Here is a 126,317-nt window from a genome sequence, read left to right on the forward strand (position 1 = left end):
GTCAATATTTGCCAAAGAATCACCAGCTAGTCAAGCTAAAGGGCACTTGCAATCAGAGGTCTGGTCCTCTATAACTAGCTAGTTGTGTAGCCTGAATTTTGCCCCTTTACTTCTCTGACAATATTCCCATCTATGTAATGAGAAGGCTTTAAATTTTTTCTGCTATAAATTTTGAGTCTTTTCTGCTAGTCTTAATAGTACTTAATATATATATCTTAACCTAAAAATACATAATCAAGCTACCTATTATTTCTAGATCTGTTTTCCATGCGCTTAATGGTTAATTATCCTTTGTTACTGGTATCCTTGGATATTTAAAAGTCTGACCTGTTGCAGTCTGACCTATTGAGAAATCACATTTGAAAATGGGTTTGGAAATCAATATTATCGGTTATCCTCCCCTTGAAGGGGAAGCCTGAAACTGTCCTTGACTTTTGGGGTGAGCCCTGAAATTCTCCTGACAAAGACTTGCCCTTGGAGCAATTAAATGGTTTCATTAAGTTTGGCCCAGGACCACCCTACTTAGCTCCAATGTAAGTGGTCTCATTCTACTGGAAATCTAGGTCTGGGGGCAGTGACACTATTGAAGTAATTTCATTCAATTGAAACTTCAGTCTCAAATTTCCTAATTAAACGATAATTTGGGGGCTCATTTCTTTGCAGAGGTCCAAAAGCAGGACCATGCCTTGTCAAGGAACCTCACTCCTTGGCATAGCTGATTGTCAGGACTCCTGCCCTATGAGAAGACACTCTCTTCTCAGTGTTAATACCTCTGTTTATCTCTCTGCCAGGATTTTCTGCTAGGACCTTTATCTCTCTGCCAGAACTTTGTCACTCAGAAGGCAATCTTCCTAGCAATAGCTGACTTTTGCAGTGCCCACAATAAACTTCCTTTTTGCCAGTCTAATATTTTGGGTTCATGAATTCTTTCATGTTGGACCTGCGACAACCAAAGAGGGATTCCCACAATTCTGCATCATTTGGTTCCCTAACTGCATCACCCTCATATATACTCTCTTTCTGTCTCTGTCAGTCTCTGTCTCTGTCTTTCTATGTCCCTGTCTATCTCTCTCCTGGAAGCTGGGTCATCAGTTTATCAACCCTATTTCACAGCAAAACTGTGCAGTGAGGCAGTTTACCAAAAGTCAACAAGGAAGTTCAAAAAAAAAAAAAAAAAAAAAAGGAAATGCCCTCTCCTGCGCCCCCCCCCCCAATCCAGCTGCCACTTGTTTTCATTTCCTTTGCACACTGATCATCCATCAGTGTTCTCTGGTTCCTCTCTCCCCAAGATCTGTTTAGTACCCAAGGAAAACAAACCAAACTATGATGAGAGATGGATGGAAAATACAAACAAGTTTGGTCTACCACAAATAAAATGAAATTAGTCTAATATTGTAAGTTCATAAAGCCTTTGGGCTTCTCTAGATTTCAACAGATGCCATATTAACTGTACTAAAAGTATCCCTCTCTGGGTACTAAATTTAGGAATAGCTAAGGCTGTTGATGGGAGAAATTTACAGACATAACCTTTATCCTGGTTATCCCTTGGCCTTTATCTGGTTTAAATTGTAACATTTTCCTAAGGGGGAGGAGTGAAAAGGATGAAATGGAGTGGGGAAGGTCCCTGTGGCAATTCAGAATGAAACTTCAGCTTGGCTTCATTGAAGCTGGCATTCTTCCTTATCTTCCCCATTTCTGTCCAGAGTGACCACTTTAGGGGGAAAAAAAAACAGTCAAGCATTGGTTCTCCTTTTTAAGTTTCCTTTTTCAAATGGTTGTTTATCTGTTTGTACCATCTATTGCTGACCTAGTTACAGAATTGAATTAGAAGAGATTGGAGATTATCCAGCCAATTTTTTTTATATTAGAAATGAAGAAACTAAATCATTTATTGATGGTCACTCAGATGCCCGTACTGAAATTCAAACACAAGTTTTAAGAGCTCTTTGGATTGGAAGTACTTTGAGGAAATTTAGACCAGGGATATAGATATGTGCCCTTCCTAGGCCAGGAGGTTTTAAGGTATGTGAGATGAAGATACAAAGGAAGACAATGAGCTTAAGTATAGATTTTGAGTTGCAAGTTATGATTCACCTGCCTTGTATCAAAAGTCAAAACTCGAACACAGATCCATCAAGTAATATATTTTATTTTCCCCCAATCACATGTTGGGAGGGGAGAGTTCTTTTAATTGAAAAAAAGTTCCCTCTACTTACATGTTAAAACAATCTTTGAAAAAATTTTAAGAAAAGTTTTGAGTTCTAAATTCTACCCTTTCTCCTCCTGAAGATGCAGCATGTCTGGAAGTGTAGAAAGTACCTGACTTCAAAAACCTGAGATGCAATCCTCTCATAGACTAGCTGGGTGGTCCTGGAAAAGTCACTGAATTTGTTTTCTCACTAAATGGAGCTAATAATGGCAAACTGGCTATGAGGATCAAATGAGATAACAAAATGCTTTGTAATTCTCAGAGTGCTATTATTACTCTAGGTTAAGCAGTGGAGAAGCAAAAATTAAAAAAAAAAAAAAAGTAGTCTATGTCCTTAAGATTACATTTCATGAAGGAGGCAACATGCACATATGGAGATATATATTGAACACAATGGGCTGCTAAGTGGCAACAGATAGATCACTGGGCCTGAGTTGAAATGCAGACTTAGATGATAGCTTGTCAAATCTGAGCAAATCACTTTATTCTGTTTGCCTCAGTTTCCTCATAGGTAAAATATCTGGAGAAGGAAATGGCAAACCAATTTTAGTATCTCTGTCAAGAAAACCTAAACAGAGTACCAGCCCTGAAGTCAGAAGGATCTGAGTTTATTTATTTATTTATTTTAAACTTAAAAGTATGTCATCCATACATTTGTAATGACAAAGGTCACTTTTAATGGGGTGACCATTTCCTCCATTTGTCCTATTTCGTATTCTGCCTTAAGGTTATGACTGTCCCCTCTTAATGGTTGAGATAAAGGTGTTATAGACATTCCTTAATGTCATTAGAATATCAGTAACCTCCATCTACGAGGCTATCCCCACCTAGGTCTCTGCATTAAAGCATCAATGTCTCTCTGCATTATGTCAATGTTCTTGTTATTCCATAAAAGGCTTGCTGTCCCGATACTCGGGGCTAGACTCTTTGAGATGATAGTCTCATCTAGCCCTGGGATCCATTGGTCCCAGTATTTCTCTCCATTTAATAAATTATTGAATTGGTCTCTAATCTCTGTCTTGCTCAGTTTCTTTTGACATTACACATTCTTCTTTTTCTTTTTATTTATTTATTTTTTATTTAATAGCCTTTTATTTACAGGATATATGTATGAGATACATATATCCTGTAAATAAAAGGCTATTAAATTAAAAAAAAAAAAATTGCCAAACCTCTTGTTCCAATTTTTCACCTCTTACCCCCCCACCCTCTCCCCCAGATGGCAGGATGACCAGTAGATGTTAAATATATTAAACTATAAATTAGATACACAATAAGTATACATGACCAAACGGTTATTTTGCTGTACAAAAAGAATCAGACTCTGAAATATTGTACAATTAGCTTGTGAAGGAACTCAAAAATGCAGGTGGGCATAAATATAGGGATTGGGAATTCAATGTAATGGTTTTTAGTCATCTCCCAGAGTTCTTTCTCTGGGCGTAGCTGGTTCAGTTCATCACTGCTCCATTGGAAATGATTTGGTTGAGGATCTGAGTTTAAATCTGGCCTCAAAAATTTAATATTTTCTAGTTGTGTGTGACCCTGAGCAAGTCATCCCCAATTGCATCAGCAAAAAAACAAAACCCAAAAAACCCTAAATGGAATCACAAAGAGTCAGCCACAACTGAACAATAACAATAATAACAAACTCAATACATACAAAATTGGTGCAAAGTCATTTTGGGAGGGTAAGGACAGCTTTCATATAGCAGGTACCTAAGTCAGGGGCCTTTTGGATCTACCTCACGTGATTTTATAATGCACTCTGGTGGAAAAGCAGAAAATCCCAAAGAAGAAGAAAACAAAAAATCTACTTTCCATCCCAAACTATCCTGAAAAAGTTGAGGGAGAAAGGCAGAGGGGCTGATGGGAGGAGGAGAGGGACCACACAGGAAATACTGCGCATGCCCACCAGGAGGAGCCGTGGGGGCAGAATTTTAGCAAGAGGGTGCTTAATCAAAGACCTTTCTGCATCAGAATAGAAACAAAAGGAACATGGGTGGATTGAAAATCCCTGGCGGATTTTTGAAACTCAGACTTCTCCACCTCCCCCACTTCCGGGAAACCCTTGCTAAAAGGCCGCGTCTCAAGTTATTCTTTAGTAAGTCGGGCTTCCGGAGACCCCGACTGATAGTCTGATATTTTTAGTATTCTTTTCTGGCAAAAAATAGTTTTCTGTCTCATAGTACTTTGTAAACATTTACTTTATGTACGGGTCTATACAAATTTAGATACATGTATATATGTGTATACATTGTATTTATATTGCACATACATTGTATTTAGATATACATTGTAATTGTGTGTGCTGATGTAAAGAATATACAGCATATATAAAAATATTCAATTTAAGAACAAAGTTGATGACTAGCGCTGTGTATATATGCATATTAACGTAACACATGCAACATAGTTAATACATAGATTGTGTGTATACATATCTATAGATACATCATGTAATACATACGTATAGTGTGCACAATACACATCTACATATATATCATGTAAATACACATATATAAGCAAGCTCTTATTAACTTTGAGTGTATCCTGCTTGTTTTCATGTGTCCTTGTCTCACCCATCAGAATGGCACATTGCATGTTGTGGGATGATCAGCTGTGAATGACTTTGCTGTTCTCAGGAATACAATGATCCAAGACTTCTCTGAAGGACTTATGAGAAGTGCTGTCCATTCCCAGGGAAAGAATTGATAGTATCTGAATACAGATTGAAGCATACTTTTTTCCAAACTTTATTTTTCTTGAGAATTTTTTTTTGGAGGGGGAAAAATCTACTTTCTTTCTCAAAGTGACTTTTATGGGAATGTTTTGCATAACTTCACAAGTACCTTCTCAGTAGGGGAGTGGGAGGGAGGAAAATAGAGAATCTGGAATTCAAAAGTTTAAAAATTGCTTTGCATATAATGGGGGGGGAGGGGGAGGAAATGAAATATTAAAAAAAGAAAATAAGTAATGACCACTGCAAGTGGGAATTATGTCAGGTTCTTTGTACTTGCACCAACGCCTGTAGAGTAGGAGCTCTACTTCTGGACAGAATGCCCCCCATTTCAAATGCTATTGGTGGATGGATTGATTGAAATCATCATCACTGATGGTTGAAAGTCATCCAGAAATCTTCCCTCTTCCCCCTTCGGTTACTCCAGGATGGTGGCAGTTCCTTTGGGGATGGGCTTGGAACTTGCTCGGGAGGGGCTGAAGGGGGATGTAGGATGCTATTAGACGCGTATCCTAAGGAGGAAATCCTAGTGGGGATCCCCAGGCCGCCCAGTTTGGGACGGTGAAGACTACGATAACTTCCCCCTCCTCCTGAGCCAAGGAGAGTGATGGGGTGGCTTGCACCGCGGGTTGGAGGTAGGTCGGAGGGCGAGCGCCGGCGGCGGCGGCGGCGGCGGCGGCAGCAGCCGCAGCAGCGCAAGGGTTAAGTGCAGGGGGCGGGGCGGGGCGGGGCGGGGCGGGGAGGAGGAGGACGGGGGGAGGGGGGAAATGCCGCCGCCGGGCCGCGCCTGCGCTCTGCCGCCCTCTATTGTCTCCACAGCAGTGAGGAGCAGCAGGAGAGTGAGAGGATCCCAGACCGCGGGAGCCGGAGCCGGAGCCGCCCGCCGAGCCGGGAGCGCGACCCGCCGCCGCCGCCGCCGCCCTCCCCCCGCCTGGAACCGGAGCCCGAGCCGAGGGAGCGCTCCCCGCCCAGCCGCCCGCCCGCCAGTCAGCCCGTGGCTCTGTCCATGGCCGCGGCGCCCCGGCGGCGGCGGCGGCAGCAGCAGCAGCAGCAGCCCTGAGCAGGAGCCCGAGCCGCCGGGCCCCGCTTCTCGCCGCCGCCCCCGGTTTTCCGGAGCTCGGGGCGGGCAGGCGGGGGGCCGGAGTGCGCGTCGCCTCGGGGCCCGGGCGGGCGGACGGGCGACATGCGCCCGGCTCGGCTTTGATTCTTAGTTTCTAGTCCCCGCCTTCCTCCCGGGGTCCCCTCCACCCCCAGCTTGGCCCCGGCTTCCCTTTAAGCGCCCAGGACCCGCTCGGGCCGCGGGGAGGTGGGGGAGGGGCGCTCTCGCTTTCTCGGGGAGCGAGCCCCCCTACAGCCCGAGGCTCGGCCGGGGATGGGGGGCAAGCAGAGCACGGCGGGCCGCTCCCGGGGCCCCTTCCCAGGCGTCTCCACCGATGACAGTGCCGTGCCCCCGCCGGGGGGAGGCCCCCACTTCGGCCACTATCGGACGGGCGGCGGGGCCATGGGGCTGCGCAGCCGCTCCGTCAGCTCGGTGGCCGGTATGGGCATGGACCCCACCACGGCCGGAGGGGTGCCCTTCGGCCTCTACAGCACGGCGGCCGCCCGGGGGGCCGGCGATACCGAAAGGGCACCGGGCGGCGGCGGCTCCGGGGCCGACTCCACGTATGCCCACGGCAATGGTTACCAGGAGACAGGTGGTAGTCACCATAGAGACGGGATGCTGTACCTGGGCTCCCGAGCATCGCTGGCAGATGCGCTCCCTCTGCACATCGCACCCAGGTGGTTCAGTTCGCACAGCGGTGAGTTAGCCCGGGCCCGGAGGCCTCTCCCGGCGGCGTTGGGGTGTGTGTGTGGCTGTCTGTCTGTCTACGGGTGGGCATAGGAGCCTGGTCCATTGCCTCACCTGTGTGAAATGGGCAGCTTCCAGTGAGCCCATACTTGCTGGATAGATCTTAATAGGACATGACTTGAACCTACCTAATTCCAAGTCCTCTTTCACAGTTTAGAGTCCAATGGACGTAAATCCTGAGCAATAGGATTTTGGGGTTAGATAAAGTATCTCTATACAAAAGGCCCTGGGAGTTGAGCTATGTGTATAACCTGTTCACTTGTTGGATAGGCCTTCAACCCCAATTTCTTCTGATTGGTTTTAAAAATCCTTAGAAGAAAGAGGTGTTAAAAATCCCTTCTTTCCAGTAGGTCACCTTTAGTGCCTCCTTTCTGTCACTGCAGCATTGGTTGGGCCTGTCTACTATAGTCAGAAAGATGAGCCCAGTTTGGTCTAGTAACAATCTCTTAGGATAGCTTTGTGTCTGTCTATTTGTCTGCCTGTGTGAGTGTGTGTTGGTCAGGTGCATTTGAAATGGGGGTATTCTGTCCAGGAGGCCATCCATTTTGATACCAAGGCGGAAAGCCTTGGGCTCAATTCATTTTCTTTTAGTATTGGCTTAAAATGGAGATGAACTGTCTCTTAGCATAGACAGGTGTAAGTCTGTACTTCAGGCCAATAGGTCCGCCAACAAAAAATTCTTTTAGAATGGGGTTTCTTAAGCTTGGAATCCACAGACCCCTGAGGGATAGATGGGGGGTGGGGGGAAGATAGTGTCTGAACTTGAATGAAGAAAGATGCATCTTTATTTCATTATAATTGGTAGTCTGAGAAGGGATCCACATAGGCTTCATTGGCTTAACAAAAGGGGCCATGCCGTTAAAAATGGTTAAGACTCCCCATCCTAAAGGTTATGGGAAAGGGAGGGGAGAATGGACAATGGGGGAGATCTCTGCTTTTTTTGCTCATGCTGCAGGAGGTTTATTTGAGTCTTTTCCCTCTGTCCATAGATGCATGAATCTACATTCTTTTGTGTTAGGGAAAAACTATAGTAGATATGATTATATTTCCTATATATACACATAATGGAATGAGGTTGGGGGATAAACAAGATGGGGCTTTGAAAAGAGATTGTATAAACTAATTTTGCTAACATGATGAAAAGTCGGTAAGAGCCAGAAGTGGGGGTTTCCCAGGCTGCCAGCTGGCAGGCCAGCAAAGTCCTGGCTGGACTATAGGGAAAGAACTGGTCAGCCTCCTTACTCAAGATGTAGTAGAAGGAAGACTGTGGAGTGGTTTTGTGGACCACCACTTGCTGGAGTATAAATAATATGTCTCACTTGAATTGAACTACAATGAGGAGCTGAGTAAATTTATAGATTGTCTTGGACTCTATCCTTGCCTTTCTCCTTTGAGGTAGACCTTTTTTTCTGGGAATAGTATGGATTTCCTTTTACTGTTCTTCCACTTGAGTTTGAAAAGGAAATCTTTTATGAACTCTAGTTAACTATATAGGGAAGTAGTGAGTGAAGTTGGGAAACAATTAAAATTATTTACAGAACTGATATTTTCTTGTCCTCATATATTTCCAGGCTTAATTGAAGAGAATATGATCTGCACTGTATCTTTGAGTGCCATGCTTAGCTTGAGAGAATCACTGATATCTATGTACTCTGACTAGATTAGGCATCTTGAAATGATAGACTCTCCTTAAAAACGGCTCTCACAGCAGTAATTCTACCTAAGTAGCTGTGATCTACATATATGTTCTAATGTGTTTTGATCTTTTTAAGATGTTTAAAACATTTTGGAAAGGATCTTTCTCTAGAGTCAGATGAATTCTCTTCCCTCCCCCTTCTTATCTCCCAAAGAGTTCATTCTTTATAAAAAAGTATCTCTTTACATCCAGATATACTTATGTGTCCTTCCTTTTTATACTCCTATACCATTACCAAGTTCCTTGCTGATAGATGCCAGCCAACAATTGGATGCTAAACTAGCAGAGTTTGTGAAACCTTAGAGCTTGAGAAGAACTTTGACCATTGGAAGCTGTGACTTTTTCATTTAGTTTCATTTTGTTGTGATGTGAACTCCAGGAGAATAAAAAGGAGAAAAAAATGGAACATGAGGATAGCAATATCAATCCTCGGTAGATTCTTTAGTTAAAGTAATTTTTCCAATAAAGTTCCTTTGAAATGAACTTCTTAAGCCTTCTATTTTTTTTTTTTTTTTTAAGTATTAGGGTTATTTATTTATTTTTTTTTACTTCTTTAGGTATTAGGTTTTGTCTCCTGGCATGTAAGAACCAGGATTTAGCATGATACACCTCTCTTGCAATAAAAGATGGACCTATCTTCTCTGGAATGAGATCCGAGTTGTCTTTTTTACCCTTGTCCTGGAAAGGTGTAAACTTTGTATAACTTTGGGATTCTAAAAGGACTAGAGAATGCTGCAACTACTTAGTTACTCAAGAATAAGCCAAACAATTAGAAATCTACATGATCACAAATGTGCCAATGATTCATTGAATTTGGCTCATTTGTGATAATTTCTTTGAGGAGGAATTAAAGAACATAATAAAGTAGTTATACTGCTTTAATACGACTATAATAAGTAAAGTGTCCTTTTATCCTTAGGCGCTTTCATGGCAGCCTCTTAATCAATAAGCTCTGCTTTCCTAGGAATTAGAACTAGAAAGGACCTTTATAGCTCATGATTTCCTGAAAGATTGGTTCTGAGACTTGCTATTCAGAAAATGTTACTCAGTAATATCAGTTGCAAATATTGTCTTAACTATTGGCCTCTTCCTGGCTAATACTGGATGCTATTGAAACATCTGCTTGGACCATTCAGCTGGGGGCCTTGATTCTTAAGTGCCAACACTTTTTCTAAGAAAAACTGTGGATATAGATAGGAGGAAAGGGCAGAACTCACCTGGTCCCAACATGTTGGCTGCATTTTCTACATTCCACTGAATGACTGGTCAATGAATGTTGCTGTTCAAACATCATAGTCATGTCTCCTGTGCACATGTACATATCGAGAAAATCCTCTCTTGTCACCAGGCCATGAATCACTCACTTGAAGGTGGTGACAAGTCACCTTAAAATGTTAAAAGACTAGGTTGCAGATTTTATTTTCAAGTTTATTTGATCAGAGAGAGCCCCTTAACTTATACTAATTGGAAATCAGAAAAGTTTCATGTGTGCCTTACCTCAGGTGAAGAGAGAAGAAACCTGGAAATAGGTTTTTAATGTTAATAATAATAGCTAGCCTTTTATATAGTGCTTTAAAGTTTACAGAATACTTTAAAAATATGGTCTCATTTGATCCTCACCATAACTTTGTAAAGTGTGTGCTATTATTATTTCTATTTTACAGTTGAGGAAACTAAGAGGTCAAGTGACTTAGAGTTTTACAACTAATAAATATCTGAAATGGGATTTAAATTCAGGTTTTCCTTATTCCAGGCTTAGCACTTAACCATTGTGCCTTCTGGTTTCAAAAGAGAAGAAATGAACCCCTTGGCCAGAAAATTTTTCATAAACTTCTTAAGGGGATAGGGACAGGATCTAGACTTGCAATTTAATTATTATGAAGTGTTTCCCTAATGAGAAAACTACCAGTGCAGGTTTGCAACTTCTCTGTACCTTAGAGTCTTTAGAGAGTTCCCTAGAACTCTGGGAGTTAAAGTAAATTGCTTAGACAGGACCACACAGGCAGTATGTATTCAAGACAGAACTTGAACCCAAGACTTCTGGGCTCACAGTGTTCCACTGTGCTATACTGCTTCTACAATTTATAGTTTTTCAAAGGATAAAAAGTATTGGGAAAAGGCATCACGATGGCAGATTTGCTGCCTAATTCTAAAATTCCTCTTCCTCATAGAAGAGTTAATTTCTTGAAGTAGAAGCAATGAGACTCTCTCCATTGGAGTCAGAAAGGCGTTGCAGGAAATAAGGATTTCTGTTAGCCAGACTATTAATGTGTTTGTTTTTTGTGAGTGTATACATTTTCAGATTAAACAAAAACAAGTCAGAAATGCACTGTGACTAATATTCTGGGCCAGGCTACTGTTTTAATTGAAGAACTATATCATTATAATTTAATTAGGAAAAAGGATTAAATTTTGTATTAGAAGAAGACGGGGAAGAAAAAGGTATTTCTATAATGCCTACTATGTGCCAGGTGCTTTGCAAAGGTTACCTCATTTGATCTTCACAGTAACTTTGCAAGGTAGGTGCTATTATTATCCTCATTATATAGATGAGCAAACTGGAACAGACAGAAGTTAAATGAACTTGCTTAGAGCCATGCAGATAGGAAGTGTTTGAGGTTAGATTTGAATTCGGATCTTACTGACTCTAGGTCTCCTATATCATGAAGCTTCCTTCTGCAATATTATTCAAGGAAGTTATATTGGAAATTGATATTTTAATGAATTCAATTCTGAAACTACATCTGAATTGGAATATTTCCATATCGGAAATAACTCCCTCTTTCATTGCATCCTTTAATCTGATTTCTGTTGGTGGACCCTTCAGGAGGTCTTTCTCCTGGTCCAATATATTATGGGCAGGTGGTAAGCGCCCTGGACTTAGTGAGCTGGTTTTGAATCCTGCCTCTTTTTTTTTTTTTTTTTTTTTTTAATTTAATAGCCTTTTATTTACAGGTTATATGCATGGGTAACTTTACAGCATTAACAATTGCCAAACCTCTTGTTCCAATTTTTCACCCCTTACTTCTCCCACCCCCTCCCCTAGATGGCAGGATGACCAGTAGATGTTAAATACATTAAAATATAAATTAGATACACAATAAGTATACATGACCAAAACGTTATTTTGCTGTACAAAAAGAATCAGACTTTGAAATATTGTACAATTAGCTTGTGAAGGAAAACAAAAATGCAGGTGGGCATAAATATAGGGATTGGGAATTCAATGTAATGGTTTTTAGTCATCTCCCAGCGTTCTTTCTCTGGGCGTAGCTGGTTCAGTTCATTACTGCTCCATTGGAAATGATTTGGTTGATCTCGTTGCTGAGGATGGCCAGGTCCATCAATCAGAACTGGTCATCATATAATATTGTTGTTGAAGTATATAATGATCTCCTGGTCCTGCTCATTTCACTCAGCATCAGTTCATGTAAGTCTCTCCAGGCCTTTCTGAAATCATCCTGTTGGTCATTTCTTACAGAACAGTAATATTCCATAATATTCATATACCACAATTTATTCAGCCATTCTCCAACTGATGGGCATCCATTCAGTTTCCAGTTTCTGGCCACTACAAAAAGGGCTGCCACAAACTGAATCCTGCCTCTTATGTGCCCATAAAGAAATCCTCAGTTAGCATTGCATATGCCTCAGCATTCTCATCTCTTTTATGAAATGAGGATGATAATAGTTGAAGCCTTGGATGTAAAACCTTAGTTTATTCCTGCCAACATTTTGGATTTTGTTGATGGGTTATTGGCCATGTTTTCTTGGTACCTTGAGTCACAGCCTTGAGGGACCTCAGTAGAAACAGACCTTTTGAGTTTCTCCTGTAATGCTTTGCCATTGACTTGGCTGGAGACCGGCTCAGTTTTAAGGAGTTCTCTGGAGGACCTGAGAATGGGGGAGGAAAGGAGTAGCTTTCTGAGGGGTGAAGGTCACAAGAAACCTTGTGCAATAGTGGAAGGTGGCCATGACTTGGCGTCAGAAAAACTGGGCTGGGGACCAGCCTCTTATGCCTTGGAACTCTGTCTTTATTTTTAGCATCTGTAGAATGGATATGCTTGCATTCCCTACCTCACAGGGTTGGTTGTGAAGAAATAATGTGACACTTCAAAAGTACCATATAAAGCTCAGCTATTCACAGCAACAGAGCTAGGCCCAGTATTGCCACAGTAGCCATTTCAGGAGAAAAAAAAAAGATATTCCCCATCTTCACATAGTTCCCTTCTAGGATCCCAAAATCCAGGTTCCTGGCCCTGATCAGAACAAGTCTGGTATAAAATGGTCATAGGGAGATGGGGTTTCTGGGGTTTTAGATGGGAATGAATGATCCGAGTACTTCCTTAGAATTATATTAATTAAAATGTTCTTTCTGAAATACACAGTTTCTGAATTAAACAAGAAACTGGACTCCACATTTTTAGACTGACAGGCCTTGAGACCTCATTCAAGTCAAATTGTTGACTGGCCTCAAATTTAGAAAGATTTGGATTCATTGAATCTTGATAGATAAAATCCTCAGTTAGATGGGGATCTGACAGCTTGTCTCCGACCTTACCCCAACTGGTCAGGCAGTGACAGATGTTTTGTTATGGGCCAAGCTGAGAGTTTCTAGGGTTCTATTAATGGGTCAGAAGAAAACCTGCAACTTGTTGGTTTTGCTAACTCTTGAAGAGAAAACATTGGATACTTTCATAGGTTCATTTTGTGGCATTATTTTTTAAAAGTCTTATTAAGTGGTCAGATATTACCCAAAGTTGGGGTCCAACATGGTACTTGTTACCCAGGAGTGTTGCTTGTTTTGGATTGTTTTTATTTGGAAAGGAAGGAAACAGATAGATTTTCTCATAAAGCCAGCCCTAAATTGATATGTACCCTGGGAATTGATGTCACTAAACAGAAGATAACAATGAAAATATCCCCTTTGCTTCTGTACTTATCTCCCTCCTGATCTGTCTTATGAGTCACAACTGCCTATTTGGCTGCCAGGGCTGCGGAAGGCCTTGCCATGTTATAATATCCTGCCTCATGTGTCCTCAGCCATGTAGACAGACATACTTCCCAGAGAGCTCTTGACTCTGAGGCAAAATACAGATCAATTTTTTTTTTTTCTTTTCAAATTTGAACTAGCAATTGGAATTGCTTGTTTTGTGTGGGAAGGATTTGGAGACCTCTTGAAAGAATATGCTTATGGGAAAAGTGGTTACCATCTCATTGTTGTTCCCCTTCACCAACCCTCCAAAATTAATCTGAGCATTGTGATCAGTTGCCAAACTAACTTTGGTTTCTTTACAGATTCCCTCTGACTTGGGCAAACTTTGAAGTCACTTGTCTACCTCTTAACTGTAGTATTTTGGAAAGTATGATTAGAAAACACTTGGTGGAAAATTCCACCTTGAGAGTTTGTGGTTGCTATTCACTTTCTTTGTTTGTGCTTTTGAGTCCTCTCTGAAAATTGCAGTTAGGTTTATTAGTGATTTAGGCCCCATGGTTTGGGTATCACATTTAAAAGGTCTTTCTAGGGGCTATTTGTATTTGCTCTCATGCTATTGGCCCTAATCCTTTCTTAAATGAAAAAGTTACCCCAGGGCAAGTGGTTTAATTTTTGTGGTTCTCCAGGCAGATCAGAATACTAGAGTTGCCATATGACAATAGACAGTAACTCTAATTAGCTTCAGCAGGTATATTATTGGTAACCACCTGTCAGCTACATACTGGACTCCCTCCTCTGCCTGACAGGATATCCCTGAAGCCCACTGCAAAGCCCACTGCAGTCTGACCATTCTTGCTGAGAGATTATTTCCCCATTGCTTCACAAAGTCTTGGGAGGTCTTCAGATTTAGTGTTACTTTCCTGCCAAAATCTAAGCACCTCTTAGCCTATCCATCTGCCATGACCTGAACTTTATTTTGGAATATGAGCTTGAGGGCAGGAACTGTCTCACTTTCTGCTTTGTATCCCAAGCTTCTTCCTACAGTGTTTGGCACATGTAAGCATTGCTGAAATGTTCTTCCATTCTTTTTCTTTGTTATTAACAATACTTCAGAGCTCTTCTTAACTTTGCTTCAGATTTCTCATGCAGTCCTTTCTATTCATTAAGTACTTATGAAGTCCCTAAAAGGTGAGAATGGAAACTAAGGTTCTTGTCTTCAATGAACCCCAAATTATATCTGTCATTCTAATCAACTGCCTGTCTGATTCTTGAGTAACCTTCCCCATTTATTCCCATATCACATAATCTGTATCTCTTTAGGGATGTGTAAAACCTCCTAAGCATTTCTTTCAACATGATAGAAAATAGATATATATTAACTCCAGCAATCAAGCATATGTTTAGTTAGGGAACCTAAATCACAGGATCAGAAGGGACTTCTAAGGCCATTTAGGTCAACTCACACCCCAACAATGCTAATTCCCCTAAAATGGACTGAACAAAATCCAGCCTTTACTTGAAAACTTTAATAAGGGAGAACTCATGACTTTCTGGGGCAATCCCTGCAATTTTTAAATAGCTCTGATTGTTGGGAAATTTTCCCTTACATTAAACCTCAATTTCCTTTTTGAAATTTCCACTCTTTCTTGTAGTTCTGTTCTCTGAGACCAACCAGAATAAGCCTTTCAAATGTCAGCCCTTCAGACATTTAGACAGTTGTCATATGATTTCTAAGCCAAATATCATCAGTTTCTTCAGACTCTTCTTGTGTCATGAGCCCAAGATCCTTCCCTATCCATACTGGTTGCCTTCCTTTGGATGTTTCCAACTCCAGCTTCCTAAGATGTGATACTCAGAACTGAATGAATGCCTCCAAATAAAGCTTGACCAGGGCAGACAACAGGGGTGCTCTACCACTTTTATCTTGATTCTGCACCTCTTGGAGATAACTTATACTTTGGGGCTACCAACGTATGCTACTGATTTGTACTTCTTCATATGAAATGCTATCTAGCTACACCACCCTCAGTTTGTATTTTTGGCATTGATTTTTAGAACCCAGAAGTAAATCTTTAGGTGATACACTAGTTCAACAATCTTTCAGTTAAAAATTTCTTTATTAAGCTCCTACTCTGTGCCAAAGGCTGTGCTAAATGTCTGGTTTATACATTAAAAAAAAGAGGCTACACCCCATCCCACTCACTCCTAGAGCCAATGTTCCAATGAGAAAAGGCAACATTTAGAAAGAATCTGAAAAGGGTCAAGAGGGGGGCCAATAGAGAAGTGAGGATGGCATGATGGAGAAGTCCAGAGGAGTGGATCAGGGTAGAAGATGAAGAGAGGGCCTGGGGAGGACCCTCCTTAAGTGGAGATTTGGGGAAGCTCTCTTTACTCTTGCCTCCAGTCAGGGGGCCCAGGGGCAGAGGCTATGGTGTTGCCCAATCATAGGGTCCTGAGACATGATGGAGATGTTCAAAGGAGTGCAGCTATGTGGGAAATGAAGAAGTTGGAGTTGTGAAATTGCTATGTAACAGAACTGGCCCAGAATTCAAATTCTAACTCTGTCACCACCTATGTAGGCCTGGGCAAGTCACTTAACTTCTCTAAGCCTCAGTTTTTTCATCTGAAAAACAAAGGGGTTGGACAAATGTCCTTTTCAGTTCTAAATCTTTGATCTTGTAAGTTCCAGTTGGCTTTTTTTTTTTCTTTTGCAAATCTCATGGATGTATGCTCACAACATAGAGGAAATGAATAAGGAAATAGACTCACTAGATTAATAATCTAGAGAACTGGAAGGAACTTTGAAAGTCGTCTAGGCCAACCTCATTTTACAGAAGAGGAGACTGAGGCCACAAGAATTTCTGTCACTTGCCCCAGGGGGATCACATGCATGTGGTATGGTTTCTTTTTTTATTAGTTGTCAGTATCATAACTTAATCAGCACATTAACTTCATGCTTTGATTTGGATGTAATGGGAAAGACTTTGGGATTGGCTGATACTTGGCAAATTGAAAACAGCTCTAAGTAATTGTAAGTAATATTAAGCCATAATAGCTGTACATATGAAAGGGAAGCCACAAAAAACACGAGCATGGAAAGATCAAGATCAAATGTAGTAGTCTTCTGCTTCAAATAGCACAGTGAAAGCTCATAGAGACTCATAGATTCCCAGCTCTTTGTCCTGTAGAAACCCTAGAAATTAGCTGCCAAGATAATGATAAAGAATCTCAAATAAGCCCCAGCACCTAGCCCAGAATGATACAGAGGCCTCACCAGGCCAGTTAGCAAGAGATTTAATACAGGTAAACAGCTGGAGGCAGAGGGAAAAGCCATGCCAGATTCTACAGTATGAATTCCTCTGAAGAAACCTGGAGCCAGGGAACCTAGACTGAGCAAGTTATCGGAAACACCAATAATTAAGGTCTGAAATCAGACCCCCAACCCTGCTTTTTCAGAACAGAAACTAGTACATACAGAATTCATCTCCATTGATCTCTGAGCCTGGATGTACACTTGGAGCACCAGGAACCAATGCAGGAGACAGGGCTAACTCAGGCCTCAATCCCAGAACCAAGGAAATTGCAGAAGACTAGTGTGATTTCTAGCAATTCTGGGACTCGTAAGGGCTGTAGCAAGACTCAAAAACAACTTCTTCTTAGGGACTGTTCAAGGTAAAGAAGAGTCTAGGCAAGACCAGTGCTTACAGTGGACCATGCAGAGATTGGGTTCCAGTACCAGCCACCTTATTGAGTTTGGCAATGGCAGCCTTTATTCAGACTGAAGAGGGAAATAGGCCCAAATAAGGCCTGCCCAAAACATCCAGCAAGATCAGAGGGAATTCTCCTAAACAAAATCATAGTCCACTAACTGAAACTGAAAATAAGAACGAACAAAGGGAAAATACACTAAATAATGAAAAAATACTTTGAATTAATATGAAATACAAAGGATAAACCCAGAAGAAGGTACCCACAACACTTATAAACATGGTAAAAAGGAATATACTGATGGAGAAAAGAAGAAGAAAGGGGTGGAACTTTTATTTTTTTTTACAGTAAAAGTGCATGAGATGTATTCAAACATGGAGGAAAGGCTGAAGAGGCAAGCACTGGTTTACCTCATTCTTATCTGAAATAGACACTCACCAACACCAGCAGAGAAATACATCAAACCCAATAGGGAAACAAACAGGGATGGGGGTGTGTGTTAATTACAGGAGAAGAGAATAGCTATAAGGGAGATTAGAGTGAGTGGGAAAAGAGAATAGCAAAGAACTTGGATTTAAGGGAGTGAGCACTTTCTATTGGAAAGTAGCTGTCCATATTATGACATATGAATAGAATACTATTATGCCAGAAGAAATGACAAAAGATGATTTCAGATACTCTTTGGTAGTGTGGACTTATGCAGAATGAAGTGAGCAAAAGCAAAAGAACATTTTATACAAAGAAAACAACATAATAAAGAAAACTTCAAAAGACTTAAGAATGCCCTCCACCCCAAAAGATAGCTATTGAAACTGTTTTTTTTTGCTTTTTATTTTAGAAAAACATGCACAGTTTTCAGCATTCATCCTTGCAAAACCCCATATTTCAATTTTTTTCTCTCTTTCCGCCCCCCTTCCTCTCCTAAACTACAAACAATCTATGTCAAATATGTGCAACTCTTCCATAACTATCATACTGCACAAGAAAAATCAGATCAAAAATGAAAAAAAATAGTAGAAAGAAAACAAGCAAGCAATCAAACAATAAAAAGGGTGAAAATACTGTGTTGTGATCCACATTCAGTCCCCACAGTCTTCCTTCTAGATGCAGATAATGTTCTCCATCATAAGTTCATTGGAATTGGCCTGAATCACCTCATTGTTGAAAAGAACCACATCCATCAGAACTGATCATTGAATAATTTTCTTGTTGCTGTGTACAATGTTCTCTTAGCTCTACTCACTTCACTTAGCATCAGTTTATGTAAGTCTCTCCAAGCCTTTCTGAAATTCATCTTGCTGATGTTTCTAATAAAACAGTAATATTCCATAACATTCATATACTTAATTCAGCCATTCTCCAACTGATGGGCTTCCACTCAGTCACCAGTTCCTTGCCACTACAGAAAGGGCCACTACAAACAGTTTTGCACATGTGGGTTCTTTTCCATTTGTATGATCTTTTGGAGATACAGGCCCAGTAAAGCCACTGGTGAATCAAAGAGTATGCAATTTGATAGCCCTTTGGGCATAATTCCATATTGCTTTCCAGAATGATTGGATCAGTACATAGCTCCATCAACAATGTATGTGTCCCAGTTTTCCCACATCCCTTCCAACATTTATCATTTGACCAGTTCTGATGGACCTGGCCATCCTCAGCAAGGAGATCAACCAAATTATTTCCAGTGGAGCAGTAATGAATTGAACCAGCTACGCCCAGAGAAAGAACTCTAGGTGATGACTAAAAACCATTACATTGAACTCCCAATCCCTATATTTATGCCCACCTGCATTTTTGATTTCCTTCACAAGCTAATTGTACAATATTTTCAGAGTCTGATTCTTTTTGTACAGCAAAATAACGTTTTGGTCATGTATACTTATTGTGTATCTAATTTATATTTTAATATATTAAACATCTACTGGTCATCCTGCCATCTGGGGGAGGGGGTGGGGGGTAAGAGGTGAAAAATTGGAACAAGAGGTTTGGCAATTGTTAATTCTGTAAAGTTACCCATGCATATAACCTGTAAATAAAAGGCTATTAAATAAAACAGCAACAACAACAACATTTATCATTATCTTTTCCTGTCATCTTAGCCAATCTGAGAGGTGTGTAGTGGTACCTCAGAGTTGTCTTAATTTGCATTTCTCTGATAGAGCATTTTTTCTATACTTTAGAAATGAAACCTTTATCAGAACCCTTGGATGTAAAAAAAATTTTTCCTTAGTTTCCCTTCTAATCTTATCTGCATTGGTTTTGTTTGTACAAAAAAATTTTAACATAATATAATCAAAATTATCCATCTTGCATTTCATAATGCACTCTAGTTCTTCTTTGGCTACAAATTCCTTCTTTTTCCACCAGATCTGAGAGGTAAACTATCCTTTGGTCTTTTAATTTGCTTATAGTATGTATTACTCTTTATGTCTAAATCATGAACCCATTTCAACTTTATCTTGGTGTAGGGTGAAATACTTTTTAATGCACAGAAGGGAACAGAGAGAAGCACAGAAAAACAGAACAGTTTTGAAAGTATGTAAAATTCATACTTTTTTTTTTAAAGCAAGTTGCATGAAATGGAGAATTCATACTTTTGTATATGGTTCTCCTTATATATGTTTGTTCTATGTATATGAAAATAATCCTTTTTCAGTTTTAGATTCAAAATTTAAAAAGTATACCCAGAAGATAGAAAGCCTTACCCAAGTAATGGTCTCCCTTTAAAAAAAAAATAGGATAGGCCAGAGAGTCAACCCATGAGACAAGAAATATTAGAGCGAAGTCACAAGATTGGACGTATCAACTATCAAAAACAAGTGACCTAGAAAACGGGTCTGGGAGAGATAATTTAAGCATCATCAGACTCTTTGAAAACTATGACCAAAGGAAAAACTGAACACCACATTTCAAGAGATCACCAAAGAAAACTGTCCAGCTCCCATTAGAACCAGAGAGCAAGACGAAAAAAAGAATCCATCAGTTAGTTCTTGAAAGGAAGAATGTGCTCAGGTACTGTTCACTTTCTCAATCTTTTGTCAGTTGACAGAATACAGGACTGATTTCAAAAGGTCATGTCATTTTTAAATGTTCTAGCTTGCGCTTTTCCATTTCTGTGAATGAATTGTGTGATATCCATTCTTTTTTCAACCTGTGGAAGATATCACAGAAGTTTTTTGATAAGCTTGTCATGTGTAAAAGTGTGATTAAAAAGCTATTTAGCTTAGCACTCAAGAATCCTTTGCATTGTAGTTCCTATTTCCCTGAATTGTAGGCACAGGAATTGAGACCCTTAAGTGGACGATCTGTTTTCATTCTGAATCTGAATAGAGTCAAGCCTCTAATTCCTGTCTTCACGTTCTACTATATTTCACAAAAGGACAACTCTTGCTCTATTTATCAGATCTAATATGCACTCAAAATTAAGACATTTTTATTTTCCTTTGAATTTTTCTGTATAAATGGTGTTGAAACTACTAATTTGTGAAACACTGAAGAGATTTTTAATAAGGATGTGTGGGATTGTGCTAGACCCCCTTCTCCAAATTAACTAATCAGAGACATCTTCAAGTACAAAGAGAAAGCATTTATTTAGTCCCTGCAGGGAGAGAACCAGCACACTTGGGAAGCATCTCTGCTACCAATATGTGCCTGACCTGACAAGCTGTTAAATAGCAAAAGACCCAAGTCTTTTCATTGGATAGACTAAAAGAAAGTAACAACATTGAGCAATGGTCACCAGTGTCCACTTCCGATGGGTCACTTCCTGTAGCTGACTTAGGGTCTGATCTTTAGAGACCTCTAGGCCTAGAGATCATGTGACTTCCTGCAACCTGGGCCCTAGACTTGATCTTCCAGCTCCACAGACCTCTGAGAATCACATGACTTAGGCTTAGTCTCATAGACTTTTTGAGAAAGCTTTACCTGATCCCATTCAAGGAAAAAAATTTTGATGGCTTACCAGGATTTGGGATTTTGTCCCAAATTAAAAGTAATGGGTCTATAAGTAGCTTATGTTTGGGAACAGGTTTTTGAAGCATTGTGTACAGGGACAAGGAAGGAAATCTAGTTTTCCAGTGCAAAAAAATGTTTCCGGTCTCCCATGAATTCAAACAGTAAGTAAACTTTTCTTAGTGCCTGTGGTAACTAAGGGCTTTGGAGCCTCTACTAGATTGAGACTCTAAGAGGTCAGTAGAAATGGTTGTTGCATTTTCATTTAGCTTCCTTTACTAGCGGGTTTCCTATTAATGCATCTAGTACTTTCCTTCTTTAAAACTTCAAACTAATCTTCCCCTTTTATAGCATATTGGAGTGGCATTTAATTGGGATTAGAGGGAGGAATGAGGCCAGAAAGTCAAATATCTATTTTATCATTATTCTATAAATAATTTTTTTATGACTAGAATATAATACTTTTTTTCATTTTTAATTTGATCTGATCTTTTGTTTTGTGACCTGCCTCACTTTTATGTTCCTTTGCCCTAGAAAAATGTTTTATTGAATTAATTCCCTGAATTCTGTAGTGTCACCACAGTCCCAATAGTGGCTACCTTTGCTGTTCATCAAGCACAATCCCATTTCTCTCTTGCTGGTTGAATTCAGGACTTGGTGTCAGCATAGAAAGCCCTAGAGTTCTCATATGACCCAGCATTTGATTATGCTACACTGCTCTCTCTATCTCTATCCCCAGAGAAGGCTCTTCCCTCCACCCCCAGCCTCACACTCAAATTCTACCCTTAACAACAAACCATTCCCCTGGTGGTGGTGCTTCTGGGAAAAGGAAAGGCTGATTTGGCTCTTGCCTCGTAGCAGAAAAATTGATTTTTCTGTAGAGATATTCAAAAGTTTTTCATAGTTGATTAAACCTTACAGCATATTTCTCTTCCCCTTTTCCAAACTGCCTATAGTTATACTTCAGTGGTGGGTTCTCATAGCTTAGTAACCAAATTCTTAGAATATTTAATTTGTAACTATTGTATGCATATGTGTATGTATGTGAGAAAGAGAAAAGAGAGTTTAGAGGTAGTGTAAAGAACCAAATGTAGTTTATTAATATACTTGAACTTGTCAGATACTTGTGCTGAATGTGTCCATTGCTATATAGCTATGAAACAGACAAATATCAAGACAGAAATAATTATTTTAGATATAATGTGGCAGTATGTATGAAGCAAAATTTCCTCAACTCATTGAAACTTGTTTATCTGTCAGCACTTATTACCTATATTAATTTGTCTGTACTTATATCCCTTACCAAGTTGAAAACTCTATGAGGGTAGGGGACTCAGCTATAGAAGTATAGTTTAATAGTTTACAGATAGTTGGCACAGAATATATAAATGTTTATTGCATTGAATGACAATATTACCATAAAATACATTTGATTATCTTCTTGATTCATCTCTGACATAGGTGATATAAATTTCAGTATACCCATTTGCAATAAGAGTACTTGAATAATACACAAGCAATATGTAATCAGTGGACCCAAGAAAGAACTTATTTCCTGCTCTTTTTTCTGTTTTAACAAACTAATCTCAAAATGTTGGTATCTGATTGTAATGGGTTTTGATTTTTGTGTGTATACTTTTAAGGCAAATTGTTTTTGCAGGCATGAAGTTGCTATCATCTTTAGTCTAGAGTAGAAGAATATGTGTATTGGGGGTCATTGATTATGGTTACAGAGGAATGGAAACTGGTCTGACTTTGCCAAAGGTGTCTTGATTTCCTCAAAGCTATTGTAGAAATTACATTTGTAACCCAAAGGATTTTGAAATAACTTTGGAGTTCTCTTGATAAATTGAGAATTAGGAAGTGGCTAGAATTTGGTGGGTCTTCCGTTGTTGAGAGAAAAGTCTTTTCTGGAAGCTTCCTACCTAGTTTCTAAACTAAATGAACTCTAAGATTCCTTCTGGCTCAGAAATATATAAAACTATCTTGGTTTTCCCAATCTACTGTGAAGTAAAAAAACAGAGGGAGGCAGGAAACCCACCATTTTTTTTTTTTGTTATTCTGATAGTCACAGAGGAGGAGTGTTCCTTCCTAAGGAAACCTTTCAGAATTGCACCCTGTAGGGACTCACAGCTGTGGCAGGGATCTGTTGCCATAGCAACAGTAGCCTTAAGCCTTTCTCCGTCCCCTGGATGTGCTGAGATGCCATATTAAACTTTTAATGCTTTACATTTTTTTAGGGAGACAGACTTTTCTTCTTCCTCCTAGGATTACTACCATTTTCTTCTGTTCTCTTCTGCATTATTCTTATGGTGAATGGAGGATTTGCTAATGCTTCAGAACATGGGATTTTACAGCCCAGCTACCCTTTGACAAAGACTCCTTAAGGGTTAAAATTTAGAAAAGACAAACAAAATCCTGACAGGACAGGCCCAGTTGTGGACCATGCATGCATATTGAGGAATCAAACTTAACAAAGTTGGACAAACCAACCATATTTGCACCTTCTTTGATCTAGTCTAATGGAGAATGGAGAAAATTGTCCTTCGATCCCCTTCCTATGTTGGTTAAGTAACCTACTGTGAGTATAGGAGGATATAGAAATTTAAAGATATTATTCTGTTGAGTTAGATTGCTCTGTTGTGTGGCTTTGGCCAAGTTGAACATGGAGAGTTGAAGGACTATATATTACATATGTATATTTCCTCCTCATGAAAATAATTTGAGAGGCATTTTGTTAGGTGGAGAGAGAAGCAGCCTCTAATATGTGAGGATCTAGATTCGAGTCCCACCTTGGACACATACTAGCTATGGAATCTTGACCTTTCAGTGCCCCAGACTGCTCTTATGACCGAGTAGCAGAACAGGTGTCAGTCTTCATTCCTCACCAGGAATTCCCTATATTTATAAATTCACAGGTATAAGGACTTTTTCTCCCTTTCCCCCTACAGTAAATAAATAAAAATTTATTATCAAATGTAATTTTAAGAACCCTCTGAGGAGGTCACAGGACAGGATTTCCTGTCCTCATTTCACATGAGGAAATAGAATCACAGAGCCCAGTAAGCAACTTGTCAAAGCTCACATCGCAGTTTCCTAAAGAATACAGCCTGGGGGGAAAAAGAAAGGGGATATCCTCCCTTAATTTTACATCTAGCACTGCAGTAATTAAGAGCTACTAGATTAGACAAAGGCCAAAGAGAAAATGAAGTGTGAAAGCTTGTGTTGGAGTTGGCATCAGCTTCCAAGTGTGTTCTTTGGAAAAGTGGCATTTTTGATGCTTATATACACACAGCATTTAGCTTGGTCCTTGGTTGCTGAGGATGAAAACAACATGTTACTTAGATAAAACACCAGAAAAGGGATGAAATGCCTTAGGGGAAGGAGGATAATGATGTGATAGAAGAATAAGAGTGTTTAGTGCCTTTTGGTGGGTTTTGGATGGCTATAGAATTTGGAGAGGGACCTTGGAGAGCATCCAGTCCAGTTCTCTCACTTGATAAACCCCAAGTGGTGCAGCAGTTTTCTCAAGGTCACTGAGATAGTTGTATAGCAGGATTTGGACTAAGATTATAGGCTACTAGATTTGGCTAAAGACAACCCTCTCCTCTGTTTCATAGGTGAAAAATTGATGCCTGGTGGTAACTTTCTCATAGTTATAGAGCCAGGGTTAATAGAATCACAATTGATACCAGCCATCTGACTCTAAATCCAACCCTCTTTTTATTCCATGCTGCCTAGTCAGATCTCTACCATCACAGCAGTGTTCTTTTCTCCTGCACTGTTCTACCTCCTTATTGGTAAAGGGACTTGAGATTGAATTGCCTTTAAAAAGGAATGTGAGCTAGGAGGTGGCAAGGGTTATGGGGGTGGTACAAAGGCAAGCTTTGAAGAACAATTTTAGAATGAAGACTCATGAAGGGCAGGGACTAGTTTGTTTTTGTCTCTCTTTCTCTAAAGAGAGATTTTTTTTATTCCAGTCTTCCTTTCTCACCTTGAGGTGAGATCCTGAGGAAATCATTTATAGAAGATTCTCCTGAGTGATTTGTGTGACTCAAGCTAAATTGAAATTTATCCTTCCACTTCTTTGCTAGACAGATCATTATCTCTTGTTAGGTCAAGACACCATAAACTGAATTGATCATTGCCAGAAGTTGTTTAAGGCTACCAGTGTGGAAACTGAATTGCTTGCTGGACTAGGAAAGACCCAGCCCAGGAGCAGCTTAACCAAAGAGGACAAGGAAATTACAGAACACCTAGAGTGTGGACTGGATTTTCACTATCCATTCAGTGTGAAATCCATCTACCTTTTGACTGGTACAAATGTAGTGGGCACCCAGTAAATCTCTGATGAGAGGGAATAAACTTTAAATAAAACTACTTGTTCCTCCCTAACTCTTTCCATTTGGAAAGAGGACACAGCTAGCTTGTTCCTGAGCCTGCTGACTCCTCCCAAGCCTCTTTTTGCAAAGGGACTATTTCTGTCCATGGCTAGTGCAAGAAAGAGTTTTTAAAATGTGGCTTCAGTTTCCAAGTTATTCAACTGAATTTAGAACCTCTAAAAGAAAATGGCCGTGCTGCAAAGACTTGTACACTTGAGGCCAGATTTCTAAATGGCAGCTATTCATGTCTTTTGGCTCAAAGAAATGCTCTGACTTACTAAGGGTTTTGCAAAGCAGAAACTGCCAAGCAAGGAGCACACTTATGAAAACATGGGAGAAGCCCATGTGGCTGCTCAGCAGAGCTGTTGGATCATATCTCAGATTTTCTATCACACATCAGGGAGACCCAAGACTGAATAATTACTGGATTCTGAGTATGGAAACCTGTCTCTCTTCAATTATTCTTACTCTCTCTTCTTCCAGTTACATGTGAATGATAATAATCAATTAATAATAGAAAACATCTTTTTTGAGTTATAAGCCTGTTCTAATTTCCCAAACTGTAGGCACAGGTAAGTATACAGTACACAGAGAATATGTAGGGAAAATTTGGTTAAGGAAAACTCCCAAGTAAGAGATGAACCATTAACTTATTTAAAATCTCACTATTGATGAAAATCTCTCCGATATGAGCTACTTATAAGTCTGTGTGTACAAGAAGCAAAGGTCTTTTCTCCATCTCTCTAGAAAAAGTTTTAGAAAGTAAAGTTGCTTATACAGTATTTATATTCAGGATTTCTTAATCTGGAGTCTGTAAACTTGTGTTTTTGTTTTTTTAATTCAGTATTTTATTTTTCTGAATACATATAAAGATAGTTTTCAACATTTCTTTTTTAATAACAGCTTTTTATTTTCAAAATACATGCAAAGATAGTTTTAAACATTCATTCTTGTAAAACGTTCCAAATTTTTCTCCTTCCCTTCTTCCCCTCCTCCCCTAAACAGCAAATAATCTAAAATAGGTTAAACATATGCAATTCTTCTAAACTTATTTCTACATTTATCATGCTGCACAAGAAAATTCAGATCAAAAAGGAAAAAAAGCAAGCAAACAACAAAAAAGGTGAAAACACTATTTTGTGATCCACATTCAGTCCCCATGGTCCTTTTTCTGGATGCAGATAACTCTTTCTATCACAGGTTTATTGTAATTGATCTGAATCATCTCATTCAACATTCCTTTTTAAAAAAATTAATAATATTTTATTTTTCCAAATACATACAAAGATGATTTTCAAAATTCACCTTTGCAAAACCTTGTGTTCCAAATTTTTCTCCTTCCCTTCTCTCTTCCCCAGACAACAAGCAATCTGACATAGGTTTATACATTTTCAATCATTTTAAACATATTTCTATATGAGTCATTTTGTGAAAGAAAAATCAGAACAAAAGGGAAAAACCATGAGAAAGAAAAAGCAAACATGGATGAAGATGGCATTTTCCATCCCAAATCTGTTGGAATTTTCTTAGATCAGTGTATTACTGAAAAGAACCAAGTCTATCATAGTTGATCATCACATAATCTTGTTGTTACCATATATGATATCCTCCTGGTTCTGCTTACTTGACTAAGCATCAGTTCATGTAAGTCTTAACAGGCTTTTCTGAAATCAACCTGCTTATCATTTCTTATAACAATAATATTCCATTACATTCATAGACCATGAGTTATTCAGCCATTCCCCAATTAATGGCTATCCACTCATTTTCCATTTCCTTGCCACAAAAAAAACAAAAAAAAACCCTGCTGCAAACATTTTTGAACATTTGAGTCTTTTCCCCTTTTTAATGATCTCTTTGGGATACAGGCCCCATGGAGGAGATATTGCTGGATTAAAAGGTATGAACAGTTTGATAGTCCTTTGGGCATAGTTCCAAATTGTTCTCTAGCTGGATCAGTTCACAATATCATTAACAATGCATCAATGTCCCACTTTTCCCATATTACCTCCAACATTCATCATATTATCTTTTTCTGTCATCTTAGCCAATCTGATAGGTGTAAAGTAGTATCTCAGAAAGGTTTTAACTTGAATTTCTCTATCAATAGTGACTTAGAGTGTTTTTTCATATAACTATAGATGGTTTTAATTTCTTCATATGAAAATTGTCTTTTCAAAACTTTTGGCTATTTATCAGTTGCGGAATGACTTGTATTCTTACAAATTTGATTCTGTTCCCTGTATATTTTAGAAATGTGGTCCTTATCAGAAACACTGACTAAAAATTGTCTCCCAGTTTTCTGCTTCTTTTAATCTTGGTTGCATTGGTTTTGTTTGTGCAAAACCTTTTTAATTTAATTAAACTTGTGTTTTTAATAACTTTTAATTTAATTGGTTTCCTTTATAATCCTGTATATCTCTCTATATATTTTTATGAATCTAAAAAACTTGATTCTAAGAAGGCCACCCATAGGCTTCATCAGACATCCCCTATGGCTATAGGGGAATCCAGGACACTGGAAAGATGAAGAACTCCAGTTTGCTTCTGCCAAGAACCTAAAGCACTGTATATTTCCTCTCCCTGCCCATTACCTTTGGAGGTCAAGAAAGCCTAATAGATCTTTTTATTATAAATGGGACATTGAATTTTATAGGATCTTATAATACTTTGAGCCCCAGGCAGGAGCTCCACATTTTGAAGTCCTCAAACTTTACTATTAAGACTTTTGTATCTGTGATCCTTTCTGTGGACAAAGAGTCTTTTTGTTGGTCACTGTCTCTTTTGAAAAAATAAATACTAAAAAGAATAACAAATAACTGTAGTATTTAATTTTGTAAAAGTGTGTGCCTACATTATTATCTCATTGGGGTTGTCATCAATGGTGAGTTTCAAAAATTAAATTGTATGAATCATTTCCTCTTCTTTTGTCCTTCACAGAGTTCACAAAGCCTTGTCATTCTCAATGAGCTTATAAAGTAGCAGAGAAAAAGCATGAATTTTCCTTTCTGTGCCAGAAGAAAGCTGCAACTCTTACAGTGCATTTTGCTTCTGGCCAAATCTAGAATGGTATTTGTGGTAAAGTTTATGAAACAAGAGGAATTATCTAGTTGAATATGACTTTAATTAAAATTATATACACACATAAGCATGTATTTATCAACTTTTATCTCATGATCTTTAAGCATTTTGCTGATAATAATAAGAGCTAGCATTTTAAAGTTCTCAGAGGTACTTCACACATAACTATCTCATTTGGCTCTCACACTAACTGTGGGAGTTAGGTATAATTATTATCCCTATTTTATAGATGAGTAAACTGAGGCAGACAGAAGTTAAGTGACAGGGTCACACAGTAAGTTTTATGTGGCCACATTTGAACTCAAAATTTTCCTCACTTCAGGACAAGTATTCTATCCACTGTGTCACTTAACTTTTGATTTAAATAGAATTGTCAGGAGTGTTTGAGCAGGGAGATAATAATCATAATATCTAAATTTCATAAATGAAATAGCAAGTTTTGAATGACTTTGGGCAAATCACAGAAAGTCAGCAGTTGTAAAAGAAGAGAATAGTCTCATGGATTGAAGCCAAACAATGTGGACTGATAGGTTGCTAAGTCCTGGAATTTTGTTAGAATTAATATGAAGACTGAGAACTTTGCCAAGAGGCTTCCATGCTGTCGGGCCTGAGGAATCTGCTACAGTCAGCTTCTGTGATGGTGGAGTAGTGGCAGAGGATGCTAAAATTCATAGTTATTGACCATCTATACATCTTAAATTAACAGTTGGCCCTCTAAGTGTGAAGTGTTTACCAGCTACCTAGTTGATGTATTGCTGGAGTATCTAAACTGTGTTAATAATCTATCAATAAAAATAAAAGGAATTAAATGGCAGGCTGACTCACAAGATTCTCCTTAGAGACTGACATTGTTCGGTTTCATCATGTGTCCAAAAGCAACAGGAAGAATGATTTCTGGAGCATTTGGTCACTTCAGCTTGTCAGGCAATGTAATTATAATTTAAAATGCCATGGAGATCATGGAATCTTATGAACCAGTAACTGGTGGAAAGGATGAAGAAAAGAGAGAAATTCCTGCTAGATTATCTCAGTTATCATCTGCTCTCCAAAATCAATAGTCCAGATACGAGGACCTTTTCTCAAACCTCATCTTTATTCTCTCTGTATTTTTTTGATACCACTTTCTCCTGCTCTTCCTATCTGTCTGAACATATCTTCTGCATATGTTGTCTCCCCCATTAAACTCTGAGCTCCTTGGGAACTGAAATTGTCTTTCTGGAACTTCTATTTGTTTCCCTGTTGCTTAGAATTAGACTTTGCACAGAAAGTGCTTAATAAAGGCTTTTTTTGCTCATTCATTTATTCTAGTTATTTATTTATCCTTTGCTGTATTTTCATTCAGGTCACACACATCCACTAACTATGGGTGTTCTGTAAAGCACTGTTGTGGGGCCTCTTTTTGCTATGCACTGTGCTACCTGTTTGTTTTTTTTTTTTTTTTGTCAGTTTCCAAGGTTTCAGTTATTATCTCCATATAGATGACTCTCAGATAGATCTGCATATCTATCTCTAGCAGTCTTCCTGAGCTCCAGTTACACAGTTCCTAAGGCATCTCTAGCTCATCATATTCAAAAGAATGCTGCTCCTTCAAATCCCTCCACCACCAACAGTTCCCTCTTCCAAACTATTTCAGTTGATTGACCACCACCATCCAACCTATCCTTCCAGTCAACTAGGCTGTCGGTGTCATCCTTAGCTCCTTCCCCCTTCATAGCTAACTGGTGGACAAATTTTATGTCTTCTTTATATACTTCTCCTTCCCTCCACAATTCAGACCATTATCACTTCTCACCTGGACTTATTATATAGTCATCTTTTAAAAAACTTTTTATTTTTATTTTTTGCAAGGCAATTGGGGTTAAGTGACTTGCCTCAGGACATATAGCTAGTAAGTATTAAGTGTCTGAGGTCATATTTGGTTCTCTTGACTTCAGGGCTGGTGCTCTATCCACTGCACTATCTATCTAGCTCCCCCTCTTTTTCTCATGAATCTTTTTCTCAAGAAGAGAATCAGAGGATATCAGATACATTAAGCACTAAATATTACAAAAAAGAAGTAAACATGGTTATTTAATTTATAAGGAAAATATATAGTTTAAAATATAGAACTGTTTTATTGATGCTCTTTATTTTTCATCAGTATCACTTCTCAATAACTTCCCTGTCATGAGCAATAGAAAGTTAGCTTTTAACAAAAAATAGTGAAGCAAAAGAAATGAGGACATTGACTGTGGCTTATAATATAAACCTTATTTCTCATCTATAGGCCACCATGTCTCTGTAGAAAGGCAAGAGGCATGTTTAAAGAAACTGATCAAAGCAAGTTATTGTAGTGGTGCAGGAATGAGGTGGGAAAGGTAGTGTTAAGAGAGGAGAGAGGGAAGATCTCTAAGTATAGGCAATAGAGTGGATGAGAGAAAGTAAGGAGAGGAGGATGACACCTAGGATGAGGACCTGAATGATGGGGAAGATGGTGATCTTCTCTATAATTACAGGGAAGTTAGAGAAGGTTTGGGGAAAAGATGAGTTGTTTCAGACATGCTGAGTTTAACAAGTCTATGGGACATCCAGTTCAAGAGCTCTCATTGGTAGTCAGCCAGGAAATTAGGACTGGATGAGTAGATTTGAGAGTCATCATCACAGAAATTATCATCACGGTCATTGTGTGAATTGTTCTACTGTTTCTGCTTGTGTGTTCTGTATCAGTTCAAATTCCTTTCCAAGGACCGTGTCTAATCAAGAATCTAATCAAGAACGTTTTGACAATGTATGTGATGCACCAATGCTTACAGAACTGACCCAAATGCCTAATGAGAATTGAGCTATATGTTTTCCAGATACAATTTTCAGTTTGAGTTGTGCTCTTGAAACATGCTTTCCTTTTGTATATCCTTATATCTTTGTACATGTTGTCTCTTTCCCCATAGAATGGAAGTTCCTCAAGGGCAAGAATTGTTTCAATTTTTACTTTGTATCCCTAGCACAGTTGCTGGTATGTAGCAAATCTTAATAAATTGTAGCTAGCATTTATATAGTGTTTCTGGTTTTATGAAGTACTTCATTTGATGCTCACAGAAACCCTGTGAGGTAGGTACATTTATTATCCACATTTTCCAGATGAGGAAACTGAGGCTGAGAGATTTACCCAGGATCACACAGTTGCTAAAATTTCAGATTCTCCTGATTTCAAGACCAACTCCAACCCATTGCATGCCACCCTCACTCCACCCACCCCCCCACCCCCATCCAGCTACAGGAACATTTGAGTTGTCCTATTTTTAGGTCAACTTGGACAGAGCAAGCTATCCAAGTCAGTTATCAAGTTTTGAATCATTTGTTCTTTGTAGCTTCCATAGTGGACAAAATTTTAGATGTGGTTAGGGCCCAAATCTCTTGTGATGTTGAAACTCTAGATTCTTCTTTCTATTTGTATCATGGGGGAGGGGAGGAGGATTTGAAGAAAGCAACCAGAGAGAAAATACTTGTTAGGAGCTATTGTTCATTGAAACTTATTGTACTTTCTGATGATATACGTCTGAAACATTGGAGTTGGATGCTCAAAAAGAATTCTGTGCTTTACCAATTTTGTTAGGCAAGGATGCCTTGGAAATAGATCTATTCCTAGAATCATTGGAGTGCATTAATCTTCATTTATGCCTACATTCTATAGATAGATAATTTTGTAACTTTTCAGGACCTTAGTTTCAAGACCCTAGGCTACTTATGAGATGTAAAAATGCAGGACCAAAAAGTACCTCATCTACTCTTGGTACAATAACTTTCAAAAAAAGAACACAAGGTGTAAATAAATAGCCTTTTAATGTGAAATTCAGAAACAGAAACTCTTAAGACAAAATTTTGGAGCCATTTAGGAAGTCACTGTGACTTTTTTGGTTGTTTGCCCTTTGTATCTCTTTGGATTTTTAAAGCACTGTGGACCCAATAACCTTTACCCACTCGTTGGAATCAGCATAATAATCCATACGAGGCTTGTTATTTTTTTGAATGTGAATTTATATGGTGTCTTAGCAACTTCTTTTTCTGTCCTAGTTGTGTGTTCTCCTTTATGCTAAACAAGCCATTAAAAGCAAAGTTTAATGCTACCAGCCTCATCTTTTTTATGTGTGGAGAATTCTGAAGAGCTGTTGGCAGTGTGCCGCTTCTCCATACTTGGGGGTTCACTTGCATGGATGTATTCTGGCATGTTTCTGATGACTTATACAATGTGGAATTCCATGGGGGCAGATCCTCACCAGTAGCTTCTCGTCTCCTGAGTCATGCAGAATAGAGACTGAAGAGCACTTCAGTATTACCTGGTACTATTTCCTGATAATACCAATTTACTTGACAAGTCCTGTCCACATTCATCATTTTCTTCTCTGAACTCCTATAGTGCTTCTAGCTTATTATATTATCCTAATATGTACAGTTGTCACTTTCACATTGTGGGAATTAAGGTGCGTGGCACCTCAATGATTTGGAAAATCCTCAAAAGATTTTTTGGCCCTGCTTTCATATCAAAGAAAAAAAAATCTGATTTTTTTTTTCTTTCATAGGGTTTTTATAGGATCTTATTGAAAAATTTGGGTCAGATATTTGGTCAGAGGTTCTGTGTTATCAGATGACCTTTGCATGTCATCTGCAAGTCTTTGTGCGTCATCTGCAGTTTCTGCAAAATTCCCCCAAATCTCCATTGAATTTCTTATGCTGAACTATGATACAGCGAAACTGTGATGGGGAAAATTATCATGTGGAAGGGTTAAGTATACTATTATCTTAGATGTCTGAGCATTGGTTTTGGCTCCCTGATGGAATTTAGAGTAATTGGAGGACAAGGATCTCGTACTATTTATTCCAGTATTCACCTTAGAATAAAGACTGTCAAGTTTATAAAAGTAGTCTTAATGTTCCAAAATGCCACTTCAGTTTCTATCAAAACAATGCAAAATTCAGTGGAAAAATTACACATTTCCTTCAAAAAAATCAGAAAAACTTTACAGATTTGAAGGCAGTAAGTAAGCATAACATTTTAAACATAGCCTTAAAACTTTTTTTTAAGGAGATGTTATAAAGCAGGAGTTGAAATAAGCAAATATATTAAAATATTGTGAATAAATAGCACTTTATTTAAGAGGAAAATTACTGTATGCATTTTCTTAAGGCAAATTTTCTGACCAACACCATAATTTGAAAATAAAGGCCAAATTTATTCCACTATTCCTTGAGTTTAATTTTTAGTATAAGAGAGTAGAAACTTCTCATTTACTCAGCTAGAAGTCTTTCTTTAATCCCTTTCCTGTTTACAATGCCTTTAAATGTGTAACAGTGCTCAGGAATCCTATTCTTGTGGATGTCTTAAAGTATACATGCACAGGATCCCCTTTAAAAGTATTTTTCGATAATATATATTTGCTTTGTCCTCCTTCCTTCCAGTGTTTTGTTTTTTACATTTCAAGTGAATCTGCTGCACTCTGAGAAGTGTTTTTTTTTTTTTTTTAAATGAGTCTAGTATGATTGGATACTCATATAATGATGTTCTAGTCAAAAACTCCTTGATCATCATGCCTTATGATTGTTAGACCTTGAAGCTACCTCCAGGCGGAAAACTCCTGGGTATGTTTCATTCCTTTTATATTTTCCATAACTACCACACAAAAGATAGTAGGATTTAACCTAGCTAATAGGACCCTGAAGACAGGGTTACAAGATCTAGCTACAAAATGAACTACCTCTGTGACCCCTGAACTTTCCAACATGGAGAAGAAATGGAGTTATTGATTCTCAGAGGCTCTCCTAGCTCTCTACTTTCATTAATTGTTCATAATTTTATAACAAGGAATGCATTTTATTAAATTGTTTGATTGCTTCATTCCTCATAAAACCTGATATAAGGCAAGCTACTAAAGCTTTCACAAGTTATCTTGTGAACAATAGTTCTGGAGCATACGGTTAATGTTATGGTACAAACTCCCTGAAGACAGGGCCCAGTTTATTTTCTACATGTTCCCCTGTTGTCTGCTGGCTTTAAGTAGTCATAGTGCCTCTTTTTCTGCTCCTTTCCCTAATGTTGCTTAATATTTGATTTAGACATTTATATAGGTACAGCAGGATGGCAGAGCATTTCAGTTAGTAGTCCCATCATCCAGAGAACAATTTCTTCCCAGTTAGGTGGATGATCATCCAAAGAGTACTATTGAATGGATTGTCATTCATTTTAAGCATCCTGGACACCTTAATAGGGAACAGAAAGCTAATTAATTTGTCACTAACAACTGGCTTAAGGAATGAATTACTTCATGCAGATATGCATTCCTCCCATGCCCCAAGTTTAAATACAGGTACCTAAATAAAATCTGGTAACTGACTTACAATTAAATTAATAAAATCTGAATCCTACTTCCTTTTTCCATTAGCTCTCTGGTTACATTTTCATCAGAACTTTTTTCTTTTCTTTCTTTCTTTCTTTCTTTCTTTCTTTCTTTCTTTCTTTCTTTCTTTCTTTCTTTCTTTTTAAAGAGAAGAAACTTGGTTTAAGCAGATATTTGAATCCTCTTATTTTAAGAATTAGGGAATTAAAAGAAATATCTTGAGTTGAGAAGTTGAGAATTACTAAGTATAGATGGGGCTAATTTAAATTGAATGGTAAGCATTTTTCGAGGGCCAGAGATTGGTTTGTTTGTTTGTTTTGTTTTGTTTTGTTTTTTTGTAAAATTTCTGTAACATTCTTAATGAGCCATCTAATTTTTATCTCTAGATCATTGCTGTTAATGAGTGGAAACCTAGCCTGTGAATAGTATTTTGATTGTCCGTTTTCAGTATTCTGAGCTTTCACTCCTCTGCCGAATCTTCCCTTTAATGATCTAATTGAGTAATTGTACTGGATGAAAATTATAGTATATTTAGCCCTGACACCTTTTGAACTACAAGAAACCAAGCATCCCATTAAATGGACATTGCCTAAGATTGCCTTATGTTTTGACTTTAAAACTAAACATCTTAGTAATTAAACCCCTTCCCTTGTTGGTTTTACCCCTCCATTATGTGTATCTGTTAGTGGGATAGGGACAGTGTGGAAGTGATTTTAGCTTGCCCTGCAAACACATTCCTCTTACATTTTTATACATGTAGGTAGTAAAGAAAGAGGAAAGAGACAGTATCTGATTTTCATAAACATTCCAACCTTGTAGAATTAATCACCATATTCATATAAAGATTTGTGGACTTATTTCTTTCTGATTTTGTTGTTGTTGCTTTAATAAAATGACAGCTCATTCCGGGTTCCTGTAAAGATTAATGTTCATAATATTCAGATATATTCACTTCTGAAATGAGAATAGAGCAAGTGACCAAAGGTAAATCTTGATCCTATTTACATAGAAATCACTAATGATGAGTTGTAATAAGAAAACTGAATTTATCATATTCTTGTCTTAATCTTTTAATTCTGAGGGCACCAGCACATCAGCATTTGAATGTGTGGGTTTGATTTTATTTTTCAATATGTGATTAAACTAGAACAAAGTTATTAAAAATAGAAAAGATAAAAAGAGTCGTGGTTTGCTCCCCTGCTGAGGTCCCAGTTTGAAGGATTTATGGGTGTTTTGGATAATTTTCTTTTTTTAGATAGGGTCTTATTTTCAGAAACACATGGAAATCACAACAGCCAGAAATACATCTTAACTGAGCCCATAACTAGGAATTTTTTTTACCCCTATGGCAAGCAGAGGACAACTAGCACAAAGGGTGACTTCAGTTAGGTTGGAGAGGAGACAGACACACTCACCCCCATGGGTAGGACATCACGGAAGGCTGCTGCTAGGTAGGTTGCCCCTGGAGAGAGCAATTGGGTCAGTTGGTCGCTTCTTATCGTGACTAATTTGGATAACTAGGTGCTATGATGGCTACTTTTTTTTTCACATAGCTGGGTTGATTCTCACAGCAACAAGAAATGTTTTTTTTAGGCAGGAGCCAAAAGATGGCTTGAAGCCATTTACTTCCCCAGCTCTCCAAGTATAATGACAATATTAAACTTCAAGTACAAAAGTTTTTCTGTTCCAACTCCTTTATTTTACAGAAGAAAAAACCAAGGCTCCATGTAGGGAAGTGGTCTCTCTGCCCAAGGTCACAGTGGGACTCATTCCTGTAGTTGAGACTAAGCTGAACTCGAGTTAAATAGCAACCATCTCATTATCAGCTCTTAAGGAACACCTTGTTGTCCAGTTCTTCCTACCCATTGCTCCACTTTAGTTTCACATAGTGTCAAAAACAGATATTAGGCCCCAGATTTCATGGTACAAACTGAACAGCTAAGCAGGTAGAAGGATGTCTCAATCTTTGCAGGGTACATGCTGGGCCAACCTTATTTATCCTATGAAGAGTGGCAACCCATTTATTCTCCTAAGAACCTGAGGATGGGTCTCCATTCCTGCCCTGGATCAGACAAGAGGCAGAGGAGAAGCTAAGAGAGCCCCGATCCTGTCATTAAAGCAGACGTTCTCCTCACAATTCTGGGACAAAGTTCCCACAGCTGCTAAGCTGTCTTGGTCCCTTTCTAGATCTGTTCCTAGATGTAAGTTAGCTACTGCCATATTGGCTTCAATAGTCATGAGCCTGAAAACCTAGTAAACCTAATGAATCTAAATTAGTGGGGTTTATTCAGACTTCATAAGAATAGACTTTCAGATTTCTAAAGTACATTCCATAACTCCTCTATTTAACTAATACATTTGCAAGTTGTAAGCTATAGGGAAAAATCAAGTCAAGCAATCGTTGAACACTTACTATGTTCCAGACATTGTGCTAAGTGCTAGGCATCCAAAGAAAGACAAAAAAAATTTCCTTCTCTCAGGGTACACAGTCTAATGGGAGAGATGACTTGCAAAAACTATGTACAAACAAGATATATATTAGATAAATTGGAGATGGAGGGAAAAGGAAAGGTATCTTGGTAGAATGGGGAATTTTAACTGGAATTTGAAACCAAGATAAGGAAGGTAAGAATTCCAGAGCTGGGGGATAACTAGTGAAAATGGGGGAAAAAAAAGAGATAAAGAGTGTCTTGTGATTGAGTAGATGGAGTGGAGTGGAGAGAGTCTTCAGAGATAACTTGCTTTCTCTTTTCACCATTTACCATTTTTTGGTTGATCATATCACATTGAATCTTCAATTGATTTTATTCAAGAGTATAAAAAGAGCTGCTTTCTAATTGTTCTAAAATAGACATGGGTTGTTTCTCTTAGACATAGAAGAATTCTATACAGGTAGAAAAAAGTAAAACAGCCTTCTGTATTATTTCCCTTTTTTTTTTTCTTTTGGGAGCTAAAAGTTTGTGAGAGTTTCCTCTACAGTAGTATCCCCTACATTCTCCAAATCCCACCAATCTCCAACCAATCTCCTCTTTTTCTGCACCAGGCAGGATCAAGCTGCTGACAACTGAGTAACTTGAACATCTTTAACAGCTTCAGTTTGTGGACATTTTTTTAATTACCTTTTCTTCACTGATGTTTTGAAAGAACTGTGATTTGTAGATGGATAGATAGTTATAAATGTATTTTCCCCAATTACATGTTATAAATAATTCTTAAGCATTTTTTAAAAATTTTGACTTCTGGGGCAGCTAAAAGGCACAGTACCTAGAATGCTGGCCCTGAAATCAGGAGGACCTGAGTTCAAATTTGGCCTCAGACATTTAACACTTCCTAGCTACGTGACTTTGGGCAAGTCACTTAACCCCAGTTGCCTCAGGAAAAAAGAAAGAAAGAAATATTAAAAATTTTGGCTTCTAAATTTTATTCCTCCTTCCTTCATCCCCTCCTTCTGAGATGGTAGACAATCTGATATAGTTTAAACATGTGCAATTGTGTAAAACATTTCCAAATTAGTCATTTTGTTCAAGACTGAAAAAGAAAGAAAGAAGGAAGGGAGAGAGAGAGGGAAAGCTTCATTCTTCATAAGTCCTTTGCATTTGTCTTCAATCACAGTGGGGAACATCCAGCCCTTGGGCCATGTAAGGCCTGAGAAATCATTTGCTAAGGCAACCAACCACTAGGTACAACAACCTGCCACTGTTTGAGTTCTATAGGTTCATAATTTTGTTTGGCTCATATATGATGTTATAAATATCTAAATGGTCCTTGGCAGAAAAAAAAGGTTTGTATTGCTGAGAAGAGTTAAGTCATTCATAATTCTTCATCAAATAATATTGCTGTTATTGCATCCAGTGTCCTGGTTGTGCTTACTTCATTTTGTGTCAAGTCATGTAAGTTTTCTGGTTTTTCTGAAATTGTTTTGTTTGTCATTTCTTATAGGACAATAATGTTCCATCACATATACCAGAGCACGTTTAGCCATTCTCCAATTGATAGGCATCTCTCAATTTTTAACTCTTAGCCACCATGAAAAGAGCTGCTATAAAGATTTTGTAAAAATAGGCTCTTCTTCCCCTCCCCCCCTTTTTTCTTGATGTCTTTTCAATGTAGACTTTATAGTGGTTTTGCCACTTTATAGCTCTTTTGGGCTTAAAGAACTGTGATTTTTAAAAGTGTGTTATATTCCACTGTTACACATTGAAACCTATCCACTACTTAGTTATTTAAGAGTTTCTGGGGATCACTCCCCCAAAAAATTATTAAACAATTATGAGGGAATACTATTATGTTGTTAAGAAATTACAAGCGGGTTGATTTTAGGAAAACATGGAAAGATTTGCATGAAAATAGTGATGAATGAAATGAGCAGGACCAAGAAAACATTGTATACAGTTATAGCAATATTTTTTTTTTTAAAAATAACTGAACAGATAAGCTATTGTAAGAATTATGGTTACTCAAATCAATTACAAAGGATCTGTGATTAAAAAAAATTCTGTCCACCATCACAGAAAGAACTAATAAATATGTTTGGTTTTCCACATCTGTCTGTCTGTTTGTTTATCCATCTATTTGTCTATATCTATATATTTGTGTCATACAGTGGCCTTCTCTTGGGTCAGGTGGGGAGTGAAAAAGAGAAACAGTTTGTAGCTTAAAATGTAACAGAAAAAAAGTAAATTAAGAAAAAAACCAAGAAACTGAGACAGAGTTAAGTGACGTGCCCAGGACCATATGACTAATGTGTCTGATTTTGAACTCCCAAAGAAAAAGAAATAAGTCTTCCTGACTTCACACCATTCACTTGTGCCACCTAGCTGCCCATTCCAAGATCAAATTCATTTAAAAGTTTCTGGTGTTTTATACCCAGGAAGTCAAACCTAATTTTTCAAGATGTAGAGGAGGAAAAGAGGGACAGGTAACTAAGATGCCTAAAATGTGGAGAACACCATTTTCATAGAGATAAGATTTGTTCAGTCTCAAATAGATATTATAGGCTCTTAAAAAGCTTGGAGCATCCTTCCATATGGATATGTCAGGCAGTGAAGAGATTTCCTAAGTGATCATCAATATAGATTAGCTTCTGTAAAAACTAATAAACATATTGCTTTCTTTATTTTATATCATTTTTTCCCTCTTCTACCCCCTACTCTCTTTTTCCACTTTAGCTAAACTAGAGTTTCTAGGTATCCCCATACCTAGTTAGAGTAAATTCAGGTAGGTCTTCAGAAAGATGTCCCTATAGGTGTACCCATCTCAAAAGGAGCTGTCATTGCTTCCTTCTATTCCTCCTCGTTGGTATCCTCCATTTGGAATGTCAATTCAACAAATACTTCCTAGCTACTGGGGATACAAGAACCTGCCATTAATTAGCTTGTATTCTACTAGAAAGTGGGGGAGAGACATAGTTTTACTAACTCAATGAGATCTAAAATTATGTGCTAGGTGCAATGGATAGAATACTAAGCCTGAGCCAGGAAGACCTGAGTGTTCAGGTCTTGCCTTAGTTACTTCCTAGTTGTGTCATCCCAAATAGGTCAGTTAACTTCTGTTGGCTTCATTTTCTCTTTCATAAAATGGGGATAAATAGCACCTGCCCTCTAGAGTTGTTGTGAGAATTAAAAGAGATAATTATTTTAAGGTACTTTGCAAAAATTAAAGCACCATAAAAGTGTTAATGATTATTATTCATTAATCTGGGATTTAAAATCTAGATAATTGGCAGAGAACAAGATTAAACCATTCGCCAGTAGGCAAATAGTCATAGGACCCTAGAAAGTCTCTAGAAATCTGGAGAGATCTTCAGAGACTATGTAGTCATTTTACAGATGAAGAAACTAAGGCCTGGGGGCAAAGATAACTTGTCCAGTGTTATACAGGGAGTATCAAAAGGGAGATTTGAATTCATTCTTCTTCTGACTCTATAACCATTGTACTATACGGGGTAAACCTCTGGGTTTGAGCAAATACATTCTCAAAAAGAGAAATAACTCTTAAGTCTGAAATGAAAAATGGTAATAATTAGAAATGCAAATTGAAGCAACTCTTAAGATATCACTTTATACCTATAAAGTTGTAAGAAATAGGAAAATGCAGTATGAAAAGAGTTGTGGGAAAACAGGAATTAATTCAACTGTTCTGAAAACTAGTTTAGAACATACAGTAAAAGTTAAGAGATTTTTCACATCTGGCTGGTGACAAGAGCAAAAGACATATATGTACAAAATAACCATAGCATAAATTATATTTTTCCAATTTTTTAAACATTTTCATTTTAAGTTTTGAGTTATGAATTCTATCCCTTTCTCCCTGAGATTGCAAGCAATCAAATATAGATGATATATGTCCAATAGTGTAAAACATTTTCATATTAGTAATTTTGTACAAAACAACTAAAATAAAAGAAGAAAAAAGAAAGTGGAAAAATAGCATGTTTCAGTCTATTCAATCAATATAGTTCTTTCTCTGGAGACAGACAGTATGCTTCATCTATAGTCCTGTGGGATTGTCTTAGATCATTGTATTGCTGAAAATCGCTAAGTCATCCACAGTTCTTTATTGAACAATATTTCTGTTAGTCTGTACAATGTTTTCCTGGTTCTACTCACTTCATTTTGCTAATCATTTCATATACATTTTTCAGGTTTTTTTGAAATCATCCTGCTCTCCATTTCTTACAGCACAATATTCTATTGCAATCATACAATCAACTTAGTCATTCTCCAGCTGATGGGTATCTCTTTGATTTCCAATTCTTAGCCACCACAAAAAGAGCCATAGCATGAATTACAATAAAAAATTGGAAACGGGATATTCTCTACATTTGGGAATGAATCCACTGGGGTGTGTAGGTGTGTGTTACAGGGAGGTCATTGGGTTGTGCCTGTGTCACAACAAAATTATCAAACCAGCCTATGGCCTCTGGTTTGAGAATGCAACTCCATAGCTACCTGCAACCATGTGAAAGTATCAAGATGGGAGAGATCACCCATACCACAGAAAACAACAGTTGTGGAGAATAGTCAGAGATCAGCCCTATATGTACTCCCATGGGCATTTTAGTATTTCTCATCCAAACTTTAGCTCTAAAAAGATTCAATAATGAGAGCAAGGATTCTTAACCTTTCTTGTGTCATGGACTCCTTTGACAATCTAATGAAACCTGTGATTACTTTTCTCATAATGCACAAAATAAAATACTTAGGATTGCAAATCTTTTATATTTAAATTGTTATAAAAAATTCAAGTTTATGAACCCTAAGTTAGAACTACTGAACTTGAAGGTCTAGGAAATAATTTTACTTTATAGACTATTGAAACAATTTGCTTAACATCCAGCTAATGCTTGTTTTGAGTTCTATTAATGTTCTTAAATGTTTTATTGAGCCTGGAGATTCTACTGTGCCATTGCTCCGTTCCTCTACATTTCCCCTTAATACACATTATTGGTAGATTGTACTGAAATTTCATCTCAGTTGATAGAATTTTACAATAAAAGGTTATAGCTTAAATTGACAAGAAGGAATAAATGTATGCTTGTATAAAAACTTGGGTTAGCAAAAAAAAAAGCAAGAACTAGAAGCAAATTTTGTATCCATGAATTGGGAAATGACTGAATAAATAGTGTTATGGGTGCTATGAGAAACTAAATAGTTTCAAAGAAATATGACAATTCATGAAGTAATACATAATGAAGAAAACAGTATGAGAACAATACATTATTTAAAATGTGTAAAAAATTTGACAAGAGAAACAGTTTCACATACAAATAGAAAAGAAAATGAAAAAGTACAAGGAAAACAATAGGGACACGACTATGTTAAGTTTATAAATTTCTGACTTTTAAAGCTCTTCACACACTTACCTTCTATAACCTTAGTATATATTATTCTCCTTCCTACCCTTATATGATTCAGCCTGACTACCTTGTCTCTCATCTCATGCCCTTAAACTGTCTATCCCCATTCCAGAAATGCACTCTCATCTTTTTCCTCATAGTAATCACATTCTTTTTCAAAGCAAAGCCAAAATGCCACCATCTCTACAAATTCTTTTTTGCTCTTTCTCAAATGCTATTGTCTACTTTCCCTAACTACCATGCATTTTGCTATCTTGTATTTATTCTGTTTGTTTATGTACATGCGTGTTGTTTCCCCCAACAGATTTGAACTTTCATAGCAGATTTGGAGTTGGAAGGGACCCTCATACATTATCTAGTTCAACAAATAGAATAGAAACGAAACCTTCTTACTTCAACAAGTGGTCATCCATTTTAAAGGTCTCTAGTCATGGGGAATCCATGATTGCCTAAGGAAATCCATTTCACTTTGAGACATCCAACAGGAACTCTTTCCGTCTATACATCCTAAATCGACATCTCTGGAACTTTCATTTATTATTATTAAAAGGAGAGGGAGAAACATTGATAGAGGGATATTTTTTATGTTCTCCACTGAGAAAACTGCTTGCAATTCAGAATCTATGTGGTAGCTAGTACTCTTGAAATCTTCTAGGCATTGGACATGAGATCACTTTGAAATTTCCTTGTAGAGAACCAGCAATGTCTCTAACCTGAGTACATCCTATATTCATTCAAGAAGGTTGCATACTAAATAACAAAATTTGAAGGCACATAACATTTCTGCCATGTTCTACCAGTGAACCTTGATTTATTGCAGATCCAAGACCTGGGACCAGCTTTTAAGGCCATCTAGAAGCATTAATTGAAGCAGAATGCAATGATTGTTGGTAGAACATAGAGAATGGAATTTTATGCAATCTCTAGACTATTTGCTTCTAGGGAAATTGTTAAATGCCATATTTATTTTAATGGTGAGTATAATAGACATAGCTTGTTACCAGCCATGACCTGCCAGTATGAAAGGTACCATCCAGGAAATGTGGGTTCAAAAAAGAAGATGGGCCAATCATTAGCAAGAGCAAGGAGTAAGAGAGATGATGTACTCTACAGGTGCTGGGACAGGGAACAACAAAACAATATGAATTACATGTTGTAAAATTATAATGATTATGATTGATTCTATAGGAAAAATATGAAGATACCTTCCCCTATTGTCTCTCTACTTGCAGAAGTGAGAGATTCATGACTATGTGATGCTGCATAAAATTTTTAAGATGTTAGTGAAATTTGCAGAACTTTTTTATCTTTGCTGGAAAAGTTAACACTTTGTGACACAGTATATGTGTCTGGAAGGAAGTAGATATCACTATCTACTAGTAAGAAATTTAGATGATGTAAAAAAAAAAAGTTATCAGCAAATTATTTTTTAAAGGGCAAATGTGTGTCCAGGTGTCCAAAACAAGATTCTACTGGTTGCTGATTCAAATGAAGCACTTGGGGAAAAAAGACTTGAAAGTTTGAGAGAGGTGCTCCAAGAAAAGTGGTAGAAAATGTTTCATAGCACCTGCTGAAAAGCCTAATTAAAAGATATTTTTTACCTTTGTAAAAGTATTGTAATAAAAGACAAGAGTTTTCAGAATCAACCTCTGGGATCACTGCCCTTCTGCATTCACTTCCTTGACTGGCAAAGACAAATGAGGAAAAATCTTGGTAGTTGTTATCACACATCCTCTTTATCAGTAGTAGTTCTTGTGAATTTTGGGGTGAGATTTCTTTTGTATTCCAATCTACTGGGCCCTTTCAAACTGTATTTTTCTTCTCCTGAATAATTGAAAAATGCAGTAGCTAGCTTACTTCACACTTGCATACTCACATTCACAGCCCCCCCCCCCCCCCCGAAGATTTTAGTACAGTTATTTCAAAACAGAACAGAGGTGGTTAGCAAGCTTTTTTTGGATTTTTGGCCCTCTCTCCACCATCGAGTGACCCTCAGATTGGAAAACCTCCTTGGTAAGGAGGAGTACCTTGATGTTAATGAATAGAAAGGAAGCACAGAGGAGCTACACAGGGCTGTAGCGCACAGGGCTATGAGAATCTGGCCCACAGCTGAGGCTGGCCATTTGTTTCTCCTCTACATGCTCTTGGTTTCAGATCCATTTTTCTGTGATTTCTGATCTTTTTCGCTGGTGGGAAGCACTAAGAGCCCTGAGTTTGGAGTCAAGAGATCTAGGTTAGAATCACAGGTCTGCTACTTGTATGATAATGGTCAAATGTTACCTCAGAAAAATGATTACTAAGGACTCATCCAGCTCAAAAATCCTATAATTCTCGGTCATTATTTGCTTTGAGAAGGAAATTGTTGCTCTGTTTTTCTCCTTGTCTTATTGAAATCTTTTTTTTTCCCCTTCTGAAATTATTCTTTGCATTTAGGGGAGGTAAATTAAGGGAGTCCTTTATGAAGAAGGTAGAAGGTTAATTTTTACTATAAATTTGGGAATTGAGAGAGCCTGGAAAAGCCCTTTCCTAGACTGTATTGACACAGGGCTTGTTACTGATGACCCAGGGCCATAGGCTCTAACTTCTTCCAGCCATATCTATTGAAAAGGTGAGGAAACAAGATTAGAGAATGAACATAATAGACTATTTGACTATGTTGCCTATTTTTAAAATTGAAATTATAGAGTATTGACTGTTTTCTTGTTTAGTTAAGCAAACAACATGGGGAGACTTTTCTCAAGTTGTATCAGTTTTTTTTTTTTGTTTTGTTTATAACCTTAAAATGAGGGTAGAGCAGAATTTGCTGGGTGGCTTGCTTTTTAAAATCAATGGGTTTATGCCTCTACAATCTAAATTTTAGTTCTTCTAACATGTTTCTAAGTTACCACAAGAGTTATAGAAAGAACTATTCTTGGATATTATTCCAAGCCGAAATCAAATATGAAAATCACACTTTACAGTAAACATTTGCTCAGGCTTCCCAACCCTCTCTCCCACTCACCCAAATTGGAGGGGAAGGAAAAGAGGAGTTCCTTAATTCAGTTCTGCTCTTTTCATCTCATCATACAATACTTGCTGGTTGTCTTTTCCTTGGATTCCTTTAGCTTTTATTCTGTTTAGTTATCATCATGAACATGTGCTTTCCAGATGCACACTAGTGAAAAAGGTGGGTGGATGGAAAAGAGAAATGAACCCAAGCTCAAAGTTACTGAGGAGAAAAATTCTGATTTAAAAATAAAAAACCCTTAGCCAGAACTTCATAGCAATATTTGCCACTGTCAGAATGAGTGAGGGATGGATGGAATTTAGAGTTGCTTAAGGCAACCCGTTCTGGCTTGGGGAGAACCTGGGGAGGATTAGAATTTTCTTCTGACTTCTGCACTGAGCTCCCTGTCCCTTGATAACAAGCCATTTATCCTTCCTCCCTCTCTGGGTTAGGCAGCTGTCTTGTAGCCAGTCCTCTCCTCTTCCCTTGCGTTCCCCTCTTTTCCCTCCCCCATCTGACAAGAATTCTCCTCCAAATTCTACAATCAGTCTCTTCAACCAGGAGAAAAGGGCCTTTCCCACAAAGAGAAGCCTTCTCATGCTGCACAAGGGTTAGCTGCCTTGGATGCACTAACATCCTGCCTGCTCACAGTGCTGACAGTTTCATGATGGCTTATGTTTTTGATGATTTTGTTACTTGCTAAGTGGCTTTTATCCCCCTTTAGGAGAAGGAAGCTGTGCTTTTCATAAGGTGTCATATATTCCATTGGTCCCTTTGCAGGTTTAGGTTAATTAAGTAAGATGTTGAAACTGGAAGGTAAGCTAAGGGGGGAAGTGATGGAAGGTGGTGTCTGTGTTTTATCAGAAATGGAGGAGCAGGGCAGGCCTAGGCTTCTACACAAAAGATCTCAAGCAGGGTTTTGGGACCTATTTAATCTAGTCCCTTTATTTTATCGAAGAAACTAAAGTCCAAAGAAATTATGAAGTCCTAACTTTTGTTCGTTAGACCGAGACAACCTTTGCTTGTCATTGGAATCTTAAGAAGGATGAAGAGGCTTCTTTTCTTATTCCTAGAATTTTGGAAGATTCCATGAAGATTAAGGCAGCCAGGTGAAATAATGCAAGGATAACTAAGCTGGTTTTCATTTTTGACATTCCCATTGGGGGTGTTTGTTCACCCAGGTTTGAGGTCTGAACTAGACAACAGCTTGACAGTGTGTAGTCTTATCAGGAAGTCTCAAAAGTGGGGGAGGAAAAAAAAGAGGAAGTCTGTAACTTGGGCTTTCAAGTTTTCCATCAACAGCTGTCAAAGTTTACTATTCTGTAAAACAAGGGGAGCCTGCTGAAGAGAACAAACTGATTCAAGATTTCTGAGAATTCAGAAAATGCATAGTGTAACCCCAAAGGATCATTTTTCTCCACTGTCCCCAAGTATTAGCCTTGTTTTACACATGAGCAGCTTGGCTTGCATTCTAAGAGTGTTCCCTTTTCTTAATGCAGAGATCTTAATTCTACTAGGAGGTTTGCATAAAAAGAGAGCAAATTAGAATCTGAACCCAGAGCTGAAACTAGGTAATCTGAGGTACATAGATAAAGAAATCCCTGAGGCTACATCTATGTTGAGGAATTGGTATCAAACAATAATAATTATTATCTGAAACCTGCTGGTGGTTGGTTAGATTTGTCTTTCTCTCCCCCACCCCGAAATATTAACAAATAACTAAATTTGAATGAATAGATAGAAAGATCAAGTACTGTCCCCAGAGTCTTGAGCAGGCCACTCTTGGGCTGTTTGTCTTAGTTTTTAAGCATTAATCAAACTTTCTTTCTTTTTCTTTCTTTTCTTTTTTTGACTTTGAACAAGTTATTTAATGTCTTTGGGTCTCAATTTTCTTTTCTTTTTTTTAATTTAAAAAAATTATTTTCAAAACATATGCATGGATAATTTGACAACATTGACCGTTGTATAGCCTTCTGTTTCAGATTTTCTTCTCCTTTCCCCTGCCCCCTTCCCTAGGTGGCAAGTAATTCAATATATGTTAAGCATGTTAACATATATGTTAAATCTAATATGTATAAACATATTTATGTAATTCTCTTGCTGCATAAGAGAAATCAGATCAAAAAAAGAAAGAAAGTAAATGAGTATGAAAACAAAATGCAATTTTTAAAATTTCCTTCACAGGTTAATTGTACACTATTTCAAAGTCTGATTCTTTTTGTTTAGCAAAATAACTTTATGGACATATATATATATATTGTATTTAACTTATACTTTAACATATTTAGCATGTATTGGTCAACCTGCCATCTAGGGGAGGGAGTGGGGTAAAGGAGGGGAAAAATTGGAACAAAAAGTTTTGCAATTGTCAATGCTGAAAAATTACCCATGTATATATCTTGTAAATAAAAAAAGCTATAATTTATAAAAAGAAAGAAAGAAAACAAAATGCAAGCAAACAACAACAAAAAGAATGAGAATGTTATGTTGTGATCCACACTCAGTAACCGCAGCCCTCTCTCTCTGGGTCTCTTTAGGACAAGATCATTGGAACTGGAATCAATCATCTCATTGTTTAACCAAATTTTCTAATTGCAGAATTTAAAAACATTAAAAATCATCTTAAGTGTAACAGTCTCATTTCCTTGTCTCTAAAGCTCCCATCCTTGTTGCCAGATAAATATTAGCCTATTAAGAGGTGACCATTATTATAAAAAGTTCTTAAAAGATTCAAGTCTCTCTAAATATTATCATTATTAACAGTAACATTGTTAAAGAATGTTCTAAGAAACCACATTAGAAGTTCTGCAGCCTATGGAACAGAGAAATAAAATAGTGTAGACACTAAAAGCAGTTCTTCTAGGTGTGATGTATTCTAATCCCCACATTTTGTTCTATACAAATTGTCTACACCATTGGAATTGGTTTATCTAACCCAGATCACAGGGCTTAAATCAGGGGAAAGGATTATAACAGTTAACCAGTCTTCCTGGCTTGATGATTCCAGTCTTGTTTTTTTCCTATGACCATACTGGCTTAGCACTGAGGACTTACTCAGTTCCTACAAGGATCTCCCCTTCCCAACATTGTACTCCCTAAGGAATGTTTTTTACCCTTTCTATTCCTATTGAGCTGAATTTTCCTTCTATGTGTTGTTGCCCCCAATTAGAATGTGGGAACTATGAGAAGAGATTATCTTGGATTTTAAATTGGGAGGGGGGGCAGGGACAGACAATTGGGGTTAAGTGACTTGCCTTAGGGTCACACAGCTAGGAAGTGTAAGTGACTGAGTCCAGGTCCTGTGTTCCATCCACTGCGCCATCTAGCTGCCCCCATCTTGATTTTTATTCTCATTCATAACGTGGACTTCAATAGTTAGCATATAGTAAGCACTTGATAAATGCTTTTCCATTCTATTCCATTACAGGATTCAGAAGAGCTGGGAAAATGTACTCATTCTTCACTGCTTACTGTCTAGTGGTGACATTGTGTTCATTGTACTGTTTTAATTGAAGATAGGTTGGGTACCCTTCTTGTGTATAGGCAGGCATATTGATGTATATATTATATGTACTGTCACAAATCTCTCTGTCTAAGGGATTTTAGGTAGGGTGTGTGTGTGTGTGTGTGTGTGTGTAAATATTTATATTTCCAACCCTTTGTTATTGTAGATGTGACAATTTGTCACAGAAAAATTATCTTGCTTTACGTAATTCAAAAACAAACCTTCCCCTTCCTTTCCCTTCCCGAAATGACTATCATTCACTACTTTCTATCAGAGTCGAAATAATCATTATAGAAAAAAATACTAAAGTAAAAATCAGAATCTGTGGGTTCTTTCTAATCATGGCTCTGATGTTACATAGCTGTCATGTTTGGCAAAGCATTTAGTTTCTCTCCTCAGTTTTTGTCATCTCTAAAATGAGAATGTTTACAGAATCAGAGTTTGGAGAGATCTGAAAACCATCTTTACCTTGATCAAGAATCCTTTCTACAACATTGTCAGCAAGGTGTCAGTCAGCCTGTGAAAATCACCTCAGGAGGAAGCCACCACTTTCTGAAGCATCTCATTATATTTTTTGATAACTCTAGTGAAAATGTTTTTCTTTATGTTGAGTTTAAATCTTCCTCTCCGTAACTTTTACTTACCAGTCATATTACCACCTATTGGGACTAAGCATAACAAATCTGCTATTTCTTCCACATGATGGCTCTTCAAATAGTTGAGATAGCCATCACCTTGAGTCTTTTTCAGTCTGTGCTCCCTGTCTATCCCCTGTGTTTGTGTATCTATCTATCATCTAGCTGTCATCTCTTTTGATCCACACAACAATCCTATTTAGGAGACTCTATTGTAATCCTCATTTAACTTGAGAGGAAATGAGGTCCAGAGGGCTTGAGTACTTTGCCCAAGGTCACCCAACTAGTAATGTTCTGAGGCATAGATTTGAACTGGGATCTTTCTGAGTTTCAGTCTGGCTCACTGAAGGCTTCCTCCCACCACTGCTAATTGGCACCTCTTTCTGATATCGAGCTTTGGATAGTAAGCCGTGACTGGGAGGACATGTTTCCGAGGCTCACACAGCTAGAATGTGTCCAAAGTGGGGCTTGAATCCAAATCATCTGTATTCCACCATGAGCTCAGGAAGGGCCGCGAGGCCAGATTGCTGCTGCTTCTTGTTTTTTTAAAATAGCTTTATCATATTGTTTTCCCCTGGTGAAATGTAAGATCCTGAGAGGCGGGGACTCTTTCTTTTGGTCTTTCTTGCTCTAGCACCTAACCCAGTGCTGTCCCATGTGCACATCCCAATACACTGGGCTTGGCTTCAAATTCTGCCTCAGACCCTTCCTAGCTGTGGAATTCTGGGCAGGTCTCACTTTCCCATTCCGTGACTTATTTTCCCTCTTTGCAAAATGAGGACGGTAATAGTATCTCTGGCCCAGGGTGATTGTGTGGATCACATGAGATAATTAGTGTTCAGCATGGTGCCTAGCACATAGTAGGCACCATCTAAGTGTTGTTATTATTTTCACCCCCTCCTATACATTTGTGAGTATGTATTCTTCAGTTTCCTTCACTTCATCCTCATCCTTGTTCTAGCTTGTCTTTAATTTCATCAACCTGGTCACCCTTATCTGGATATGTTTTGAACGGGACACCTCCCTTGCTCTAAACTCTATACAACTTTTATTTAGCAATTAGCTTTTTTTTCCCTACAATGTCCTACTGTAGACTCATTGATTTCCTAGCCACTGAATCCCTGAATTGGACTAAATGATCTCTAACAGCTATTCCATAATTGTGCAGACACTCTTAGTAATGTCCACAAACATGCCTCTCATGGCACCAAAACAAACAAACCCAGATGTTATATCTGGAAAGGAGAAAAAAAGCTATGCATACTCTGGCTTGCTATATTGACCAAGTGGCTATCTCCTCCATGTGAAAGGCATGAAGACATCAGGAAGACCACTAAGTCTGAGGTGGTGAGGCATTTGGGTAACCAGTAACTTTTAAGAATTATAAGTTATGTTTCCTTCCTCAGTGGAGTTTGACAGCTCCCTAAACCACCTGTGAAGTTTCTAGGAGGCACACCTCTCTTCATTCAGTCTCTCAAAGTGGTGGTCCATTAATTTTCTTCTCTGACCTTCTAAAAGTTAGACTTATTTGTAGCCCTTGCTCTGAGGACATGGCTAATTCAAGGGAGCTAGAAAACAGAAATGTTTGGGGTTTCATTTGGTTGTTCATAGATTGAGCTTCCTCAATTATAAGATTCTTTCACCCCAGTGCTCTTTAAATAGCTTCTGTGGCCCAAGCATAAATGAGCAGTCTACACTTCCCCTGAATTCTCTTCTTATTGCTAATTTGCTGGCCTGCCAATATTTGCTCCTATTCCTCCTTTGTTTCTCCATCTGTAAGATATGGGCTGACTGCTTTACTAAATTAATACATATAAAGCTACTAATCCCTAAGGTAAGTGGAATTCTCCAGAGGCAGTATTAAAAAATATTCACACCCAAGTGTTCATACCATACAGAAATGTTCATTATTTCAGAAGTAAACGATGGAACTTCTTGATTTTTCCCTATAGATTTGTTAAGTGGGAAACAAATCTAATCCAACTGGCTCAGGAGCTCTTCCTGAGTAGGGAGAGTATTCATAGAGTTGTTTCCTGCTACAACTGATGCCAGGAGGTATGTGGAATTAGTATGTTCTTGCATAGGTCTCTCTCTGTCTCTCTCTTTCTGTATCTGTTTCTCCTTCGCCTTGTTCTTGTTCTTCTTTTCTTCTTTTTCTTCCTTCCCCCTTTCTCATTCTCTCTCTCTTCTTCTCTTCCTCCCTCCCCCACCTCATTGAGTGGGTTTGTTCTGAACAAGACAAGGTCATGTGGCATCAGGAAGTGGGCTTATGATCAACGGTTACCAACTACATAGAGGTGTTAATGCGTGTGTGTGTGTGTGTGTGTGTGTGTGTGTGTGTTTGCAAATGATAGCAGCTTGTCAAAGGCATCACGTGTTGGGCAGGAAATAACATGACTTCAATGGGGTTTTAACAGACATCCTGTCAGTTTAGATAGGTTTACCCACTTCTCTTTAACTCTTACAGTTCATCTAAATACAGTCATGCAATTGACTGGTAAGAGGTAAGAGCAGAAGTCAGGAATAGATTGATCTCTTATCTTTTTTCTTTAGACTATACAAGTTAAACTGTTTAAAACACATGCCAGTAAGTAATGATAGTATATGGAAAGTTTTAAAATGACTATCATATATTTGGCATCTCTTGTGGTTCTGTGAGGCCAAATCAGTGTTCTTCAGGCTTTTTTACTTCCCTTATTATACTTACTTTCCCCTCCCCAATACTAAAGTGAATGTCTGAATCCCACCCACTAACTTTAAAGCAGAGTCCCCACCTCCCTATAATAAATTGAAATCACATAAGAACAGACATTTGAGCCTGTAGAAACCACTAAGCTAATAAAATATTACTCTCTGATCTGATTGCATGTGTGTTAAAACCTTCTCTTCTAAAGCTGCCTACTATTCCACAATAAGGATTATAGTTAACCTTTGTTATTAACCTGCTACTTAATATTAATAACTTCTTGCTTTATAAATGCACACTTACTCATCATCTCGCTTTATCTTTAGCTGATTCCCAGATTCCTCTTTCTAATCCTAGCCACTCCTCCTGAGCTTAAGTTCCACATCACACATTCCCTTTTGTACATCTTGTAGCGACTATCCCATAGGCATCTCAAATACAGCATGTTCAGAACAAAACTCATTGCTGTTCTACCCAAACCCTCTCTTTCAAATTTCTCTTTTAGTATTGAGGGTATCACCATGCTCTCAGTCGTGCAGTTTTGGACTAGTTGTTAGCCTTGACTGTTAATTCTCACTCAGCCTGTTTCAGTCCATCAGCACATCTTTAGTTTGTACCTTGTAGCATCTCTGGTATATGTTCACTTTAGCCCACTCACAGAGCTACTGCTCCAGTTCAGGCAGGGCCCAACTCATCTCTCACCTGCACTATTGCAGTGGCCATTTGATTCATCTCTTTATCTCAAATCTCTTTTCCAGTCTTTCTCCACTTTCCAAAGTGATTTTCTGAAAGTGCAGGTCTGAATATGTCATCCCTTTATCAGTAAATTACCTTAGAGGGTGAAATAATAAAGTCCTTTTTTAAATTGGCATAATAAAGGCTAGTATTTCTAGAGCACTTTAAGGCTTGAAAAGTTCTTTACAATTATTATCCCATTTCATCCTCACAACAGTCCTGGGAAGTAAGTGCTGTTATTGAGAAAACTGAGGCAAACAAATAGTTTGTGATTTGTCCTGAGTCACATAGCTTGTGATGTCAATTTGAATGAAATTCTAATGACTCCCGGTTTTCTGTGTTATGCTTGAATTAGTCATTGTGCTCAGAATAGTGCTAAGCCTCCTAGGTTTGGTTTTCTCTCCTTTGGCCATCAAGAACAGCTTATACTTGAACACCTCCCCATCCAATGCCAGGGTAGATCAGATGTCTAGTTTTGTTGTGAGCCTTAGGAGTGAAACAGGACCCAACTGTGAAATGAAGAAGCCTTGAAACCAAAAGTCCTGAGCTTGGTGGTTGTAGATATTCCCAAAGCCAAGTTTGCACCCCAGTGGAAATCCCACTGAAAAGGCATTGGAGTGTTTCTTTTATTTACAGTTGGCCATGCCTTTGCTGGGCTTGTGATCCAGTCCTGACAATTCATATGGGTGCTACTGTGAGCCTCAATTTCTTTATCTGTTAAAAAAAAAAAAAAAAAAAAGAGGGAGCTAGAGTAAAGGGAATGTGGCCACTGGGAATCACTGCACTGTCTCTGAATTTCTTCTTGAACAAAGCACTTCTCTTTCTAGGTCTCTGTACCCTCCTCTATTTTAGATGGCCCTTTGAAGTCCTGAGCCTGTAGAGTAGGTGCGTAATACATGTTTACTGATTGATTGATCTTTGATTACTTTGTATTTCCTGGGCTTAGTGCACTGTAGAGTAGGAATGAATGCTCACTGTGTTGAATAAAGAAATAGAAGTGCTCATTAACATGTACTCGAAAATATACATTCACAAAAATATGTTGCTATTCTTTCAAAGCAGTTCTTTCAGTTTGCTCTGTTGTAGACAATTTCTTAAGAGTTGTGACTGATTTCATTTGGGAGAAAGACACATGAGGAATCAGTAGTTACCCAACACTCGACTACTTGATTGCTAACCACCACAGCTTTCCCATTGTAGATAAAAGGAGAAAAATTTGAGGAGAAAAGAGATTACTTTTGAAAACTACTTCAAGAAACCTTCTTAGAGGGGTTCATTAAAATGTCATTTTTTAACTCTTTCTACTTCCTCTACTAATGATGTGGAACTCCACAAAATCTCCTTTCTTCCTATTCACCATGAGTCTCATGTCCCAGATTACTGAATACTCTCATATAGCTTCAACAATGGGCTTGGAAAATGAAAGATAACACATGGGATGCTTTAAATGCCAATCTGGATTTCAATCATTGTTTTAAGAGCCAGTAAGATGAATTACCTCTTTAGAGAGCAAGCATCAGATGGTCTTATTGGGAAGTTCCTTTGACTATTTAGAGCACATATTTCTTCAACCCCATCTTCCTTCTCATATTAAATAGTCAGAGAAGTCATTGCTTGTCAAGAGTAGGAGAAAAATACCTTAGTAATTCCTTTGAATCATGTTTCACATGGTATTTGGATTGAAGCATTAGCAAATGAAAACTTTGCTTTTCAGCTTGGAATCTTATACCAGTTTTTCTTTGCTACCTTAACAGGAGACACTCACATATGGGAGTTCTCCAAGTTAGGAGCAAGAAGTTAGTTGCTTCCGTTACCTTTTTCTAATTTGATCATGCAGGTTTTATAAAGACTTTGTTCTTTCAGGGTGTTTAATTCTACCATGTGAATCATTTTCTTTTGAGAGTTAAATCAAGTTATTCTTATCCCTCTCCTTCCCTTTTCCCCAAGAAACCATGTGCCCTTAGCTACCTCCTCTATTCACTTGCATTAGTTAAGCCTTAAGTGTTGAAAATGTTTCAGTAAGTAGGTGTGATCTTTGCTTAGGAGTGGCAAAGCCTGGGCAAGGAGCCAGCCAGTTAATTTTCATCTTGCCAAATGGCAAATATCAGTCTGCAGTGGAAAAATGTGCTTAAACTGCCGGTTTCTGTAAAATAAATACAGTACATCAGAAGGTTTTCATTAGACAGTTAATAAAATGAGTCTTTGGCTTTCTGGTGATTTTATTTTGATTCAGAGGACTTGCCTACAGTAACAGGCAAAGTGCTTGAGATAAACATGTTTTGTGTACAATGCAGGAAGTAACTAATCACTTAGTGAATGTAAATTCCATTTCCTGGTGATCTAAATGTTGTATTCAACCTGATCCAGTGATAATGTTCACACATTTTTTCCATTCTTCCCATTGACTGTCTAGACAATAAAGTGAGCAGCAGGTGGCTTCCGAAGTCCAGAAATAAACTATTGACTTAATATAGACTTAGTCTTAAAGAACTTAGCATATGTTTTTTTCTTTCTGTATCCTTCATTCTTTACTTCCTTCCCAGTCATGCAAGTTTCATTTATAGTTTGGACTCGACTACATCAGAAAAGAATTTTGGACCTGATAAACGTGTGGGACTGTAGCAAAATAAATCAAACCCAAATTTTGTTTCATTTAGGAAAGTCCATTAGACGTGAAGTTATAAACAATGAACCTTGTAAATTTTGGACTTTTGGCCAGATTAAATACTGCATATTTCCTAGGGTTAAGTTGTAGTGCTTAGTGTTGGGACATTCTATAAATCTCATGGGTGAAGGGGTCATGAACTTCTCTCTTGGAATTATAATTATCCTCTTTGCCCTTTTTAAGGAAGATGGTTTCTTTCCATATTCCCTTGGGAAGTAGAAAGAAGGCTGGGAAATTGTGCTCACCACTAGTATAATGATCATTCTTTGGCAACACCTAGGAACAGAACCTGAAAAATCTCTTCTTTGTATGTTCTCTTGACAGCATGTGGGGAGATGTGATATATCTAGGGAAAGGAGGTAGAAGTGGGGAGCAGCATGGTAGAAATACTTGACAACAATCATCAGCTAGATATTTCTAGCTGGAATGATGTTTCCTGGTCCAGCTTAAAAAGAAAGTTTCTTATCTATAAGGCTTGTAGACAATTCTAGATAAATAAGCAGACATTGACCATTAGAATTCCATAATAGTCTCCATCCTCCTCCTAATTCGGGAACAAGTAAACGACTTTCAGACCAAAAAGACAAGGCCTTGCCATCTATACCTTGTTAGATTTGCCCTAAAAAAAAATCTTGTTCAGGAAAATCAGCTCAATGTATAATAACATAAGGCCACTGTGTTTCTATCCCCCTCTCCCTTAAATAGCTGGGGACCTTAAGCCATCCTAGAATTCTTGACCTTCTCAATGATGTGACTTCAAAAGAAAGCTGAAGAAAGGCCAGGATTTGAAATTAGCATAAACACCCTCTCCATCTTCGCTATTTAATACCTGTGTGACTTCTGGCAAGTCTTATTTCTGAGAGCCTCAGTTTCCCCTTCAGTAAAATGAGGTGTGGGACTGGATGATTTGATGTATATTTAGCCCTAAGTCTTTGAGCCTATACCCATATCAAACTGAGGTTTGATCAGAGGAATTGTTCTGTTGAAGATATATATATATATATGTAGATGGTCTACTTTTCAGAGCATAAAATTGGGGAAAGAAGAGACAGCAAACAGATTTGTGCAATGAAAGAGAATCCAAATAATCTCACAGGTTGGAATAATGAACCAAATTTAATAAGATGAAATTCAGTGTAGATGGTTGTCAGATTCTGCACTTGGATTTTTAAAGATCTACTGTCAAAATTCACAGTGGTAGAGGTATAGCTAGACAAATGAAAATGACCTCGGCCTTTGATCAAATGCAAGCTCAACATGAATCTCTGGCACTAGCAGGCTGCTTTAGTCTTCAGTCAGCTGCATTTATAGTAGCATGGTGTCCAGAATTATAAAAGAGATTATCATCCCACAGTATTTTGTTCTTGTTAGAACACACCTGGAATGTTGTTTTGAGTTGTGGGCACTGTATTTTTTTTTTTTTTTAAATATTGTAAAGACAAATTTTGACATTCAGTTTTTTTTTTTGTTTGTTTGTTTTTTAACATTTTGAATTCTGAATTTTCTTTCCCTCATCTTCCACTTTCCTGAGACATTAGGCAATTTGATATAGGTTATACATGTGCAATCAAGGAAAACATTTTAGTCATGTTGTATAAGAAGACACAGACCTAAAAGAAAAAAAAATACATGAAAAAAATAGTATGCTTTGATCTGTAGTCAGGCTACATCAATTCTTTCTCTGGAGGTAGATAGCATTTTTCATCATGAATCCATTGGAATTGTCTTGGATCATTATATTTCTGAGAAGAACTAAGTTATTCACATTTGATCATCATACAGTATTGCTGAGTTCTGCTCACTTCATTTTACATCAGTTCATATAATTCTTTCCAACTTTTTCCAAAATCTGCTTGTTCATCCTTACTTAGAGTTAGTAGTATTCCATTACAACCATAAACTGCAACTTGTTCAGCCATTCTCTAGTTGATGCTCATTCACTCAATTTCTAATTCTTTGCCACAATAAAAAAAAAAAAATGAATATTTTTGTATCAATAGCTCCTTTCAACTGAAAAATGAATGGATGCCTGTCAGTTGGAGCATGGCTGAAAAAGTTATGTGATGTGAATATAATGGAATTTTTCTCCCTCTCCCCTCTAAGAAGAGAGCATGTAGGTTAAAGAAGTTCAATTCTTCTAAACATATGGAAATACTGGACACATTTATCAGATTGCTTGCTGTCTTGGGGTAAGGGAGAGATGGAAAAAATCTGGAACACAAGGTTTTGCGAAGATGAACATTGAAAACTCTCTTTGCATGTATTTGGAAAAATGAAATACCATTTTTAAATAATAGCTAACATTTAAAAAAGAAGAAAAAATGATAAGCAGGCTGATTTCAGAAAAGCCTGGAAAGACTTACATAAAGTGATCCTAAGTGAAGTGAGCAGAACCAAGAGAACATTGTACACAGCAGCAACAAGATTATGTGATGATTAACTGTGATAAACTTGGCTCTTTTCAATGATGAGAGGATTCAAGGTAATTCCAAGTGGAAAATGCTACGCATATCCGAGGAGAGAAAACTATGGAGAGATGAAAGCATAGTATTTTCACCTTTTTTTTCTGTTGCTATTTTTTTGGCTTGCTTTTTTTTTTTCTTCTTCTGGTTTTGATCTGATTTTACTTGTACAACCTGACAGATATGGGAAGTTTTTTTCAAAGAATTGCACATATTTGACATCTATCATATTGCTTGCTATTTTGGGGAGGAGAGAGTTGTAAGGGAGGGAGGGAAAAAAATTTGGAACACAAAGTTTTACAAAAATGAATGTTGAAAACTATACATATGTTTGGAAAAATAAAATCTATTAAGAAATTCAAAACAGGGACAGTTAGGTGGCATAGTGGATAGAGCACCAGCCCTGAAGTCAGGAGAACCTGAGTTCACATGTGCTCTCGGACACTTAACACTTCCTTTGGACAAATCACTTAACCCCAAGTGCCTCAGCAAAAAACAAACAACAACAAAAAATAATAGCTCCTTTCCTTTTTTTTTTTTTTTTTTTTTTTTATCTCTTTGGGATACAAATCTAGTAATTGCATACCTTGATCAAAGAACATGCACAGTTTTATAGTTCTTGGGGCCTGGTTTCAAATTGTCCTTCATAATGGTTAGATCTGTTCACAACTTCACCCTCAGGGGCATTGCTTAAGAAGACCATAGACAAGTGGAAGCAAATCCTGGAGAGAGGATGGGAAAGGTGTTAAGGGGACTGGAAACCCTAATGACTGAAGGAGATAGAAATAGAAGCAGACTTCAAACTGAGTGCAGGCAGAAACTTCATAACATTATTTCATTACATAAATTCATAAACATGAATTATCCAAAAGGGGAGTATGTTGCCTCAGTAATGAGATTCTCATCATTGGAGATCTTCAGATAGAGAAAGGGGGAAGGGAACAAGCATTTATAGAGTGTCTGTTATGTGCCAGGTACTGTGCTAAAGCACTTTACAAATATCTGGTTTGATCCTTATGACAACTCTGCCAAATTTGTTGCCTCTATTTTTCAATTGAAGAAACTGAGGCAATGGGGCAGTCAGATGGTGCAGTGGATAGAATACTAGCCCTGAAATTGAGAGGATCTGAGTTCAGATCCTATTTCAGTGACTTTAAAACTTACTAGCTGTGTGACCTGGGCAAATCACTTAATCCCAATTGCCTCACCCAAAAATGAATTAACTAAAAATTTTAAAAATGAAGAAACTGAAAAGTTCTTCTTTCCCAGGGTCACATAGCTAGGGAGTGTTTGAAGCCAGATTTGAACTCATGAATCTGACTCTAGATCTAACACTCAATCAATCTACTGTGCCATCTAGCTGAATCTAACAGTATTTACTTTAAGGTTTATGAGGCACTTTACACATTTCATTTCATCTTCCCAACTGCCCTGAAAAGTTGGTGCTGTTATTATCCCTATTTCTACAGATAAGAAAGCTGATGCAGCCAGCAGTTAAGTGACTTGTCCGGAACTATATTGTTGGCAACTTGTCTAGGCTGGGTTTGATTTTAAATCTTCCTGACTTCAGGCCTGGCACTTTACTCACTGAGCCACCTAGGGGCTGATTCTGAAAGCATTTATCAGAATTTTATTTTGAAGAAAATTCCTGCCCAGATATAACTTGGACTTGGTGACTAGAGGTCCCTTCTTACTCATCTCCTAGCTCCCCCACCCCCCTCCACTCATCCAAAAAAAATACTTTAATTACTCCTGTGCGTCTCTCTATGGACAAATACCAGGTTCAGGTGCAAGGAGAGAAAAAGCACAGATCGATTACTCATTAATAGTCAAATATTAATAGGTTATGACTTGCTTCTAGGAAATACATCTGTTTTTTACTTAGTTGGTTCCCCGACAACTATAAATGCTTTAAAGGAAATGGGATGTATACAGTCAGTCAGTAGACATTTATTTATACACTGTCCATTTCATCATACATATCTTGTATACCTGACAACCTAACAACCATTTGTGGAGGTTTTTCTTTCTGAGTTTACACGAGTTCTGTAAAGCAGATGCTTATATACATGCAAAAAAGTCATTTTGGAGTCTGACAGACACATGTGATCTCAATTTGCATATTTCAATAAACATTAAACCCTTTGTGGAATGCTCTGCTAAGTCCTGGGAGGATATAAACAGCAAGGCTTGATCCCTGCTCTCATCAGAGCTTTAGCTATTTAAAGAAAGAGCTAAGGACAGGGGAAATGTTTAGGGACTGAAAGACAAGTAGAAAACATATCATTATTAAGAAAGATGTAGAGAGTGTGGGAATCTACTAAGTGACTTCTCACTGGGGGTGAGTGGTAAAAATGGTGATAATATTGTTACTTTCCTTTTTATTTAAAAAAAAGATACCTTATGTAGATCTTATTTAGCCTTCCACATTTTCAGATGACAAAACCGAGGTCCAAAAACTGGATGAAAGTGTTTTTTCTATAGGAGGCATTGAGACTAAAATTAAGATCTACTTTTCTTTTAAAGTCAGTTAATTTATGCTTGATTTAACTGAAATGAATTCAAAAGTCATGCCTCATTTCCCCACAAATCTTGTTCCATGACCCAATTAAACATAATTGGGTTCTGAAATTTCAAGTGAAGCTACAGGCTAATTTAGTGGGTCCCATCTCTGCCTCACTCCTCCCTGCTGTAGGTAGCGCCTCCTGACTAGTTGGCAAGCTAGAGATGCCTCCTCCAGCTCCATGGGGGCCTATCCTTGCTCAACATTTGGTGCTGTCTGAATGCCTGCCAGTCAGGAGACAGAGGCTCCCCTCCATTCCCTCTGGGATCCAGCTGCACTGGCTTCCTCTCTGCTCCTCAAATAATGATACTCCATCTGTTGTCCCCATGCCTTTGTACTAGCCAACTATTCCTGTACCTGAGATGCTTTTGCTCTTCACCTTCACATCTGAGCTTCCCTTGTTAACTTTGAGTCTCAGTCTCCAGAAGCTGCTGGTACCCTCCCCTCTGAGCTGATCTCCCATCTGATTATAGCCTCTCTGGACCTAGTCATTGACATATTGTCTCCATTAGAGAGCAGCTAGTGATGCAGTGGATAGAACCTTGGGCCTGGAGTCGGGAAAATCTTAGATACTTGCTAACCATTGGATACTAGGCAAATCATTTCACCCTGTTTGCCTCAGTTTCTTCATCTGTAAAATGAGCTGGTGAAGGAAATGCCAAATCCCTCTAGTAGCTTTGCCAAGAAAACCCCAAATGGGGTCACAGAATTGTCTCAACTGAATATCAACAACAAACTCCCCCATTAGAATATGAGATCTTTGAAGGCAGTGACTTGACTTTCTTTCTGTGATTGAGTTTCTCTAGTAGAGAGAGTGATGGACCCAGAAACACAGGAGAACCTAAAGATAGTCACAAGCAGTATGGTACTTGACAGTCACTTGTCCTCTGAATCTCAGGTTCCTCATCTGTAAAATGGGAAGAATACTCTACTCTACCTATGAGATTGTTTTGAGGCTTAAATGAGGTAACATATAATGTGCTTTACAAAGGGTAGAATTATCTAGAAGTATTGTCTGTTATCCATGGTAGTAATAGTAGTAGTAAAAGTAGTAGGTGTTGTTAACAGGAGGAAGAAGAGAAGCAACAGTAATAGTAGTAGCAGTAGCAGTGGTAGCAGCAACAGTAATGTTAGTAATAACAGTAACAGTAATAGTAGTAATAGTGTCATTAATAGTAATTGACTCATAATAAGGGCTTCTTCTTAATAAATGTATTTTGTTTGATTGATATTTGTGGAGTGTCCTGTCCAGGTCTTGTATTTTCATTTGAGAAATTTTCAACACTTCAGTCAGATCAAAAGGTGGAGATAAATCCTAGGTGATAACAGTGTTGTTCACAAATTGCATTTCAACAATAATGAGACACTTGAAAACATATGGGCTCAGATGTGACCTACAACTCTAAAGCTTTGAGTGATTGCCTTACTATCATTAATTCTCATAGAGCCCTTCTCTGAATCAGAATTCTGAACACATTTCAGGGTTGTTTTGTCCTCATTTTGGCATCATGGTACCTCGGTGCAACTTCTTCAGAAGTCTTATTTTGCTTTTGGCTGTGATCTCTGTTTTCACTTGAGTAAAATATTAATGAAAAGCCAACTGTGGGAAAGGTGAATGGATAGTCAACGGGGAAAAAGAAAAAAGAAAAACACGTCTAACCTCTCATGCAAGGCCTTCCGACTATGTTTCAAATCAGAATTGGTAAGCAACCATTGAAAATACAGGGGGAGAATTAGTAAATCTCATTCTGTCGGTGACTAAAAGATTCTGCCAGAGTGCACAAGCATCACATGTGGACCCTTTGAAGAATTGCATGCCGGTATAGCCAAAAAAGTTGATCATGGGGTTGGCCATGGAGTGACTGACCTTAGCTGAAGTAGAAAACATTTGTGGCTTAAGGAAATGGAGACGTGGGGGGAGAAAATGAGGACCCTGAAAGTATTGAAGGGAAGTAAGGAATTATAAGAGACCTTTGAAGATTGAGGAAGGTTCTGGCCTCTACTGGTTAGGTGTATGTTAATTCTGCAGTGGTTCCTGGCCTTCCTCTCCCTGATAGAGTTTTATCTTAAATTTGGAATATGATCATTTATTACTGTCAGAGTTGTGCTTTTTTCTAGCATCTGCTTAGGGGGCCAGTAAATACCTTATTGGCCATTCCCAGATCTCTTTGGGGATAGATATACACATCACCAACCCAAAGGAGCACATGGGATGCTTGTAGATTGTAGATTCACAGGTTAGAAAAAGCCAGACCTGCTGATTCTGTCCTTGACCAAGAGGATTCTGGAACTGTGACTGACCCACACCAGAGCACTGAATGAACTATGCAGTGTTATGGGGGAGGAAATGGGGATCCACAGCAACTGCTAGAAACAGTGTCCTAGATTATACACAGAATTATAATGAAGAGCAGTCAGTCCTATGCTTCCCCTTTGAACTTCCAGCTGTAATAAATCCATTTAATGAAATCCATTAATCAGGTCCTATTTATTTATCTTCAAACACCATAAGGATATGACAGGAAAAGAATTCTTTTTGGCTCATGGCCAAGAATTAAATGAAGAGAATGATATGACGGCTAGTTCCTCTCCTGAAGAGGCTGGCCTAGAAGAGTGTCTAAGCCAGCCCCCAAAGCTTCTCAGTCCTTTATTGTTTCTTGTGCACTTGCAAAAAAAAAATCTCATCTAATCCTCTCCCATAATCCCCCTCCTCCTTTTTTCCTATCCTTTACCCCTGTTTGCTTCTCTTCTGACTGTTCATCCCTTCAGGTGATCCCAGAGACAGGCAGAACTAGGGCAGCTGTTAAAATAGCACATCAGCATGAAGGAGGGAGGGTGGAAAATGGAGCAATGTGCACTAACCACAAGATTTGAAAAAATCAGGTCTTAAAGGAGAAGCTTAATTTTGGGATAGGAAGTTGATGTTGATACAAACTGTCACATTTATGCAAATAAAATGGGCAAAGCATGAACTAGAAGTCAGATTAGTAATTCCATTGAGATCTTAAGTTAGTGTTCCCTGTTAATAACTCAGTTTCCCTTTCTGTCAGATGGGAGGGAGCATCTGGTCCATTTTCTGCCTCACTTCTGGAAAGTACATTGAAATGATAAGTAAACATGCTCAACAAGTATGAGGTAGCTTGCTGAATATGTGATGTTGCTATCATCATTGCTGCTGCAATCTTTGAAGGAAAAGGATCTTCAAAATTATGGAATATTACTGTTCTGTAAGAAATGACCAACAGGATGATTTCAGAAAGGCCTGGAGAGACTTACACGAACTGATGCTAAGTGAAATGAGCAGGACCAGGAGATCATTATATACTTCAACAACAATACTAGATGATGACCAGTCCTGATGGATCAGGCCATCCTCAGCAACAAGATCAACCAAATCATTTCTAATGGAGCAGTAATGAACTGAACTAACTATACCCAGAAAAAGAACTCTGGGAGATGACTAAAAACCATTACATTGAATTCCCAATCCCTATATTTATGCACACCTGCATCTTTGATTTCCTTCACAAGCTAATTGTACAATAATTCAGAGTTTGATTCTTTTTGTACAGCAAAATAATGTTTTGGTCATGTATACATATTGTGTATCTAAGTTATATTTTAGTATATTTAACATCTACTGGTCATCCTGCCATTTAGGGGAGGGGGTGGGGGGGGGGTAAGAGGTGAAAAATTGGAACAAGAGGTTTGGCAATTGTTAATGCTGTAAAGTTACCCATGTATATATCCTGTAAATTAAAGGCTATTAAATAAAAAAAAAAAAAAAAAAAAAAAAAAAAAAAAAAAAAGAAAAGGATCTTCAAGATATGGGAGGCCTAGATCTAAGTTCCTTGAGGTAGGAAACCAGCACAGGACTCAAGTACTCCAAGCAGGGAAAACTTCCTCAATTGAGAAGGAAGAAATGTGCATGCTAAAGGATAGGAGCCAGAGGAGCCAGCTGAGCCCTTACAAATCTAATCTGATCACAAGAAGAAAAAAAAGAAACTTGATTTTTACTTTGAAAAGACAAAGCCCTATGTTATCCTCTTCTAAGAAACAACCCATCCTTGATAGAGAAAAACTGGAAAAGAACTGGGATTTGCAGAATTCAGTTCATTTCAAGAAATTTATTGAATATGCAATTCAGTCTATTAGTTGGAGATAAAGGATAAGTTAGATGAAGCAGAATAATTGGACTTTCCGTGTTGGCCAGTTCTTTGAAAGTATCATGACTTCAGCCTTCTAGCTTGAGCACGATTCTTCTGGTTACCCTACTGTTCCTAAAAGCAAAAGAACAGAAAGAAATTCCTCGATTCCTATTGTTAGTTCCCAACCTTGTTCTAACTGGTAGTTTTTTGGACTTAATAGACTTGGGGCTAGCAGTCATATGCTAGGAAGTATTTTTCTTTACATAGTTTATTGATATTTCTTGAGGTAATTATTGCCATTCAGAAGTGGAGTTGGGGTGAGACTGGAACAATGGCAGTAGGAAGGATTTTAGTATCCCACAGTGACTTATTTGCTATTTTCCTTACCAAGTCACAAGGAAGGCACTCACCATTTTCATAGACAGGTGGGTCTGTGGTCAGAAATTTTTACGAAATGCTTTGAAATCTAGTTTATGGTGTTCTATATTTAAACAGCATTAAGTTTCTTAAACTTGAAAGTTAACAAAGAATATGTATTAAGTGTATAAATAAGCCTTTCATTTGATTGGAGCTTGCAAAATTTTTCCTGCTTGCTTAACATTCAGGTAGCTAATACAGATGGCATCTTTTCCTGTCCCTTAGAAATGTTTAGCTTAAATCTATTTGAAAACTTCTAATTCATTACTTATTATTATTATTATTATTATTATTATTATCACGCATTGCTTTATGAATCATGTTGGGAAAGAAAAATCAGAGCAAAGGAAAAAAACCATGGGAGAGTTAAAAAAAAAAAAAAAAACAGGAAAAAAAAAGTGAACATGGCATGTGTTGATTTACATTCAGTCTCCTTAGTTCTTTTTCTGGATGCAGATGGCATTTTCTTTCCAAAGTCTAGTAGGATTGCTTTGAATCACTGAACCACTGAGAAGAACCAAGTTTTTCATAGTTAATCATCATACATTTTTGCTGTTATTATGTACAATGTATTCCTGGTTCAATGTAATGAATTTAAAAATTAAAAATTGAACAATGGGATTTGTTCCCATACCAGTAGAATGTAAGCCATAAGAAGGTATTTTTGTCTTTCTATCCATAGTGCTCCAGCACAATGACTTACAATATGTTCCTAAATGCTCACTGAATTGAATCCCAGTCACCAAATAAACTTTCAGTAAAGTCCACATGAAAATAATTTTTTTTCTCTTGAATATAAAATATAACCTACTTCTTGCTTTTGCCCTTTAGCTTTTTATTAGAATATGACTTGCAAACTAAACTTATAAAATTAATGATATAGTTCCATTTGGAGTGGAAATCTGAGAGTCTTTACCTTTCTTTGCATACCACTAGAATTTCCAAAAAAACTAAAATACCTGCTTGGTGCATAGTAGAAATTGCCCAGGCTCCAGGTTCTATAGAAGAGAATGAAGGACAAGATAGGTCAGAAATAGTACTAAAAAAAAGTATTAATAATACTTTGCATTCATATAGCATTTTGTGTTTTACAAAGTACTTTTCACAAACTTTCTCATTTTGTCACCTACTTATCTAACTTTATCCTTCTTTACTCTTCTGGAGGAACTTTCAATGCAAGATTGGGGGGAGGAGAGAAGGTAAGAAAATGACAAAGATATGCCTCTTTAGAAAGTGGTATTTGAATAGACTCTTGAATAGGGAATCTGAGAGTAAAAGTGAAGAGGAGAGGATTCTAAACCTGATAGATACCCAAGACAAACTAATGCATGAAGATGGGAGTAGTATTATATATTATATATAAGAAAGGTTCCTGCAGCTGGATCGTTAAAAGAGCCAAGTGTATAAGAAAACTAAAGAAGTGAGAAAATTTTGGATTAGAAAGGTATAAAATGCCAGAAGAATTTTTTTATACTTGATCTTGAAGGTAGCAGGGAGTCAGTGCGACTTAGTGAATAGGAAGGAGAATGGCATGGACAGACTATGAGTCTTAAGAAAACCACTTTGACAGCTGGATGGAATTGGTGAGGCTACTTCAGGGACCATTGCAGTAGTCTAAGAGATGGTGAAGACTGGAGCTAGGTGCTGATTCTGGGAATGAAGAGAAGGGTATCTGTGTAAGAAATGAACTGACAAGGATTTGTTAGGGGCTTGCCTATGTAAGCTGAATGAAGGAAAGAAGATCAGAGAAGTTGGAAAGAGAGGAAGGTGACTTGGTGAATTGGAAGTCCCCATAACCATTTCAAATTTCCAAGGACTTCCAAGAATAATAATAATAATAATAATAATAATAATAATTATTATTATTATTATTATTATTATTGGTGAGGCATTTGGGATTAAATGACTTATCCAGGGTCACCCAGGTCACCCAGCTAATAAATGTCAAGTATCTGAAGCTAGATTTGAAGTCAGGTCCTCCTGACTCCAGGACCAGTGCTCTAACCATAGCTGTCCCAAGAATTAAATTTCTGCAGCCTAATCAAACATTGTTTGAAACTCTCAAAGAAGTAAGAGAATTAATCCTTCAATGGTTGATTATAAATGTTGAATCTAATTAATGTTACTATTTGTAAAGGCAAGGCTTCTTTGTGCAGATCTAAGGATAATGGGCATAGATTACAATAACAAGATGCCTTGTCAGATAGGAAGATCTTGATCACTGTGAACACTAAATCCAGAACCTGATTCCTTGAATTTGGCAGTTGACAAAGACATAGACATCTTGATTCTGTACAACCAAAGAGCCATATCATCTTGTCCCTGAGGTGGGAGAAAGGGGCTCTTTGAATATGAGGTAGGAGTGCTAATTGATGATTTCTGTTTAAAGCTAAGTGCTTCATTCTTTCTTTCTTCTCTGAGCTTAAGTGAAGCTGAGGGATATCTGCCAGCTATAATCAAGAGCCCCTCCTCATTCCTGCTTCCTTTTTTCTCTCCCTCTCCCATCCCCAATTTAAAAAAAGAACAAACCCAGCAATTTAAATCAAAGCAGACATTTTGATATTACCTGTAAAGCATTAGCAGAAGAGCAGAGGCAAGGGAAAAGTTTGATTGGAGATGGACTTTAGCAACCTCGGATGTTGAGACCAAGAATGAAAGTATTGAATGAATGAACAAATTTAATTTCTTGCTGTGATGATGGTTAATTGAATATGTACCATGGTTAGTGTGTTCATCATTGACTTAGAAAAATACATCTCATTATGTTTTCTTCTCTTTCAGGTTTCAAGTGCCCCATTTGCTCTAAGTCTGTGGCTTCTGATGAGATGGAAATGCACTTTATAATGTGTTTGAGCAAACCACGCCTCTCCTACAATGGTAAGAAAGGGCTTAATTTCTCTCCAAGGCTCTTCAGGCTTCAGCCCACGAACACAAAACAGCAGATTCCATAGGGAACACTAGGAGAGTTGTTCAGGTGTTCTCTGGATCAGGGTGTTCCCAAGCTTGAGTTGTTTTCTAAAGCATTTCTGCTATTGGAGAAGTTTTTCTGGCAGGAGTATTTGTATAGAACCAAGAAAGCTTTACAGAGTCAGTGAGCTAACAAATTCTCCAGACTGATTCAGTTCCAGAAAGCCTAACTGTGAAATAGGGGAATTTGGGGGAAGGGGGGTTGGGAGAGAAGATGAGGGGAAGAGTTGGAATCTGAGGCATGTGGTCTAGGCTGTGCTGGAGAAAAGAGAGAGATTAGCAGACTGAGTTTTCAGATTTGGGATTACTCAGTCTCCAGCTATTATACAGGATGCCCTTCCTCTCCTAAGGTCTTTTTTGCATGAAAGCTTCAATTAAATATCCTTCAATTTACACCTCTTGTATCAACTGGATGGGAATCAAAGCAAAACTCGGACTCCCTAGAAATGTTGTACTTTATAATAATGACACTGTATTGCAACCTTGGAGCACCACAATGAATGGCAACAACCAACACATTGTACTTCCAAGTCCCTAAGAGAAAAACCCCAGGTTACTAGAGATCATACTTATTCTTCTTGGGGTTTTTTCTTGAGAAGGGACTCTTCAGCCTTGGCTGTGTTGCCTTAATTAGTCTAGTGAGGTGATGCTTTGTGTATGTTGTTCCTTCCACCTGGACCATCTTATAGATCTTTGGCAACTTCTGAAGGAAGAACAGGATCCTTGAATGAGGAGATTTAGGGAGAGATTGTTGGGTTTGATTTACTTTACTTTACCTTGAATATTCCTTAGTTTTATTTCCCTTTGATAAGCCCTTAGAAGAAAAAGTCTGAACCAACTTTACCTAACCAGCAGTTTGGGACCCTCCTGGGAGGGACTTGATTATTTGAACAAACCTCTCTAACGTTGCCCCTACTTTCAAGGTCACTGATTACTTCTGCATCCTGTTTTAGTGAATATATCATATTCACAAAGGAATTATTACATCTTCTAAAATAGGGAGGGAGAAGTAATCCTCAATATATATTATGCTCTTAGATTTATATGATACATTCTGGTTCTGGAATTTAAGTTCACTTGCGTATAACAACATGTATAGGCCTTACCAGTGAATTTTGAGCCCACCTTCCAATATTAGTCTGATTAAGGCTAAATTGCCTGTGTATTTATTATTATAATTATATTATATTATATGTATATTATATTAGTATGTTGACATGGATGCATCACATGTTTTCTGTTAATGTGAAAATGGAGTGGATACTTCATTGTTGATGTCAGTGCTTTCTGCTTAACCCCTTTCTTTACTACTTTTTAAAATTCGGTTCTCCAATTGATAATTGGTCAAATGTGAAGACCACGTATTTTAAAATCAGCTGGAGTCAGGAATTCAGGTTAGGGGAAAATCGTCATTCTTTATTCTCAATGAAGAAAGATCGGAGGTGGAAGAGAATGGGCAATAGCAATGTGTGCAGCTGAGTCAAGAAGCTAGCTAGATCAACAGCCACATGACCAGCAGCTACGAGCATGGAACCCAGGCCAATCTCCCCCAGCCTCTCTTCCTCTCTCTCTGCCTCCACCCACCAAAATCCTCATTTCCTATACAACACATTAGGACTTGCACAGAGAGTGGGCAGGGGCCATTCTTTATCCAAGCATGTATATTAATAGAGTATAGTCCAATTACTATTTAGCCTCACATGCTTGGGACCTCAGTGCATCAACTCAAGCCTCAGCCCATTACAGTCAAACAGTATAAACAGGTAATTTTCAAAGGAAAAATCCAAATTATCTTAATGCTTCAAATCATTAATAAAAGGAAAATGTAAATTAAAATAGTTCTGAGTTGTCATACTCTCACACTCATCAGTTTGAAAGAGATGACCAAAAAAAGAAAGAACCTAACAAACAGAAAAGCTGCTAGAAAATAAAGCCATGAATGCCTTCTTGATGGAATTGCAAACTTGGTCAGCTATTCTGAAAAGTAGTTTGGAATTGTGCCCAAAAAGTCACTAAATTGGGCAAACCTGTGGCCCACTGGTACTATACTAAATCTGCCTGTTCCCCTGAGAGAGCAAAGAAAGTAGAAAAGTACCCAAATGTTTCAAAAATATTTATGCCCTTTCTTTCTGTTGCATTGAAGAACCAGAAACTAAGGTGCCCGTCATTTGGGGAACAATTGAACAAGTGATAGTAGGTGAATGTGATGGAATCCTGTTTTACTGTAATGAAAGGGATGTCTTCAGAAAAACCTGAGAAGAATTACATGAACTGATATAGAGTAAAGTGGACAGAACCCAGAACACAGGTTCTTTACGATAGGATTGTAAAGACAAATAACTATAATGATGTTTCCAGAGTTCTCCACCTTCTCACAGAGAAATGATGGATTTAAGATACAGAATGAAATATGTATTTTTGGACATAGCCAATGTGGGATTTTCTTGATTGCATATTTGTTAAAATAATTTTGTGTTTCAAGGGAGTAGAGGGGAGGAAGAACAGAAAGAAAATTGGCTTATTACTTATATCCCTTCTAAATTTGCCCCAAGAGAAGCAAGTAGGAGCATTGGTTGAGTCTCTGCTCCTGAAAGTAGAGATCTGTGTTCATATTTCTCTCTCTGGTTTCATCTGCTGACCACATCTAGATGTGAGAGGACTTATTAATAAGTAAGCAGAGCTGTTACCTATGTCCTAAAAGCCTATAGATGACTTATGAGCAAAATTAAAGCCCAATTCTGACCTTGCTGATTGTTTTCTTTCACATCCTAAGTAGCATCACAGAATGCTAGTTAGCATTCTTCTCTCCTGGGGATTCTTTATGTCTTTCCTGAGAACAATTGCTGGCCATGTTGTTGATCTATTACCACATATGCCCTGTGTTACCTGTCTGACTTGTCTGTTCACATTCTCCTGTATCTTCTCAAGCTCAGCTCTACCGTGTTAGTTACATGGGAACCAGGGCAAGGGGTAGACAACAGAGCAAATTTCTTTTTTGAATAATAGCATGTCACACAATACTTTCTAATCTCCATTCTCAAATACATATAATAGTATCTTTTAAAATACATAAACAAGTCTCATGAAGATTTTTATGTCATCTGGTTGTCACAGGGAGCTTTCTGTCAATCATTATCTCCAGTGGTTTAGCACAGAGACAGCACAGAATAATCAAAAGATCTGGTTTCTAGTTCTGGCCTTAATACTTGTGAATCATGTGATCTTCAATAAGTCATTTTAATCACTCTGAGCCTGTTTTCATTTTCTCTAAAATTGGTCACATTACTCCCTGCCCTTTCTACTTGGGTGAGATGATGAAGACCAAGTAAGGTCACAGTATTAAAATATATTATAAATTACAAAGCTCTATACATATGGAAAGGAGTCACCCAAGCCCCAAAATCAAAGCATCATCCTCCACTCTTTACTCTCCTTCACCCTCCACATCTGGATAATTGTCAAGTCTTGTTGATTCTACCTGCACAACACATAGCCATCTCCCTAATTCAGCTCTTCTCATCAAGAGATGTTACTCCTCATTGGCCTTCCTATCTCCATGCTCTCCTCTTCAATTCATCCCACATATGACAGTTAAATCGTTAATCCTAAGACACAAGATTGACTATGGCATTTTCTCATTCAAGAAGCTTCAATGACTCCCTATTATCTCTACAATAAAATAAAAAATTCATCTGTCTCTAACCTATTTTTTTTTTATTCTTGGTGATCTACAAACTTTTCTTTTTTAAATAGTATTTTACTTTTTGCAATTACATGTCATAACAATTTTTAGTATTCATTTTTACAAAATGTTGAGTTCCAAATTTTTCTCCCTCTCTCCTCTCTTCTTAATTCGGTAAGCAATTTGATATAGGTTATATGTGTGCAACCATGTAAAGCATATTTTCAGATCAGTCACAGTTGTGAAAAAAGAAACAGACCAAAAGGAAAAAAAAACTACATACAAAAAAGTCAAAAATAGTGTGCTTTGATCTTCATTCAGAGTTCATTAGTTCTTTCTCAAGAGGTGAAAGCATTTTCCATCATAAGTTCTTTGGAATTGTCTTGGATCGTTGCATTACTGAAAAAGCTAAGTCATTCATAACTGTTCATCACACAATGTTACTATTACTGTGTACAGTGGTCTCCTGGTTCTGCTCATTTCACTTTGCATCAGGTCATAAAAACCTTTCCAGGTTTTTCTGACAATCTCCTGCTCCTCATTTCTTATTGCTTAGTAGTATTGAATTACATTTGTATACTACTTGTAAACCATTCTCCAATTGATGAGCATCCCTTCAATTCTCAACTTTTTTGCCATCACAAAAAAAAAAAAAAAAAAAAGATTTTTGTACATCATAGGTCCTTTCCCCCCCCCCCCCCCTTTTTTTTTTACTGATATATTTAGGATAAAAACTTAATAGTGGTATTATTGACTGAGTCAATAACACTCAAGGGTATACACAGTTTGATTGCCCTTTGGACCTAGTGCAATCTATCATTCCAGACTGATTTCATAGGGAAATGGAAGAAGAGGGTCAGATATAAGGGCAGGTGTGATCATATTGGAGCAAAGCCTCATACTATGACTGGCTGTTGTAAGGATAGTTGGATGCAGCCCATCTCTCTCTTTCCCTCTTTCCTCCCCTCCCCCAACCTCGGCCACATTTTGGTGAGCACTGAGCCCTACACCATATGACTTCTGATAGCCTTTAAGACTGTTCATCTCAGTTTGTTATTTCTTTGAAAGTCACAGTTGTTCCTGAATCCTTTTTAATAGTCTAACCCTTCCTCTGTCACCTCCTATGGCACTTTAAGACTGGGCTTACTTGTGAGCATCCTCCAATTTTAGGGTTCTAAGTTATTTATCAAACAGAAGCAATCTAGGAAAATAAAGTGGTTTGGCTTCAAAATGAGCCTGATTTTAGGGTAAGCTAAAGACAGAAGCAGAGCCTGCACAGTACTGCATTCAGGCTCTGCCTCTAACATGGATTGGCCAAATCACTTGACCTCTGCCTGAGATTCCTTATCTAGAAAATGCACTGTTAGAAAAAGCACCATTAATGCAGTATATAAATGTTTCTATTGGTATTATTGTTGTAATTTTTTATTTATAGTTTAACTTCTTAAGGAGACAAGACTAACCTTAAATCTTCATTTTTCTTTTACCACCCTTCTGGCCCTTGGCTGATGCCTCCCACACCCTTTTAAAATCTGCCACAGGGCACTGCAGACCTGTGGGTAGTATTTCTTAGGACATCATTGGGGGGGGGGGGAGAGGGAAAGGTTGGGCCATCATGGTCAATTGCAAGTTAGAAAAGAGGAAGACTTTCTCCTGCAGGACCCGTACATAGGACCTAGATCTTTCACAGATGAAGCTCAGTGGCACCGAGTGCATGATTGACAAGAGGGATGGCTTATGTCATCCTGGCTATGTAAGAATTGGAAAGTTTCATTATGGAGGAGAAAGTTGATGCTATGTTACCTTTTCTGTGCCCTAAGTCTCTGAAATCTCTTAAAGAAGAGTAAGAGGAGATTGAGGTTTGAGCCACAGCTGTGATTCTCTGACAAATTACTAATTCCTTGTGCCTCAAAAGTAAGATATTGACTTAGGTGCTCAATAAGGCCTCTTCAATGATGATGATGAACTGTTCTTTACTGCCCTTTTCTTCCTTTTTAGTTCCCATCTTCTTTTCTTATCACCACCAATCCAGAACTTAGTCATATTCCCTCTAAAGAGCCCCCCCTCCCTTTTTTCTCCTCCTGGTGCCCAGGTTTTCACCCCAGTCCTCTGTAAGCATCACTGTTTATCACTGCCCAAGTCATTCTTTCTGTCGTAGAGACAGAACCAACCAAGCTACACTGGGCCACTCACCTCCTCCACTTGCATAGGTGATTATGTTTCATCTGAGCTCAGATGACATTTATCACATTTTTTCTTGATTGTAGCAATTGTGTAAATTGTTATCTTGGATCTCTCTCTTTTTTTTTAAACTATAATATTTATTTTTAATATATTCTTTAGAGAACTCATATGATGATAATATGATGATAGCTAGGATATATGGTACTCTTTTTAAAAATTAAGCTTTTTGTTTTCAAAACATATGCATGGATAATTTTTCAACATTGACCCTTGCAAAATCTTGTGTTCCAGATTTTCTCTCCCTCCCTTAGATGATAAGTAATCCAATATATGTTAAATTGGATCTCTTTTTTCCATTGGTTCATGTAATTCTTTTCATGTTTCTCTTGAGTTTTTCATATTCACTATTTTTTACATTGCAATTAACTGCATTCATATGTGAACTTTTTTTTTCTTGGCTTTTTCCTGATCAGTAGATAACTGCCTTGTTTCTGTTTTGTTTTGTTTTTGCTACCACACAAAGTATTATCATGAATATTTTAGGAGATATGTATGCCTTGTACATCTGGTAAATTGCTGTTACTGAGTTAAAGGACATGAACAGTTTAGGAACTTTTCCAAATGGTAACAAGCGGATTGGAGGAGAATGGAGCACTTATAGCTGGGGAGAAGACTTGAAGAAAAGGTGGAAGATGATGGTGGTGGTGCCTTCTCTGAATCTTGAAAGGCTCAGAGAAATCAACTGCATAATAATTAATTAATCCATTTTCATTTCCCTGATTCACTTTTGATCCTAGGCATGCCATCTAATGAAATAGAGTAGGTTCATTCACCCAGCTGTAAAATGAAAGAATAACCTCTAATATTCTCTATCGATTCTCAGTTGTTAATTTGTTATATTGCACATAATCAGTCAACAAGCATTTATTAAGTATCTGCTACATGTTGGGCATTGCACTACAGTGCTGGGGGGTACAAAGAAAGGCAAAGAACTTCCCGCCCCCAAGGAGCTAGGAATCAAATGAGGCAGTGACAATGAGAAGCCTCCCACATATGAGAAAGGCAAAGAGAGAGGGAATGGCCAGGGAAGCCAAGATGGGGAAGGGAGGGGGCAGGGCATCTCAGACATGGGCACCACCCAGGACTAAGGCAAAGAGCCAGTAAATACTATCATGTTTTGGGAGTTACAAGTGTAGTTGGACTGATGAGGGTGATAAAATTTAAGGACAGAAAGAGGAAGGGGACTGACTGTTCACGAAGGGCTTGAAGTATGAAACAGGAATTTGTTTATTTGTAATCTTAAAAGTAATAGGGAGCCACGGGAACTTACTGAGCAGAAAGACTGGCATGGTTAGACTGAACTTTAGGGGAAAATTGCCTTAGAAGCTGAGTGAAGGATGTATATGGGTTGTGGGACAAGGAGACCACTTAATAAGTTATTACAATAGTTTAGTCAAGAAGGGAACTGGACCAGCATCAGGATTGTGGCGTTGAATGAAAGAAAAAGGGATGTGCATTTGAAATGTTGTGAAGGTAGAAACTGGGTGTGGATTTTTGGCATTTAATTTGACAGTATCTGACATGGACAATATGTAGGGTAAGAGTGAAAAGTCAAGAATGACATTAGAGTCTTGATCCTGCTTGACTGGGAAGTTAATGGATCTCTTGACAGTAATAGGAAGCGAGGTTTGGAGGCAGGATTTGGAAGAATAGTTGATGGGGGTTTTCTTTTAGTCATGTTGAGCTTGATGCTTACGGAACATATCTAGTTCAAGATGCTTTAAGAGGCAGTTGGTGATGTGTGACTGAAGTCTAGAGGGAGATTAGGAATGGATATGTAGCACTCCATTAAGATAATAATTTAGTTCATCAGGGATAATAAGATCACCAGGTGAGATATTATAGAAAGAACCAAGGAGAGAAGGCCTTGGAGAAAGCCTCAGGGGACATGCACTTTTATTATTTAAGAGGTGAGTGAAGAACCACCTAAGGAGACTAAGGATTGCTTAGACTGGGAGGACCAGAAAAAAAAAAAAGTGTCATTAAAAACTCTAAGAAAAGCATAGAGGAAGACAAAGCAATTAACTAAGAAATTAAGAAACATGAGAATTGGGAAAAGAACTTTAGATTGGGCAAGTAAAAGGTCTTTAGAAATTTTGGAGAGAGCAATTTCATTTAAACGATGAGGTCCAGAAATTAGATTGCAATTGAAAGGAGAAGTGAAACCAATGAAAATAGATGTTTTTTTTTTCCAGGGAGATAACCATAAAAGGGAGAAGAGCTTGCAGGGATATTTAAGTGAGAGATTCTTAAGGATCAAACAGACTGGAGCATGCTTCAGAAAGCAGAGTGGTAGGAATCAGTAGTGGGGAGATATTGAAGATATTGAAAAGACCACACAGGCATAACATTAAGGGCAGTTTTCTGAAGAAGTTGGGAGGAATAGAATCAGGGTTAGTCTTGGCAAGAAGAAGAATTGATAGGAGAGTGAAGGAGGAGAAAATGGGGGAAGATGCATGAATGATGTGAGATGAGGAAAAGGGAAGAAAGTAGAAGTCTTGGCAGATGGTCTTAGAGCTTTTGGTAAAGTATGAAAGGAGGTCTGTAGCTGAAATAGAAGGTGGGTGGAGTAGGGTGGGAAGTTTGAAGAGAAATGAGAATATTTGGAGCAACTACCTTGAAGAGTGGGAGAGTGAATTGATTAGGAAGAAATAAAATGATATTGTGAGAGCCCCTCTGAGAATAGATAACATAGCATTGTAGTGGTCATAATAAACATGACTTTGTGATTTTCTTTAGCTCTATTCACTATCAAGTGAGTAGAAACAAAGGAGGAGTGGAGGAGAGTGCGTGGGTTTGGTGTTGGGGGGGAAGCTAAAGAAGGGGAAGGTGGTGTAGAGTTGAGTTGGTTCACCAAGAAGTAATGATAGAATATAGCAAGTGGCAGGGTCATAGCCTGGGAAAGAATTAAGGATCAAAAACTCATGGTAAAAACCAACAACAGGATTAAGGATTATACAGTATAAGGAAAGATGGAATAATAAGAATTTATGATTTAGTAAATGAATTTCAGAGTTTATGAACAAGGAAATCAGATTCTTATGGATGATGGGAAGAACTACTATTTCTATTAGCACTTAGTCTGTGTCATTCACTGTGTTAAGCACTTTTGGATTTTTATCTCATTTGATCTGTATAATAATCCTGGGAGGCAGGTACTATTATGGTTCCTATTTTGCAGATGAGGAAACTAAATAGATTGAGGAAATGGGAAATCAAGGTATTTGAGAAAGAATTGGTATTTACTTTGAAGTCCCCTAGTATGTGGGCAAGGGATGAGAAGAGGGCATTGAATTTATTGAAGAATTAAAGAGAATGTCTTAGAGGTTATAGTAAATAATATTGTGAGGATTGGATGATGCATTTTACCTTTGTGCTGGTGAGCCTTCAGTTCCTCATCTACCTCCCAAGGTCCATTCAGGCAGTGGATCTACGTTCCTGAGATTCAGAAACAGAGACAGACTCTGCATTGAGCCAGGAGAGTTTTCCAGAAGCTAATGGAAGAAGCTTCTCTGATAGATTGAGGGTGTGAGTCTACAGGGTTTAGTGCAGAAATGATTGCTTTTTTAATATTCAATCTACAGGAAACTCTTTGTCTCAATTGCTACCTAGCCTAAATCATTGAATGAATGTGAAACTGAAGCCTATTAAAGCCTTATCTTTAAAAGGCCATCGTCTTCCATTGCATCCAGGGCCATCTCCAGTCGTCCTTATCTATTTCTGGCTGCTGGACCCAGATGGCTCTGGAGGTGAAAGTGAGGCAGGTGACCTTACACAGCTCTCTCTCACATCAATTCAGTTCACTTATATGTCATGACATCACTTCCCTTGAAAGGGTCATGATCCTCTTCAAGGACAAACAACCACAGCTGCAGAGAAATCAAGCACAAAGAAGACCCAAAAAATGGTCATTAAACTTGACAATTAAAAGATCATTGGAAATAAAGTGATTTAAGTAGAGTGTTTTAGGATTGTGAAATGAGTGGGTAGAAACAAAGTAAAAGCAGTGAATAAGACTGGCTCCAAATAAACCAGTAAAATAATTAGCATTTACATAGTTCTGTAAGGTTTACAGAGCACTTTGTCTTTGCAACCCTGGGAAATGGGTACTGTTGTTATCATCCCCATTTTACAGATGGGGAAACCAAGGCAGAAGTCATTCACCCAGAGTCACTTAACTAGTAAATATCCAAAACTGGATTTGAATTTAGGGTTTTCCTGACTCTGGGTCCAGCGTTACTCCCTGTGCTCCCTGTTCCTCTGTGATATCTTCAGTTGTTTCTATAATGTACAACCCTTCTTGATCCCATTTGGGGCTTTCTTGTCAAAGATACTGGAATGGTTTGCCATTTCCTTTTCCAGTTCATTTTACAGATGAAGAAACTGAGGAAAACAGGGCCAGTTGATTTGCCCAGGGTCATCTTAACTACAAATGTCTGAGGCCAAATTTGATCTGTTTTTCCTGACTCCAAACTTGGCGCTATGTCCACTGTACTAGATAGCCATCCCTTTCTCCTTCCTCTGGGAGAGGCTTTTGAGAGACAAAGTAGATTTTACTATGTAAGTAGACTATAAGAAGAGATCCAGGTAGATAGGGAAATATTGAACATGAAAGAGAAAAGAAATGAAATCTGGATAAGCTATGAAGGAAATCATAAGGGGAAACAAACAAGTAGTACAGTTTTAGAAATAACATGTGAAATTTAAGTGCATTTTTTTTTTAAACAAGAAAGCTGTATGAAGTGGATATTCATCATTTCATCTACAATCTTTGTGTTTTAAGTATATAAAATAATCAATATTTTTTTGTGCTTAAATAGATCATTTTTAAAGGCAAGAGCATAGGATTAGGAGCACTAATATAAAAAGCTGGCCTCAAGATAAAACTCCACAAATTGGAGCAAAGGTGATGGTGAATGGAAGGAGAAAGGATTTTGAGGCATAAATTAAAGATATTGAAGCTGCTTGTGGGAATGACCCTGATTTTTTTAGTAAAGTAGTAAACCACAAAAAAATCTTTTGAGAAATGTGAGGTAGGAGTGGGGCCTATAAAAAAAGAACTGATATAGGAAGTCAATCAGGGATGCATCTAAGTATTGCCATGTTACCCTGAAAACCTGGCCAGCACGGGCATGTGATGTAAAGTTGGGAGTTGGCCGGTGAATTCCAGTTGGCTGGAATTCAAGAGTAGAGGGCAATGCAGAATTGAGCTGAGTAGCTCCGAAGGGAGGAAAGTGATGGGAGAAAAAGGAAAAAGTTTGAAGGGCTGGAGGTGTTAGGGAGAATGAAGTTGGAGGAGGAGTGAACCACAGATGGAAGACAGGAAGTCATCATCAAAGTAGAATTTCAGTATTTGGTGTTAAGGATGATGATGGGAGATAAACTGTATTGTTGTGGTAGTTATTGTTTGTCCTTCATTTTTGAAGAGGTACATATCAGGGAGGTGAAAGCTGTCTCCCTGTGAGTGGCTGAGTGGGCTAGAGACCTTTGTCATGGGAGTCACAGAGCTCGATGGACAGAGAAGTCCAGTTGTTGGGAGGCCATCTGAATGGATACTGAGGCCCTTGACAGAGACCAGGGATTAGTGAGGAGAGTGAAGGCTATTAGCTAGAAACTGGATTCCTTGATAAGAGGAATGAGGCTGATAGATGACTGCAGTAAAGATCCAGGTGATGCAGATGGATGGAGGAACCTCAGTGGCAGGGGGAGGGGGAGGTGGTAGACAGGGAAGGGACTGAAGTACCGGTTTGGGTTTGAATTTGTTGGCATTAGTTAATCAACAATCATTAAATTGAGTAAAGCAGGACCTGATTGATGAAAATCCAAAAAGGAGAAAAAAACCCTTTCATCTTCACTGGGGCATATTTCCTTTTTAATTTGTGCTATTCTGATCTCTGTTATCCATCTGTTTTAGTTTAATTGTACTTGATTCATGTTGTCTAAATGTCATTTGTCTCAGAATGTAAGCTCTTGGAAGGCAGGCTATGCTTATACATACATACATGTGTGTGTGTGTGTGTGTGTGTTTATTATAGCCTAACAGTCCATATTTAGGTACTTAATAATTGTTACCAGCTGCTGCTCCAGCTGCAGGCAGCCTGACTTCATTGTGGGTGTCAGGGTCCCCTGCTGAAAGGAGTTGCTCACCAAGCTCAGTGGGACTGCTCCAGTTTGAAGGTTACAGATTTACTTGGTCTGAATGGCTGAGAGTGGGAGGAAGGTCTGCAAGAGTGTCTATTTAAATGGTCATGGTTGCAATCCACTGAACCTGGCCTGCATTGTATCTCACACCTCTGGAGAGTGAGTGTGTGTGTGTGTGTGTGTGTGTATGTGTCCATCCCCCAAGCCCCTCTCCTCCCTACCAGGGTCATTCTAAGGATAGAGGCAGTAATTTAGGCCAGCTGTCAGGGCCAGAAACAGAATGGTACTACACCTTCCCCATCACATGGGAACCTGGGCAGCCAAATCTTCCTCTGCATACTGACAGTGGAAAGTCTGGGAGCAAAGTTGGGAAATCAGGTCAGAGGGAGGAGACTGTCTCTGTATCGCTCGCTAGGGCTTTCTCCCCCCGGCTAACACCTCCCTGCTCAGTAAATTATGGCAGAAATTTTTAATTGTCATCAGACCTGAAGGGAATGTGCATTCCTGCTCCCAGCTGCTGATGTAAAAAGCAGTCTCCATTTCTAGCTGAAGGGTTTCATTGCTTTTTTGGCAGAAAGATGATGTGCATGTTGGGATTTCTTTCTCCCTCCTGGAATAGTTCATGCCAGTAGAGTCTCATGGGGCAGGGGGAGCAATCTTTGGCCAGAGATCCCAAAGCCACTGCTGTTTCCCCCATTTTCCTCTCCCAAATCTGCCAAGAATAACTGTGGATTCCCTGCAATCTGGCCGTTTCCTCTTCTCCAAAATTACCTCCTTAGAGGTAATTTTGAGCTTGGCTTTATCTTCTCCACATGCTTGCAGCCAGCTCAGAGAAGGGAGGCCACCTGCTGATGAAGGAGGATGTGCTTCATCCCCTAGGCCAGGGAGAGGTTGCTTTGTTTGCCAACCCATGACTTTCCTCCTGAAGCATGAACCAAGAATACTTTCAACAACTCTGCCCCTCTCCATTGGTAGAAATATAAAGGATGTCCCTCACTGTCACATCTTCTGTCTTTCTCACCTCCCGAACATAAGTGAGGTAATTGGCTAACTTGGACTGTAGCTCCTGAAAGGTAATTGACCATCTGGAGGGTAGAACAATCAGCAGCCATGTGGTAGCACCAGGTACAGCCCTAGTCAAGCCAGACCAATGGTTCTGAGTTGGTGTGTTGGCTATTGACTGGATTCTCAAGGCAAAGGATCCAAGGGGTGAATTTTTTTTTCATTGTTTAATAACTCTCTGTTCTACTTCCCCCCCCCCCCCCCAAAAAAAAAAAAGAAACTGCTATACCCTCTTCAACATTTTTTAATGCTCCATGGATAATGTTTTAAATGATCTTCATCTTTGTCCATTATGGGATAACAATGCACGGCACTTAAAAACTTAGCAGTTTGCAAAGGATTTTACAAGTATCTCATTTTTATTCCAACAATCTTAAGAGGTGGGTGCTATTATTTCCATTTTACAGATGAGGTAACTGAGGCGGACAGAGGCCAAGTGACTTGCTGGTGTCATACAGTTAGTATCTGAAGCGGGATTTTAATTCAAATTCTAGAACTCCAGATCCAGTTCTCTCTATTGCACAACTTAAACAGTACCCTCTATGATTTCTTCCATTCTGGGTGTTCCTTGTAAGCATATAGTAAAACCATTGTCTGCATAGGACAATGTCATGTGCATTGTATATGTAAAACTGAATTCATGCTCTTCCTTTCCTACCCCAAGCCCTCCCTGTTACTGTTTTTTGGCTTGGCAAGCAGAAGGTTCTGCTTCATGGGAGAACAGGTCATGGAGGAGGAGGTGGGGAAAGGCATCTGAGTGAAGTGTGATGAAGAAGGGAGAAGAGGGACTCTTAATATTATGAATGGCCTCTCTTTTTCCCTGATATCTGCAGAGGGCAGCATATAGACCCATTGCCCCTTGTAGACAATGATTTTCACCTTAAGACTAGCCATAACATCATTATGACGGCAAAATGAAGTGCGCCCTTTCCTTCCCCTAACTCTGACTCCTGCCCAGATGAGCTTAGAGAGCTCAGGAAGTCATGTGTAATGAAGCTGCAGCCCCTGTAATAATACATCCCAACACATTACCCCAGGGAAGTTTTAGCAACTGTGAACCATGAAGCTCCAGGGAATGGTAATAGAAGCCTTTATACAAATTCTTTCAGTCTGAGAATTGTACTTGCCCTTATTCTGGATAAAAGCCAGATAGGGAGCTCTGATCCTTTTGTTACAGACATATTAGCTCCAGACTGCCACCTTTTCTCCTTAAAATTTAGTTGATCCCTTTTGTTTTATAGAAGTTGATGATCCTGAAGTGTGCTTTTCCTCTTGCTCATCCCACCAGCCTTCTGTGTTCATGAAAAGGAAAAAGACAAATAAAAAAACCACTCACTCATTAGTGAGCTGGCCTGCTCCTCCATCTTCTTTGCTGACTCTTCATCCAGGTTGCATCCCTTATCCATGGTTGTCCCTAAAGCTCCTTATCCCATGGGCCCTCTTATCACTATACTATTTCACTTGATGATCTCATCATCTCCCTTTAGATTGCATTATCTCTTGGCAAATGATTCTCAGCCCTAACTTCTCTTCCCAAAACATTCAGTCATATCCTCTGATGCATATTTAATATCTTGAACTGGACGTCCAGTTGACATCTTATGCTCATGTCCAGACATGTCTAAAACTGAATTCTTGCTCATCCTTTCCTACCCAAGCCCTCCTTATTACTGTAGATGACAGAATCCTCTTGTCTTTAACTAGGGTCAACATTAACGCCTCATTCCTACCACCCCACCCCAACCTCCATATCTAATCTGTTGCCAGGTCCTGTCAACATTACCATTCTAGCATCTCTCTTTGTACATCCATCCTGTCAACTGTCTCTTTTGCCACTTTAGTGCCCACTCGTTGAGGTTGGGAAGGGTGACCCCAAAAGTTTGAGGTCCCAGATCGGTGTTACGAGATATCTCAAAAGAATTTGCAGGCTTGAACCCATCTCCTAGTCAAAGGGCAAAGTTTTATTGCAGTAGTAATTGTAACACCATTACAGAAGTGAGCTGGAATTGTAAGAGGATTTCAGCAGATAAACAGAAGCAAGTAAACACATTTATCCAGCTTTCAATCATAGATATGCTAATTCTGTGCTAATATCTGTTAACCAGATTATTAGTGACCAGATTATCAGTCAGCAATGAATTGAGAGTGGTCTTATTCACTATTGTCTCAGGAGTCTGATCTGTGAGAATTTCCTGAGGCAGATTTCAAAGCTAGAAGATTTAAGGCTACTGACTTATTGTTAGAAGAATAGCTCCCCAAAGTCAGGGGACCCCCAAACCACCGCTGTATTTCCCTAGAAGCTATCCCATATCATACTCTCATAACCTCCCACCTGGACTATTTCCAGTCTTTGGGTTGGTCTTCCTACTTCATAGCTTTCCTTCGCCAAACCATCCTCCAGCTGTCAGATTATTGTGCTTAAAGTACTGAGATGAACACATCATTCCCCTTTTCACCAAACTCCAGTGGCCTCTTCAGCATTTTAAAACCCTTCATGACCTGATCTCCTCCATGTACTCTCTCTGCACCAGTCTCTTTGTTGATCCTCACATAAGATACTCCATCTTCTAGCTCTATGCTTTCTCTTGTATCCCCCAAGCAACAAATTTGGTTTCTTCCTCCATCTGCTGGCTTCCCATTGAGAGTGTCTCCAAGTTATCCTACCTTCTGTATTGTTTGTACATCTTTATTAAAGTGTGAGTTTCTTGGAGAAGGAAATGGTTGGGTTTTTTTTCTTTCTTTCTTTGTATCTCCAGCACTTGGCATTTATCATGTGCTTATTGACTTGACAAAGAGTATGAAGGCAGACCCATTCTAATAAGAGGTGGAAAAGAGATGGATCCTGCCCAGCCAGACCTTGAGGTATTGCTTCAGCCTAATAATCTCTGCACTCAGCTGGTCTCTTCATTTCGACACTGAAGCCAGTGCTTCACTTCATTGGCATTAATGCCCAGGAATTGACAGAACCTGCCACAATTCAAAAACAAATTTATAACTGCTCAGCAGGATGGGGAAAACCTTGTGTAATGGAAAGGTCTTTGGCAAAAAATCAGCAAGCTTGGGATATCTAATCCTGGTTTTATCACCAACTAGATACATGACCTTAAGCCGGGGACTTCATTTATCTGCCTCATTTCTTTAGCTATTATATGGGAGTTGAAATGCCTGCCCTCCCAACTCAGGGGAGTGTGAGCATCTTCAGTTAAGGCTTCATTTGTGAAAAGGGCTTGGGAAAGTACAGTGGTCTGCAGAGTTGAATGAAGTGGGGTCGTGCTGCTGTGAGCATTTATGTAAGAAAGAAGCTGGGGGAGTTTTCTTTCCCTGGCCCCAGGCTCTGATTCTCAGCAATCTCACTTTCCTTCTATCTCCTCTTTTCAGCCAGTGCCTGCAACCGGGGAGTCACTGGATAAATGTTTACTGACTGGTCTCCTCTGTATGTAGTGTGTATGTACCTGGTTATTTATTTGTATATCATCTCCCCCCACTAGACTGTTTTTTGAGAGTAAAGACTGGCAGATAGTCAACATTTAATGAATGCTTGTTGACTAAACATCTTCATGGAGGAATAGAAACTTTCATTAAGAAACTCTTATCATTGCTGATAAGAACTTAAGTGTTCTTGAAAGCAGACATTTATATTCTAACAATGAAATAAAAGAATAACAACAGAGAAAGAAATGGAACTTTAATTGGCTTGATTTCAATACTTGGGTTTAAGAAGAGATTCTTATACTGGTCTTCCCATGGCTTCCTATGTCTGCTCCACTGCATGGTTAACTGTCAACTGGGGCGGTAAACCTAGTGGGAGATTCCCTCCTCCCCCTCTTTTTTCCTTTTTTTTTTTTTAACCTATCTCCCTATAAAGGAACTATACAGTCTAGGTTAGATAGGCCTTGGATTTGGAGCTCAGCAGAGTGGCCCCATTCTCTCTATGCTGTCAAAGTTCTGAAGTTGTTCCCTTCTCTCTACCCCACTCTCTAGCCCTCATCTGTGCCATGTCTGGGTATATTGTATAGAATTGGAGAGAGATCAGCGGAGCATTTATTAAGCACTTACTATGTGCCAATCACTGTGCTAAATAACAGGGAAACAAATGCTCTCAGACAATAACATTTATCCTCAAAGAGCTTAAGTTCTGAAAGGAAAAAGGCACACATTGAGGGGAAAGGGGAATGACAGTGAGGGAACAGAGGGGCAGGGTGGCTGAGGAGGCAGAAGATATCAGGGAGAGAGTCAAAGGAGCAGTGAAGGGGATTCCAGTGGGGCCCCTGGTGAAATTGAGGCAGAAGCCAATCAGGAGAGCTGGCCTGGAGATGGAGGGAGGGGCAGGAGGCACCCAGCCCTTCCCAAGAAGAGTGCCTGCCATTCGAGTAGCCCAGAAAAGTGAAACCTCCATCATGAATTTCTTCCCCTTCTCCTCCTCTTCCCTCTTCTTCCTTTAAGTTTGGTCAGTATTATCAAAGAGAAAGGGCACCTGCGAGGAGCCATGGGCCCAGAGCGCTGGGCCTGGAGGCAAGAAGACTCTTCCTGAGGGCAAATCTGGTCTCAGACACTGCTCATGTGGGTCCCCTGAGCAATTCACTTCACCCTGTTTGCTGCCTCAGTTCCCTCATTTCAAATGAGCTGGAGAAGGAAATGGCAAATCATTCCAGTATCTCTATTATGAAACCATCAGATGAAATCACACAGACATGATTGAAATAGATCCTCAACAACTAAAAAGAAGAATAACTAACTAAGAAAAGATAGTTACTGACATTAGCTTGGATCCTGAAACAGTAGCCTAGAGAATGTTAGAACTCAAAAGAATTTCAAAAGGCCATAAAGCTCTTTATAGTGATCATCTGGTCTAGAGCGGGAGAGAGGGAGAACATGTTCTCTCAGTTCTTTCAGTCTGCAGTATGATAAAAGCCACGATCTTCCTTCACTTCTCAAGATCTGCCCTCTGCATGTTCGTCAGTTGGCTTGATGTGGATGACCACTTGATACATACCCCAGTGAGTCAGGAATCAAACATTACCCTTCTATATTCACTAAATCTTCTGTTTAACATTCCAAACTTTTTGTGCTCTAGTTGCCCCACTACCTTGCCAGTATCCCTATTTATATTTTGCTCCATTGATGCATCTATGTAAATTCCGGGCATTTTCCCTGGCCATCCCCCATGCTTGGAATGCTCTTTCCTGGCATTCTTTAAGTCTCAACTAAAATCCCATCTTTTATTGGAGGCTTTTTCCAACCTCTTTTAGTTCTAGTGCCTTTTCCTCTTTTCATTATTTCCTGTTTATTCTGCATGCAACTTGTCTGTATAAATGTTTGCTTATTTGATTTTGAGCTTCTTGAGGGTAAGGGCTGTCTTTTGCCTCTTTGTATCAGTGCTTAGTGAGGTGCCTGGTACACAGTAAATGCTTAATAAATGCTTATTAATTATGTTTTCTCTTACGAACTGATTCATGACTCTTTGGAGCCCATGTAATTCAAGATTGGTGCTTACCAGTATTTCCTCTTTAGATTGTGATGTCATAGGCAGTGCAATATCACTTTTCTATATAATCTTCACGCATATTCCTTTTATATACATATTCTATAAAAATAATTAGGGGATTGTAGTGGAAAGTGCCCTGTTTAATTGGTTTAATTGTTTGTCCTGACTACCATTTCATCTCATTTGATCTCCACAACCCTGAGAGGGAGGGGCTGTCCTCCCCATCTTACACTTGAGAGAACTGAGGCAGACAGAGATTAAAGTCACTTGCCCAGAGGTAAATGTGAGGCCAGATGTGAACTTGGGCCTTCCTGCCTCTAAGCCCTGTGTTCTTTGATACCCAGGTTTTCAGTTGAAGATGGAGCATCCAAGGAGATTGAGTAGTCAAGACAGAGGCAGTAGTGTCATGAAAACTCTGAGAAGAAAGATCCATGAGGACAGGGTGATCTGCAGTCTAGTCTAGCAGTTAAGTCAAAGTCAAAGTGTACTGCCCTTCAAGTATGGCAATTAAAAGATCATTAGCTTTGGAAAGAGCATTGAATGCCAGAATTGGGAGTCTCAGGTTGTAAGGGTGAGGAAAAGGAGAGGAAATAGAGGCTGCAGGCAGGTAGGTTTTTTTTGTTGTTGTTGTTTGTTTTTTAAGGAGTTTGAGAAAAGGAAGAGAAATTTGAGACAATTTGAGAAGATATTAGGGTTCAGTAAAGATTAGTTTAAGGATTGAAATGGGTGTGTGAAGGCAGTTGATGAAGTGAAGCTGAAGATTCTAGAGAGAGGAGGGAGACAGAGAATGCTATTGTGTCGGAGGAGGTAGGAGTAGAAGGTATGGTCTCCTCACCTCCCATCTGGACAAATGGGTCTGCCTGCCTCAGCTCTCCCTACTGGTCCCTCTGCACTCAACCGCCAAGTTGAACTCCTAGGGTGCAGGTCTCTAGTAGTTCCCTTTTACCTCCAGGATCAAACATAAAATAAAGTCCTGGACCCCTTCTATTTTCCTAGGTTTCTTACACCTTTTCCCTTAACACATACTCTGCAGTCCCTATGCTTTGTATTTTCCCTGGCTGTTCCCTATGTTTGATTTCAGCTAAAATCCTCTTATTCAAGAAGCCTGTCCTGTTCCTCCTTAATTCCAATGCCTTCTTTCTGAGTCTACTTCCAGTTTATCCTTCCTATAGCTGTGTGGTATATGGTTGTTTGCATGTCACCTTCCCTATTTGACTAGGAGCTCCTTTGAAGGCAAGAACTATTGTTTGCCCTTTTTTTGCATCCCCACTGGTGAGCACAGTGCCTGACATTGAGGAGGGGCTGAATAAGTGGTAGTCAACTGTAGAATGTAGAAATGGATGGACCTTGGCAAAGAGAAGGGCCACCTCTTTGTCAGAGACTGAGGGACAAAGAGAGAGTGTGAGATAATATCAAGGTTAGGAGATGGAGAGGATAGAAAGAGAGGGAGATCATACTGAATGGCCTCCGTTTTTTTTGTTTGTTTGTTTGTTTTGTTTTTAGTAAAATTAGTCAAGGTCCCCGGTGTAAGGATTAAGAAGAGAGACTTGAGGAAGAGTCTTGGAACAATTTCTGTGTGGAATAAGACCTACCTCAAATCAATCGGGGAGGAATAAAAGTACTTCCTTACTGCAGTAAGGGCCCAATTAAAATGGGATAACAAGAATTTGTAATGTACCCAGTCACTTGTGAGATCTCAGAGTGGCAAGCAACCCAATAGTGTGGTCTCTTTTTACTCCAGTAACTCAAACACTCTAGTTGGACTAGAAGCTCAAGGCGTGCAAAGCCATCTTTCCATGAGACAGATGACATTTGCAAGAGTCTTTAAGAACCATGTTGAACTATGTCCCCATCCTCTAAGCTCTCTGAAGTAGATTAGATACCCTATAAGTGTGGGGACAATAACCAAAAAGATTTCAAAAAAGACTAAAGAGTCTGTCAGAGCATGCCCTGATTTTTGGTTGAGACAATATGGTTATTGGTATATTGTAGGGAATATATAGGTAGGGAATAAGTGAAATGTTGGTCTACTGCTTTTGACAAGGGTCCCTAACTATCCCAATTTACCTTTCCAGCGATTGGCTCCGATTACTCTCCATTATGGACCTTTTCTTCCCATTCTCGTCAGAATTTATCTCCCCTCTTTTCCCTTCTTCCTGTCTTCCCATTTTCTTACTCTTCCCCTTTTCCCCACTCTCCTAAGTCCCCCTTCCTCATATACCTCTCCACCACTCCCTTCGGCTAGAACACACTCCTTTTTACTCTCTGTCTAGCTCTATATTTTCTCTATTTAAAAACCTAATTCAGGTTCCACCCTTTCTATGAATATTATCTTCACCATTACAACCCACGGTGACTTCTGCTGTTAGCACCACTCATTTGGCACTTAATCATTTGTTGCTTTTTATTGGGGTTTTTGTTTTTTTTTTTTAACTTTCCTTCTCCTCAAACCATCCTCTATCTATTAGGCTTTGTTTTCCCAATAAAATACATTTGTCTCACTGGGCAGTAGCTCTCTGCCCTCCCCACATTGATATGGTGTTGCATGTAGGTCCCTGCCCAATGCTTAATGCTGCCTGTCCTTTCTCCTCCTCCCCTTCACAGATGATGTGCTGACTAAAGACGCAGGAGAATGTGTGATCTGCCTGGAGGAGCTACTTCAGGGAGACACCATAGCTAGGCTGCCCTGCCTCTGCATCTATCACAAAAGGTACAGAAGGCCAGGAGGAGCCCAGACTCTCAGGGTGCTGCCATTGGGAGAGCCTGACCTCCTCCTCCATGTTGCTATAAAGGAATGGTTCCCACCCACACGATGGCGTCACCTTAGAGGGATGGACAGGCCCTCCATGCAGCCTCCCCTTTCCCCCCAGAACATTGTGGTCACTGGCACAAGTGTCTGTCAGGCTGGCAGAAGAGGGGCCACAGCAGGACTGCTGGGGTTGAACTCGACAGCCATAATCCCATAGAAACTCTGCCTGGTCCCCCTTGCACCGTCCACCCTTCCTGGCTATGTCCTCCTTCCAGAGTTGGGGGGTTACCGGCCTGAACTACATAGAGTGGGCTGGCTGAGGAGCAGTGTCCTTTCAGGGAACTCGGGGACAATAAGAAGCACTACCTGTGTCACCGTGCCACAGAAAGCTGCTATATTTAGCATTGCTGAGGTTTCTCCTACATGCTCCACCACAGCACCTCAGTCTTGTTTCCAACTGGAAAGAAGACACTTCCTTCCTGATGACTCCATGTTCTCTGCTAAAGAGACATTATGTCCCTTCAGTGGGACGCCACCTGTTCTCCCCCAGCAAATCCCTCCCTCCCTCACCTTCCCACCCACTTGCAGTCACAACTAGCTCCCCAGCTAGCCCGCCCTTCCACAGCCCTGGCCCCCCAGATCCACAGAGTCCCTGGGAAGTGGTGAGGATATTAGCAGGCGGGCCCTGAGCCAGGATGACCTGACTCAGAGACTTGGTAGAGAAGGGCCCTGGGGAACCTGGGAAAAAAACAGGATCAGGTGAGAAAATGTGTGGCCTCAGGAAAGAATGTAAGCAAATTGTTGGTCCCTCTCTTTGGATATCTCTAGACTGTGACATGCAGTTAGGATTTTCTCCCATCATTCTGCCCTCTTATTCCCTATGGGGTTCACAGCTTCTTACATCCTAGCCCCCTCCCCAGTTCTCCTCCTCAGTGCTGGCAGGAAGTAGTAGTTCCTTCCCCTTTCTTCCTCCAGCAGAGGGACAGACCCCAGCCAAGCCAGCTGTGGCTCTGGTGATTTTCTCCTTAGGAAGCATCTATTTCACTGAGCCTTTATTTCCTCGCTCCTCCTCCTTGTTCTTAAGGCTTGGTGCCCCAGCCCAGATTTAGCCCATGTGCTTCTCTCCAGCTCTGGATGTCTTCCCTGGACTCCTCCTGGGGAGGACAGGTACCTAGCAGAGGCCACTCTCTTCCTCCTGGGCTCATACATCAGAACTTTTTAGCTGAGAGGATGGATACTCAGGAATTATCTATAAACAAGGGCTCAGAAGTCAAGCCAGGGTCCTCTAGCATGCCAGCTCAGAGTCCATCTGCCCAGTACAGCATCTAGTTCTTGGTTTGCTCCCGGGATCCTCTGTAGCAAGCCATACTGGGGTCTTATTTCCTGGGGTTTGGCAGTCTAAAGGGCAGTCCTTTGTCCTGGCAAAGGCCTAAACTGGTGCTCGGGAATCCTGCCCTTTGAATGTGAACAGTGGGGAGAGGATGGCGGCTCCCTGGTGATCGATGATTTCATTTGCTCTCCCTCTGCCTTAGCTGTATAGATTCATGGTTTGAAGTGAACAGATCCTGTCCAGAGCACCCTTCCGACTGATTCATCGGGCACGCTTGCTGCCTCCTCTCAAAGGTGAGTGCTGTGGGAACGGCCTCCCAGAACCCGGTCTGGCTGGGGGAAGGGAGGGTCTGAGACGTCTGCAGGGTCCTTGGCAAGGGTTCTTGGCTTGGGGCTTCAGGCCAGGGGGAGGAGGCCATGCTATTCCCAGCACGTCTAGCCCCGGGAAGGGGGTGGGGAAAGCCTGCAAGGGGAAGTTTCACCTTGGAGAATGTTTTTAGGTAGAAGGGTCTGACTGAGGGATCCATAAGTAGGGGCAAGAACTGAACCTGGGAACTTGGGAAGGAGAGAACGGCCTCTGTTTAATGGACGGCACCTTCTCTGCCACTCAGAACCCTGAGGGCATTGCTGAGGAGCTAAGTGACTTGTCCATAGTCTCGTGACCAACCAAGCCAGAAGCAATTTTCAAACCCAGGCCTCCCTTAGCTCTCTGTCCATCGGGCCACTCAGCATCTCCTTGAGCATCTCTCTAGAAACAGGACAGGGAACAGAGAAACAGCCGAGAGGGGAAGGTCCTTACTGTCACAACCCTGGGGATCCCTGAACCCTTTCAGCTTCCAGATGTCAGAAGGCACCATCCTGGGAAATCTGATTTGACGGGGCTCTGCCAGGGAGTCGTGTGTCTCCCCTCCCCTTTTGCTCCCAAACTGCCACTGAACTGCTGGATTTTCTTCATCGAACTGTCCCCAGTGGCTGTTTCTATGACCTGTTTCCCTTCCCACATGCGGACTTAGGGGTTTGATCTTTCATTTTCTTTCCCAGGGCACCTTGCTTTACTGCTGACCATCCTCTTCCCCATCCCACCTGTCCCTTCCAAGTTTTGGGCTGGTGTTTTGTTTTATAAAGAAACCCGCCAATACCCTCTAATCCACTCCAGCACCTCAATTGGGTTTTCATTTTTTGGTTAGTTTTGTTTTATTTTATTTTATTTATTTCAACTAAACCCCCAGAACAGATGATGTCAGACCAATCAGGGACATCTGCTATTTTTACCTTCACCTCAAATATTGATGACTTGGGGAGAGAAGAGGAGAGGAGCCTGTTGCTGGATTGCAATCCTGAAATCCTGTCATGATGTTTGGCTTCAGGGGGCTCCCCACAGACACCAACAGCAGACATGACACACTGGGCCCCCGGCCTCTGGTGGGATGGAGCTGCTGCTGGCCCTCTGGCCAGACGGAGCACGACCTATTTATTACAGTCCACAAAAGGACAGCCCCCTGTCCCCGGGACACAGCCCCCAGGTACCAGACAGAGCTTGGAACCCATGGGGACAGGCCCCCTTCTGCACTGACTTTGAGAGAGCTGTTTTCCCCCTTCTCCCTGGAGGACACCACATCAGAGGAGGAAGAATTGGAAAGAAGAAGTAACCACAGTCCTCTCCCCTCTCCCCCCACTCCACCTCATCCCACCCCAGGAGGGAAAGGGCATTTTCTTTTACCTTTGAAAGGCATTGTGGGTCTGTCTTTAACGTGTTTACAAACAAACAAGTTTCGTGTCCACTGGTGTTTTTCCTGGTGATGTTTACAAGATTCCTGTTTTGTGTGACTGAACCCAGCCAAGTCCTCACAGCCAGCATTCTCTCCTTGTCCCCCCTCCGCGTCTACCTTTATGCCCATCTCCAATTTCGGTTTGCATTCTCCTCTCACCTCCAGACCCCACTCGGTGTCACGACTCCTAATTGCCAAAAGACAAATCTCCAAGACCTTTCCTCCTGTTTTCTCTTCCTCTTCCATTTCCATTTCTTCTCCCCTTTCCTCACCCAGTTTTGGTCTTCAGTACAGTTCAGAGGATCTCAAAATCACAAGTGTCCTGCAAAGATGCCTGAACATTTTTCTTAGACCCTTGTGGATATTTTCTCTCTCTCTCTTTTTTTTTCAAAAAACTTTTAAAAATTTATTAAAAAAAAAAAAAAAAGGAAAAGAGGTACAGCCACACCCCTGTTTTCAGGCACTCTGTTTGAGAACATTTTAGCCATCAACGTTCACACGTGGCATCAGCCCATGCAGGATAGGTTTATGTATTTATATATTAAAAAAGAAAAAACTTAAAACGTTTAAAAAATTGTTCAAAGCTTGGGGGAAAAGCTTTCTTCATTAGTCAAGGTGTTTTGATATGGTATTAAAATAATGTTCAATAAAAGATGCTTGGTGTGATTTTATTTTAATGGAGTTTGGCTTGTGATGTCTACAAATAGAGATGCTTCTGGCTTTTGCCTCCCTCTCTTAATCTCACGGCCTCCCCGTTGAGCTGGGATTGTTCTGTGGTTGATTGGTGATTGGTTCATATCCCCTTTCAGGTTCAGAGGAAGAAAACTCACATTCACAGTCATTTTTACCAGTTCTGCAGGCTTGGGACCACCTGATCTAATGGTGAAAAACCAGGGGCCCTAACAGCCAGAGCTACAGTGTGTGTTCAGTGGAGGCACGGGATTTTGTCCCCCCTGGGAAGAAGTTGGTACGGAGGGAACAGGAGGGATGAAGGTGAAGGACACTAGAGGGCTAGTATAGAAATACTTGACTGACTTTCTTCAGACAACCTTTGGTGAGAGGATGCAAAAGAATCCTGTATGATAAAGCGTGATACATCTTGGTTTCTTAGAGCAAGCTTTGGATTGGCGAAGAAGAACAGAGCTGAAGAAGGCTAGAACACAAGGTAGCTGCTCCCCGTACGGGCAGGTAACAAAGTTGGGGAGGGGCTCTGATCTCGGGAGTCAGAACCGGCAGGTGCAACAGTCCGATGTTGGAAAGACTGTGGGGAATGAAAAGGTGCTTCAAGATTAGAGGAAGCTAAATGCCTGATTGTTGAATGTGGAGTCTGTCGACTGTAGACCTGTGGGCTAGACGTGGATCCTGGCAAGATTCTGCTGCCTTCTGAAAGGAATGGTTAAAGAACATTGAGAAGGGAAAGTTGAGAGCTGTTCCTGCAAAGAGCCACTGGCTTTTCACTAAGAACAAGTCAAGGCAGACTCGCATTTCCTTTTATGACAAAGTTACCATGCTGGTAAATCAGAGCAGTGCTGTAACTCTGGTTTACCTGGGGTTTTAGCCAAGCATTTACAGACTTTGTTGTGGAAAACAGGGAAGATGCATGGCTTGACAGTAGAACCATTATATGGCTTTGGAAGTAGAAACCCATAGAGCTGGTCCCTAAAGATTTAATGTTAATCTGTCAGGGACAGGGACCTTGTCATTGGCCCTGTGATGGTCAACTTTTTTTTTTTTTAATTTAGTAACTTAAAGGCTTATCTGGATGGTGTGATTCTCAGATTTGCAAAAGTTTGATACCAAACTGGGAAGGAGAGCTAACATTCTGGGTGGCAGAATTCTGACACAAGACTGAGCTGAGTCGTTATGAGAAAATTTCATAGTAATAAATGTCAAGTTATTGGAGTTCAGGAATTCAATTTCACAAGGGTAGGGGGTGAGACAGGTCATCTGGGGAGGATCTGTCCCTCTCTGTGCACTTAAAGCTCCCTCTGAGCCAACTGTGACACTGCAGCCAAGAAAAACTTAGCGAGAAGCATCACATCCTGGTTTAGGAGATGATAATCCCACTGTATTCTGCCCTGGTGGTCCTGTATCCGAAGATGTTGGGCTCTGTTTTGAACATTACATTTAGAAAGTTTGGGGATGAATTGAAGGGTGTCCAGAGGAGGGCAGCTAGGATTATAAAGACCTCAAATTCATACCCAGTGAGCCTAGGGTGAAGGTAGGTAGGATGTTAAGCTGGGAGGAAATCGACTGGATGGGATTGCAGTTCAGTTATTCAGTTATATCAGGAGCTGGATGGGAAGGAGGTTAAGACTTCCTCCAGGCAGAATAAAGAATGGGCAGCATCCATTAGAGGGCTGGGCCTGGAGTCAGGAAGACCTGAGTCAGCTTATTTACTGGCCCTATGACCCTGGTCGTTCCCTTCTGTCTGCCTCAGTTTCCCCCAGGGAGACAGCACGTACACAGATATGAGGCAGGTTAGGAAGGAGAAGGAAAAGCCATGTGATAACAAGCAGCATCTGAGCTGAGATTTGCAGGAACACCGATAAGAAGAGGGAGATGTAGGTGTAATGGGAGGGAAAGCACCCCAAAGTGGGAAGAGCTGCCTTGGGAAGCGGTGAGTTTGCCTAAGCTAGTGACCTGCACCTTTGACCCATTGTTGGGACGAGATCTTCAGGCTTCAGGTGTAGACTGGATCAGATGGCCTTTCCCATTCTGATGCTGTAACCCCTGGATCAGCTTACCTGTCTGTAAAATGAAGATATTGGGCTAGATCTTCCCTCTCCAAATCTGTAACCTTTTGCTACTGCCCTTTTGAAATGCTGCTTAAAAAGGGACGGGGAGCTTCATAACTCATTTGTTGCTCTGTCCTCCAGCCTTCTAAATCTGTTCTGAACAAGAGACAGCTCCCCAGGGAGCCGCAGGGGCAGGGCTCTCAAAGGCAAAGCATGAAGTCTCCTTAGGCCCAGTGAGGGGCAGCCTAAGGAGCAAGAGATATGATCAATCAGAGGTTTCCTCCAAGGGCCTAGAGATCCCACGGCTTCTCTGTCATCTCAGAGCATGTCAGATGTCTTTGCTTAGCTGCTGTGTCTGTCTGTCTGTCTTCAGCATGTAGACGTCATCCCCACTCCTGCTTGGCAACTGTGTCTCCCTGTTCTATATTTACTTCCCTGGCAGCACAGGCCGGGGAAGGAAGCAGCTCTGGAGGAGATCTCCTTGCCTGACCTCTGTCCCACACCCCACAGTTGGACCGAAACCTGGATTGGGGGTTGGGGCAAGGCAGGCTTCTGGGAGGAGGCGGGCTGGGGTCAGAGAGGAACTGGGGAAGGAGAGGGTGGTGGCTTGAGGATGGGAACCGTCCAGGCCGAAAGAATATTGTGGACCCCCTTAGCCTCGTGGGCCAGGCTGCCTGATAGCACGAGATACCGAGGTGAGGTCATTTGTGCCACAGTGACTTCACCCCCCCCTCTTGGCCCTCTGCAGGGCTGGGCAGCTCCCTAAGGACAGTGGCCTAAGTTGGGCGCCTCAAAGGAGGATTGTGGGCATTAGTGCTATGATCTTTCCAGTCACTTAAGTGGTTGATGAGGACATGGAAGAGCTAGCCCGGCTTCTGAAGAGGAAATGCTCCTGCTGTCCCTCGAGGACATGTAGGATCCTGGCAATGGTCCTGCAGTGGCTGACCTGAACAAATAACCTTGGGAAGCCCAGGATTTGATTTTTGTCGGGTTGGGGTTTGTTTTTTTAAGAGAAACAGGCTGAGTTCCAGGGAAAAGTAGTCCTACCCCTTTGCCTCAAGGATCTTGCTGGCCTTGGCCCAACACACTCCCCAGATCAACCCTAACCAGATTTCAATATAATTGGGAAATATTGAAACAATACTGAGTCACTGGGTAGCCTCAGAGACAGCTACGTCGGGTTCATTGGCCCCCGTTTCTGTAGCGGTTTGACACGATGGAATCCAGACTTGGTATCATGCAGTTGAGGAAGCCCAAGCTGGAGAGATCAGCCAGCTGCCTTACCTAGATCAGCCAGGTATTGACTATAGGCTGGGATTTAATCTAGGTTACCCAGCTCCTTATCCAGCGGGATTTGTTTTGTTCTTACTCGTGCCATTGGTTGCCTGGCTGTTCTAGGGATTTATGGGCTGAATCTCAGATCTCCCTGAGCTCTGCTGCAACTCCAGGACTGCCTTCAGAAGCAGCACACAGGAAGGGAGGCATCCGGGACCCGGAGGCCGTGAGGGGGTGGAGTCCCACTCGGATCCCTCTGATGATCAGGCAGAAGTCATCAAGCCCTTCCCTTCTTGGGAAAGTTGGACTCTTGCACCGTTTTCCAAAGGTTTGACCAATATTACACAACATCCCCTTGGTGGAACGCAAGCAGTGATAGTCAGGAACTGGGCCCAGGATTGGATTCTGGAAAGTGAGGGTGAGAACCCCAGGGAGCAGAAACCAGAGGGTTTCCCAGGCTCCCAGTGGCCATAGCACTGGCTGGTGATGGGGTACCGATGGAACTGAGGCAGCACGTTACAGCTGATGAAATGCCAGACGTGGGGTCAGGCACGTTTGGAATCAACTTCAAGCCCGTTCTGGCTCTGTGGCACTGGGCAAGACAATCTTGACTCCATTTCTTCATCTGTGAAATGGGTATAGTTGCACCTACTTCACAGGGCTACTGTGGGTACCAAGTGAGGTCATATGTCCAAAGTGCCATATAAATGTTAACTCTTATCAGTGAAGTCGCCCAGAGCGGCAGAGGCTCCAGGAGATATGCCAACAGTTGCCCACCTCACCTTGGTTAGAACTTGGGCTGCTTCCTCCACAGCTCCTTTTTCTCCTCCCCACCTTGGTGCTCCCTAGGAAGAGGACGGGGCTTCAGAGTAAGATGCTCCCAGCATGGATGTGGGCAGATTACCATTCTAATCGGTCCTTGGATTAGTATTTTCACTGCTTACATAGGATTGTCATAAAGCATGTTGAAAGTCTCTTTTTCCTGAGGCCATTGGGATTAAGTGATTTGCCCAGGGTCAAACAGGAAGTATTAAATGTCTGAGACCAGATTTGAACTCGGGTCCTCCTGACTTCAGGGCTGGTGCCCTATCCACTGTGCCACCTAGCTGCCCAAAAAATCTTTAAGCAATATATGAATGTGATTCATTTACAGATGAGAAACTTAAAAGTGGGGGAAATAAGTGGGTAATGGGAATTAAGATAAATTATGAGGAACTTTTTGAACACAGGCTTCCAAAGCCACCAGATGGACTTTCTGCTATAGTTTGGAGAATAAATTATCTGTACTCCTGCTGCCTACGAAAATGCCTCTGTGCCTTAGACCAGACAGGAGCCAGGAGAGGCTTAGACATGTGGGAAGAATGAGGGAGGAGAGAAATCCCATAACGAGCCAGAGCCAAGTATTTCAATGGAACCAAGGAGACATCCGCTACCCAGCCGCCCCCAGTTTGCCCAGTGGGAGGAAGCATCCCATCTTCCGCCTTATCCTAAAGAAAGTCCCAGGACTGCGGAGATCCCCAACTGAGCCTTCCTAGGAGTCCAGGAGAATATTTCTGCGTTCTAAGCTGCCAGTAATGGGGACCAGCAGTGGCCCCGATTCCTTTCCAGCATATTGTGCACCCTCTGGTGGCTTATGATGGGAACGGCAGGACCAGACTGGCAAGAAAGCTAACAAGACTTACCTGTGTTTTTCAGCTAAAGTGGAAAGGGGTTCTTTGTCTTGGAGGGTTGGGGCTCTGGTCTCCGGTGGGCCAAGCTGCCTGAGGGAGGCTTGATCGATTATTTAAAGAAACCTCAAGCCGAGTTGGACCATGACAAACACAAGTCACTAAAACCCATTTCTGGACAAATGGATGATGGCCACAGGGCAAGACTTGCTCTTCAGCTCCCTTCCCCCCTTCTCTGGCCACTGAGGGTGTGGGCCACACGTGGATGAATCCACTCTCCAACTGGCAGCTTCCACCAAAACTCACCTTCGTGGTTGGATAGATGTTTGGACTTATTTTTTATTTAATTCGTTGTTGGAACATAACCACTTCTTTCTCAAAGGGGGTACATTTAGGGCTTGCAGAATCATTGAATTTTTAAACTAGGAGGAACCTTAATGATCACTAGTCCAATTAAGTTAGCTGACAGATGAAGAAACTTAGCCCCTGAGAGAGGAAGTAATTTGCTAATTAGTGGGAGAGCTGGGACTAAGGACACAGTTCTGCTTCCTACTCAAATGCTCTTTCTACTACCACACATTATGTTCTCTTCTTGTATAACTGGAACTGAGCTCTTAAAATACATAGTTATTTCAGTAATGGGAAAACAAGAGGGTTTTCACTGAATAGCATGGAATCAGAGACCATAGGTTCTCTTCAGCTATACTTACACTGCTGGAGCACCAGGACCTTTCTTGGTAAATCAGTCATGTAGAAATATCAGAGACTTAGAAAGTTTCTAGTGTTAATATGACCCCGGCGGGCGATGATCCCTTTCCAGCTTGTAGGGTGTGGATGAGCCCCCAGAGCTAAAGCTGAGTTTGAGTATAATGTTCAGAGCCAGAGAGCTGATAGACACTATACACTGACCTAGTCAGACTCTTAGATTCTGTTTTTCCTTCTGGGCATCTCGTTTCAGAGGAAGATTCACAGACTGGGACATGTCCGGGAGAAGACAAGTGATTTGGAAACTGCCCTGTGAGAATTGGGTGAAACTTATAGAAAATGAGAGCTATGTTCCTCTGGGGGCTCTTCTGGAGCTGTTGCAGAAGATGGATTACATTTGTGCTCGGTGGTCAGACTGAAACCGAGGGCCGGCTTTACAGAGATACAAATTTTGGCACAAAGAAGCACTTTGCTTAATAGACTTGTCCCCAAACAGAACGGGCTGTCTTGTGAGGTCATGAATTGTCTTCCAAAGATAATTGGATGCTTACCTGGAAGGGATAGCACAGAGGGAGTTCCTGTCTGGCACAGGAGGTCAGTGTAGATGACCTTCCAGGTCATAAAATGGTACAATTCCTTTTCTGGAGATCTCAGCTGGCATTGCTCCCAGATGATCCCTGCTCCCAACTGCTCTAGCCTTTCCCCTATGAGTTCACTTTAGTGTTTTATCATAAGAGGAGGGGACAGCTATTGGCTGGGACCCTACGCTGCAGAGAAACTTGATGTGGCCTACAAGATGTAGCCTGATCCTGCCTTCCCCGCATCTTCTAGATTGATGAGATTGGGTGAGAAATGAAGAAAAGAGAGTCTCAAAAATTCTAGTTCTAAATTTGTTTACTTCGAAAAATGATGATAGACAAATGGCCCAGGCTGAGCTGGCCAAGACCAATAAGTAGTAAACCTTCCCCTATGATTCTGGGAATCCAGGCTACTTAGGAGTGCCCTAAACTAGTGTTTTGAGGTCTAAGATTTTGTCTAAAAGGTGATCAGCCACTCCCCTTCTCCACTCCAGTCTTTGCTCACACCTAAAGGCAGTGAGTGGGATGGCTCTCCCAGTACCACCCAGTATCAGTCCCACTAGATGCTTTGGGTGTTGTTCTCATGTCTAGCCTGATCCCTACAAGGAGAGCAGCAACTTGACTGGGGGATGGGGTAGATAGTTAGCAGAAGGGGCTGGTTGTCACAGCACTTTTCCAGGGTTCATGAGGTTCTTGGGGTCCAGGACTGATTTGATCTGCCTCATGGTTTCCATGCCTACCGGGCCAATCTCCTCCTTCAGTAGCTGGCGTTTGCCCAGTCCGATGCCATGCTCCCCAGTGCAGGTCCCACGCATAGCCAGGGCGTTCCTAGGGTACATAGCCCAAGAGGTGGTACCCTTAGTGGAGGCAGTCGAGATGGACTGGGCCGAGGCCTCTCAGCAAGGGCTTCTGGAGTTTCTACTGTGCTTGAAGACAGCACCAGCATCCAGCCGCATAGGAGCCTCATTCCTTCCTTCCTCCCAGATGGGGAATGCGCCTTTTGAACCCCATGCTCCTGTCCCTGAGCTGGTAGTTCCTGCCTCCCCGCTCTGGTACCCACCCCCCTACTGAGAAATCATCAACAGAACCTTGTACCTCCCCAGCTGTTTCACAAACTCCTCGACTCTGCGGGATTCATCAGCATCCTCAGAATTGAACACTAAGATGCAGTGGAAGTTTCCATCCCCAACATGCCCAACTATGGTTCCTAGGAAGGAAGGAAGGAAGGGCTGCCCTGTCCCATTCCCCCAGCCCAACCCTTGCCCCCTCTGAACCAGTCTCCTTCCTGACTGGCTGGTCTGGAATTGGTCAGGACCCTGGGGGAATAAACAATAGGGCAAGGAGATGATTGGGGAGGTCACCTGTGAGTCCAGAAGTTTTCATGTCCTCCTTGGCCTGAACCATAATCTCTGGGAGCCGGGAAATGGGGACACAGACATCTGTAGAGTAACCCTGAGTGGATGAGGAATACAAACACACTCAGATGCAACGATGGCTGGGCTCTGGCAAGATGCTTATCCTCTTCCCTCCTCCTCCAACCCAGGAAAAGAGGCTCCTCAGGGAACAGTGATGTGTAAGGTCCCAGGGCACAGGGTAGAAGGGAATCTGCCCACCCTCTAAGTAAGTGCCTGGGGAAAGGCAGGCACTATTTCTCCCAGCCCTGACTCACCTTGCAGCCAGGCCTAAGAGCTAGGGTGGCGTACCAGGCATTGTGCCGAGCTGCCCACAGCCGGTTCTGCTCCTCCAGCTCCTCCGACCATACAAAATGGGAGCTTCCATTCTGCTGGGTGATCTCCTCTGTGGGAGATCCTTGTCACCTTAGGCCCCCTTTTACATTCCCTTCAGGACCCCAGAGAGCTCCTGCCCCGAAGCAGCCACAGTCTACAGGACTGCCACATTCCCCTTCCTCCCCCCCCCCCAGGTAATTGGGATGGGACTCCCCACCCTGCACACCACCTCTCCTCCCCAAAGCCAAGAGGAAACCCCACCGGTCCTCCTCAGCTGCTCCTCCAGCCCCTGCTGGGAGCCGTGGAACTCCAAGAAGAGGGTGGGAGCTACAGCATTGGTCAGACCACTGTACTTATTGCAGGCATCGATCATCACTTCATCCAGGAACTCTATAAGGGATGATGAGGTGGAGGGGAGAGGGGAAGAGGTGGGCAGAGATGAGGGAAGAAAATCAGACCTTAACAAAGATAAACCCAACACACACACACACACACGGAATTATCTCTTCTTCCACTTAATCCATTCAATGTTCCCTTAATAAATGTGATTCATTGATTGGTTGGGAACACGTCATAGAATTATAATATTAATCAATCATTAATTAGTATGAGCCAGGCACTATTTAGAGCTAGAAAAGATCTGAACTTCCTGGGTTCTTAAGCTTAGATAGATTTCAGGGGGAATCTGGGAATTTGGGGGGGTACCATTTTCATAATTATTTTTACATAATTGGTTTCCTTTATAATCTTCTATTTAGCCGATGCATTTAAAACATGATTCTGAGACATTTTCATGAATATTTTACAGATTTGGTTTCCTTTATAATCCTCTATTTAACTGATGCATTTAAAAACATCATTCTGGGAAAGGGTCCACTGGCTTCACAAGCCAACCACTTCATTTGATCAACGGAAAGACAGAGGCTCAGAGAGAACACATGATTGGCCATGGGTCACAGAAATATTACGTAGAGGCTGAGATACAGCCCGCGATCGGTATTCTTGACATCACTTCAGCTAAATTCATTATGAAATCATGCAAAACAGTAGCATGTGCGAGATCCAAATCAGAATGATGGCCAAACATGGTGGCACATGCCTTTGACCCCTGCTACCGGGGAAGGTGAGGCTGAATGACTTAAACTCAGGAGTTCTGAACTGCTTTGGACTAAATTGGTAAATTGGGAGATCTATAGTAAGTAAGTCTGGCACCGATATGGTGCTACCAGTTGGCACAGTCAAGTGCCCATGCTGATCAGTAATGGGAAAGAGCCCATGAGAGACCTGAGCACTCAGCCTAAAATGGAGAGACCCAGTCTCCTGTTCATCCTTTGTCCCCCTTCCCCAAAATAAAAAATGGACCATAAATAGCAAGCTATAAGGCTGTATATTCCAATATACTGAAACTGGAAGAGTTGGAGAACGTGCATCCTGGAGACAAAGTGACTTGTCCGATCACGCTCTTATTTAGTGTTAAAGTTGGGAATAGATTCCCTGATCCCCAGTCCGGGGCTCTTTTGCTAGACTACTTTGTCCCCTGAGAGCGGGATTAGTTCTCCCCAGTCGTGTGGTCCTGGGCTCCAGGGTTGAACCCTAGGAGGCTTAATCCAAGGTGCTAAATGGATGTCCCCAGGGGCCAACCTGGAGGAGGGGAGTGGGGGAGAAACCCTCACCAATGCGTGCCACAGGCACTCCACTCTGGATTATCTGTACGGTGCAATCCACCGCAGTCTGGATGCTGGGGAAGGCACAGACTGCTCCCACCGTGGCCTCGGGGATGCCGTGCAGTCGCAACGTTGCTGTGGTGATGAGGCCCAGGGTCCCCTCCGAGCCAACAAATAGTCCCGTCAGGTTGTAACCGGCTGAGCTTTTCCTGAGCCCCCAAAGAACACAAGAACGGGTCCCAGCGTCAGCCCTAAGGCAGTATCCACGTGACACAGGCTCCCAGGCTGGAAGGGACCTTGGAAGTCCAATCCCCTCATTTTACGAAATACAGACACATAGAGGTAAAAGTCCTCTGCCCAGTCACAAGTCAGAATAAAGTGGATCAATCAGAATTTGAACCCAGAATCTCCGCCTTCAAATCCAAAATTCTCCCCAGCACACCATGCTCCCCACTTTGGGAATTAGGGATGAGCTGTCCGCTAGCCCAGATGGCCCCTAACTGACCTGGTGGCAATTGGCAGCCATGGCCTGACCCAGTCAAATTTTGAAAGAAGTTCTGTTTCCCAGTGGCTGGGACCAAGGTCTAGAGAGCTCATGTGGATCACCGTCCAAGGGTCTCATCCAATACTTTAATTTTACAAATGAGCAAACTGAGGTTCAGAGAGAGGGGGTCTCTTGCTCATTCATACAAGTAAACAGTAAGAGAGCCGAGACCCGGGAGCAGGAAGCGGAACCCAAGGCTCTGGCCTCCCGCCCAAGGACTCTTCCAGTAGAGCAGACAATATTGATAGCAAGAGGGCTCTATCCCAGGTTGGGATAGCCACTTAAGCCCAAATACACTGTGACCACAGCCATGGATGTGGATGGAACAGCAATGAAACTGGAATTCGACAGTGAGGTTGGGGTGAGCAAACCTGTCCCCCAAAGAAGAGATGGGAGAAGGCATACCCTTCCTGGGGACAACACTGCACATAATGGCATGCTTTTAAAAAACAGATGGTGACCTTTGCTAAACTGTATTTCCCCGCCTTGGATTGTAAGGATGGTTCTCAGGGACGAGACTGAAGAGGGAAAATATTTGGAAATATACAGGTGATATACAATGTATCTTTATCAATACTTTTTTTTCCCCCAAAATTTGAGACTATGCCAACCATAAAAAGGAGAATATATCTACTCAGGGATGAGAAAGAAATTATAAAATGTTTTCTAAGAAATCAGTTGAGGAATGACTTCTTTCCTTCCTTCCTCCCTCCCTTCTCCTTTCCCTCTTTCCTGCTTCCTTCCTTTCCTCCTTTTTCCTTCCTTTCCTTCCTTCCCTCTCTCCCTACTTTTTCCCACCCTTCCCTCCTTCCCTTCTTTCCTTCCCTCTTTTCCTCCCTTTATCCACATAGGTATCATATCCTTACCTACAGATGCTCTTATAAGTGTTTCTTTTTTTTTCTCCCTTGCACTTCTGAACCCTCCCAAGACATCTTGGGGGTTAGTGGCAAGATTTCTTTCTTAAGAACCAGATCTTAAACCAAAACCCATCTGATTCTAATTGGCCACCAATAGGTGGCTCCATTCAGTCACTATTTAGGTCCTGATTGATTTATATTGAATGTAAATAGATCTTCTGCTTTGGATAGAAATCCTGAAGGGCTTCCCTTCTGAGATTCATTCATTCAGATTTTTTTTTTTTTTTTGATTAGGTGAGAGAGGAGACTTTTTGCTGCCTTAATCACTGAATGGGAGTTAACCTCAGTCAAAATGAGACATGTTAAAGACCTTAGCTTTAAAAGGCCAAGGTCTCCCATTGCATCCAGGGCCATCTTCATCATTGTGCTCTAGATCTGGCCACTGGATCCAGATGGTTATAGAGGGGAAAGTGAGGCAGGTGACCTTGTCCAGCCCTCCCTCACTTAAATCCAATTCACTTGCACATCACGGCATCACTCCAGGATGTTTGATCCTCTTCAAGAATGAAAGACAAACAGCAACCTCTGAGGAATGGCTTCTGGTTTATCTCCTGCTTTGGATAAGCTGTATTATTTTACCCTTCATGAGTGTGAGAAATCTAAAACATGGGCAAGAAGGGCTTGACAGTATCCATCTGCCTCCTGGCTCCCTAGGGCTGGTTGGTGCCTTGGTTACTGAAGGTCCTGACCCTAATTCTCAATGTTCCTTTTTATGTTCCACCACAACCCAACTCACCGGAATCGGCGGCCTTGCCCCGAAGTGTGCAAGATCTGCCCATTTGCCAGCACAACTTCCAGATTGACAACATTCTCCACCATGGTGCCGTACCTCACAGCATTAGTACCTGAGGCCCCAGTAGCTGCCATGCCACAGAGGGAGGCATCAGCTCCTGGATCTGGGAGGAAAGAGCACATGGAGGAAAGGAACCAAATTGGGAATGGGTGTGGAGCTCCCATGAGGTCTCAAGAAAAAACCAACCCATTGGCTTTAGGGGGAGGATGGGGAACAGGTGGCTTGAGCTATGACCACTTGGCTAATGTCCTCAGACACAGAGATCACAGAGTTTGGGAAAAAGTGGCCAACCCTTGAGGAATAAGCACTTGTGGTCAGGGTGAGAAAAGAAGCCCTAAACTCCAGGCTGATCCCAGCCATCATCCCTAAAACACCTACCGGGTCCCCCTATAGGGGGTGTCAGTCCCTGAGAAGGAAGGCAAAGAAACCCCATAGTAGCCTGACACAAGAGGAAACACCCCAGAGTTTGAATCTACCCTCCAATTCATACCCACTGGGAACCAGAGACCAGTATCCCTCAGGTAGGAGTTAAGGGCTTTCCGGGTGACCCCGGGCTCCACAGTCACTGAAAAATCATCCACATTCAGATCCAAAATACGGTCCATGTGGGTGAGGTTAAAGCAGATGCCACCCTATCAGAGAAGGAAGGGGAGACAAGGAAGGGCATGAGGTCAGAGGGGTCTCTATCTGCCCCACCACACACATGCACACACCCCCACATCTGCACATACACCCAGGAAGGTTTCCAGTATTCCTCCATCTTTGTAGATGCTGAGAGATGTGTCCAGGAGGTAGGAGGGAACAAGAAAAGAAGGGGAAGGGAAGGGGTAATCCCACTAAAGACCCTAGAAATAAAACCCCCAGATTAGAGTAAGTAGGAGCGTACCCTTCATGGAGCAAAGTTCAAGGGACACAAACACTTGGAGAAGGGAGAACATGATTGTTTCTAGGATACCCAGACCTTCGGTGGCCCCCTCACAGCAAGTTCTGCTTCTGCCGGGGGGGCCAGGGGCTGAAGTTGTGCTGTCTGATCCTAACTTGAAAAGTTTAGGGCAGCCCCCCAATATGCCAAGCTTCCCTTAAGAATCCATGATGGAGGGGCAGGGGAAGGGGCAGAGCCAAGATAGTGGAGTAAAGAATCCATGAAGGGTGATCCATTTTCCTGGAGGGCTCTCTTTTGCATTTTTTTTTCTTTGCTATGAAAGGATGGCTCTCTAGGAGTGGCGAGGGGGAAGGATACAGGGGGAAATGGTGGGGGAGTGTATGTATGTATGTGTGTGTGTGTGTGTGTGTGTGTACACACACATATATACATACATACATATATAGTATTTAAAGATCAATAAAAATTGGTTTTAAAAAAAAGATGAGGGACAGCTAGGGGGCACAGTGGATAGAGCTCCAGCCCTGAAGTCAGGAGGACCTGAGTTCAAATTTGACCCCAGACACTTAACATTTCCTAGCTGTGTGACCCTGGGCAAGTCATTTATACGCAATTGCCTCGGGGGGGGAAAAAGATGAATCCATGAACTTTTTTTAAGTTGCCCCCCACACTTTTTTTTTTTAATTCTACCACATCTGTGCAAATTGAAGTGATTTCGTTCAGGTTTTTTTTTTCCCGATTTTTAGTTCAATTTTTAGTTCCATGTCCAGGTAACATAGCCAAATGACATAGAGGCAGACGTCAAATTTTCTTGACTCCAAAGCCAGCACTTGCTGCTTCTCCTCCTTAAGTTTCATCTTTCCAAGGCACCAGTATGGATATTACCTCTGGAATCCTTTACCTAGAATTCTGTACTGCCCAATTAGCCAGGGTTCCTGAGTCAGTAGACATAGTTGCCGGGGGGAGGAAATAGCAGGACTCCTTTAAATAGGGAGGAGGGGACAGAGATTAAGGACAGAGCTGGGAAGTAGCCAAGTCAGCATCTTGCCTCAGCCAGAGATAGGGAGAGAAGGATTCTTATATAATAGGGTCTGAATTGGGGAAGAGAACCTAGAGGACCGTGAGTGGAGGTAAGGAGACAGCAATCTCAAGGATGGAGAGGGAAACTGCCCCCACTTTAAAGACACCAAATCCCAGGGCTCTGGCCATACCCTTATAGCATTGACACCACCTTCCAGCCCCGTCCCGGTGCCAAAGGGAATAATGGGAATTCTGTGATCATAGCACAATGCTGCCAGCCGGCTGACCTGCTCCACACTCTGGGGCCAGACAACTGCATCTGGGGGGCTGCACCTGCCAGGAAAGACAAGGCTGGAGGAGACTGGCAGGTCCTAGGCACAAAGACAGCCTGCCAGGAACTCAGACTCCAAGAGGGTGGGCAGTGAACAGTGTCAAAGGGAAATTTTTCTGCTAGGGTAGAGGAGCAGAAGAGAATATTCCTTGTGTGGACAACCTATGGGTGACCTTTTTCCCTGGCATGCTGAACTTTGTCTCTAAGTGCCAGGAGCAAGGCTCTCTGGGCAACGGACTTGAGGAGGGACTTGTCCAACTAGGAAGAGGTAGGAACAGACCCTAAAAACTTGTTCTCCACTCCTAACGCCTTAGATCCCTCTTCTATCAAGCCCAGAACAAAACCAAGCATTGATGGGCATATCAAAGTGTGTAAAAGAATGACCCAGACTCAGAAGACTTTAGGAAGGATTGAGTCTCGACCCCAAGCTTTATTTCATAGACAAACTAGGATCTGGAGGATCCTAGGATCCTCCCAAGGTTACCTGGCTGCTTCAGAGAAGAGGATACCTTCTTATGCTCAGATACAGTCCCGACGAAGCCAGATACTGGACAAATCAGGAGAGGGAGCAGCGAACTCCAGAGGTGAGGTTGGCAGATAGTGGAGAGAGCCCAGGTGCTATCATTGCCAATATCAATCGCTCTGATTGGCCATGCTCCCCCACCTCTGTCTTCTTGGTTTAAGGCTGAGGGGGCTGGACTCAGCAGCACAGAACTCAGGGACACACATGCCCACTTGCCCTACCACCTACCTGTGCATAGACTCATCATGACCATGCTGTTCAAGCACCACAGCAGCTGTGGACACATTGGGCTCCCCCACCACTGCTTTCAGCATCTCCACAAAATCTTCACCGACTTGTTTCTGAAAGAATCAAAAGAGATCGATATCTCAGTCTTCTGGCACATTTGAGCTCTTAGGAGAAGATCAATCAGCAAACATTTATTAAGCACCTGTTATGTGCCAAACACTGAGGTAGACCCTGGGGATAAAAAGGTGAAAATAAAATAATGTCTACTCTCAAGGAGCTTACATGAGGGGTGTTAAGAGAAAATAGATGGGGCAGCTAGGTGGTGCACCAGTCCTGAAGTCAGGAAGGACCCCAGTTCAAATCTGGCCTCAAATACTTAATGCTTCCTAGTTGTGTGACCCTGGGCAAGTCACTTAACCTCAATTGTCTCAGCAAAAAAAAAATAATAATAATAGCATATTAATTTTCCAATTACAAATAAAAATGGCTTTCAACATTTTTTTTCCTGAGGCAATTGGGATCAAGTGATTTGTCCAGGGTCACACAATCAGGAAGTGTTAAATGTCTCAGACCACATTTGAACTCCCTCCTAACTTCAGGGCTCTATCCATTGCTTCACCTCGCTGTCCCTCAACATTCATTTTTGTCAGATTTTCGATTCTAATTCTTTTCTCTTTCCCTTCCTCCCTTATCTCCCCCCTTCCCAGGACAGCAAGCAAACTGATACAAGTTATATAGAATGTAATTTTAAAAAGAAAAAGCTTATTAAAATACATACTGTTCCTTTTTTGTTATTAAAAAGTAACTTTGTATAAAGTGTAAAATAGCTTCTATCAAGTCTCAAGCAATCAATTCTTCTGATGCTGTTTTGCATAACTTTTGAGAGAGATGGGGGGGGGGGAAATACCACTGTGAATTTGTTGGGGTTCATACCTTATGTCAAAACTAAATTTGTCAGCGCAGTTAGGTGGTGCAATGAATAGAGCACCAGCCCTGAAGTCAGGAGGACCTGAGTTCAAATGTGACCTCAGACACTTAACTCTTCCTAGCTGTGTGAACATGGGCAAGTCACTTAACCCCAACTGCCAAAGCAAAACAAACAAACAAAACAAAAACAACAACAAAAACCTAAACTAAATGTGTCTGTTTAAAGATTTTTTAAAAGGTTTATCCTTATGCCCCCCCCCAAACAAACAAACAAACAAATAAATAAATAAAGCTTCATGCTTATATCGCTCTACAATGTCTACATAGGGTATTGAAGAAAATAGGCGCTCAATAAAATTTATTGCCAAAACAGGACGCCGTGCAGTTTTCCAGAACTGTTAGATCCAACGAGGCCCAAGTGTACTTTAAAATGCCCACAGCTTAACTAACAGCGTCCGCCTGCTAGGCAAGTAACAGATTTAGAGGCCCGGAGAATGGCAGCCCGAGCTGCACCTCAGACACCAATTTGTTCAGCCCAGGTTGGATAAATAGAAAAAGGCCGCCCCGAGGGTTCTGGGGCAGAGCCATCCGAAGTCTTAGCTGAGACTTGTCCAAAGTCACAGAGCACGTTAATGACAGTCAAGTGACACCCGAACCTCGCCCCCTTTTAAACGGGCCAAGAAACTATCGGCTTTCCGGGTCCTTCCTCTCAGCTCCTTATAGGAAATCGAACTGAGGTGCCCATTCTATTGGGGTCCAGTGCCAGCGGCCTTTCCTCCCCTCCCCCCTCCCTCCCTCCCCCCACGGTAGGCTGGCAAAGCGAAAGTGGAAGAGGAAGACTTTAAACCTGTGCAGCTTTCTCTCCCCACCCCCACCCCCTCAGAGAGGATTCCAGGGTAACCCCCCAAGGTCAAGAGAAAGTGTTCCAGGATGGGGAGGCTGAGCGGCCCCCGTGGGGAGGACAGAAGCCCAGCCCCTACGCCCCGCCAGGCCCTAAGGTCCCCTGCCAAGCTCTGGGCCATTACCTTCTGCCCTTTTAAACAGTAGCTCCTCCAGCTGCCTAGGATACTGGCGGCTCCCCGGAGCTGTCGCGCCATAACGGTGGAGGCTGAGGGCTCAGCGGAGGCTGCCGGGGAGACCCAAGCGGACGCTCGGAGACCCTGGATTTGGCCGGAATCAGAGAAGCACCCCACTACCCCGATCCTCGCCGCCGCTTTCCTATTGGCTGCCGAGGGAGGACGGGCTCTCTTAAGGTGGACCGGCTTTTAAGGTTCACTTTGCAGCCGGAGGTTCCCCAGCCCGGGCCGGGGCCGGGCAAAGCATCCTCGCTCAGTGACCTGAAAAGTCAGGCCTTGGCGCCCCGCTTCCGACTCGGTGAGGTCTGGCACGGGAAGCTCCCTAACGCCGGGAGCCTTTCGGGCGAGGCCGAACGTCACGAGGGAATCCCCCGCCGACTACAATCTCCTCCATCCCACCCCGAAAGGTTTAAAAAAAAAAAAAAAAAAAAAAAAGCGCACAGCAGGCTTGATTGCTCGGGACTAATAGAAGCTCATCCATCAACAGGCATCTTTTTAAGCGCCTTCCGTGTTCCAGGCACTGGCCAGAGAAAGATCCAACTGTCTGTCTCCTCTCTTAATCATTCAAATGCATTCAGGTTCTTCATAAAGTCCGAGTCTAAGTACGTCACTCACGCCCCTCAGTAGACTCTTGCGGCCCCCTATTACCTCCTCTATTTAACTTTTAAACCTGAAAACCTCCTACCTTTCCAGTCTTATACTTTCCTCCTCTCCATTCTTTTTTTTTTTTTTTTGAAGGGGAGGTGTAAATTTTTTTAAATTTATCTTAAGCTTAAATACAAAACTAGAAAAGAAAAAAAAAAAACAAAAACATTGTCGTGTGCACAGCAGAACATGAGAAGATTCGATATAAAACCATAAAATTCTATTTCAAGAAAAACCATAATAAATATTTCATATTATTTTCAAAGCTGCCCAGTTTTTCCTTATTTTGTTGTAGGTTTTCTATTCTCTGCTATATTATTTGCTTTCTTTCCCCCCTCTTTCCCTTCACCCTCTCCCTGCCTAAAGAAAACTACAATTGAGACCGGATTATAGATAGATAGATAGATAGATAGATAGATAGATAGATAGATAGATAGATAGATAGATAGATAAGTAGGTAGGTAAGTAGGTAGACAGACAGATAGATAGTACATATCTTTATATAAACATATATACAAACATAACATATGTACTTATACAGGTATAGCTAATTCGGTACTATGCTTATTTCCACTTCTATCTATTTCTTTGTAAGTGGATTCCATGTTTTTCCAAATTAACTGGCTCATCATTTTCTGCACCACAACAAGTACTCCAATACTCCAGAAACATATTCTGAGAAATTATCTATGAAGTTTTTTTTTTCATTTTCAGCCTTTCTTTTATTTTTCCCTGATCAGTTTTATTTACACAAGAAAATTTAATTTAAAATTCCAATTAATTTAAAATAATCAAAACTATCCTTTTTACATTTCAACAATGCTCTCATCTTATAATTTAAGGTTTGATACTGATGAATCTACTTCCTTTACATTCCCTTCCCCCATGATTTCTTTGGCGTTCCTGACCTTTTCTTCTTCCAAAAATTTTTTATTTTCTAACTTAGTAAAATAATTGTTATTAATTTAATTAGAATGATATTAAATAAATAGATAAAAGCATCATTTTTGAAATTATATTGGCTTTACTTACCCATGAACAAAATTACTTTAATTTTTAAAATCTGACTTTATTTGTATAAAAATGTTTTATGTTTATGTTCATATAATCCCTGTGCCTGTTTTTGGCAGGATTATGTTCAGGTATTTGATAGTATTTAGGAATTTTAAATCATCTAAAATAATACTGAATAATACTGCTGATACATAGCGTAATTTCTCTATTTTTTACTTTTAATTAAATCTATTTTAACTTTAACTTTGAGATCATGATTATTATCCCTGCTTTTTGTACATAATACATTCTACTCCTGCCTTTTATCTTTGTATGTACTCTCTTATTTTTATGGTGTTTTCTGAAAACAAGTTGTTGAATTCAAATTTTTAACCTGCTATCCATTTTCATTTTATTCATCCCATTCACATTCTAAGCTACAAGTACTTGTTGTGTATTTTCCTCCTTCCTATTTTCCCTCACTGTTCTTTTCCCTGTTTAACCTATCTCTTCTTACTCCTCTACTTTTATGTACCTTCTCCTCTTGTTTTTTAATCTATTCTGAGTCCCCTCCATCCCTTGCCCTCTTATGTCTTTCTGAATCTAGAAGATTTTATATACTTCTAGATATGTTACACACACGCACAGTTTCCTCTTTAACTCATTCCCAAAGAGAGCAAGATTCCAGAACTATCCACCTTCCCCTCACTAGCTTTGTCTGTATGAATTTTTTCCTTTTATGCCTTAATTATATGAGATAATTATTCTTTTTTATCTCTCCCTACAGTTTTATTTTTTTTCAAGAATCATTCCCATCATATTCAGTCCAGCCAGATCCTTTCAAACTACTCAAATAATGAAGACAATTTTAAGAGTACCGCTAGTATTTTCATATATACAAAGTTTGACCTTATTGAGTACCTTATAATTAGTTTCTAAAATTTACCTTATATTTCTCCTGAATATTAAATGTCAAAATTTCCCTTAAATTTTGAGAAGTTTGTCGCAAAAACCTGAATGACTTTCAGTTCATTAAATGTCCTTTTTTTTTATTTTTCTCCCATTCAGGATTATACTGAATTTTGCTGAATAAATTACCCTTGGCTGTAGCCCTGGCTCTTTTGCTCTATAAAATGTAGCACTCCAAGATCTACAGTTATTCAATGTACTAGTTGCTGGTCTTCTTTAATCCTTATGGTAGCTCCAAAATATTTTTTAAAATTTTTTTCTTTTTGCTTCTAATATTTTTTCCTTAATTTGGGAGCTTTGAAACTTGGCTATGTTATTCCTATAAGTTTCCCTCCTGAGATTTCTTTCAGGTGGTGAGCAGTGGATTTTTTTTTTCTATTTCTGTTTTGCCTTCTTGTTCTAGAACTTCAGGGCAATTTTACTTGGTATTTTCTTATAATACTGTATCAAGATTCTTTTTTTAATCATTATTTTCAGGTAATCTGACTTTTTATGTTATTTTTTCCTCTGTGTTCTCCACATCAGTTGTTTTTCTGATGAGATGTTTCCCATTTTTCCTATTTCTTCATTCTCTTAATTTGTTTTGCTATTTCTTGGTGTCTTGGAATATCATTAGCTTCCCTTTGCCCAATTCTAGTTTTCAAGGAATTATTTTCTTCCTTGAGTTTTTGATTCTCTGTTTCAATTTGTTTGACTTCCTTTTCATTTTTCTTGGATTGATCTCTTTTTCTTCTAATTTCTTTTTCTGAATTTCTCTTCTTTGATTTTAAAGTCCTTTTGAAGTTCTTTCAAGAACTTTTTTTTTGTGCTTGGGACTATTTGACAATTCCTTTTTTATTATTATTATTATTATTATTATAGTAACTTTTTATTGACAGAATCCATGCCTGGGTAATTTTTTTTTTACAACATTATCCCTTGCACTCACTTCTGTCCCGATTTTTCCCTCCCCCCTTCCCCCCCTCCCCTAGATGGCAAGCAGTCCTATATATGTTGAATATGTCCTAGTATATCCTAGATACAATGTATGTGTGCAGATCCAAACAGTTTTCTTGTTGCACATGGAGAATTGGATTCAGAAGGTAGAAGTAACCCGGGAAGAAAAACCAAAATGCAAACAGTTTACATTCATTTCCCAGTGTTTTTTTTTTTTTTTTTTTTCCTTTGGGTGTAGCTGCTTCTGTCCATCATTGATCAATTGAAACTGAATTAGGTCTCTTTGTCAAAGAAATCCGCTTCCATCAAATTACATCTTCATACAGTATCGTTGTTGACGTATATAATGATCTCTTGGTTCTGCTCATTTCACTTAGCATCAGTTCATGTAATTCTCTCCAAGCTTCTCTGTATTCATCTTGCTGGTCATTTCTTACAGAACAATAATATTCCATAACATTCATATACCACAATTTACCCAACCATTCTCCAATTGATGGGCAGCCACTCAGTTTCCAGCTTCTAGCCACTACAAACAGGGCTGCCACAAACATTTTGGCACATATATGTCCCTTTCCCTTATTTAGTATCTCCTTGGGGTATAAGCCCAGTAGAAACACTGCTGGGTCAAAGGGTATGCACAGTTTGATAACCTTTTGGGCATGATTCCATATTGCTCTCCAGAATGGTTGGATTTGTTCACAGCTCCACCAACAATGTATCAGTGTCCCAGTTTTCCCACATCCCCTCCAACACTCATCATTATTTTTTCCTGTCATCTTAGCCAATCTGACAGGTGTGTAGTGGTATCTCAGAGTTGTATTTGACAATTCCTAATGAAAAAGGAATAAGTTTTGTTTTAACTCCATTACCTTTCTCTGAATGTGAACCCAGATTTTCTCTATCCCTGTAATAACTTCCTATGATAGTGTTCTTTGTCTTTTGCTTATATTAATTTTATTTTATTTTTCTTTTGTTTTGTAGTAAATATTGGTATAATCAAGCTGTAATCCTGAGGCATGGGGATCCTTTTGCTGGAATTTTCTGAGGTCTGCCTTGGGGCCCAGCCTTGGACTCTCCTCCCCCCTACAGGGCTCCCAGCCACACTGTCCCACAGATTATCTTGTCCCCTTTGGTCTTTTGGTAGCTGCAAACTATACCTGTCCTCTCTGCCCTGGAACTGTAGCCAGGGACTCTTTTCTTCTGTAAGTATATGACAGCCCCTCTGCTACTGTATTCATCAGGTGTGTGCTAGTGGCTACTGTTTTGCTGTGGCTGCCATAGCTTAGGACACATTTGGTCAGCACAACTGGATCTAGCATCCATCAACAGTGGAAGGTCCTTCAATCTTCTGCTCATAAGTCAATTCCTCCTCCCCCCAATCTGTGACATGAAATTTTTTTCTCAATAGTATTGTAATTTCTCAAATATGTATAATAGTTTTCAACATTTTTTCTTGGCAAGGCAATTGGGGTTAAGTGACTTGTCTAGAGTCACACAACTAGTAAGTGTTAAGTGTCTGAGGTGGAATTTGAACTCAGGTCTTTCTGACTTTAAAGCCTGTGCACTTCACCACCTAGCTGCCCCTTCATTCATTTTTGTAAGATTTTGTGTTTCAGATTTTTCCCCCTCCTTTTTTTCTTTTACCTCCTCCTCCCCAAGAAAACAAGCCCTCTTGAAGCAGGTTGTGGTTCCATTAAGAAACTGTATTTGTGATTCCTTTCAGATTATTCCCAGCTCTTCCTGGCTGAGGCATTTCAGTTCAGGATGCCAGGGTCTTTGATTCGCAAATCCTGGTCAAAAGTACCACTTTGAATTCCAATAGGAGACCTGGGATTGTCCCAGCCTCCACTGGATCTGAGACAACTTGGGCTCTCCCAGCCTCCATTCTGATGATCTGCTCGGGTTTCCCAACCCCCCCCCCCAAGATAACCAATATAATGTGCTTCCATCAACTAAGGTTTTTGCAGATGGACTTGGCAGTTCCCTTTACTGGCAGGATCTTCTGCTCACTGAGAACTGCATTCTCGGTGCAAAACTCCATTTTCCATAGATCTGCCTGCTGGAATAATATTCTTTTCCGGTGCCATGCTCTCTTTATCCTCATCTATTTCCCTGACGAGACTTTATGCTTCTCACCCCCATAATAAACCTCTTTTATCAACCTAGGCTTTCGGGTCTGTAAATTCCTTTACAGAGAACATCTGTGCCACCAGAAAGGAGTCCCCCAAATTCCCTATCCTTGTGCTGAATTCCAAAGGGTTGTAGGGGAGCCCCATTTGATTCTCTGAACCCCAAAACGGCCACTAGACCTCATTTAACTGCCTAACCACCACAAATGCTAATTTCATTTGGGTTCCCTAAATCCAACCCTCATCAATCTGATATAGTTTAAATATATGCAATCTTTTAAAACATATTTCCATGTTGGTCATAAAGTATAAGAAAAATCAGATTAAAAGCAGGGAAACTATGAAAAAAGCAAGCAAACAAGTGAAAATACTATGCTTTGATCCACATTCACTCTCCATAGTTCTCGTTCTGGATGTAGATGACACTTCCCATCACCTGTCCACCGGAGTTGTCTTGAATGGTTCCATTGGTGAAAAGAGGAAATAGAAGCTGTCTCTCAATCCCAGCTGTGGTCAGGGTGTGATATTTGCTGATCCAGTAGACTTGGCCTGGAGGTGTTTGTACTTCACCCTGACAGAAACTCTGGAAGTCAATTCTATCCTGGAGTCTTCTCTCGGTGTTTTAGGAGAACAATTACTTAATTCTAATTTTGGTTTATTTTCATGGCTCTATATACATTATCTCTGAGGCAATGGGCTGTCTTTTTTTCCCATTCAGGATTATACTGAACTTTGCTGAATGTTATCCTTGGTTGGCCCCAGCTCTTTTCTTCTATAAAATGTAGCAATCCAAGATCTATAGTTACTCAACATACTAGTTCCTGGTCTTCTTTAATCCTTACGATAGCACTAAAATATTGTAAAAAAATTTTTCTTGTTGCTTGTAATATTTTCTCCTTAATTTGGAAGCCTTGAAACTTGGCTATGTTATTCCTGTAAACTTTCCTCCTGAGATCTCTTTCAGGTGGTGAGCAGTGGATTTTTTTTTCCCTACTTCTGCTTTGCCTTCTTGTTCTAGAATTTCAGGACAAATTTACTTAGTAATTTCTTATAATACTGTGTCAAGACTCTTTTTTAAATCATTATTTTCAGGTAATCTGACTTTTTATGTTATTTCTCCTCTTTGTGTACACCAGATCAGTTGTTTTCCTGATGAGATGTTTCACATTTTTTCTATTTCTTCATTCTCTTAATTTCTTTTATTAATTCTTGGTGTCTTCGAATATCATTAGCTTCCCTTTGTCAAATTCTAGTTTTCAAAAATTTTTTTTCTTCCTTGGGTTTTTGATTCTCTGTTTTAATTTGTTTGACTTCCTTTACATTTTTCTTGGATTGATCTCTTTTTTTTTTTTTTCTAATTTCTTTTTCTGAATTTCTTTTCTTTAATTTTAAAGTCCTTTTGAAGTTCCTTCAAGAACTTTTTTGTTGTGTGTGCTTGGGACTATTTGACAATTCCTATTGAAAAAGGAATAAGTTTTGTTTTAACTCCATTACTTTTCTCTGAATATGAACCCAGATTTTCTCTATTGTGTTCTTTTTCTTTTGCTTATTCATTTTTCTTTTGTTTTGTAGGAAATATTAGTATAATCAAGTTATAATCCTGAGGTATGAGGGTCCCTTTGCTGGTATTTTCTGAGGTCTGCCTTGGGGCCCAGCCTCGGATTCTCCTCTCCCCTACAGGGCTCCCAGCCACACTGTCCCACAGATTATCTTGTACCCTTTAGTCTTTTGGTAGCTGCAAACTATACCTGTCTTCTCTGCCCTGGAGCTGTAGCCAGGGACTCTTCACTTTTGCAAGTGTGACAACCCCTCTGCTACTGTATTCATCAGGTGTGTGCTAGTTGCTGCTTTCTTGCTGTGGCTGCCACAGCCTAGGACACATTTGGTCAGCACAACTGGATCTAGCATCCATCAACAGTGGAAGGTTCTTCAATCTTCTGCTCCTAAATCAATCCCTCCTCTCCCCAATCTGGGACATGAAAGGTTTTTCTGTTTGTTTGTTTGTTTTTTTGCCTCAGTTGTATTTTAACTTCTCAAATATGTGTAATAATTTTCAAAATTTTTTCTTGACAAGACAATTGGGGTTAAGTGACTTGTCTAGAATCACACCACTAGTAAATGTTAAGTGTCTGAGGTGGAATTTGAACTCAGGTCTTCCTGACTTCAAAGCCTGTGCACTTTGCCATCAAGCTGCCCCTTCATTCATTTTTGTAAGATTTTGTGTTCTAGATTTTTCTCCCTCCTCTTCTTTTTTATCTCCCCCTCCCCAAGATAATAAGCCATCTGATATAAATTAAATGTATGCAATCTTTTAAAACATTTCCATGTTGGTCATATTGTACAAGAAAAATCAGATTAAAAAGGGGGATACCATGAGAAAGAAAAAGCAAGCAAACATGTCAAAATACTATTCTTTGATCCACATTCACTCTCCATAGTTCTCTTTCTGGATGCAGATGGCACTTTTCATCACCTGTCCACTGGAGTTGTCTTGAATGGTTGCATTGTTGAAAAGAGTCAGTAATGAAAGTTCCTAAAGCAGAAGTTGTCTCTCAACCCCAGCTGTGGTCAGGGCTTGATATTTGCTGATCCAGTAGACTTGGCCTGGAGGTGTTTGTACTTCACCCTGGCAGAAACTCTGGAAGTCAGTTCTTTCCTGGAGTCATCTTTCAATGTTTTAGGAGAACAATTACTTAATCCTCATTTTGATTTATTTCCATACCTCTATCTACATTACCTTTGAGGCAATGGGCTGTCTTTTTTCTTTTTCCCCATTCAAGATTATACTGAATTTTGCTGAATAAGTTACCCTTGGTTGTAGCTCCAGCTCTTTTCCTCTATAAAATGTAGCAATCCAAGATCTACAGTTATTCAATGTACTAGTTCCTGGTCTTCTTTAATCCTTATGATAGCTCTAAAATATTTTTTAAAAAGTTTTATTTTTCTTGTTGCTTCTAAAATTTTCTCCTTAATTTGGGAGCCTTGAAACTTGGCTACATTATTCCTATAAGTTTTCCTCCTGAGATCCCTTTCAGGTGGTGAGCAGTGGATTTTTTTTTTCTGATTTCTGCTTTGCCTTCTTGTTCTAGAACTTCAGGGGAATTTTACTTTGTAATTTCTTATAATACTGTATGAAAATTCTTTGTTTAATCATTATTTTCAGGTAATCTGACTTATTATGTTTTTTCTCCTCTTTGTATTCTCCAGATCAGTTGTTTTTCTGAGGAGATGTTTCCCATTTTTTTCTATTTCTTCATTCTCTTAATTTTTTATAATTTCTTGGTGTCTTTCAATATCATTAGCTTCCCTTTACCGAATTCTAGTTTTCAAGGAATTATTTTCTTCCTTGAGTTTTTGATCCTCTGTTTTGATTCATTTGACTTCCTTTTCATTTTTCTTGGATTGATCTCTTTTTCTTCAAATTTCTTTTTCTGAATTTCTCTTGTTTGATTTTTAAAGTCCTTTTGAAAGTTCTTTCAAGAACTTTTTTTTGTGCTTAGAACTATTTGACAATTTCTATAGAAAAAGGAATAAGTTTTGTTTTAACTTCATTACCTTTTTCTGAATATGAACCCAGATTTTCTCTATCCCTATAGTAACTGCCTATGATTGTGTTCTTTATCTTTTGCTTATTCATTTTTCTTTTGTTTTGTATTAAATATTGGTATGATCAAGTTGTAATCATAAGACATGGAGGTCCTATTGCTGGTATTTTCTGAGGTCTGCCTTGGGGCCCAGCCTTGGTGTTATGTCACAATTCTCAGTCCTGAAAAACTTCCCCTCCTTCTTTATCAGAATACTTGATAAGGAGAAAAGATCTTATGCTTTAGAATATCAGAATGCCTCTCCCCATCCCAAGCTATTGGAATGTCAGATACTGTCTTATCAAGATGCCTCTCCCCATGTCTGTGGTGCCTCCCCCTGATTATGTCATCTCATCTCTGGTGGCTCACCCAACTCTCTCACAGTCCCATTCCCACTCTAAGCACCCTGACTCTACCTCTCCCTCCATCTACCACCTGTGTCTGAGTAACTGTATATATATGTCATTGAGAACTCTCATTGTTTGCAGGATTCTTGGAGACAATAGTCTCATTCAGCCCTGGGACCAAACCATGGATCCATTTGGCTTCAGTATACCTCTCCACTGAATAAATTGTTAAATACTCTCTATTCTCTTTCTTGCTTAGTTTCTCCTGCCATCGGACTCTCCTCTCCCCTACAGGGCTCCCAACCACATTGTCCCACAAATTATCTTGTACCCTTTGGTCTTTTGGTAGCTGCAAACTATACCTGTCCTCTCTGCCCTGGAACTGTAGCCAGGGACTCTTCTCTTTTGCAAGTGTGACAGCCCCTCTGCTACTGTATTCATCAGGTGTGTGCTAGTTGATACTTTCTTGCTGTGGCTGCCATAGCCTAGGACACATTTTGTCAGCACAGCTGGATCTAGCATCCATCAACAATGGAAAGTCCTTCAATCTTCTGCTCATAAGTCAATTTCTCCTCCCCTCAATCTGTGACATGAAAGTTTTTTTTTTCCTCAATAGTATTTTAATTTCTCAAATATGTGTAATAGTTTTCAACATTTTTTCTTGGCAAGGCAATTGGGGTTAAGTGACTTGTCTAGAGTCACACCACTAGTAAGTCTTAAGTGTTTGAGGTGGAATTTGAACTCAAGTCTTCCTGACTTCAAAGCCTGTATATTTAGCCATCGAGTTGTTTCTTCATTCATTTTTGTAAAATTTTGTGTTCTAAATTCTTCTCTCCTTTTTTTTTTTTTTACTGGCCCTTCCCCACAATAACTAGCCATCTGATATAGATTAAATATATGCAATTCTTTAAAACCTATTTCCATGCTGGTCATATTGTACAAGAAAAATCAGATTAAAAGGGGAGAAACCATGAGTCTTCTCTCAGTGTTTTAGGAGAACAATCACTTAATCCTAATTTTCATTTCTTTCCATAGCTCCATCCACATTTCCTCTGAGGCAATGGACTGTCTTATTTATGGTTTGTTTTGTTTTGTTGTTGTTGTTGTTTATTTATTTTGTCAGGAAAATTGGAAAACTGGAAATGTTCTGCCCTATTGCACTATCTTCCCAGAATCTCTCCCTTATGTACTCGTTAAAAAAAAAAAAAAAAAAAAGTTCCCTCCACTCATTTTAGGACCCAGCAACCTATACTTTCTTGCCATTTCTCCAATTGGATACTCAGTCTCCCAACTGCATAATGTTTTTGTCTGGGTTTTGCCCCACACCTGGAATGTTCTCAATCACCTCTAGTACCTCTTAGGATCCCTCGTTCCAAAACAGCCCAGTCAAATTCTGCCTTGTACCAAAGGTAGTGCTGTCCCAGAAGGGTTACTGTGTCTCCTTGATATGTAGTTGCATATCCTGCACCTAGATATTGTGAGGGATGTAGAAGACCCTTACCCAAAATGACTACTCAGAGATCACTCAGTAGAAAGCAGAAAAGTTATTTATTAATAAATTCTCATGAGAATGAGCAATTCTAATGCGAGGAGGGAAAGAGAGAGAGCTTGTAGTAGAAGGGCTAAAGCTTTAGGAAAGATAAACAGTTTTTATAGGTTTAGTTATAAAGGATTACATCATAAATTGGGGAGCATTGAGAAATAGGTGCCCTCTCCTCTAATTGAATGTTAAACATTGGTGCCAAAGGCAGATTAAAACGGAATGCCCTGTTTCCTTGATTCCGAGAGGAATCATCAGTCAGACCTTCAAATTTCAGATTATTGAGCTGACAGCATTTAATTATCTAAATATTGATAACATTGAGCAAGGATAAATGTCATCATTTCTGGTTAAGTAAATATATCTAGTTTTAAGTAAATATTGGCTTGCATGCAACGTACTTGTGCAAGTCACAGAGACATAGAAATAATAAAAAATACAGAAAAAGGATTTAAACATTCCTGTAAGTTCTTCACTTTATCTCTACATTCCACACAACTCCCCCCTTATAATATGTAAATGATTTTTATCATATTTCTATGAAGAATTTACACAGTACTCAAAATCAGTTATCATATCTATAAATTGCTTATCAACTTCACCATCAATATCATCCCTCTCTAATACATTCCAGGCTTTTTTTTCTGAAGAATCATCATTTTAACAAAATCTTCTGTATGCAATATTTTGATAGGGAGCATTGAACTATTTTGTTTACCAAATGTAATTATACAGGGTAGACATAGTGGTAACAGGCTAATACCACATTGTAATAAGTTCATACCATAAAAATTGCTTCATCCCACTATCTTTGAAACAGTTATCACGGAACAGATTGGCATTTGGCAAACACAAAAAATACATAGATAAATAAAGATGACAATCTAGGGAAACTGAAGCATAACATTACACACTTTCCTTCTGAATATTTGAATTATTGAATTACCTCCCCTAGATACCTGGGAGGTCTCAGCACCATAATTTTGGCCAACCCAATATAAAGCAAATAAATCAAAATGAAACTGGAAAGTGCAAGAACTTATGGCAAGGGCTAGTCTCTTCCTGACAATCCCAGAGTTATCAGCAGTACAAAGGCCCTCATCTCAGCCAGAAAATCTAGTTTGAGATGGACAGTTCACTGTGTTAGGTGGTGTGCAATCATTTGTGCACTTAACTCAGCTTCTGCTTATATAGGGAGTAGCAGTGCTCAAGACAGTCATGCTGCCCATGCTAGGAGGTGCAACCCACTCCAGGGGAGAAGGGTGAGGTTTGGAGTACCTCCACCTGTTCCCATCCAGAGGGACAGACAGGGCTGCTCCTAGAATACAGATTTCTGAGCAGAGCTATCAGAGCATGCACAGTTAGACCATCAAAGCAGGCAAACTTTAAAGGGTGGATCTCAAAACTGCAATGTTATTGAAAATGCTGAGATACCAATTAAGAAACTGGGGATACAGGGCTGGAGACTGCCAGTCCCAAGACAGGTGTCTATATCTTGGAGATTTCCTAAAAACAAAATAGTTCCAAAAATTGAGTCTGCCAGGGCAATTCCACAGAATAAGGGGTTTCAAAGCTAAAGCACAGTAAAAACAAAAAGGACTGCTTAAGGACTTCCAATTCAATCTGAACTGGTGAGATAGGGGGTGGGGCAGAAGTATCTAATGCAAAGTGAACAAAAAACTAAGGGTTCCTATTCTTTTAGATCTTTTGATAAAAATCCACCAGTTTCCCTTTTTCTCTTCCTCTCTTTTTTTTTTTTCCTCATGGAAAGGAATCATCCAAAAAAAAAAAAAAAGTAAATAGTCAAATAACCATCCCACATATAAATCCCAAGAGTGAATTAAAGTTCCTATACATAACAGACTAGTTCAGGAGGAATTTCCTCAAAAAAAAAAAATCTCTCAAACAATTACATATTCTGAAGTGAACATACATAGATTTTATAAACATATTATAGTTTCTTTAACAGCAACAGTTACCAAGTTTAACAATTTCCATCCCAAATCTTAAACACACGGTAATACAGTTGTAATTTTAATAATAATTCATCAACCACTCTCCTACTCCCCCCATATCAGTCCAAATTACATCAGGAGCATGGGCAAAGGCTGTCAATCCATGCAGGGATGTGGGTGTGGTGTCAATCTAAGTTTCAGATGGGCTGATTCAGGCCCCAAAAGCAGGTCAATATAGCTGTAATGTAACCAAAATCTGGAAACAAAAAACCAAATCTAACAGATAAAGATTAGAACAGTCTGGAACTGCTACAAAATGTGGGAAGGCCAGTATAGATTGGCCAGCAGTTCCTATGAGAAGGAACAAGTTTACTTTACAGGACAGGCAGACGGCTATAGTCCCAATAAATAGCAGTTAGGTTTCACAGACCACTATGCTAATTGTCTTCTCATTATTTAGAAACATTTTAAAAAACCTGAATATTCACAGACATAAATATCTAGTAACAGATAGATGGCCAGGGTAAATACTCATTTGCCTAATTATTTAAGATATAATGATTACATAAAACCATATTGGAAACAGCAAGGTATGACATATTTGAATTGCATTAACAGTTCTTATGAACTGTTGCTCTGATCATAGAAATCAGTCACAGGAAGAAAACAATGCAGGGACATAACTATAACATAATATAAGCAATTAAAACTCAACCTTCAGCACATAAGAGTGTGGAGCTTTAAAATTCCCAAATAGCATTAACTATAAGCTCAAAGAATTTTATCTTCAAAGTTTCAGATAAATCCCAAACAGTTTTTTAACATGACCTCATATCAGTAACAGTAAGAAATTTATCCCAGAAAATTCACACAATTCTTACATATCCAAGTAGATGTTGAAGCTTGAATAAGTTGAATATTATACCAATCATTTTGCTCTTAAAATAGCCAATACACAGAAAAATCCCAAAGTACGTATTGTTCACAACAAAAACATCTTCAAAGGGACAAAGGCAAAAACTATTATCCTTGGAGTCCCTTTAAATAATTGGCATCAATAGAGTTAATTAAAACTTCCTATTTTTACTCAAAAGAATCTGAAAAGTTCTTGAAAACACCAATTAAACTTTTTTGAAATAACCCTTTCAAACTATAGATTAATTTCTGATCATATTCTTTAATATTCATAACCATTATGTATCTAAAGAAACAAATATTCAATCAATAAACATCTTCCAAGAGCCAAAAGCGGCTGCAGCTTTCCACTGCTGCTCTGCTGCTCTCCCCCAGCAAAAACAGATCCCGTCTCACAACCATCTCTCTGTGATTACCCTTTCCAACCAGTTCCTTCTTTTTCCCACTGATTTCTTCTTGAAATCATCTGCTCCTACTAATCAGTCCTTCTTAAATCAATTTCATTCTCTTGTCTTTCTGTTTCATCTCTCTGTCTTTCTCCTCCCAAAGCCTACTTGCTCAAACCTTCTCCAAAATACTTCTGACTAGATGCTCTATTTAAACTATTAATTGCTTTTGTAAATTAATCTCTTTTCCCCCTTGTCATTAAATCACCTTTTTAAACTTTAAACTTCAAGATTCACAATTAATTTTGAACCAAATTTCATAAAATTTATAATATAACTATATTATTACAAATTAACCAATACTTCTAGAAAGCAACATACCATTTAAGTAGGGAGATAGAAACACGACCCCTCCTAAGGTAAGCTACTGGCATTTTATTTAATAACCTATATTTCTAATTGAAGTCCAATCAAATAATAAAAAAAAAGAAAAGTTTTCTCTTCAGTTGTAAAGGCCACAATATTCAAACAATTCTTAAGACTTTATCCTCTTAATAAATCTAACATTATAATTATTTCCCCCAATTTCAATTTTATTTCAATTTCAAAATTACAGTACCTCTTTAAATTATACTAAGTTCCCAAAACTCTTCATTAAATCTTGCAAACAATTACCCAGTTTAGCCTTCTTAAACTTTCTGTTCTCTAATTCCATGAAAGCAAACTTACTAATGATTTTTCTTTCTTCTCCTGGCACATTTTAAGAAACATTCCTAATTTCCCCACAGGTCCAACAGGTCAGAGAGCCCCCATGGTCAGCTATTTACCTCTCTTACTCTATTTTTTGTTCTTCCCTTCCAATAGCTGCAGTTTCTTATTTCCCATCTTAAGTTTCCAAACAACACACATACCAATTTAAAGTTATTTTTAAATTGACCAGTACTTTAGTTTGTGAAATTTCCTAAAATCTACCTAGATATTCCATTCAAACTTCTTTTCTTTAGTAAGCCAGGAAAGAGTGAAGCACCAATCCTTGCTTTACCTTGAGAATTCTTTTCTCTGGCTGAGTCCTGATAATAGGCTCCTTGTTTACAGAAGTGATAGCCACTGTTCTATTTTCTCAAAACTTTCCAAACTTTTAATTTATGTTTTTATTTTCCCCCTTCTCTTCTTCCTGCAAAGCCTCTGCCAGAGGCAGAGGCAGAGAAAGAGAGAAAAAGATTTTCTTTTCTTGAGAAGCCCAAAATTAGTTTCCAAATTACATTCTGAAGCACTCAGAAAGAACTACTACTCTGAATGAACTCCAAT

At 40.0% G+C, this 126,317-nt stretch overlaps 2 protein-coding genes across 7 annotated transcripts; one reads left to right on the plus strand and one right to left on the minus strand.

Annotated features, from left to right (window-relative positions):
• Positions 1-5,765: 5,765 nt before the first annotated feature.
• On the plus strand, positions 5,766-99,895 carry ZNRF1 (zinc and ring finger 1). 5 transcript variants are annotated; one of them, XM_023495196.2, is made up of 5 exons: positions 5,766-6,748; positions 68,365-68,460; positions 89,769-89,874; positions 91,446-91,536; positions 99,650-99,895. In XM_023495196.2, exons 1-4 carry the CDS (start codon positions 6,322-6,324, stop codon positions 91,501-91,503), a joined length of 687 nt encoding a protein of 228 aa, XP_023350964.1. In that variant the 5' UTR covers positions 5,766-6,321; the 3' UTR covers positions 91,504-91,536; positions 99,650-99,895. The 5 variants fall into 5 exon arrangements, with proteins under 5 accessions (XP_023350964.1, XP_023350961.1, XP_023350962.1 ...); XM_023495193.2 differs by lacking the exon at positions 99,650-99,895 and adding an exon at positions 92,472-93,688; XM_023495194.2 differs by lacking the exon at positions 99,650-99,895 and adding an exon at positions 92,477-93,688.
• Positions 99,896-100,272: 377 nt separating this feature from the next.
• On the minus strand, positions 100,273-110,981 carry LDHD (lactate dehydrogenase D). Of its 2 annotated transcripts, XM_003758569.4 has the most exons (11): positions 110,557-110,895; positions 108,605-108,717; positions 107,714-107,855; positions 106,110-106,251; positions 105,563-105,722; positions 103,375-103,574; positions 101,963-102,091; positions 101,644-101,771; positions 101,336-101,426; positions 101,070-101,181; positions 100,273-100,802 (listed from the first exon to the last, which is right to left on the minus strand). In XM_003758569.4, exons 1-11 carry the CDS (start codon positions 110,626-110,628, stop codon positions 100,637-100,639), a joined length of 1,455 nt encoding a protein of 484 aa, XP_003758617.1. In that variant the 5' UTR covers positions 110,629-110,895; the 3' UTR covers positions 100,273-100,636. The 2 variants fall into 2 exon arrangements, with proteins under 2 accessions (XP_003758617.1, XP_023350960.1); XM_023495192.2 differs by lacking the exon at positions 101,070-101,181 and having other exon boundaries at positions 110,557-110,981.
• Positions 110,982-126,317: the final 15,336 nt, after the last annotated feature.

Source organism: Sarcophilus harrisii, chromosome 2 (genome assembly GCF_902635505.1).
Source record: "Sarcophilus harrisii chromosome 2, mSarHar1.11, whole genome shotgun sequence".
Taxonomy (NCBI): domain Eukaryota; kingdom Metazoa; phylum Chordata; class Mammalia; order Dasyuromorphia; family Dasyuridae; genus Sarcophilus; species Sarcophilus harrisii.

What these genes read in the sequence shown, in the direction of transcription:
- ZNRF1 (XM_023495196.2), top strand. Translation starts at nt 6,322, where the DNA reads ATGGGGGGCAAGCAGAGCACGGCGGGCCGCTCCCGGGGCCCCTTCCCA. An exon ending in GTGGTTCAGTTCGCACAGCG is followed by an intron (nt 6,749 to 68,364) that starts GTGAGTTAGCCC and finishes CTTCTCTTTCAG; the next exon opens with GTTTCAAGTGCCCCATTTGC. An exon ending in ACCACGCCTCTCCTACAATG is followed by an intron (nt 68,461 to 89,768) that starts GTAAGAAAGGGC and finishes TCCCCTTCACAG; the next exon opens with ATGATGTGCTGACTAAAGAC.
- LDHD (XM_003758569.4), bottom strand. Translation starts at nt 110,628, where the DNA reads ATGGCGCGACAGCTCCGGGGAGCCGCCAGTATCCTAGGCAGCTGGAGG. An exon ending in GGGCAAGGCCGCCGATTCCG is followed by an intron (nt 103,575 to 105,562) that starts GTGAGTTGGGTT and finishes TTGGGGGCTCAG; the next exon opens with GAAAAGCTCAGCCGGTTACA. An exon ending in GAAAACTTCTGGACTCACAG is followed by an intron (nt 101,182 to 101,335) that starts GTGACCTCCCCA and finishes CTTCCTTCCTAG; the next exon opens with GAACCATAGTTGGGCATGTT.